At 41.6% G+C, this 144,179-nt stretch overlaps 1 pseudogene; it reads left to right on the plus strand.

Annotated features, from left to right (window-relative positions):
• The first annotated feature begins 75,299 nt into the window (after positions 1-75,299).
• On the plus strand, positions 75,300-75,416 carry LOC122802387 (annotated as a pseudogene).
• The last annotated feature ends 68,763 nt before the right edge of the window (positions 75,417-144,179 follow it).

Consider the following 144,179-nt stretch of genomic DNA (forward strand, 5'->3'; position numbering starts at 1 on the left):
AATATAATCTGCAAATAAAGTTAACTGTTCTCGATTACCATACCAGTTATATCCTTGAATTTGTGAGTTCCGTAATTTGTTTCTAAATATAAAGCAAATAAAAATGGAAAAGGGGACACCCCTGCCTGGTTCCTCTGTTGAAACACAGTTTGTCTGAGAAGTATCCTCCCACCTTAATTGTTGCCTCTGACCCTATGCTCCCTTATCTTTAAAATACTTAAAAAAACAAACAAACAAAAAAAAAAAAACTCCAGCTCTTTATCACTTTTTCCATCCTAACTTTCAAACATCCACAGGAATCCTATCAGTTCCTGGAAGCTTCCTTGTTGATTGATTATAAATCACTATTTTTATCTCATCTCTTCCTATCTTAGCTCTGAATTGTTGAGCCTCATCTTCCTCTAACCTTGACATAATTAAGTCTTCAATAAATATTTCCATTTGTACCTTTTCTTGGTTTCCACAATACTCTTCTTTATAGAGATTTTCATACAATTTCCATAATACTTTTTGTACTGCTATATCATCCCTGGTTAAAACAACACTTTTGACTTTCTTTTGCTTAAAGTCGTTGTGCTAAAAATGTTTGTGCTCTGGAGTCGTTATCAAGAATAGTTGCTTAACACCAGCCGTTCTAAAGGTATGCATTTTATATAAATGCCCCCTTACTTCCCTTGTAGTTGCTCCTCTTCTTTTTCTGTCAGATTCCCCTTATTCTGCAAAACTTTTACTTTTGTCAGCTCCTCTAAATAGTTCCCATTACTTCTTTCCTAGTATTACTAAACTCTATTTTCATTTTATCCCACTCACAATCTTTGGTTGTTTTGGACCATTTCTAGCTCTTTTGTAGTTCCCTGTTTAAAATCCGCCTCTGGGCGTTTTTTTCTGGCTATACTACTCAGACAAGTTCCTCGTGGTCCTGCAGAGTGGTCCTAGCTACAGAGAACTCAGAAAAGCGACTACTTTCTGGATTTAAGTATCTTTGCTGTTTTTTTACTTGGAATAGATTCTCTAGCTTACCCTAAACAAGCTTAAACTGTTTTTTAGCTGTTTGCTGCATTATTTTAAAATCTGCACTTAAAGTTACTTTTTAGTCGAATTTTATCGAAAGTTTGTTTGTTTGTTTAATTTAACTGTTGAGGCTGCCCACTAAAGTGTGCTAGCCTGTGTAACTGATTTATCACTGTTTCTGCATTTTCTGTGTGTTTCTATCAAAAAAACAAAAAAACAAAAAATAATCCTTGTTTTCCCGCCTCTCCTCAACTAGTTTAGACCAGTTTACAGGCATTGCTGTATTCTGGGCTGTGGTGTAGTTCCTGTGTTGTCCATTACCTTACTTGGATAGAAGGAAGTTTCTTTGCTCACCAGTGGGAGTGGGGAGCCTTGAGCAGCCTACCTGTCCCTGTAGGAAGTGACCTCAGCACAAGAGCTGTAGTAATTGGTTGTTTTGGACCATTTCTAGCTCTTTTGTAGTTCCCTGTTTAAAATCCGCCTCTGGGCGTTTTTTTCTGGCTATATTACTCAGACAAGCTCCTCGTGCTCCTGCAGAGTGGTCCTAGCTACAGAGAACTCAGAAAAGTGACTACTTTCTGGATTTAAGTATCTTTGCTGTTTTTTTACTTGGAATAGCTTCTCTAGCTTACCCTAAACAAGCTTAAATTTTTTTTTAGCTGTTTGCTGCATTATTTTAAAATCTGCACTTAAAGTTATTTTTAGTCGAATTTTATCGAAAGTTTGTTTGTTTGTTTGTTTAATTTAACTGTTGAGGCTGCCCACTAAAGTGTGCTAGCCTGTATAACTGATTTATCACTGTTTCTGCATTTTCTGTGTGTTTCTATCAAAAAAACAAAAAAAACAAAAAAATAATCCTTGTTTTCCCGCCTCTCCTCAACTAGTTTAGACCAGTTTACAGGCATTGCTGTATTCTGGGCTGTGGTGTAGTTCCTGTGTTGTCCATTACCTTACTTGGATAGAAGGAAGTTTCTTTGCTCACCAGTGGGAGTGGGGAGCCTTGAGCAGCCTACCTGTCCCTGTAGGAAGTGACCTCAGCACAAGAGCTGTAGTAATTGGTTGTTTTGGACCATTTCTAGCTCTTTTGTAGTTCCCTGTTTAAAATCCGCATTTGCACGGCTTTGCACGGTTGTGCGCATAGCGCAGCGCCAGTTAAACAAGGTTAAACTTCTTCTGGCTCCACCAAGTCTGCTCTTCAAATTTTCCCTTAAGGAAGCTCTACTCTTAGTATAATCAGACTACTCACTATATTATAAGCCTAGCACTTGTTCTCAAAACTTCTCTACTAAGTAAACACTCTCGTACTAAGTAAGCACTACATCCACCTACCACCCCTGTGAATATCCACTTCCCTTAAAGGCACAGCACTCCCTTATACTGTTCTAGCATGTCGAGTGGTAGATTACTGGCGTCCTCTCCAGTTCAGCTGGTTAATCTGGGTATCTTGAGACAATGCTACAATTGTCTCATGTACACAGACAACCCTCTCCTCCTCCCAACAAACACAAATACATGTGAGAGATGCAACTATATAGCCAAACTTGAGGCTGAACTCTCTCAACTCAGGGCTGGCATGACCAGACAGGAGGAGATGTAAACCACACACACAACAAATCCAATCCCACATAGACCTACCACAACTGCAAACCAAACACATAAAAACACAAAGACATACTCGGAGGCTCTAATAAAAAACTTACCAAAACAACAGAGGCTCCCAAAGCAGACATCCAAAAATCCACCACCTCAAAACAAAACACATGCAACACATACTTCAATAAATCAGTGTGTCAACCAATCACAGCCCTTAAGGCCAAACACCATGCCTGATACACTAGTAATAGGTGACTCTATAGTCAGACACACTGATGTCCCGCTTACCAGGCTGAACAAGGAGAGGGTGACTGTGAGCTGCCTATCGGGAGCTAGGATCCGCCACATAACACACGCACTCAGGTCACTCCAAAGAAAGTACAAATATGACTCCGTCATTGTCCATGCTGGCATGAATGACCTGAGACGTACCTCCCTGGACTACATGAAAAGAGACATAGAGGAGCTCTCTGATTATGTAGCCCAGGCTGGTATGACCCTGACCCTGAGCAGAACCTTGCCCTCACCAAGAATGATGCCACAATACAAAGACAAGATGATCAGCTTTAATAATTGGCTCAAGTACTGGTGTCATTCTAAGGGGATCCAATGTCTGTCTGCCTGGGATGACATGTTGGACAAGCCACGCTGCTTCACAAGGGACGGCTTGCACCTGTCACCACTGGGCTTCCGGATATTGGCTAAGGCTCTTGCCACCCCCATAGTGCCTTTTTTAGGCAAGGCTCAAAAGACAAACCCACCTCCTTAGAAAACAAAAATGGAAAAAACATAAGGGTAATGCTGCTCAATGCCAGAAGTCTAAATCTCAAGATGCAGGCACTCGATGCACTCCTCAGTATGGAGAACATCGACGTCTGTGCAGTAACTGAAACCTGGTTCAAGGCTCCTGAGAGCACCCAGCGCTACCAGGCTATACCTCGTATCATGCTTTTCGGCCCCAAAACCCGGGCCGAACCACAAAGGGAGGGGGAGTGTCCATATTCATCAAGGACACCCACACCTCCAGGTTAGTAGCAACACATGAAGCATCAGAGACCATACAGGTGCAACTAACCATAGGCAAAACTGCTATACAACTGTTAGCATGTTACAGACCACCCTCCCAATCTCAGGAACCCCACTCAGCCTTCCTGAAGACATTGGAGGATATGAATGTATCACAAAATACCATCATACTGGGAGACTTCAACTACCCAAACATAAATTGGGTACATTATTCTAGCCCTAACACCCTAGCCCAAAGGTTCCTGGAATTCATAAATTCAAATGCACTGGAACAACTAGTCACCTCTCCCACTAGGGGAGATAATATACTAGACCTGATCATCACAAACATGGGGACAAAATGCTCCACACCGGAGGTATACCCCTCACTAGTGAGATCTGACCACAAACTAATCACCCTGGATATACATATCCCACCTCCACCCCCAGCACAAAAGACCACAGTGAAAAACTTCTCAAAAGCAGACTTCACTCTTCTTAAGACTGAGATGGTATCCCTTAAGCCCACTGGGCCAGTGGATATCACATCCCACAATGCCAAATCCTTCACAAATGCTTTCTATGGACATCTCCAAGAATGCATGGATCATGCAATCCCAAATAAATCCAAGTCCCTCTCCACCAAAGGCAAGTGTCCTGTCTGGTGGACCTCAGCCATTAACAAATTGTATAAAAAAAGAAGGAAGCTACTGTACGACAGAGCAAAATCCCATAAAGGGAAGACATCTCTGATCAACATTAGCAGAAAACTACGTTCTCTCATAAAAACATCCAAGGCCAACTTTGAGAGAAAAATCGCTAAGGACACTAAAGATAGCCACAAAGCCTTCTTCAGCTATGTTAGAAACCTGGGTGGAAACCCTCAGATATGCTCAGAGTTAGTTCACAACAACAAAAAATACACTGAACCCACAGATATTGCCAACATTCTGGCTGACAGGTTCAGTGCAAATTTCTCCCCTCCCTCACCCCCAAAAGAAGAAATACTTATCCCAGCTGAATGTAATCTCCCTGTCATCTCAGATGTCCAAGTGAGAACTGCCGTCAACAAAGCTAAAAACACAGCATCAATGGGACCTGACGGTATCCCGGGTTGCGTGCTACGTGAACTCCAAGAGGAGCTAAACCCGCACATAAAAATGCTATTTAACCTTAGCCTTACTACAGGATATGTACCGGAACACTGGCGTACAGCAACAGTGGTCCCACTCCACAAAGGGAGTACCTCTACAGACCCTGCGAACTACCACCCCATAAGCTTAACCAGCCTGGTCTGCAAAGCTATGGAAAGAATCATTATGGAACTCATAAACAGAGACATAGGGGACCTACAGACACTTGACCCCACCCAGTTCGGCTTTGTAAAGGGCAGCTCCTGCCTTTTGAACCTGGTTGACTTTTTCGAAACAGTCACTAGAGCCATTGATGAGGGCAAAGCAGTCCATACAGCCTACCTGGACTTGGCTAAGGCCTTCAACACAATACCCCACTCAGGCATCATAGATAAGCTCAACAGCTTAAACGTAAACCCTTATGTCACTAGATGGGTTGCAAACTGGCTAAAGGACAGAACCCATAAAGTTAAAATCGCTGGAGCAATGTCAGACTCAAAGCCAGTCACAAGTGGTGTCCCACAGGGATCTGTCCTGGGACCCCTCTTGTTCGGCATTTATTTCTCAGATGTTAAAGCAAACATGGGAGGGTTGTGGCTGACAAAGTTCGCAGATGACTGCAAACTAGGCGCCATAGTCGATACACCAGCGGACACATACATCCTACAAAAAGGCCTCACAGAAACAGACAACTGGTGCCGGAGTCACGGCCTTAAACTAAATGCCAAAAAATGTATAGTCATCCCCTTTGGGAAAAACAAAGTGCCCACAAATTATCACATAGACAGCAACCCACTGAGTATGGAAAAAGTAATCAGAGACCTAGGGACCCAAGTCGACAGCGACCTCTCATTTGACACCCACGTTGCCAAAGTGGTTAGAAAAACATTCTACCTTGCACACCTCATCATGAAGGGATTCACATCCAGATCCAAGGATGTCATTGTACCCCTGTACTCCTCCCTCATCAGACCCATGATTGAGTACAATGCCCCATTTGGTATGTACCTCACCCGGCATTTGCAACAGCTGGAGAGACCACAAAAGTACCTCACCAAGAGGATCAAGGGTCTCCAACATATGTCTTATTCTGCCAGACTAAAGAAACTCCAACTCTATTCAGTAGCATACCGCCTGCTCAGAGGTGATCTCTGCCTGATGTACAAGGCCATGTCCAATCAGGATCTGATGGACATGATCCACCTCAAAAAATCCAAATCCATCAGGACCACGAGAGCTAAAGACTTAAACATCGGCACAAGTATGAATAGGACATGCTGGAGGGATAGATTCATAACCCAGAGGCTTCCCATGCTTTGGAACAAGATCCCAGTTCATGTTAGGCAGAGCCCCTCACTGACTCTCTTCAAGAGAAATCTTGATGAGTGGATGGGAGATCGTAAGTTTACCCCAGGGGTCACATCTGTGTCACTGCTAGACAGGGGCACTGTAAATTAATTCTATTATATAAGGGGACCTTCATTGTGTCACTACTAGACAGAGGCACAGTATTCTAAATCTATTCTGTGCATTTTTGTACCATTTCATGGGGTGGTGAAAGCCACATCACTATGGCTAGGCTTACAAATGCCCCAGGGCAGACAGCCTAGTACTAAACTATGAAACTATGAAACTATCCCTTCTGAAGCAATGTATATCTTCCCTAATAACTATCAAATTGATGCCACTACCCATTCCCTAAAGTCTTCTCTTTTTAACAGATGAAGTTGTTTGAGCAGCAGATGGATGCAACATCCTGCACAGGGTTTAAAAAAGAAATCTGTAGATCCACAAATTGTCCTAAAAGACTAAAAAGAAAAGCTGACTAACGGGTGTTCACCTGCATATTAAAGAAATTATATAAAATATGTTTCGTACTTTACAAAACAATTGCAAGTGTAATCTAACACATTGTTACAGGTGTGGTTCTTTGGACACTGTAGCCAAGCATCCTTGTTACCTTATGAGTATCACAGAGGCACACATTTCTGACAAATACATTTCTATTTAACTTTGGGGCTGGGCAAAAGAGAGGCACTTGTACCAATTTTTTTACATGCTAAGAAGCTAGATGGGGGAGGTCTTGGGAATTTAAAGGAGACAGCCATATTAAAAATTGTGTCCATCATTTTATAGAAGCACTCTTTAAAAAATATATATATTTGTAGTATGCAATTCCAAAGGTTGTGATAGCTTTCTTATCATTGGGCAACCAATCAAGGGAAATTTGAGACTTAAGGGAAACTTTTATAATACTGCATTTGCTTTGTATAACAGATTATTTGTAGTCCTTCCTTTACACCATTTAAATTGTCACATACTCCAAAAGAACTCCGATTTCATTATGAGGCAGCCAAAGGTTAGTCTCCCCATATCTTTCATGACAATGAGAATTAAGTGGCTTCCTCTATCATTTCTCCTTCTACGGCATGCATTTCATATTACCAACTGAGAAGATGGAATTCATGCAGGTTTTCAGGGCCAGCCAACATAAAACATTCAGCCTGAGGGGGGAACTTCCGTTCTCTGAATTATGTGTTAAAATACTTCGAAAGGTGTATTTGATTTAGATAGGAAGTAATAGCTTGATAACAAAAAAGGGGTTAGGACATACAGACTAACACAGTGGAGTACGATGTAGCACATACAGACCCCTTTTAGTACACAAAAGTATCTGTCTCCATGGGCATGTACATGCTTCTGTTTTTAGAAAAGAGCACGTGACCCTTGTTCCACCAAAAGGTAATTAGCATAGCAGAAGGAATGATTCAGTGGATGAAGCGCATAGTTAAAAAGCAAACACTTCTTTCAGCATGCTCTCAGATATGACAAAGTAAATCTTGGTCCTTAGTTTTTAGATGATTTTGCCATTATAAATGGAGCACCATCTACCTTTGAATTTAGAAGGTGCTGTTCTTATGGGTGTGAAATGTATTATAATTGCAAATACAGAAATGCCATTATGTGTACTAGTTTTGGTCAACTATACAACAAAGCAGCATGCAGATATAATTATTTTAAACATGAGTTTTGCCATCAGGATTATGTGGGAACATAAGTGGAATGAACTGCTGGTGACTAATCCAGAGGTGTGTATTTTTTAAAGCAGGGGATTGCCCTAGCCACCTGGCTTAGGCAATCACTGTTTGAGGGGGAGAACAAATGTATTAGCATGCATTATGGGACTCAGCCTAATGAGAATATCTTATATAATGATTTTACTGGCCTCTACGCCTTTGCTACTATAACAAAAAATACTCTGTTGGTCATTCTGATAAATTATGAAAAAGTTTGAGTACATGAAATACTTTGGATTGGCAATGATCAACGTGTTACTTTTTCAGGATCTCTTATTTTCCTGTGTTCCCTACAACGATTGGAAAAATCTGTCCAGTGTATGTCATTTGTGTGTTGAAGAAAGACTTCAGACATCATGCAGACATGTGATAAACAAGGGGCCCTGACTGATGCTTACAGTACTGTGTCACTAAGCATGGCACTGATTATAGCATGAAGCTCTTTACTAACTACATCAAGATGCACCTGAAAGGTAAGCAGGGAGCTAGGGGTTACCTTGAGTCCATGAGGAATGAATCTGGTAAGGTGAGCTATGTATAGCAGTATTATGAAAGAGAACAAACAGGTCTGAACTCTGATGACATAGCCATTAACTCAAAAAGACAGATATCCAAACATTTTTTTAAATCCCATTTGGGGAAAATTTGGGCAATGAACAGACCTTGATAATTTGTCTCAGTATGTTTTTGCCTCTACTATGACATTGCTTCATGCTGTTTTAGGAATGATGAAACAGCATATTTAAATGGAAGTACACCATAGATCACAGTTCAAAGTCTGACATTATAAACACTTTCATAGATAGCTTTTACCACAGCCTATGCCAGAGTAGAGCTCTGTAAGCTGCTAGGTAAGTTACAGGGTAGCATCTGTATCATGATGCAGTCTATTTATTTTTTTGTTTCTAGACTTGGACATTGGAACCAGTCCCTGGGTGATTATTTAGCAGAGCTGACCACTGAGGTTCTTATAGATGAATATATTACAGACTTTGTATCTGCTGGCCCCATTGCATAGGGGCACTATGAGTCTGGTGGCAGAACAAAAAAGATTTACTCTACATGTAGCCAGCAGAGATAGGAACAAATATGGTATCCTAAAAACCTGGTGTTTTAGTATGCAAATGCAAAGCTATTAATAAAGAAATTACTGTCATTCCAAGCTAGTGCAAAATAAAAATTATTGGGAGCTGCAAACACCACCTATGGAGATCCTTAGAGTGGTGCAGTGGTTATTGTTGTCACCTTATAGTAAGAGGTTCCCCAGTTTGATTCTTGGCTGGGGTGCCTCTGTGCAGAGTCTGCAAGTCCTTCATGTGTCCAAAGACATGTGTCTGGAGTGTTTCTCCCTGGGCATCTGCTGAAAATGGGCTATGTCTCAGACTTTCACTGTAAACAAATGTTAAATAAAATGCTACATTGTAGCTTCTGAAAAATTTACATTATGCTGCAGCATCCATTTCTGTTATTAACAGGAACCTCCAATAGCTGTAAAAGCCTTTTTATAAAACATGTATTGGTATACTGTGATAGCTCCTTGTCACACACACACCAGATGTGACTATGTGGTATTAGACATACTAGAAGCCTGTGTATAATGAACTACAGGTGAAGTTTTGCCAAATTAAATTCATAGAGGGGCTGCTGCCATCTTTAACTGATGGTATTGATCTTTTATTCTCTCCCATGGAAAGTAAATTCTATTATTATAGATTACTTAATATATTCTTAATGTCAGAATAATAACATTGAGCATGGTTTCAGCTAGTTTAGTCATCACAGACAGCTGATAATATTTTTATTTGTACAGAATGTCTTACTAAACACCTGGTCTTGTTTAAAAATCCAAGGGACAGGGAGCAGATTATGACACCGGCTGAGCTAATGAATCCTAGTCAAACAAAATTTATTTTACAAGCTTACAAGGATGCCATAGAAAGCCTAACAGTTATTTGTTGAATAATATACCAAATGAATACAAGATTCACAGTGGTTTGATCCCACCTGACTTGCTGGTAGCATATATGTTGAAAAAAAAATACATTCCAGATCTCACAGTGCATGATATCACCTTATTGTCATGTCAAGCAGCATGTAGAGGTATCGGCCCCATGTGTAGGAAAAGCTGTTTTAGATCTGCCTCTGACAATCTCATCACAGCAAAACCAAGACAACTTTGAATACTTTTAAATGTGATATATTACTATCAGGTAAACTGGTTGTATTTTAAAGCCCTCAGAAACAGAAGAAGGGTGTTCTTGAAAAAGAAGAAAAGGATCATAAACTAGATAGGTAGGTTAGGAGGGAGTTTGCTAAGTATTACTTACCCATTGTTAGCTCCACGTTTGTTAAGCAGACACAAAAATTATTCAGAGAATGTACCTCATAACTAGACAGGTAATTTAAAAGCAGAAACTTATAGACTTTTGAGAAAGTGTAATCTAAACACTGAAATGAGAGCTGTGCTGCATTAACAGATCCAAAGGAATATGATAAAGCCAAGATGCACGCTGCCATTTTACACAAGTAGGTTATTTCAGTCACACAATGTGAACAAACCTGCAGCACACCTACAATTAATTCCTCCTGAGAAGTAAAATGCAACTTAATATTTCTTTACTGAAGCTGGTGACAAAAACATAGCCAGATAAAATAACAACTTCCAAAGTAATCTGTAACAGTTCAGACATAAATCTTTCAGACTGTTTTAACATGTTATAAACATATGCTGCACTGAAATGACAAGGGAGAAATACTTTGTATCAAAATCACATGCAGCTGACTTTATAGGGACAGCAATGTTTAAAAATACAGATGGCTACAAGGTTGGGATATCTTTTCAAATGTTATTGTTGAAGGCAAGATATTCACTTTCTGTCTTTGATCATGCAAGAACCCAAGAGTAGACAGAAGAGTTGTAAAAGTATAGATTCTCAGCCAGATTCAATAGAGCCTACATGGTCCATTTACACCATGCGCATGTAGCACACTGTTTTGGATTCAGTAACTGGCTCTATATGGGGTGTAGTGCTGTGCACAGCCATGCAAACAATGTAAACACCATGACATGCAAATCACAGCATAAGCAGCTGAATTGTATGCTAATCAACCAATCCAAGATGGAGGAGCTATTCAACAAGCTATAAAGCAACCATGTAGACTCAGTGTTAGTTTTTCCTGCAAAGTCCAAAACCTATTGGAATACAGCCATGGAAAGGAGTCTACACAGAAACAATGTTAGGGGCTGCTGTTGGTTTAATTCATGTGTATGTGCAACTGGCTAAATAATATGCTGCTGCTGCTGTTCCTAATAGATCAAAGCCAAGAAGGAGAAGAGATTTCAGACCCCAGGTAACTTATCACAACCTACATGATGTGGAAATAGTACAGTGCTACAGGAAGGATAGAGACACACTACAGAAAGTCTACAAGCTCTGTTTTCTTCAACTCAGAGCCAGGGTAAACCGAGTGGAACACATCCCAGTGGAGGCAAAGGTATGTGTACCATTTAAATTCTTAGGTACAGGTACCTTTCAGAGACCAACAGGGGGCATGCTGGCACCAGCATCCAGGATCCTCCATCAGTTCTTGAATGCTATTTTTCAACATGCTAGTTTGTTTGTGTCTTTCGGCTTTTCCTGGTTAGGGGTCGCCACAGCAGAACTCCAGTCCGCTAATTGATTGGCAGTTGATTTTTATGTACCGGCTTGCCAGACCTGACGCACAACCTTCAACGAAGGTACACCCATTCACGCATGTCTCCACGCAGAAGACGCTCTAGCTGAAAATCAAACCAGACAGCGTCTTACTGTGAGGCGACAACACTACCGCAGCACCACTGTGACTACATATATTCCCCTGTAGTCCTGAGGATAGGGCCAGAAATATGCAGGAGTTCTACCCTCCCTGAAGTACTGGGTGTCATAGATTGCACACATGTAGAAATAAAGGCACCACCCAGAGAACAGGGAAAGCTCTACATTAATAGAAAGGACTTTCACTCTATTAACTACCAAGTTGTGTGTAATGCCAAGGGAATCATCTCGAATGTGTGTGCTGGCAATCGTTTCAGTTACAACGACTCACATATCTGGCACACCTCCCAGCTGTATCAGATGTTCACTTGTGGGGATATCCCACAGAGTCATTTACTGGGGGATGTAGGTTATGCACTGGAACCGTGGCTGATGACACCTATCAGAAATGCACACACACCCTCTGAAGAATGCCATAATGAGCTACATGCTCAAACCAGAAAGATACATCTGCAGGAGCCCTGCAGTGCAATCCACAGACATGCAGTAATATATTCACAGCATGTGCCATGCTACACAACATAATTCTGAGAAAACAGCTTCAGCAGGATCAACAAGGGGAAGGGGCACATATCCCACCACCAATGCCAAGGTCACCACATTCACACGCAGATGAGGAGTCAGAGGGGGAATCAGCAGCTACTGTGGGTGTAGGCAGATATAGGCATGCTCAATATGCCCTCGCATTTGCTAGGAGACAATGCATAGCACACTCAGTCACCACCTAATGGCCTAAAACCTTCTCCTATGCACATAGATATATTAAAATTGATGCCAGGCAAGTATCACAACCTTTACCTACCCATGCATTGGCTATGTACTGCTTGCATCAGGCAGAGATAGCTCTGAACTAAAACTGTTGCAACTGCTGGATTTACAAGGTAAGTGTTGAACCCGGAATGTATTGTGTAATAATATGAATGACTGGGATATCCTTGCATTTTGTTACTTGGTAGTGTAAGCAAGTAAAGGTGGGAGATGTACAGAAATGACCTTAACATGTGACAGCAGAGATGCATTTGACTTACATGTGTCCATTATTAAGTAGTAGAACTCAGGCATCAAAGATTCACACAGTCATACCTCTCAAAAGTAGTGATAATCACTGAATGTCCTCAGTTTAGCAACATGCCTTTGTATTGGAAAATCAATAAAGAGATAAGTTCAAAAGTAATGATACACATTGCAGTTTCAGACTTCACAACCGTCACCATATCATTCACAATAAAGTTGGAAAATGTTGATGCTGCCAACAGTCTGACTTTCTAAGACCAATATAAGTCAAAGGTACAATTACCAGTTCAGCATCATAAATGCAGATATACTAAGCACTAAGTCAGCTATGCACCCTGAGCATCAGACCCAAAGCTTATGTATCCCTGAATTCAAAAGATACAAAACAGGGATATGGCACAGTTATCACTTGCACAGGGTTTGGGGGGCAGGAAATCTAGGCTGACACAAAAGGTCATTGAGTGTGTGTGTGAGTTAAGAAAGAGAAGCAGGGAGACATTTGGACAAAGCAACAAATGGTCAATGCGACAAAATGTGTTTTAAGCTGCATGGCTGAACTATATATATATATATATATATATATATATATATATATATATATATATATATATATATATATATATATATATATATATGTTGTGTGTGTGTCTGTAGGGGTCCTTCAGGTGAAACTGGTGTGTGAGTGTCTGCATGAACACAGCCAAGCTCTGTGCTAGCTGTACATCTTGGTATGTTGGACAGGTGTGTGAGACATGCATAGTAGAGGTGACAGTTCATTGTAGTCATCCCCGACCACAAGAACTGGATCTGCCTGGAGTTGCACTGGCATGTCCATGCCCATGGTCAGATGCACTGCTGCTAACTGAATGTGACTGATATCTACTGGATGAGCTCCCTTCATGAGTATGCCCAGGTCCATGACTCCATAGCCTGCCATGTCTGGGTGTGGGCAACTCATCCACTGATAGAGCAGTGGAAGTACTGCCAGTATGGAAGTGTGATCAAATACAGCCGTGTTGGCTAACAAAAGATGATGTGGTGGAGGCAGTCACACATATCAGTCAGTCTGTGCCACATCTACAACCCTAAACATTTCTCTGGAGCACCTATGGGAACATGCCTGTGCCTCCATGATGGCCCTAATCATACATTGAGTGACACGGGAAGAGACACCTGGATCAGGTGAAGGATGGACAGCAGGCCTCCTCTGAGCACTCCTAATAATCCTTCTGTTCGGCACCTCACCCACATTTTGGCTATGGCCAGAGGCAACAGCCACTGAAGCTGTAGTAACCACACTTCCCTGATAAACTGTCTCACCCTCCTCCTGTCCAATTTATTTGGGCTCACTGGAATGGGTAGGGGTAGGGCCTACTATCTGTGCCAATGAAATTTCAGGGGATGGCTGTATGCCAACCTCAGTGCAAGATTCTACCTTTGGACCCCCCAGCTGTGCCTCTGTTTGGCCACCATAATCATTATCAGAGTTTGCTGATACTCTGACATCAGGTGGTAGAAGTCCCACACTTCCACTGTCAGGATCACCTGTGATAATAAGCAACAGACACAGGAAAAATTTATATCTAAACTACTATAGTCCAATATATGCTAACAAAATAACAGTGCTGCCACTATTAGACAGCACAGCAATACACTCAATAATACTGACATCAACATCACACACTAACATATTTCTTTGAATTGCTCATCAGTACTGACATAAAAATGGTTGGCTTACTAGGTGCAGATGATGTTATTGTCTGCATGCCAGATGGTCCTAGAAGCTAAGCAAACAGTAAGAACAACATCTTCACAATTATCAGTAACACAGGGGGTAATACTTTTTCTCCTTTATATGTCCACTAACTATACTTTCAACAAGAACTTGGATGACAACTCCAGCCTAAGTTAATTGATCAGAATGTATTGTTAACTGCAGTAATCTTCAAGCCCCTCAAAAAATTTCTTGTGAAACAGAATTAATTTAAATTGTTTTACTATAAAACGGTATTCAACTGCTGAGATACAAAAGCTTACCTGGAAGCTCTTCCTGGGACATGCTTGCTGTCTATGAAACAGTAGCACCAATGTCAAGGACATGCTGTTCTGCACATTCCTGGGAGCTATCTGGATCCTGACAGTGGACAGGAACTTTTCATTTGCTGTTAGTGGTGGCTCTGTAGCAGACCCTCACTGGTACCCATCTGATCTTGGCCCACTGCAGCTACTCTCCTCCGTGCAGATGAGATTATGTCAGGGGCTCTATGGTGCACCTGGTCATATGTCCTGCTGTGGCTGCCTACTGCATTAACATATGTTACAATCTGCTTCCAAGTCTGCATTCTGACTGATGTATTTCCACATCCCCCTCTCAAGCAGAAAGGCACCATGTTGACCTGATTCTCAGTGTCAGTGAAGGGTGGTTTTCAAGGATTGAGACACCTGGAAGGCATAGTCCTAAGTGTCCTAAAAGACAACAGAAGGATAATAGAAATAAGTATCACATAACTGAAAAATAACTGTTCCAAGATAAAAAAGAAAATGTAGCATTTCAGCATTAGCCACTAAAGAAACATAAAACAGTCTAGAGATTTAAAATACAAAAACAAGCTGGATACAGAAAAAGAAGAGTAACAATAGCAACATATCTTTGTTTGTGCCATAACAGAAATGCAGCTTTGCCCCCCCCCCCACAAAAAAAGAACGTGCAAATTACACATTTTGCTAAGAAAAACATTTGAAATGCTAAAAGTGCTATCATATGAACTGCCCTTGGAATATGTCGACATATTTAACTCAGAACATTCCATTTTGAGGAATTGCCAATCATATATACATGTGAAATACCCCGACAAACATGCCCATGCCATCAGTACACTTCTAAGTAATACATACAGATAAAAGTGTAAAAGCGTTTGCTAACCAAAATATATATATTAAACTATTATACAGATTTTCTTAATTACATTTCCAGCATATACATTATGTAGCTGAAAAAATGCAATCACACCTTCTTAAGTTTAGGAATCCTCTGTACAGATATATCCCAAAATAATAGCCTCTTTTCTGTGTTCTTCACATAAACAAGTCTTCTCACCTTCTGTTTCTTTAGCTAGATAGTTGCCTTGTTATGGTATAGATTCAGGACTGTCAGCATGGTGAAGATGCAAATCAAGTGTGAACTCATTTGAATTGCTGAATCCAAAATACTTGGCTCCATGTATCTAATGTAAACATAGCGCAGGCACTCCATCAGTGTCTGTTTTTAATGGAACACAGCTGTGAATGATTACTGGTTGGGAGAAGGAAAACACAACAGCACTGCAGACTGGTATACATCCAGTGGATGTATCAGGTTAGACTTACAAAGTGTTAGATGTAATTTTATCAAGGTTGGAAATGTAAGTAAGCAGCACACAATTCACAGGTTCTGTTCATTAACATCTAACCTCCTCTTAATTTTTTTGGCAACTGCATATGATATTATTGCCATTTAATATCCTCACACATTTTGAGGACAATAATATAGAATGGATTACAGACTGCATGTCTCAGATTACTGGTCAGATAAGAGAAAAATGACCAGCAAACACAGAGAGGTAAGACTGGGCTGTATATTTGCAAGTGATAGTAATAACTGGTTGTATGATCACTTAGTGCACTATATCCAAAAATAATAAATGTACAAATAACAGTTGCATGGTTTCATATTACTGTAGACGATGTTACAGTTGGTTGTATGCAGAATGATTTCAGTTCCTTGCTGCCAAGCTCTTTATGTGGCAAAGAGGGATAAGGCACCCTTCCTGTTTTCTGAAGGTTCATTGTAGTGAGAGTCCAAATCCAGACCTATGTAGAAATATCTCATGTGTACTAACATTTTCTGGTGTGTATGTCATAGATTGCTTTTCCTCATTTCAACTACTTGTCCCTTTTTTCTTTTCTTTCTTTCTTTGTGTGATGTGTGACTTAGCACAAACATGGAAAATGGAGAAAAATGAATGTCAGGTTTAGCTGTGCTTATCTCATTTGCGTGAAGCACATCAGTGTTCAAATTAGCTAGTATGCCACCCAGGAAGCAGACAGAACACCTGTAGAACACCTGCAAATAAAGTGTCTGTAAAAGGGCAAAGGTCAAAAACAATACATTGTTGCAATTTCTGTATTTCACCATGCAAGTGTGCTTAGAAGCATTGAGCAGCAGCTAGCAGAGCTCCCCAGCAGCTGCAGCCATCAAACACCTGCAGACAGGAGTCAGACAATAATTGAAACCAGATACATTCTATTAATTCTGTTGGGCACTGCGCAAACCTGCTAAGTGGCATTGCACAGAGATTAACACAGAGACCTTAAGAATGATTAGGAAATTAGAAATGTCATGTAACTAGTCCTGTGGCAGAAGGTGTAAGTGTGGGGCTGGAGTACAGATGGTCCTGGGATCTAGTACAGGGTGTGCAACCTATTGTTACTGTTGTGGCAGCGCAGTTTACAGCAATGAACTGAAAAATAGACAAGTGTTATTTCAACATTCTTGTGGCAACAAGTGTAAGTGTAGGACTGCCATACACATCGTTCTGGATTCTAATACAGGATATTGCAGACATTTTTACAGTTGTTACACTTCCCGTTATATTCACTCTCACATATAACACTTTAGATAGTGGAGCTGATATGAATTATATGTATGAGGGATGAGATACTATTATTGTGTTTTCAGATGTATGACTGAGGGCATACTCTACTATATTTCTGTAAGTATAAGCCTGCTATCTGGAATTGCATAGCCTTCACAATTAACTAAGAAACATACACAACTGGATCTATATCCAATAACCTTGTCAAGTCATAGACATACATGTGCAACACCTCAAACTGTCACCTGTATTTATGTGATGTTCCTGACTATGTCTAAGCAGCACTCCTTCTGTGTCAAAGATGGAAAATCAATGATGTGAAAGAAAATGTTTGTCCCTTATGCCTAGGTTTGAATTCCACACTGGAAAAGTAAATTTTCCTGTGTATAGCAACAAAAAATGTCAGGTCATTACATTTATGCCCCCAGTGCATGTCTGCAAACTTAACTCACCTAACAGTTACGTGCCAATTTCCAATATATATTTTCAGGCTACATCAGTATACACCCATCAAACTAAGGTGAAGTGTTAGATTAACCTTCCAATTTCAATTGTACCAGTAAATGTGATAAATGGAACTGAAAGAAAAGCATCAGTTTCCATTGCTCTAGTTCAGCTGGCAGACATGACTGGCATTGGAGAGGGAGGTACACACTTTAGGACACAGAGGTGGGGTATCCAGGATCCAGGATATTTATTGGACTTCTGGTAAATCACCACAGCCAAATTCTTCTGCAGTGGAACCATTCTGGCTCCTAGTACAAGTCTGAGGTATGGAATAGTTTGACCTGGGCTATATCCAGTGCCACTGGTATCCCATGCACTGGAACACAATGTAGGCATCATTTTAATGACCTATGCAGGAGAAAAAGGGATACTATCAACCATTGGTTGCAGGAATTTGAGACTGCAGACATCACACAGCTGTGTAAGTATGACAATAAGAGAATACTTATAAGACTTAGAAAGCTAAATACATGCAGGACTGGTATGTACAATGTTCCTCTATTCTTTTCTATTCTTTCCCCAGCTCCCACCAAATGTTGCTTGATTGGGGAGACTGAAGGAAGCTAGTGGAATGTATGCAGCAGAAGTGAAGTGTTATTCTAGAATTAAAAGTTAAAAATTGCTTTTTTGGTCTTTTATAGAGTTGTATCAAATTGAGCATGCATATCCAAACTGTAAAAGCATGTATGCATGCATTATTTTGTAGCACAGACCAATTGTAAGAGTCAATATTAGACTGCAGTCAGAGGTTGTGTGTTCGTATACCATGATGCCCAACTATACAATGCTGTTATTTCTTCAGTAATATTTACATTAAATTAAAAACCTCTATACCAGTGAAACAAATGCCCTGTTGTAAACTGTAATCTGTATAATTGGAACACACACATATGTGTACTATATGCACATTTCAAGGATTATTTTCAGCAATCTGTAGTACAGTGTGTATCTGTTAGGGCATATACTTAAATGTAATTCTTCAGATAAAAGTGCTGTATAATTGTGTTAATACATTGTATGTCACATATGATGGTACTAATTTTATCTCTTTTTCTCTCTATCCAGTCATTATCTCTCTTTTTTCTATTATGTGTTGTCAAAATGCCTCCATGTCATCCATGTGTACCACACCACAGCACAGCAAAGTAGGGCAGCCCCAGTGGATCAGCCATGGCTTCACCAGCTCCAGCACTGATGTGCAGCATGTCTGGGAGCCAACCTGGCAGCACTACCTCTGCTGCCCCTGTACTACCTGTGTCCTCAGGTAGTACTGCCCTGGAAGTTGGTGCAGTGGTACCCACTAGAAGCAGTGAAAGAGGTGATTTCATCACATTCAAGGAGTTGCCAGAGATGGTGGGTAAGGTTGTGTATGCCTACAGTGGATTGAGAGGTTGCTCTCCCTCATGGTCCATAGGAGGAGGAGATGCAAAACACTCCAGCAACCAATGGAGTAAGGAGACAGTGATGACAGTCCAGTGGGTAAAGACTCAATTCTCATTGTCCGCAAGCTTGATGTCCATGAGCTTGCATTGTCCCCTATCTCACCCCAGTCATGGTGTCACCCAACCTTTTTTATCCATCACCATCCCTGTCTCTGTCTTGTTTGTTTTGTTTGGTAGCATTTGCTTACTCACCTACCCAACTTACCTGACCTAGACATACCTACATCTCTTACCCAGCAGTCCTCTCTTACTGAATTTAAAAAGAATGGGCACCTGTCCCACAATAAATTGTCCCATACATAGCTCTCCATTTTTCACACATGCTTTCTTAACACACTTGATTAGGACAATTGGCTATACAACATGATTGCACTGTTGTCACCCCTCTTTGTGGAGGTGACAGTCCAAATTCAGTTAATAGTCTGCACAGATTTTCAGTTTACACTGTCAAAGAAATGGATAGCTGTGGTTCTTTCCTACCTCCCTCCTGCAAATTCCTGCATTGCATTCCCTCTATTCTTCCCTGTGCTTGCTCCCCATTTCACCACTTTCCTATCTACCCCATTTTAACACCTATAATCTGGTCAAAAAATAGAATCACACACAACACACATAAGTAATAGAAAAAACAAGGGATCTCTCTGGATAATAGGATCATAGGAGGTTACTAGGCTAATGATCCTAAGGCCTTTACAAGTATAGCCAAGTTTTCCCCTTATTTCCACGATCAGCACCTATCATCTCTATCCAGGAGGGACATAGGTGGAACCCTGGGGTGAATTTACGGATACCCATCCGATCGTCCAGATTGCATTTGAAGAGGGCCAATGAGGTGCTCTGCTTGACATGAATCAGTAGTCTGTTCCAAAGGTGTGGCAACCTCTGAGAGACAAATCTGTCCCTCCAGCAAGTTCTATTAATGTCACATACCAGGCCATTAGAACGAGTAACCCGTGTACCATTTAACTTATGGATATGCAGCATTTCCAATAAAGCAGGGTCAAAGATTGGCTTATATGCAAGGCAGAAATTGCCTCTGAGTAGTCTGTATGAAACAGAATAAGATGACACTAATTTCAGATGATTCTCATAGGACAGATGCTGAAGACCTTGAATTTTTCCTGTGAGGAACCTTTGTGGTCTTTCCAACTGCTGCAGATGCTTGGAAAGGTACATACCAGAAGGGGCATTGTACTCAATTATTGGCCTGATGAAGGAAGAGGAAAGGGAGGTTATCACTTCTTTTTTTCTGGAGGCAAGTATTTTCAACAGTTATAGGGCATCGCAATGGGGAATGCCATAGCTCCAGCCTTTGCGAATTTGGTGTTAGGATGGTGGGAAAATTAATTACTGCCCACTGTTATTCAATTTTATAGTGTAATATTTTATAAAAGGTTTGCTGATTATTTGTTTTTTTATTTTTAAGGCTACAGATGAAGATTGTTTGTGTTTTATACAGAATCTTAATGTTATTACTCAATTTTTGTCATTTTCTTTGAAGGATATAAGTTTAACTGTTAATTTTTTTAGACATTACCCTAGAATGGGATTTAATTAAGTCTTGTTTTCATAGTAGAGTTTATAGAAAGAGCACTTTTACTAATCAATATTTACATTTTAATAGTAATCACCCATTCTTATTAAGAAGAATATACATAGGGGACAATTTATATGAGCATCTAGATTGACCACCAAAGATGAAGTCTTTAAACAAAAATTGGGTTTCATTACCTCACTTTTTTACAGCGTGGGTATAAAAAAGATTTATTAGTTTCTAACGCAGAGGAGATCTTAAAGAAAAGGGACACTCAGTTTTTACCCATATTGAGGCAAAATATGGAGAACCATCAGGCTACTAATTCAGACAATATATATAGTAGCTTACTTTGTAATTTAGAAATGTCAGTTGATAGTTGTGCCATAAGGAACATTGTTAACAATAACTGGCGTATTATAAGGAGGAATATTGATCTAGTAAAATCTTTAGGCGAGAAGCCCTTGTTTGTTTATATAAGAAATAACTGTTTAAAAACTTTATTAAATAGTGACAATGGTAAGGTTAGAATACCACCTACAGATAGTATTAAAGGGACATACAAATGTGGTGTGTAGGTTCACTTATGAAGGATCATATTTATTGTTAACTCATTTAAACTTAACTGTATTTAGTACTGGTAGATTTGACTGTAATAGTATAGGAGTTATTTATATTAGTATATGTTCAGGTTGTCCAGCTTTTTATGCTGGAATGACCACACGGGCATTACACATGAGAATAAAAGAGCACATTCGGGCCAATAGAAACAAAGACCATGATAATGCCTTTTTAGGCATAGTCTTATTTATGAACATCACAAAAATGCTTGTTTTATGTGCTTGAACAGGGTCCCATGGATATGAGAGGTGGGGATTACATGAATTATTTAGAAAAAAGGGAAACATCATGGCAAATTAAATTGATAGCTGATGAATATCCAGGTTTAAATGGGGTTCTTAACATAAAATGTTTTTTAAAAGATATTAGACGTAAAGTCAAATCTGATGACAACAGTAGTTAGCTATGTTTTTAAATTTAGATACCAATTTATTGTATCTAATTACTAATTATTCAATCAGCTGTTTTTATTGGTTATTGTATTATATTGAAAGATATTTAAATTTAGTGCATTTATGGGTAATTTGTTGTTTCTGAAGAAGTCCTGTTGGATAAAAAGCAGAGAAATAAAGTTAGTACGCTTAAATCTTCGATTATTGCTTCTTTGGATTTCATTCCAGTTTGTGTTTTTTTCCAGTTATTTGATCAACTTGCCTCTTGGAATTATTTATTTTAATAAAAGAATGAGTGTTATTTGATTTACAAAACCTTTTGAAATTATTCCACTTATTACAAGAATGACACTGCTGACCAAAAGCTAAACACTTTCCTCTTTTGGGTTTGTGATTATCACCACAATTTCAACAGCTGACTATGACGCTAGCTGGGGGCACATGTTGTGACTTTTTCTAACTCTCCCTTATGCTTCACAGAGCATGCTCTGGAATTTGCTGGAAAGACTTGGGGTTTCCAGGGACTGTTACAGGGCCTGCAGTAGTTGCCATGTGCCAGGGCCTGTTTGTTTTAACCACATGCTGCATACTGTCTACATGAGCTTTGTCAATGTGCCTTCCACAGCTATTCTCATTTGTAAGCATACTTATGTGCTTTTCTGTAAGCTCGTATATCTGACAAATTTCAATGGCCTTATTCAATGTTAAATTACTGTCTCGAAGCAAATTCTTTTTCACTGTGTCATTATTAATGCCACACACATGTCAGTTATATATGTCCTCCCTGCACATGCAGGTTTTTTTCTGGGTGCTCCAGTTTCCTCCCATGTTTCAAAGAAATGTGTCTGGAGTGTTTCTCCTTGGGCCCCCTCTGAAAATTGGCTTTGTTCCAAGTTGTACTTTCCAGGTAAACAAATGTTAAATAAATAAATAAATAAATAAATAAATAAATAAATATGCTGCAAAAGTTTCACCAGGCTTTTAATCCCTTTTGTAAAATAAGTACCTTTCCATTGTAATATTTGTTTGGGGGTTACACATTTCTCTAAATGTATGTTTTAAGCACTCAGTGCCTTCCCTTGTTTCAGCCGGTAACACAATATGGTGGTCTTCCCCCTCACCTGGAAACACAGCAGGTGCATAAACAAATGAATGATCTCTTTCAATGGCCTCTGAACCAGCTAAATTAAGCAGAATAAATGCCTTGGTATGTGCAGCTTTGTCAGAAAAAGCAGCTTGTATGAAAATATCATATTCCTGCTCAAACACTTTCCAATTTTCTGCAATATTGTTATCAAACACAAGTGGTGCAGGTATGCAATATCCTTCTGCGATGCCCATAGATTACAGTAAAACACAATGCAAAATTGGCCCTTGTAATTATGTATGAACATTCACACACACCAGGTACTTATAATAATATTCAAATGGACAATAAACTCTTTGAAATACTGTATTCTGTGAAATATGCCTTGAAATAACTGTACTTTGCAAAATGTTCTTTGAAATTACTTTACTTTGCGAAATAACTGCACACACTTGCAAACACTTTGCACACTTTGGATACTTTAAATAGCTTTAGGTATTATATATGCCATGCAAACCAGCCAACTAGCCTGTATTGATCATAATGTGACATACAGGTATAGCAGTGTCCCTCCTAGCACCTCCAGTAGATGTTACAGTGCATGTGATTATCCTCATTGAGTGTGTACATATAATAGTTGTACGTGTGTTTGTGCAGAACCATCTCTGATCACTCTAAGTCACATATGTTATGTCAGAGGCATGGGATTGCTGGTGGTATTATTCTGATATTGTCCATGATTGTGGTTACTTCTTTTAATGTTGTCCATGAGCCTTTACCTGTACCTCACTTGCTGGGGACCTGTGCTGAAAATACACTGATATTCAGGCAAATCAGTTTGCACAGCTTAACAATATGCACTCTACCTCAGTTGTATGCGAGATCCCTGATAGATGTCCTCTGCATTATTAATGTAAAGATGATTATCTCACACAGACATCCTCCCCATTATGTCATCTTGTGTGACAGTCACATAATACACATTTTTACTGTGCAGTCCCTACTGTACCATACTGATATATGATTGGTGTTGTTGCTACAACAGTCTTCAATTGACATGCCATCATCTACTGTACATTAGGTTGGTTCACCTGTCCTCTTTCCCTGTGTTCATTCATACAGTTCATCTGTGTGTCCCTATTCAGTACTCACACTTCCACTGAGTGTTTATTTTACATGGCAGTCCATGTACCCTTGCAGATCATTTACACAACTTCAATACAGAATGGCAGGAATGGGATTTCACAATACTCTGCACTTTAAACACACTGTTCTGTACTGTGTTTGGACCATATACTTAACATTCATGCTTTTCAACTGTCCAGATTTTCACAGAATGTCCAGATGTGTTCCTTATCAAATTTTTGACTTTCTGCCATATCACTTGGGATGATCTCGGGACTGATGTGACTCAATAATTACATACATTTGAGTTTCATACTTCAAATCCTTTAGAACGTGTATCTTAATACAACCCCCTGGCTATTCTAGTACAATTCTATAGGGCAAATATGCCCCTATTTTTGGGTCATTCTCCACCCATGTTGGCCTTTGTCCAGATGTCTTGCACTAAGAGATTGAGAGCTGTCTGTGAAGCCCTGGTGATCATTGTTGCATTTTGCAGACCTTCAGTGCACTGATTTAAACAGGGGTGCTGTCCATGTTCACTTACATGGTTTTCTCAAAACCTCACTTATTTATGTTTAAACTCAGTGTGAGGCATGAATATGCAATGAGTGCTGCCGCTTACTGTGTATCACCGTGCACAGATGTAAACTCAGTGTAGGCTTTGTGCGAAGCATGCACAGAGTTTATTAAATCTCACTGTGTGTTTCAAAAATCTTTCTTGCAGCTAAAAGATCCAGGCACCTCAGAAGAAGGTGAAAATGAGTAGACCTGGATCTTTCTATAGATGAACACTGATATTAAAAGTGACATAACATGCTAAGCAACAATGTAGTTTATATAGCCCAATCAGTACTGTAATGTATTTCAATGACTGTTTTTCTTCAAAAATAGTACTGTATATGACAATTTTGAAATGTATTTAACAGTATTATGATTTATGGTTGACTTCAAAATAATCATAAGCTGTGGATAATCAGGATTTACAAAATGTATTATGATACATTTATGCATATGTAGACCCTCTTGCTAACCTCTGCTTCCCACTGGTTAAACAGGTCTGGGTGGCATCACCACAGTTCTTTGTGCCAATGCTAACAGTACATATCAGACTGGGGGAAGCCCTTGGCATCACTCAATATCTTGGGAAGCTCAAACCAGGTTTCCATCTTGCACACATGACAATCATAACTCCCCAAAAGGCATTCATGAAAATGTCTTTGAAGGCAGAACAAGAAAACGTTGCTTTCCCTAACAAGCCATGCAGTTGTGTTGCTGTTTACAGTGCCTGTGGACACCTTGATGACTACTCATGTTTACTTGAGGAACAAAATGGTAGCTGAAGGACACAGATACAAATATGTACATGTACTATACATCATTGCATGACAAGTGACAATAGTTTTAAGACAATGATAGAAGCATGACAGAGCAAAGGAACTGCTCTGGCTACCTTATGTTATAGTAAATAGGGTGACCATAAATCCTAATTAAAACTCAGGAATATTGGGAGAAACATTGCTAAAATGCAAGGACACTGTGTTTCTTTAATCGGCAGAGCAGTCAGTCTGTTTAAGGGAAATGGATGTTTACACATTTGTTGAATAAGTGGGGATAATGATACTGTATACAAAACAGTAATCCTATCAATGTCAGTGGGATGACTAGCATCATTGAGAGGGCAAATACACAATGAAACTTGTTAGAAAAATAAATCATTTGTAAACAAGGTTGAGTTGAATCAGAATAGTACATTATATGGAGAGGAAATGGGAACAGAGGTGTACGCTAAAGATACTTATCAATGCTTTTGAAATACTTTTCTGTGAAGTGGTGGAATCATGATTTAAATAAAACTGAGAGGGATGGTTAAAGCTTCAAAAGATATTGTATGCTTAAATATCTCATCATGCAAGACTACTGACTGTGGGTGAGTTGGGTCAATGCAGTCATTTGAGGATCACAATTCCTAAATGAAAAACCAATTATTTTCCAAAAAAGCTAGGGAAAGTAGAGGGACTACTACAGAAGACTAGGAAGGAACATTTAGGTTTAAGAAAGATTTATTCCAAAGTTATTTTAACAGTACAGTGTTGCCCATTAAAAACTAAGTATAACATGGGATTTGACTGTTGAGCATAGAGTTCTGTTTTTATATATCGTATGTTTTTTTGCCTAGAATAACTCTGTTGAGTTAGAATAATTTTCAGAAGGGACCTAGGAGGGCGTCTCCCTCAAAAACATATAGTAACATATACAGCAGCACCATAGCTAGGTCATCTGGCATCTTGGCCAGTTCCCTAAAGAGATGCCCATCAACCCAAACTTGAACATCAACGATAACAAGCACTTTGCTGAAGGTGCATTGAAATTAAAACACAACTGTGAATGCAGTGTCTGCATTCATATTCTTGAGGCTTCATAAATAAATGCTGGTATTGCACTCACACTCCACTGACACCTGCCAATCGTGTCCACTAACAAACTGCATCTGGGGCAGATACCCCCTTACTCTATCCTAGTTATGGCTCTGATACACAGTAACGGATACACACAATATGAAATATATTCAATTTTGTAACATATCAGTAAACATTATGTGAGTGAAATGAAACCTTATAAAGTTATGTTGGTTTGGTGAGTCACAAAAATTACATTTTGCTATATATATATATATATATATATATATATATATATATATATATATATATATATATGTGTGTGTGTGTGTGTGTATTCACACACAAATATGTATCTGTATGGATAAATATACACACACACAAAACTGCTCCTAGTTCACAAAATCACATTTTATAGACATAATAGGACTGGACTGTTAATAAAACAGTAGTACAGATGCACTATTTGTAGATGAAGTCGAACATTCAAAAAGTCATGCTTGAATGCACAATGAAGATTTTAAAGTAATATAGACAGTTGCTGAGAATACCTGGGCATGTCATTGTCATGTGTTGTTACATAAACTGAATTGGTTGGGTATAGTAACACTGTGCCTACTATTTTAAACTGTGAATAGACCAGGTCTGATTTTAAACTTATATCTATTTGGCCTATTTGTTCCACAGGAAAGGACTTGGGAACCCTAGGCTAGGCAGGAGCCCTCCAGCCCATTTGTTCCTGCCTGGATACTAATCTCATCTCTTTAACTCCACAGAGGTACAAGGCAGTTTGTAGGGAGTGGGTCTGCTTTCCACTGGTTCTTCTTTGATGTCAGACAGCTCTGATTCTCTTTCATGGTATCTGCTGCGATCAAATCGGACCACTAGCTAACAAGGTCTCTAGCACTGCATAGTCTTTTTTAAAATAAAGGCAGGACCATGCAGTGTGGAAGAGAAGAGCTCTGCTTGTCAGCTGTCTCCAATTTTAAACTCCCCTGAATCTGGCTGATGTTTTCATTCTGTCCCTCACATGAGTTCATTTTTTTGGAAAATCACTGTTGATTACAACTAGTTATTGATGCCAGTAATTAAAAGTTTCATACTTCATATTGCTCAGGAAATGCATGCCGATGCAGCATCTATTGTATTAAATTTAAAAGTGAATTAGGGTAATATAGAAAATTGTTGCTTACTTTGGTCCTTGGCTTTGTCCAGAATTCTAGACATAAGAATTTGGGTGGTATTTGGATCAGTTTTGAATAAAAGGTGTGTTTTTTTGTCAAATTATTGTGGATTGCAGTCATTAAAAATGACAGACCCATGAAATTTAGAATTCATATCCTTCAGATAATGATTGCTAATGCAAAGCTTGCTATTCTAGCAATTTTTCTAAATATGTAAGAGAAATATTTAAAAACTGTTTCTGACTTGGGATCTTTGTGATTCTTGAACTAAAAATTTCTGGTGAGGAGTTGTATTGTGTGGTCTTGACAGTAGCATGCTGGGGTACATTTTTGGGCCATTATTTATATATTCATGCAGTTATCTGATCTCAAGCAGACAAGTAAGATGTGCATAATCAAACATGCGGCTGTAATTCTTGTTGGTCATGTGTGTGTTTGTGCACAGGACATATTTCTCAGCTGTCAGTGATCCTGATTTTGTTTCATATTTTTGTCTGATCAACATAAAATCTGTGGTTTCCTGACAAATTGTGGATTATTGCAGTTACCAGATAATGACAGATGTGAATGTTGGACAGAAAAGTATATCAAAGCAATATTTAAAATCAGTCCCTGATTTTGTTTTTTTTCCCCTGATTCTTGAGTTAAATGGTTGAAAGGACATGGCGGGGTGATGACTTGAGTTGTATTGTATTATTCAGAGAGCAGCAAATTAAATATATCTGTGGGCCATTATTTATGTATTTATTCCTTCATTTGATTGCGGACATCTAAGGTAAGGTAATTATTTTTTTTACTGCAAAGCTTTTATAAAGTTATGATCAGCAGAAAAGATTCTGGGCTGTGAAAAATTGCAATGTGTTTTATGCAAGCAAAATGGAAAAACGTTTAGATACTATTTTGCCTAGGTGGCAAACCAGGTTTTCTTTCAGTTACTGAAAGTTGAGACCAAGGAGTTCGGGGGGGGAGTAACTGGTTTAGACAGTGTAATCTAATGTTCATGTGAATGGGCAGTAAAGAATTAGGTCACCAGTCCTTAGAATGTAAGGACTAGTCCCTTAGGGTGATGTCAATGCCCAGCACAGAACAGGAAATATCTGACTACTTTATGTTAATTGTTAATTAATTGTACTAATTTACAAAAGCAGCTCCTAAATGCTTTATCTCATGCATGGGTCCCCGAATTGTCTATGGTGTGATCCAAATCATTCTCACTGGGGTAATTTATATTATTATTGGCTAAGAAATGGGTAAGGCCAACCTAACAACAAATGGGATAGGTTAATTCAAACACCAAAAGGGAAAATGGTAAGGCTTCAAATGGCCTGCAAGGGCGGTTAGCTTATTGCTTACCTATGAACCCATAATATACATCTGGACTCTTCATGATAAACTTGCTTGCACAGCACAATAATAAATAACCCCAATAGACTGCTGTTCATATGCATTATTTTTTGCATAGGGACAGTTTTCAGTGGTGTGATGTGTGGCAGAGCTCTTGCTGTTTGACTGACAGAGGACACAATTTGATGACCACAGACTGGGAAAAGAAGGAAAAAGAGAAAAAAACTACATTACTGAATATTGTAGTGAGGTGATTAAAGCATAGAAAGTTAACTTATTCCTAGATATGGAGGAACAAATAAAGTGTAGCAAAGTAGGAGGAGCTAGGCTATTCTACAAGTAGAAAGACGTTAACAAAACATGTAAAATATGGGCAAAATAAGTATAATATGAGGTGCACTGATGGAGAAATGCAGTGATACACAGTGTAGGGCTGTATACAGCCAATTATCAGACCATAGCACTATACTTCTATGCAAGTCATAAAACCGTCACTTCATAAACAATTTTCAAATTAAAAAGTATGTCCAAAGAAGTTTATATATAGCAAATCATCAACACATGAAACTACATACATGAATCACATGCTTGTTCATGGGTATGGTCTTTACATTGGAAAAGCTTCCCCAACTACAGTAAAAACAATACTGATACAACACACTACAAAGGCCTTTCCTTTGTTCCACACACTACTAAAAGAAACTGAAATGTTATATCATTTAATGCATACCCACTCTATGGAGGAAGGGGTGACTGAGTCGATGTGCAGATCTAACTGAGGAGGGAATTTAGGAGTACATTCTAAATACACTGATCCAGGCACAAGCAAGAGAGAGAGGTGTGAATCTGTCTGCAGTTCAGAATTGACTTCAATTGTAACCCTACCTGGGAAGCACTGTACCTTAGAAAACAATCAATTTAAGTTCAGAATTGACTTCAATTGTAACCCTACATGGGAGGCACTGTACCTTAGAAAACAATCAATTTATAGCTGGTGCAGAGCCATTACCATGGAAACACAAAGTGAAACAGGTTTTCTTTCAGTTACTGAAAGCAGAGACCAATGAGCTATGGGAGGAAGTAACTGGCTTAGACAGGTTCATTGATTCATAGGTGTATACTAGGTTAGCAACCACTAGGACCATTAAAAGTCTAGCCCTGCAATCCAAATGTGACCCACAAATTTGATTTATATTTGATTAAAAGTGGTGATTTACAGACTGACCTTGTCTATCAGATACATGGGAGTCAGACCAGGGGTGAATTTCTGATGACATATTCATAGGTCCAAGTTGTGTTTAAATAGGGATAGGGAGCAACTCTGCTTCATGTAGATGGGGAACTTGTCCTAGAGAATGGGAATTCTCTTAGAAACACATTTGTCTCTCCAGCATGTCCTATTTATGTTGCAAGAAAAAAATTAGTTTTTTTTAGTCTAGTAGTTCTGATGCTGGTTGTTTTTCAGATTTGTAAAAGATTCATCAAAACAAGGTCCAGGGATGACTTGTATGCCAGGCAAAAATCACCTCTCAGATGTGTGCATGATACAGAGTAAATAGAAAGGGCCTTGAGGTGATCAGCACAGGACATTGTGTTTACCCCCTGTATTCTTTTTGTAAGGAACCTTTGTGGATGTTCCATTTGCTGCATGTGTCAGTGTCTGGTCAGGTACTTATCAAAGGGGGTATTATACTCTATGATGGGCCTGTTGAGGGCCGAGTACAGCGGAATGATTACCTCTTTGGACCTAGATGCCATTACCTTGCTTATAAGTTGAGCAACACAGAAGGATTTTCTTACTACTTTGGACACATGTTGGTCGAAGGCTAGGTTACTGCCTACATGAGTTCCCATATCCCTGACTAGTGAATCGTTTTTTAAGAGTGTTGTATTGATGACATAGTTACCTGGGGTGGCAGACATCCCAAAAGGTACTATAATGCATTTCTTGGTATTGAGTTTTAAGCCATGGCTTTGGCACCAAGCATTTATCTGTATTAGACCTTCCTGAAGGGTGTTGTCATGGGGGAATTTAATGACTGCTTCTAGTATGTAATCATCTGCAAACTTGATTAGTCAGAGGCATTTGACATTGGCTTTGACATCCAAGAAGTTGATGACAAAGAGGAGTGGGCCTAGCATAGAGCCATAGGGGACTCCACTGGTGTCTGGCGTCTTTGTTGAGGTGGCCTCAACAATTGTAACCTCCTGGGTCCTATGAGTGGGTCAGCTAGCTATCCAGCATGTTATAAAGGGGTTTATACCTAGTTCTGCAAGTTTATTGACAATGCCTGAGTAGGATATTGTATCAAATACCTTATTCAGATCTATGTAGGCAGAATGCAAAGTTTCCCCTGCATACATACATTGCCTTAGTGACCCTTAAAAACAAGTACACCAGATTCATTAAGCATGACATTCCTTTGACAAAGCCAAACTAGGATGGGTCCAGTGCCTGGAGTTTTCCTATGTCCTTGTTGATAATTTCCATGATAATTCTTTCCATTGCTTTACAAATACTACTAGTTAGAGAAATGAGTCTGTAGTTTCCAAGATCTGCTGAAGGCCCTCCCTTTTATGAAGGGGGTGGTCGTTGCAGTCCTCCACTCATTCACTAAGGCAATTCATGTGGCACAAAGCCTGTTTTAAGACTACAGTTCAATAATGACTCTAGGGGTCCCGATAAGACATATTTTAGATTATTCAAGAGGCATTCTGGGATCTTATCAGGGCCCATTGAGACTGTGTTCTTCGCTTTAGTGAGTGCAGCTAGTACATGCTCCCTAGTTATAGTTGGAGGAGATATGTTTGAAGGTACTATGGGGGATGGTTGGGGGTGAGAGGGGGTAAAGTTGGAACTGAATTTGTTCTTGAACAGGTTCAATATATCACCAGGCTCTGTAAATGTGTTACCATTAACCACACATTGCTCTGTGCTGTCCTTGAATTTTCTGACACGGCTGCAAAAGGCCTTATGGTTATCTCTCACCTGGGAGGATATCTAATTAATTACACAGACTATAGAACACAGTACTTTACGCAAATGCCACAGGGCAAACCTCAAAGTTGGCTTTGTTTGACCTAATTAGCCCTCTTAGTTGCCTATTTACTTTGATGAGACAGTTTTTATCTTTATGGGAATTACCCTTCTTGATTTTAGCCATGATTTTTTCCCCTTTGTTGTATATCCTGTTTTATTTGGGATGTTACCAGGGTGGTTTGTTTCTGGGGCTAGTCCTGGTCTTATTTCTGGTAAGTTCAACAGCCTCTATGCAGCCATTGACATGGTTGTACAGAGTTTCTGAGAGCAGTTCAGTGCAAGCTGCTGTGTTCTTGGGGTTAGGACAACCCCTCACTTAATAGCAGGTAATTTGCCTTGGAATGGTTCCTAACCTTTACTGTTTTTAATGGGATTATGGAGCTGATTTTGATTTCGAAGGAGACAGCTTTATGGGTACAGCATTCTCACATATTTGAGAGCATGAAGTCCAGTATACTGGAGCTTCTAGTAGGTGCATTCACTCTTTGGTCAAGGCTGTTTGTATTTACAAAGTCCAGGAATTTCTGTGTCCGTAGATTTGAGGCCATGTAGGATTCCCAATCTATAGCGTGATAAATAAAGTCACCAATGAAGCGTGATAAATAAAGTCACCAATGAGTAAGGTATTAGGTTGGATGGTAACTGTCTCCAATAGGTCCAAGTATGCATTGTGAGATTCTTGGGACATGGAGGGTGACCCACAACTGGCTAGAATATGGTACAGGATTTTGTCTGTGGTGATCTGTACATGGAGGAACTCCAGCATGTCATCCTTTTTGCATGTTATTGATGTTTATTGATATACCTCTAGCTTTAGCCCTTGTCTCTGCAGCTACTTGTATAAATGTGTGGAAGGCATTGAAACCTTGGATCGCTGGGGTACTCTCTGCCGCTTTAAACCATGTCTCAGTAACTGCACAGATATCTATATTTTCAAGTGTGCGGAGGTAGGGTTGCCACCTTTCTACTGTGCCATTTTCTGACAAACAAGCCCCGCCCCATGCACAATCAAGCCACACCCATTCCTTTTAATAGCCACACCCCTTTACTTTAGCACCCTTCAGCATAAGACTTTAATATCACATACAGTTACCAATAAGTAGAAAAATGTGCAACGAGTCAAAAGTAAATTAAAAAAACTTTATTTAGCAATACTTCAAAAGGTTCACTACATACAACAGTACATCACACACAAGCATGGGAAAACTAAGCCCAAGTCTCATATCACAGGTAGTACTAAAATGGAAATACAATTAGATATTAAAAACACCAGTTCATTCAAAGCAGTACATTAAGGGTTCACCACACACAATAGTAAAAGAAAAGCAAGTATCTTCAGTTTTGCTAGAAATCATTGCTTATACTTGAAGCTATATTTGGCATTTGATCTAGCAACCTCAAGTAATGGCTGGTTATTTCTCACAAATGAATAAAATTGCGAACAACTCATGTTAAAGTTTAGCTTGACCTGCAACTCTGCCTTCACAAGTGACACAAGCATTCTATTTCTTACATCAGTCCACGCATTCCCCATAAGTGAAAAAACCCTTTCCACAAAGCTATTGCTGGGGGGGATTGAAAGAGCAAACTGCACCAGTCTGTAAAGTGGCTTGCAGTCTGGAGCTTTACTAAAAAAAGTCACCCAGCGATCACTTACAGATGCCTCTGTCATATGTAACAGGGCTGGCAATGCAGCAGTTAAAGTACAGTAGTCTGAGTAAAGTGCTTCAATGTCCAAATCCAATTTGAAGAGGTCTGCAACTGTACGCAGTTCTGGCCAAGTTACAGGGTGTTGGAGGCTGAGGACCTGCATAGCTTTAAAGGGACTATTATCATAGTCAAACCACTTCTGTAGGTAACAAAGTGCTTTACTGTAAAAATCACAGAAGGTCCTACAGACCTGCTGTGCGACAGCTGGAGTAAAGTGCTGTAAGGCAGATGAAACTTTAGTACCAAAGAACTGGTCATCTAGCCTTCTCTGCAACTCATCTTTTAGACTTTTCATCACGGTGTACAACTCTGGAGCAGAGAGTGTTACTTTCAAGTTTTGCTATAGACTTGTGGAATACCTGCAGGATGTAGTGCATGAAATGTATGTAGCACTCTGCCTCAGACACATCCCCACTGATGCCATCCTCATCGGCCTCCACAAATTTCCAGATAAGGGGTGACAGTCCTCAGGCCCTTGACTAATAAAATAACTTTTAATAGCAGGCCAACATTCTACCAGCCTTGCCACAGCTGGGAACAAAGACAGCCACCTTGTTACAACATGTTGCATTATTTCCTTAAAGTCCTGGTCTAGGAAAGAATAGAAGCCTTTCAACAGTGCCATTTTTTAGCAGATGCTGAAAACTCACTATGTACTTTCAAAACCAGAGTCTCCACATCAAACTTTGCAAGGGCCTTGCTTGCATGCTTGGCACAGTTATGTATTACATGGCATAAACAGTTTGCTGCAATGATGTGAGGCACCTCAGATTCAAACTTTTAAAAACAGACCTGTGCTTTCCATAATTGACTGAGGCATTGTCTGCAGCATAGCTAGCAATGTTTTGTACTTTGAGTCCTTTATGCACAAGGATGTCCTTTATTCTAGTAAAGATACATTCAGAACTTTTGTTATGATCCTCATAGAAATCAAGGAGTTTCTGTTGTGTGCCATGGGTGTGAGTAAAGTACTGAATAACTAAAGGGAACATTTTTCTGTTCCCTTTATTGGATGCATCTGATCCCACTGAGAAATAGGAATTGACAAGTTCCTGCAGAAGGAGCTCCTCTGAATGAGGTGCAAGAACATTCATGACAATACTCTCAGATTTTGTCTTCCCACAGGTGAATTTCGAAGCCAAAGTAGAATCAGGGAAGACTGTCAGTGCCAGCTTACCTCCACAATCTATGGATACATATGAGTGACCATGTTTCACTCCATGATAGACTGCTGTCACTTCAGCTGCAGTGACTTTGGAAGCTTCACTGGTTACACTACATGGCTGAATAAACTTGGTCATTACGAGGTTCTGCCTCTGGAGCTGAAGGCTTTGATGATGTTTGTCTGACTTCTGATGGCTTTTCAATGCCTTTTCCCCATCCCATTTTACAGTGAAAGTTGTTCCACAGGATGTGCACTTTGCCATGGCATCTGCATTTGGAACAGGTCGCACCCATGAGTAGCTTTGCTCCCACACCTTATTATAACTGCAGAAAACCTCTTAGGAGACGCTTTCAGCCTCTTCTTGATGATCCATTGACCTTTTCCTGAACATGATTCCTGTAGGATCCTTGCTCAACACTACAATAAACCAAAACAGCTATTAATAGAAAATCAAAACACTTGTGACCAACACCAGTGCCTGGTGGGGCCTGTGTCAGTCAGTAGCCACTAGCCAGAGTTCACATTCACATGTGAATCTCCAGACTTTCACACCCTAGTAATACCAAGTTGGTATAGGGAAAAAAATGAGACTCCTCATGAAAAATTACAGTGAAGGTAAAGCAATGAAAGGCAGAAGCAACTCCTGTCTGAGGGACTTTCTGCAGCTGTTACACATGAACCTGGTGTGACAGCAGAATATGCACAGAAGGCATTCAACTGTGTGTAAAACACATGGGTCAGACACTACAGCAATGCACCAAATTAAGACCCTCTACTTTTATGTAGAACCCAGCGCAAACGTTATCCAGCTGAGTCTGAACACAGCTCAGCAATCATACCCTCTGGCTACAATTGTAATAACTTGCATAAAGACAAACAGGACATAGTGTGGGCCGACACAATGATAAACATGAAATATGTAACTCAGCAATCATAATACCCTCTGGCTGCAACAGTAATAACTTGCATAATGATAAGAGACCGTATGGGCAGACAAAGACGAATTCCGTAGCCCCACAATTCCAGATGCAACACCCCATATTAAGTGCAAAGCACAGAGACCAGTCAACTTGGGGCTGGTTTCTCCCCTTTTCTACTCCAGATCCTCACCACCACCTCCTCCCACTGGCACAGTTAGAGTTGAGCATAGTGGCCAAGTGAAGACCTCCAGCACCCTATTTATCAAACAGTGCTTTGGGCCCCTGCTAAAGCAGTTGAGACACACTTGAGGTCTGATTTATATACACAAGGGAAAGGCTGGCACAAGTTTACTAACTATGCCCCCCTTTTCCCCAGACTACAACATAATCAGCCAGCTACTCCTTATAAGCAACTTTAAGGCCCTAACAAAGTGTGTTCAGTCTTACTGTGCAATAGTAATAAACATTGCTAGTTTGACCAATGCCAAGGTAGTGGCCCAGTGTCACTAAATAAATATTTAGGTAGTCTCAAAACTTAAATATCTACACAACAAAACGTTAGAAAATATCCCGTGTATATTCACTGTAACAAGCTCAAAACCACATGAGATATTTCACATTGACAGTCCCAAAGAAAAGCAACTACATTAAGCCTTGCTATATACCCAAGACACCTAGGATGAAACACAGGTCAAGGTAAACATCATGGTGATGATAGATTAGAAAAGACAGTTCTACAGTCCAAGCATCCTATACAAATCATGTAGTCATATATTCACTGTAACATCAAATGAGCTAAGCTTTGGTATAGACGGTATACCCTAGAAAACACATATAAAAGGTAAACAGTTGTGATGACAAACTAGACAAAAAGCTACATTTAAGCCTCACTATAATACGAAGACTGTACACCCTAGAAAGACACCCTAGGAAGAAACACAGGTCAAGGTAAACATCACGGTGATGACAGACTAGAAAAGACAGTTCTACAGTCCAAGCATCCTATACAAATCATGTAATCATATATTCACTGTAACATCAAATGAGCTAAGCTTTGGTATAGACTGTATACCCTAGAAAACACAGATAAAAGGTAAACAGTTGTGATGACAAACTAGACAAAAAGCTACATTTAAGCCTCACTATAATATGAAGACTGTACGACAGACACCCTAGGAAGAAACACAGGTCAAGGTAAACATCACGGTGATGACAGACTAGAAAAGACAGATCTACAGTCCAAGCATCTTATACAAATCATGAAGTCATTATATATTCACTGCAACCAAGTCCAAAACCAGATTAGAAACTGTTCTAGTTAATAATCACCACATGTTGAACATCTAGATACAGTTACACAGATCAATGAATGAGATAGTGCCAGCACAGCTAGTGAATTAATATAAATTTAATATTTAAAAAATTCACTAGTAGCTGTGCTGGCAATATTTCATTCCCCTTGTCACACTAATCTTTGAAAATCTACCTTAATTCCAAAGAATTCATCCATTAAAAAAATTCCACTTACCTCCAGAAAAATCAGCAGCAGGGTTACTTAAACAAGCTCTCAGCGGCAGAAGAGAACAGGCAGCTAAAGGGCCAGCAAGCAGGGTAACACACCACCACCCAGTCAGCCAGTCCACAGCACTTCTCCTCCAGGGCAAGACTCCAGCAAGGAAGCAAGGCAAGCAGCAGGGCTAGGGCAATCCTTCCAGGCAGCAGGGCTACGCAATCCTTCCAGGCAGCAGGGCTAGGCAATCCTTCCAGGCAGCAGGCAATCCTTCCAGGACCAGGCAGCAGGCAATTCTTCCAGGCAGCAGGCAATCCTTCCAGGCAGCAGGCAATCCTTCCAGGCAGCAGGGCTAACGAACCAGCAATCCACCGAAGACGTCCAAGAAATTTCAGATCTTAAGCATAAAGAGTAAAAGGTAAAAACTAGCAGCTGAAGCGCCGCTTTTTATGCAGTAATTTTCGCGGGCTTTGCGCGGATTTGACTTGCAACTCTACATGTTGATAGGCTGCTTGCTGCACGAGCCTCGTCTGCAGCAAGCAGCCAATCAACGAGAGTCCAAGACGGGAATGTTTTTTTTTTTTTTTAAAATACGCGCTGACGAGCCTGACGTCGCTATTTCCGGACTCTGAGAGCAAGAACTGGAGAACCGGAGTGCCCTACTGATTTCCGGGCACTCCGGAAAAAAAAATGGAGGGGTGGCAACGCTATGAGGAGGGCTTGGAGGGACTGTAGTTTTCTTATTTAAGCTCCTGGCATTGAGCAGTAATGTCTTGAGGTTCCATTTTGTTGATTTTGCTATGTTGGTAAGTTTGTAAATGTGGTATTGCCTAAAAAAGGCACTATGGGGCAGAAAAAGCTTTAACCAGTATTAAAAGTCTACATGAGAAAGGTGCAGACCATCCTTGGAAAAGCAATGTGGTCTGTTTACCATGTCCTCCCAAGCTGACAAATGTTGGATCCCCTTTGAATGACACCAGAAAGACAGACAGCTGGTGAAATCAATCACTTTTTGCTCATATTGTGGCATTATCCTTGGTGATGGCAGTATGCTCCTCAGTGCCAGGCTCATAACAGACTGAGACTCATAGTCTGAAAGCTCCATAATGTCTCTATTCATATAGTACAGGGTGGTACATCTCAGGTCATTTACACATAGGTTCATAGGTTCATAGGTTCATACTAGGCTATCTGCCCGAGGGCATTTACAAGCCTAGCCCATAGTTTGTGGCTTACGCCACCCCTTTAGTATGGGGAACTATACCCATTATTTTGTTGTGCCTCTGTCGAGCAGTGACACTGAGGTAATCCCTGGGGTATATCTGCGATCTCCCATCCATTGGTCAAGATTTCTCTTGAACAAGGCCAGCGAGGTGCTCTGCCTCACATATACCGGGATTTTATTCCACAGCATAGGGAGTCTTTGGGTGATGAATCTATCCCTCCAGCACGTCCTATTAATAGCCGTGTCGAGGTTTAAGTCTCCCGCCCTTGTGGCTCTGATGGATCTAGATTTTTTGAGGTGAAGCATATTCATCAAATCTGGGTTTGACATGGCCTTGTATGTTAGGCAAAGGTCACCTCTGAGCAAGCGGTAAGCGACTGAATAGAGCTGGAGTTCTTTCAGTCGGGCAGCATAGGACAGATGTTTGAGACCCTTTATCCTTTTGGTGAGGAACTTTGTGGCCTCTCCAGCTGCTGCAAGTGTCGGGTCAGATACATTCGAATGGGGCATTGTACTCAATCATTGGTCTGATGAGTGATGAGTATAGGAGACTATGACCTCCCTTGATCTAGATGAGAATCCCTTCATGATAAGGTGGGCAATGTAGAAGGTCTTCCTAACTACTTTAGCTACATGGGTGTCAAATGACAGACTATCAACCTGGGTCCCCAGGTCCCTGATAACTTCTTCTGTGCTCAGTGGATTGCCACCTATTTGGTAGCTAGGGGTAACCTTGTTTTTCCCGAAGGGTATGACTATGCATTTTTTGGCATTTAACTTTAGGCCATGGCTCTGGCACCAGTTATCCGTTTCTGTGAGACCCTTCTGAAGGATATCTGTGTCAGATGTGTTTTCTACTATGGCGCCCAGTTTGCAGTCATCTGCAAACTTTGTCAGCCATAACCCTCCTGTGTTTGCTTGTACATCGGAAAAGTAGATGCCAAACAAGAGTGGGCCCAGGACTGAGCCCTGTGGTACACCACTTGTGACAGGCTTTGAGTCTGACATGGCGCCAGCAACTCTGACCCTGTGGGTTCTGTCACTCAGCCAGTTTGCAACCCATCTTGTGATGTATGGGTTAACATTTAAGCTGATGAGTTTTTCAATGATACCCGAGTGGGGTATTGTATCGAAGGCCTTCGCCAGATCGAGGTAGGCTGTATGGACTGCCTTCCCTCATCAATGGCTTTGGTGACTGTTTCAAAAGTCAACCAAGTTTAGAAGGCATGATCTGCCTTTGACAAAGCCAAACTGGGATGGATCCAAAGTCTGCAAATTCCCTATGTCTTTATTTATGAGGTCCATTATGATCCTCTCCATGGCTTTGCAGATAAGGCTTGTCAAGCTAATGGACCGGTAATTTCCAGAGTCGGTGGAGGCACCGCCTTTGTGAAGTGGGACCACAGTTGCAGTGCGCCACTCCCTGGGTACGTATCCAGAGGTAAGACTATGATTAAACAGCTGTCCTAGCTGTGGGTTTAATTCCTCGTTGAGTTCGTGGAGCACACAGCCGGGGACACCATCAGGTCCCATGGATGCTGTGTTTTTTGCTTTGGAGAGAGCAGTTCTCACTTGGGCGTTGGAGATGTTTGGGGGGCTGCAATCGCTTGGTATAGATATCTCTCCTTTGGGGGGGGGGGGGGGAGAGAAGTTTGCACTGAACCTGTCAGCCAGTATGTTGGCAATGTCTGTAGGATCAGTAATCTTCACATCATTTTGAACTAGTTCTGAGCATATCTGGGAGTTTCCTCCCAGGTTTCTAACATAGCTAAAGAAGGCCTTATGATTGTCTTTTGAGTCTTTAGCTATTTTTCTCTCAAAATTTGCTTTGGATGATTTTATGAGAGCTCTTAGTTTTTACTTATAGTGATCAAGGGTGTCTTACCTTTTAAGGATTTTGCTCTATCTTGTAGTAGCTTCCTCCTTTTGTTGTAGAGTTTGTTTATGGCTGGGGTCCACCAGACTGGACGCTTGCCTTTGGTACAAAGAGTCTTTGTTTTGCTTGGGATTGCCTTATCCATGCAGTCCTGCAGGTGCTGGTAGAAGGCATTTGTAAGTGATTCAGTGGCTTGAGTACTGTTTTCCATGCTCGGGCCTTAAAGGAGACCACACTAGTCTTTAGAAGTGTGAAGTCGGCTGAGAAGTTCTTTACTGTGGTCTTTTTATTTCAGGTGGGGTGGGATGAGGACCTCCAGCGAGATTAGTTTGTGATCTGATCTCACCAGTGAGGGGTATACTTCCGGCGTTGAACATTGTGCTCCCATGTTCGTGATGATGAGATCAAGTATGTTTTCTCTTCTTGTGGGGATGGTGACTAGTTGTTCCATGGCATTTGAGTTTATGAATTCCAAGAACTTTTGGGCTAGGGTGTTTGGGCTTGAGTAGTGTTCCCAGTCTATATTAGGGTAATTGAAGTCACCTAGTATGATGGTGTTTGGTGATACATTTATCCGCTCTAGTGTTTTCAGGAAGGCCATGTGAGGTTCCTGAGTTTGTGAGGGTGGCCTGTAACATGCTACAATTTGCAGAGCAGTCTTGCCTATGGTTAATTGCACCTGGATGGTCTCCGATGCATCGTGCGTTGCCACCAGTCTTGAGGTGTGGGTGTCCTTGATGAATATGGATACCCCTCCTTTCTTGGTATTGTCCGGATTTTGGGGCCGAACGCATGATAAGAGGTAAAACCTGATAGTGCTGAGGTGCTCTCAGGAGCCTTGAACCAGGTTTCTGTCACTGCACAGACATCGATGTTCTCCATACTGAGAAGGGCCTCGAGTGCGTGCATTTTGAGATTTAGACTTCTGGCATTGAGCAGCATTACCCTTAGTTTTTTCCTTTTTGTGTTCTAGGGTGGTAGGTTTAGAATTTGAGCCTTGCCTAAAAAGGCACTATGGGGTGGCAAGAGCCTTTGCCAATATCCGAATCCCAGGGTGACAGGTGCAAGCCGTCCCTTGCGAAGCAGCGTGGCTTGTCCAGCATGTCATCCCAGGCAGACAGACATTGGATCCCCTTTGAATGACACCAGAGTTTAAGCCAATTGTTAAAGCTGATCATCTTATCTCTGTATTGTGGCATCATTCTTGGTGAAGGTAGGATACTGCTCAAGGTCAGGGTCATACCTGCCTGGGCTACATAATCAGAGAGCTCCTCAATGTCTCTTTTCATGTAGTCCAAGGAGGTACGTCTCAGGTCGTTTACACCAGCGTGGACAATGACTGAGTCGTATTTGTACCTGCTGTTGAGAGACCTGAGTGCTTGCCTTATGTGGCGGATTCTAGCCCGACAGGCAGCTTACTGTGACGTTCTCCTTACTCAGTCTGGTGAGCGGGACATCAGTGTGTCTGACTATGGAGTCACCAATGACTAGTGTGTCTGGCATTGTGTTTGGCCTTAAGGGCTGTGACTGTTTGACACTCTGACTGTGAGGTCTATGTGTTGCAGGTGTTGTGTTCTGAGGTGGTGGTTGTTTGGGTGTCTGCTTTGGTGGCCTCTGCTGTTTTGGTAGATTTTTGATCAGAGCCGAGTATGTCTTTGTGTGTTTATGTGTATGATTTGAGGTTGTGATGGTACTATGTGAGACTGGGTCTATAGTGTGTGTGGTAACCTTCTCCTCCTGACTGGTCTTGCCAGTCCTATGTTGAGAGAGCTCAGCCTCCAGTTTGGCCGTATAGTTGCATCTCTCGCATGTATTTGTGTTTTGTGGGAGGAGGAGAGGGTTGTCTGTGTACATGAGGCAATTGTAACATTGCCTCAATATTCCCAGGTTCACCAGCTGAGCAGGAGAGGACACTAGCAACTGATCCCTCGACATGCTAGAAGGACTAGACAAAAACTTTAAAATAGATTCCGGGGACGTGGGTGACCAAGAAATGGGGTTTGCCTTTTGGGGTGCTATCTATAAGAGTGCCGTATCAAGGTAATAAGTACTGTAGGAGCAAGTGCTAGGTTTAACAGATAGAGAAAAGTCTACTTGGAGTCAAGTAGAGATGATCTTTTAGGTATTAGAGAAAGTGCTAGTAACAGGGATGCTTAAAGGTAAGATTGAAAAGAATGCACTCTGCAGTGTGCACTAGAGAAGTTAGATATGAAAGTAGGTAACTTGAGTTTTACCTGTTTAAAATGTTAAGGTTTAGTGGAGAGTTACTATTTTTAAAACAGCAAGATGGACTGAAAGGGGTGGTTACTTTTGTATTTTGGTACTATGAAATACTGTAGGATGGCCAATAAATTTAAATAATTGAAGGTGGGATTTCAAAAGTGATGGTTTTGTGATTACTCACATAAGCCAGTGAAAGTAGAGAGAAATGAGATATATGGTCAGATTAACATAAGAGGCGGGCAACTAGAAAGACAGTGGTATTTAACAAGACAACTTAAATGGGTGGGAGGGAGGGAAAAAATTCTGCCTGACTCAGAACAGAGAGAGCTGTGGTCTCTTTTGAAGTTTTAATATGCTGTTAAAACAGAATGCAAGCAAAACACAATAGGTTCATAGGTTCATAGGTTCATACTAGGCTATCTGCCCGAGGGCATTTACAAGCCTAGCCCATAGTTTTGTGGCTTACGCCACCCCTTTAGTATGGGGAACTATACCCATTATTTTGCTGTGCCTCTGTCGAGCAGTGACACTGAGGTAATCCCTGGGGTATATCTGCGAGCTCCCATCCATTGGTCAAGATTTCTCTTGAACAAGGCCAGCGAGGTGCTCTGCCTCACATATACCGGGATTTTATTCCACAGCATAGGGAGTCTTTGGGTGATGAATCTATCCCTCCAGCACGTCCTATTAATAGCCGTGTCGAGGTTTAAGTCTCACGCCCTTGTGGCTCTGACGGATCTAGATTTTTTGAGGTGAAGCATATTCATCAAATCTGGGTTGAGGTAAAGAAAACAAACTACAGTATTCAAAATATTCAAAATATAGAAAGGCAATACAGAAATACAAAAAATAACAGCAAACTAACCTTTCCTTCACAGCAAAGTGTAGCAGAGTCTGGATGAGCCTTTCTGGTCTATGATGGAATCATACTGGTACCTGTGGTGTAATGACTTGAGTGTTTGCATGATTTTGTAGATCCTGGTTTCAGACAACAACTAACCATTATCTTCTCCTTGTTCAGCCTGGTTAGAGGAGCATCAGTATATCTTACAATGGAGTCCCCTATGATAAGAGTCTTGGGAAGTGTGTTTGCTTACATTAAGGGCTTAGTGTTTGAGGCTCCACTGAGAGTTACAGAATGTGTGGTGTTAGGTGTTGTTTTTCTCTGAGTGCCTTTGGGACTGCTAAGGCATAGCTTTGACAGTGGGTGGTTTTAGTGATTTTTGTTGTTTAGGAAGATTGCTTTTAAGTGCCTCAGCATATGTTAGTTTATGTGTGCATGTTGTGTACTATGTGAGATGAGTATTCTGTGTGTGGTTTCTACAACATGTGGTGGACTTGTATGCAAGAGTTTCGCCTCCAGTCATTGTGTAATTGCACCTTTTGCATACTGTGTCTGATTCTTTAAGGATTAAGTGATTGTCAGCAAACATGAGACAGTTTCTACAATATCTCAAGATGCACATATCCACCAAGCTGGCTACACAGAAGTCAGAAATTGCATATCTGTAATGTTCAGTCCTTTGATGTGTGAGCTACAAGGGGGTATTGTATTGTAGTTAGAAGACTATTAAGAGTGGTTTGCTTGTGCAGATTAATAAGGATGTGTTATTAGGGCAGATAAATAGTACTAAATTCTACAAACTTTAATGTTTACACAATACTGAGCTCTTCTAACTCTGTAGATCTTGCCTCTCGAGGCCTAACTAGTTAGTCTAAGCTTGTTGGCGCACACAGTATTCATACTATTTTGCAGCTTTATGGGTTATAGTTTCATGCATCATTCTACAGAGAATTTACTCTCTAGGTGTTTGCTACTGTACAGGGCACACCGAACCCAAGCTAACAAGCAAAATTTATAGCAGCACAGAAAAAACATAAAGCTAAATAATGAGCCCTCTGGCTGACAAAACAACTACACCATGAGTTCTTTTATGAATTTCCCAACTTGGATAGACTAGGCAAACACCTCCTGCCACAAGATGAATAAACGCAGTCCAACTGATGTAAAAACACAGGGCCGGATTCACGAAACCTCTGTGTAAGAGTTAATATGTCTTACACGGAGGCTGCAGTCTAACGGTATGACATCAGCATGCCATGCATATTCATGAGGGCATGCTGAATCATACCCTAGGCTAACACGGTCCGTGTAGGAAAGTAGGGGGCGTGTCCAAATGCTGAGTTCTGCAAAGGGACATGCCCCCAGAAGAGTCAGAGTCCTGAAAGTAAACACCCACGAGCGAGTCCGTGGAAATGTCAAGGAACACAACACCACATGCCCTCACAGACTGCAAACCCAACTGTAATGTAAAATGTAAAAATAGCAGTTTAATTTTTTTTTTATAATTTCCAAAATGTTTGCCCGTAGTTGGGCTCGTTTGCACAGGTATGCCCTCCACTCAGCCACAGTTAGCAGACATTGAAAAGCATATAAGATCTAAGTATGCAAATTAAGCCAAGTAGCAATAGCGTAGTGGTAGAGACGTTGGCCAAAGAGGAGGTAGTCACGGTTCGAGCCCCCACAACGTCATTTTCCATTTTTATTTAAATAAGCATGAAACAATCCCCTGACATATATATATATATATATATATATATATATATATATATATATATATATATATATAAAACTATAATTTAAGTAAAATGTAATGAAATGGGCCATGTATTTTTGAAGAAATCCGACATAATAAAATATAAAAAAGGATCAGAATTGCCCATAGCTTAGCAAGGCTTTAGCAAGCTGAATATGGGTGCCCGTAGGTGAGCAGTGCTTTAACAAGCTTAATATGAGTGCCCATAGGTGAGCAGCACTTTAACAAGCTTAATATGAGTGCCCGCAGGTGAGCAGCGGTCTAACAGGTTTAATATGAGTGCCCGGAGTTGAGCAGCACTTTACCATGCTTAAAATGAGTGCCCGTAGTTCAGCAGCGCTTCACCCCACAAAATATGAGTGCTCATAGCTAAATAACACGTTACCCAGCATAAGCCGTTTACGCGGAGCTGTGCAGCGTGCCAACCAGCTTACTGTCGGGCAACATTGGGCAAGCTGTATCAAAGCCGCCTTTACACAGACACATCTCCTAGCCTGTCTAGACAGTAGTAAAATAAAAAAAGCAATGCCCAGGGTCGAACCTGGGATACTGTGCACCATAATCAAAGTACTGAACCACTAACCATGACAGTTGTACTGAGAAATGCAGTATTAACATATATATATGAATGAATGGAAATAGAAGCATGACAAAGCAGGTTTTTTTAAGCTGATAAATATCCAAAACGGCCAATCACAGATAAGTGTGGGAAAACCGGCATATATAAGCCACATAGGCGGGAATTCACAGCATAACTGATTGTGGTACCCATTTGCAGTCAGGATGGCAGGCGCAGCAGAGGGAAGTCACTTTAGAGCACAAGGGTGGGGTGTTGAGGAGTCAAAATATATGGTTTGGCTCCTAGTCCATGATCATGAAGCACAACTCATTCAGGGCCAGGTTCACTGGGGTGCGTACAAGGCAGATGCATGGAATCGGTTGACACATGATCTCACCAGTGCCACAGGCATTCCGAGGACTGGTGAACAGGTCCGTCACCACCATGCGGACCTGAAGCGATGGAAGGAAGACCAACTGAACCGTTGGATCCAGGAGGCCTGCCAAATGCCCAATGCCCCACTACTGAGTAAGTATCCATGTAATTAAGTATGTAAGAAATGCTATCCTAGCCTATAGTATGTTCTAATATTACTTCCTTTATATTACAGCTGCAGGTGTTCGTTCCATGAATCAGCGAGCCTATGCTGATAGGCTGCTGAGGTTGCGCCACTAGGCAGGTTAGTAATTATTTAGCTGGTATTGTCATAGAATATAAGTGAGACAGATTGTAAAAGAGTTCAGTGTTGTAACCCACTAATAAAGGTCAAATAAGCCTAGAAGAAAGATTCTGCTAGTATTGTAAGATTAGATATGTGATGCAGCCTGGAAAATAGTGTAATGCAATCCAGTAATAAAGATTAAACAAGTCTCAAATAGAAGTTTCCACCTGTATTGTAATATCAGATAACTGCTGCAGCCAGAAAATGAGTGGTAATCAATCAACAAAGGATAGACAAGTGTCAAATACATCCTTGTAAATTCTGCCATATGAAATAAGTGAGTCAGCTGGAAAGGGTTGTTGTAAACCAGTAATAAATGTTAATAAAGCCTAGAATTAAGTACCAGTCTGAAATGCAAATATGAAATAATTGAGAGAGTGTGAGAAAGACAGTTTGAAGCTACCAAGAAAGCTGTAATAAGTCTGGAATAAAGGTATACTGCAGTCACCACATTATGAAATGAATGAAACAGCCACAACCAAAGAGTGTAATGTGTTAAATAAAATACAGAGCATGGACTGTGTCCGTCCTACAAATTGGATATGTTGCTGTACCCTTGCATTATGGAAATAGTATGGTTGTATGAAATGCTGAACATCCACAGTTGTCTAGACCCATATAAATCAAATGTAGCAGGATGCTGTACCTGAACACAGCCAGATATGAACATATATGAATAAAAATGGAATGTATATTAATGTAGCAGTAACATCCCCATCACCAACATTCCTAAGGTTACATACAGGAAACTGTACTAATACATGTAGTGGATATATATCTGCATCTATTAGGAATGTACAGTATATGTATAGGTAGTTTAAGTTGTTAATGTAATATTTCTCCACCCTACCCTATTTTCACAAATTATGCCATTCCACACCAAACTGGGTATGTGTATTCACAATTAATTCCCATGGACATTTGTCCTGTTGGTTTATACATATCTGCATGTACGTTGATGCATGTGCCCTGTTCACATATCCAAACCTGAGGGCCTGTTGCCACCAATCAACCCTGCATGCTGTTGGAATGTGCACTGTTGTTCTAAATATGCATATGTTATGCTTGCTGCTCAATGTTCGGAATTCATGGGTGTTTGGTTAATGGGAATACTGATGCATGCTGTTACCAACTAATTTTGAATGGTGTTGTTTGTTACTAACCCAAAATACCATAAACTACTGCTAAACATAGGACAACAGGGAAGGTGGGTACCAGCGGACCCACCTCTCCCACCTCAGCTGGCGAGTGCACCTGGCACCAGTGCCCAGGCTGGGACCTCCTCCTCCGGTGGCTCTGTGCCACCTTCAGGTGGAAGCGCTGCAGGGGATGGGGCTCACCCCCCCCTCTGCAAGTGTGGCCAGAGGAGAGCCTCCACTCACCCTCCATAGGGTCTGGTCTGTGGTGCATAGTGAGATCAGGCGTTCTGTGACTGATCCCCTATGCCAGCTTGAGGCGAGGGTGGCGCAACTCATGGGTGTGCCTGCCCATCCTATCCAGTCCCCAGCACATCCCCGGCCTGGGCTTGTGAAGGCGCAGTGGTAACTGCCAATGGGTGGGGATTTCAGTTCCACTGTTGCCATCTGTGGGCTCATGGGCTTGCAATATCCAAACATCCATCCCCGTCATTTGTGTTTACCCCCCACATGTGTCATACTCCACCCCTGTATGCATCTTGTTTGTCTTGTCTGTTAACCTCCCCAACCTACCTCCCCAAATATACCTACTTCCTGTACCTTACATTCCACTCTCACCTGAAAAAAAAAATAAAAAAGGGGCACTCTGTTCCCACAAAAAAATTACGCCCCATACATAGCTGCCGAATTCGCACACATGTCCACTGGACATGTAAACTGATAATTCTAATTGGCAGTACAACATATTTTGTTGTCCTCATCCCTCTCTCAGGGGTGGAAGGTTTCAAATTTCACACCAAATTAGACACATATGCACAGCTGTTGCTGATAAAGAAATGGGCAGCTATGGGCCTTCACTGCATCCTTCCTGCACATCCCGAACTTGTTTTCTTACTGTCCTACCCACTTTGTGCCCCCTTTTTCACCACTTTCCTATCTCCCCATTTTCTTTTCTTTAAAAGAAATCAGCGCGGGTGTTAGCGGGAGTAAGCACTTTTAAGCAGTAGTCAGCAGGTGTGCGCTTGTGTGCGCTCAGCTAGGCGAGTGTGCGCATGTGTAAGCATCGTGCAAACCAGCGCAAACCCGCTTACAACTGCTTAAAAGTGCCTTAGTCATTCTGTATGACAAGGCCTGTAGTCTGCTCATCAGCAAAATAAAATACCCCTGTCAGTCTCGAACTCCGGACCTTGGAAACCCTAGTCTGCATGAATTACCACTGAGCCACGGCAGATATACAAGAACTTGGTGCTGAAAGAAATATATCATGAAATACAAGGAGTGAATGTAAAGGGAATATAGGAAGGCCATTATACAAAGCTTGTTCCCTGAATCCTTACTGGCAATTCTTGTGGAATTGCATTACATTAGTGTGATAAGAGAAACAGCCATGCTAGGAGGTAATAATGTTACAGTAGCACCTTACAAACCCCACACAGTATCAGAGTAGGATAAACACCGTCATATCTGAATAGGTATGAGGCCAGACTTCCCAACTGTGACTGATTTACAGGGATGTCCCTGATTTGCAAAAAAAAGTTACCTGTACCCTACTGACTCCCTGTGAAATGTACTAACAGTAGGCAGAAAGGTGGGGTATCCCACGTAATGGTGACTGTCAATAGGTTAAAGTAGACACTACTTGCATGTCAGAAATGGTGTAGTAATACATATGCTCAAAATACCCCACAGTCACAACTGCAGAATATCTGAAATATATCACAGGTGTATCCCACTGATATGTACCTTTCCCTGAGGCTGGTCAAATATATACCTGAGAGTATCTGAGGCCTGCAAGTGTCAGAAATGCACAGGCATATCAGCATGTCTGCTGTTACACACTCTGTGAATAGCTGTAGAATTACTCCCATAAGTACACCCTCATGTAGGAGTACAACACAGAAATATCAAAGGATGTAGCCATCTAACAAACTAATGACAGTATAGCAGTTTACAAGCACTGCATGTGCCTGATATTCATAATTGTTAGTACAGAATACAAGGCCCTAGTACTGCTCAGCAGCAAAATAAAATACCCTTGTAAGTGTCAAACCCCAGACCTTCTGCTCACCAGACTGCATGCAGTGCCACCAAGCCACAGCAAACATATACAAACTTACTGCTGAAAGAAATATATCATGCATTACAAGGAGTGAATGTAAATGGAAAAAAGGAAAGCCATAGCAACACATTCCAGTAAAGACAAATATCAGGCCTTCAAGGAGTGAATGTAAAGGGAAAATGGTGAAGCCATAGCAACACATTGCAAGAACTACTGTTGTATACCAGTTAATCCACAACTCCCACAGGAAAGTACATACTCCCATGTAAACAGTGTTAGCATTAGCAGGTGTGAGTTAACATACACACTGAGAAGAGTGAAATGGAAAAAGCAACAGTCAGGTTTCAGTACAACATGCATTTCAGTGGCTACAACACAGCCTTAGATATGAGAGACATACCAACCTTCTGACTGACACAACAGTGTCCACAGCAAACCAGCATGGTCCCCACCTTGCAAAACTGAAAGGCCTACGCCTACCTAACCTAACATTTTATAGCAGTGTCCCGAAATCACAGTGAGAACTGGAATTACCACACAGCAGGCTGCATGCAATTAGTAAATGCTGGCCACCAATTGTTGCAGAGGCCATCACATGCACATGTGAAGATACCTACAAAAGCAGCCTGTACTGCCAGTCCACACATACAATAATATCATTGCAGCAACTGGAGGGAGAGAGAGAGAGAGAGACAGACAGACAGAGAGACAGACCAAAATAAAACAAAAAAAAAAAGAAAAACCAAGCCAGCCAGCCATCCAGGCAGCCATCCAGCCAGCCATCCAGGCATCCAGGCAGCCAGCCATCCAGCCACCCAGGCAGCCATCCAGCCACCCAGGCAGCCAGCCAGCCATCCAGGCATCCAGCCAGCCATCCAGGCAGCCACCCAGCCAGCCATCCAGGCATCCAGGCAGCCAGCCATCCAGCCACCCAGCCAGCCATCCAGCCATCCAGGCAGCCAGCCAGCCATCCAGGCAGCCAGCCAGCCATCCAGGCAGCACATCCAGCCAGCCATCCAGCCATCCAGGCAGCCAGCCATCCAGCCACTCAGGCAGCTAGCCAGCTATCCAGGCAGCCAGCCAGCCATCCAGGCAGCCATCCAGCCAGCCATCCAGACATCCAGGCAGCCAGCCATCCAGCCACCCAGGCAGCCAGCCAGCCATCCAGACAGCCAGCCATCCAGGCAGCCAGCCAGCCATCCAGGCAGCCAGCCATCCAGGCAGGCAGCCAGCCATCCAGGCAGCCAGCCAGCCATCCAGCCAGCCAGCCAGCCAGCAAGCTAGCAAGCCAGCAATCCAAAAAAAAAAGCTGTCAGAGACAAAGGTAATGTAAACTACATAATCTAATAATCTACATACTGTGAACCGTCCATATGTGTTAGCAGTCTGTATCTATATGTATATGAAGATGTGCATAGGGCAAGGGACATACTGCAACTGTTAGTGAAGGCTGGACATACATATGTAGTTGAAGGTTGCTATGTGCACATATCAATGTAGGTTGTAGTGTGTGGCATTGAAAACAGCATGCAGTGCAGGTATATGTCATGTGGTGGTGAACTTCGGTGGGACTGAGCCAGTGAGGCCTGCTACAGCTATATGGCTTGAGGATAGCATAATGCATTATGCACAACAGTGTGCAACATCTTGACAGAATGGTATGTCTCACAACTGTTGCAGAAGTGATATTCCCACCATGAAAGGTGGGCAGTCCATGTACCCACATCTGCATGTATATGTACAGCAATGGATGTTAAGAAGTGTGTGTATATATATACATATATATATATATATATATATATAGATAGATATATATATATCTATATATCAATATACATATATATATATATATATCTATATATCTATATAGCTATATATATATATATATATATATATATATACTTATATATATATATATATACATAGACAGAGAGGTCTGTATAGATACATAGAGATATATGGATAGATAGATAGAGAATATGTATATACATATAGATATAATAGACAAATACATATATAGATATAAATTTAGATACATACATGTATACAGATAGATATGAATGTCTATATATATATATATATATATATATATATATATATATATATATATATATATATATATATATATATATATAGTTATATATAGCGGTGTGTATATAGATATATATACATATATGTAGATATGTATATATATATATATATATATATATATATATATATATATATATATATATATATATATATATATGTATATATATATATATATATATATATATAAATATATATAGATATATATATATATATATAAAGAGAGAGTGAGAGAGGGGAACATGGGGGCAGATGTACTGCAACAGGTGCCTGGTGACCAACGCATGGACAAAACACCAGTGTTGATACTGCAGTACCATACCCCATTCCAAAACATGTTACCCACTAACTACCACATAGGTGGTTGCCTGCCTACCACTGGAGGTGTCAGAAGGGAACATGGGACACAGGTGTACAATAGCCTCCCCTTTGATATCCACAGTGGCACACTAGTCTTGTAATCCCTGTACATGGTACATGTCATCACAAAACGTGTGTCAGCTAGGGAAATGTAAGTCAGTGTACCCCTGTACACCTCACAATGTCCTATGCCGTATGTACCTCCCATGAGAACTACAGCAAATGGAAAGGCCACAGACTTACCTAACAAAGACTGATAATGGCCACAAACACATTCCCTATGCAGACTGACTCACAAAACCACAGCTAGAGTGCCTTGCATACTGCCTACACAGAGGTTACCAGTGCTGGACATACAGAGTTATGTCACACCCATACCAGTTGGCCAACCACCATGGCAACACCTCATAATCCATCCAGCCTACATGACCTAGGGCCTTAATCCCTGTCACCGCACTAAACAGCACATGCTGGAGGTACAGGTTTCTGTACACAAATATGCCATACCCTGGACTAAACCACCCAGCATTAACAAACAAGGCTCCTCATTAATAGATGCCATACATACCCCTGATAAATGTCATGGAGATAGGTAATATGCCCTGAGAGTCACCTGTGTGTAACCGTTTCACAGGAGCAAGTAAAATCACAGTACATGTGTACCAAAGGGCAGGGTAGCATATGGCTAGGCTGCCCTAGGCCCAGGGCCAATAGCATAGTACCTACCTATGACACAATGCACACACACATGTACTCAGTGCAATACCAGCTATGTGACATTGAATGAGTGTGACACTGACTATGTGCAAGGACTGTAAAGGTGTGATAGCTTAGCGTGAGTTTGTGTCTGTCATGGTAGTTGGTGTCCTTGGTGTGAGGCCAGAGAAAGATGTGTCAGTTATTGGGATGCAAACATAGTAGATTGGCATATGTTGTGCCGTAGTTCCCTGTGTACGACTGCGGTGTCCCATCATAGGCAGAAGCAATACATGAATGCTTAGTAAGTGGTACTGCTGTTGAATCCAGCTCACATATGAACTGTTGTACTACCTGATGTTGTAGGCCTAAACACTACAGTATGGTGTATGTTCACATTCTGTGGTAACATTGTTTGGTGTGTTACCTGTAGTCTGCACAGATTACATACCTCATGCATAGGTATCTATAAGTAGGGGCACACAGTACTATAAGGTACACAGTTAATGCTCATCTGTGTCGTCATACATTTGTGTATTGTATGTATGTGTAATGTGTGTGTAATGATGCCTGTATCATGGCCGCAATCACATGTGTGTTACAGGGTATGTGTGTGTACCGGCAGCATGTATACTCTGTGACAGCAGTATGCTTGCTTTAGTAACAACTGTGCACGTATGTCAGGTAGGAGTATGGCATCAAAGACTAGGGTGGATTACCATTGAAACTGTACATGTGCATTGCATTCATTGCATGGGACGACAATATTCTTCATCCATTAGCTTGATACATACCCCAGTGTGAGGTTGTGCATTGTATCCCAAACAGTGTGCCGAGTGCTCGTGTATACTAGTTTGCTGTATGGAGTGTGGCAGGCACTGTCAGACAGTTGTGGGCTGAGCACTGATATGTGGTATTGAGCATGTGTATCTCCTGATAGACAGACAGATGCTATATATGGCAGTGAAGTGATATCAGTACATTTGAATATTAAGTGTGCCACATGACTTGCTCACATATTTTTCTTTTCCTTCCTTCCAGGGTGATGGTACATCAGAGAAACCCACCGTATACAGCAGCAGAGGATCAGGAGATCCACCAGAACCTGGTGCATAATTACTCTGTGCTGTTTTCCAGGACCAGCCAGAACCAGCATGAGAGAGCTGCACTGTGGCAAGAACTTGTCCGTCAGGTAAATGACATAGGCTTGCATAACCAGACATATGAGCAGGCACGCCATCACTGCAGTGATTTAATTAGACATGTCCGGCAGCGTGCATCTGATATCCACAGACAACAGCTTGCCACAGGGGGTGGGGTACCTATCCACCCCCCCCCCCACCAGTGTGGAGGAGCACCTCCTAAGTGTTGTGGCTCCAGGCCAACAACAAGAACATCCACAAACATGTGTCATCATGGAGGCCGGAGCCACCCAGCATGTTGAAATGGAGTGTGCAGGTAACAACCCATATCTGTAGTTGACTGTTCTCTGTACTGGTAGTCTATGTGTGTTTGAGATGTGTACTGTTTGTGTAACTGTTAACCTGCCCATTCTTCTGCAAGATTGATATTCTTGATAATCTGTACACCTGTGAAAGCCACCTGTTGTACTACTGTACTTTATCATACTCACAGAATCAAAGGCACAGTTGTGGCCACTGGCAATCACTCTGATATGTTTGCAGGTCCCTCTGGAGTGACAGCAAGGCAGCCAATCCATGCTGGTGAGTGTGTAATAACAATACTATTGCTAATGACATGTGCATGTCATATGGAGGTGTAGTGTGTGCACATGTAACACACCCCTACACATAATGCATACTGTGCATGTTTGCTGTGAGACTATGCATATCCCATTATTCTCAGTAGCTGCCTCACTCACATGCAATACACGCCGCATGACACACATGTGTGGCAACACAGTACTGGACATTGTATAGGCACACCAGATACACATGTACACAACACACACATGTTTGGCATACACACTACACCTTAGCCTGCTACACATGTCCAATTATGACATCTGCTGTATGGCCAGCCTTCAGCATCCCACTTATTTATGCAGCACACATAATATACCTGAGGGGTAGAGGCCTATCATGTCTTTGTGCAACAGTCTGGAACAAATAATACATTCATGTTAGGCAATGCTCACTATTGGCCACCTTACACACCCATGTAACAAGTGGCTGTGTAATTGTGGATGTAATCATGTTACTGCACTTCAGGTACAGCATGCTAGCTGTCTGTCTGGCACACATTATTATTGTTGACTGACCACAAGAAGCATGTTGATCATGGCTCACGTTACTTCACCACATCCAGTTCCACTGACCACAAAAGTACACATTGCTGTTATTGTGTAGCACCGTCATGTGTTTTGTGTGTGTGTGTGTGTGTGTGTGTGTGTGTGTGTGTGTGTGTGTGTGTGTGTGTGTGTGTGTGTGCAAATCTATGCACCCACAGCTTGTAACACTTGCACAACATTGTTATGTCCTTCTACACATTGTGTCCCAGGGTGGAGACAATCACTGAACAACTACACACAAGCATCAAGTACACGTATACTGTTATTAACAAGGGCTGTCTACACTTGCACTGCATGTTCCTGTGCAACACATAACCTGCATGCTGACACGTGTGCAGTGATGTTTTTCCTTGTGAAATGGTCACCCACCCTAAAACAGTATTGTGTATGTGTTGGATTGCAGGTGTGTCTTTCTTTGTATATGCTGTACTGAGGAGTGTGCCTGTGTGCTTGTGTGCCTGTGTGCTTGTGTGCCTGTGTGTATGTGTGCATGTGCGCCTGTGTGCATCTGCACCTGTGTGCATGTGTGCATGTGTGCATGTGTGACTGTGTGCATGTGCGCCTGTGTGCATGTGTGCATGTGCGCCTGTGTGCATGTGCACCTGTGTGAATGTGTGCCTATGTGCATGTGTGCATGTGCGCCTGTGTGCATGTGCACCTGTGTGCATGTGTGCCTGTGTGCATGTGCACCTGTGTGCATGTGTGCATGTGTGCATGTGTGCATGTGCACCTGTGTGCATGTGTGCATGTGTGCCTGTGTGCTAATATCGTGTACACATTTGTAAACTGTGTTTCCTATCTTCCTCTCACAGGTTCTGATGTTGCTCTGGTGCAGTGCAGCAGGGAACCTGAAGCCACTGCTGGGGATAGTGCTAATGATGATACATGTGTAATGGCACAGGGAGGTGTGACAGGGTCTGTCGTTGGTCATCCAATTGATAGTACACAGCAGTCAACCCCATCAATGTGCACAGTCATCCTGCCGATACATCCATTGTCACCAATGTCCTTAGCTGAGGGACAGCATACAGTGGGCATTGACCATAGTAGTGTGGTATCATTGGCACATGCATCCCCTCACAGAAGCCATGGCCAGATTCCTGACATGGTACCACACAGGCAGATGTCCAGGGGTTCTCCTGGGAGCATCCGTGGTCGTACTGCCCCTGTCAGATGTGCCCACAAAGGTCTATCAACCTCAGCTATGTTTCCGGCTGTAATGCAGGCACAGGCATGTATGGAACGATACACCAGACAGGGTCTGAGGGAGCTTAGATCACATCGCACCGCTATGAATGACACTATGCGTGACGTTGCATCTGCCATCCGTAACATCAGCGAGGTCATTGATAGATGTTGGGGGGACACATTAGATCTGTTCCACAACTACATGTCCAGGAGCCAGGACAGTGCAGGATGGTTGAGGCATCGATGTGGACATCTGCCAGCAATATTATCAGCTGCCAGTCATCGCGGATGACAACAAACCTGCAGCCGCTCCCATAGTGCCAGTACCAGCCCCAGCAATGTTGGGTCTGTGCTGTCATTAGACCGTCCTAGAAGACCATGTGCACGTGGCTCTGGACAGTCCCAGTAGGGACATGTGTCCAGTCAACAACCCACTGCTTCTGATGACAGTACCCAGTCTGGCTTAGTACCTGATACTGTCCGTAGCACCCCTGCCAGGCACAGGTACCATGTCCATGGCCAGAGACAGTGACCTGTATGACCTGGCAGGTACAGTCTGTGGCTGTCCACAAACACCCGTATATGGCAGCCACATGGTGGAATTCTGTGCATGCATACACACACACATAATGCTAACACCTAGGGCTAACACATAGACACACACATCATGGCAATGTTGCCCCATCTTGTACTGTTGTCCCTCACTAACACACACACACATACATGTCGATTGGATGTGTCAATGGCAGACTCTGGCAAACCAAGTACACACCCTGTGCATATGATGAAACTGTGCCAACTCCTGCCATCTGTAACATTGATGCTGGAACAGGATAGCATGGTACTGATGCACAGGGTGACTACATAGCACTGTAGTATTATTATCATGTTGTTAACAGTACAGTGTAATGATATTGTTGTGGGTAGATTCGAGCATGCATGATACATTAACTGTGTTTGTTATTGCAGTTTTGTATACACTTGTGTTAATTCCCAAAGTGTACTGTCTGCACATGTGCCACATGGCTGTTGTGTGTACCTGTGCCTGCATGTGTTGGGGTGTGGACAGTGCATATGTGATGTTTGCATCACCAATTTGCAGGTGTACATTTGTGAACATGGTCAGCATGGAACATGACATGGTTTGACAGTATGCTGTGGGTGATATGGTTTCCACATGTCAATGGTCTGCATTCTGGTAGTATACACAGCTTACATAGCCTGACATTCAGTAGTCATTACATGGTGTCTCCTCAACTGATACACAGACGTAGGAACCTAGTGTCAGTGATGTCCCTGCAGTACTACACTATACCAGTAGCCATTGTTATTGAGCACCACACATCCCTGGGAACAATACCCTTTGGCATATAGCCGTCTCATGTACATGCCAACACACTATGGATATGTCCATCCATGACTGCAAATATATACAGTGGCCTACAATGCATTCTACACATGACATACCTAACCACCACAAGGGTATCATACGGACAGATACCTGTTGTCCAAGCCATGGTATATTGCTGTAACACTACTGTGGCATTGTCATCGGCATGTAGTTAACATAGTATTCCAACAGTAGCATGTAGGTGGTAGCACCCATCATGTAGAACGGATAATGGTGTGTACATGTGGGCAGGTGTTATCTTGTCTATCCTGTGATATTCACATTTCCAAAGGTATTCTGCAGTCCCTCTATGTATCACCTAAGCAAGAAGGTGTCTGTTTGCATATCGGCAACAGTTGCCATACACCTACACTGGATGGCCATCACTCACAGACTTTGCTGTGTTTTAACATGTCTGACATATACTGCAGACATGAACCGTCACCCACATTAATCTATCAAAGCTTTCATGGGTGTGTGTCACATAGTTGGCCAAGGACACAGATCACTGCAGTAGCTTGCATTGTCACCAACATACATGTACGGCCTAAGGTCTGGTAAGCTGCGGCACATGGCGGCAAAGGTAACAACTGTATTCATATGGGGCAGGCTTCACACATAGGAACTATTATAGGTCACAGGTACATATCTGTATGTGGCAAACACATACCTGATGTGTGCATGGCAATTACTGTTATAATAATATGTCATACAATAATGAAAGCAAAACACACAACACATTCACAAACTGTGTGACAAACGCACACATGGCATTTGTAGGATTCAAACCCCCACCTAACTAGGTTATGGCACTTGAAAGAGATGTATTAGCACAGCACGCTATTCGCATTACTGGATGATTTTCCTTCTCCTGCTGTATTTATAGGGTGCTGACATCATCAATGTTTCCAAAGATGAATGTACATCTTTTAGTGTGTTATCCCAGTCTTCAAAATGGCCATTCCTTTCACAAAGAATTGCAGACATAGAGAGATGCATTAGCACAGCACGCTATTCACATTACTGGATGATTTCCCTTCTCCTGCTGTATTTATAGGGTGCTGACATCATCAGTGTTTCCAAAGAAGAATGTACATCTTTTAGTGTGTTATCCCAGTCTTCAAAATGGCCATTCCTTTCGCAAAGAATTGCAGACATAGAGAGATGCATTAGCACAGCACGCTATTCGCATTACTGGATGATTTCCCTTCTCCTGCTGTATTTATAGGGTGCTGACATCATCAGTGTTTCCAAAGAAGAATGTACATATTTTAGTGTGTTATCCCAGTCTTCAAAATGGACATTCATTTCACAAAGAATTGCAGACATACACACACCCCTGCCCAAACCCCTACCTAACTATGTTATGATACTTGAGACAGACGCATTAGCGCAACGCGCTATTTGCATTACTGGATGATTTCCCTTTTCCTGCTGTATTTATAGGGTGCTGACATCATCAGTGTTTCCAAAGAAGAATGTACATCTTTTAGTGCGTTATCCCAGTTTTCAAAATGGCCATTCCTTTTACAAAGAATTGCAGACATAGAGCGATGCATTAGCACAGCACGCTATTCGCATTACTGGATGATTTCCCTTCTCCTGCTGTATTTATAGGGTGCTGACATCATCAGTGTTTCCAACGAAGAATGTATATCTTTTAGTGTGTTATCCCAGTCTTCAAAATGGCCATTCCTTTCACAAAGAATTGCAGACATAGAAAGATTCATTAGCACAGCACGCTATTCACATTACTGGATGATTTCCCTTCTCCTGCTCTATTTATAGGGTGCTGACATCATCAGTGTTTCCAAAGAAGAATGTACATCTTTTAGTGTGTTATCCCAGTCTTCAAAATGGACATTCATTTCACAAAGAATTGCAGACATACACACACCCCTGCCCAAACCCCTACCTAACTATGTTATGGTACTTGAGACAGACGCATTAGCGCAACGCACTATTTGCATTACTGGATGATTTCCCTTCTCCTGCTGTATTTATAGGGTGCTGACATCATCAGTGTTTCCAAAGAAGAATGTACATCTTTTAGTGTGTTATCCCAGTCTTCAAAATGGACATTCATTTCACAAAGAATTGCAGACATACACACACCCCTGCCCAAACCCCTACCTAACTATGTTATGATACTTGAGACAGACGCATTAGCGCAACGCGCTATTTGCATTACTGGATGATTTCCCTTCTCCTGCTGTATTTATAGGGTGCTGACATCATCAGTGTTTCCAAAGAAGAATGTACATCTTTTAGTGTGTTATCCCAGTCTTCAAAATGGACATTCATTTCACAAAGAATTGCAGACATACACACACCCCTGCCCAAACCCCTACCTAACTATGTTATGATACTTGAGACAGACGCATTAGCGCAACGCTATTTGCATTACTGGATGATTTCCCTTCTCCTGCTGTATTTATAGGGTGCTGACATCATCAGTGTTTCCAAAGAAGAATGTACATCTTTTAGTGTGTTATCCCAGTCTTCAAAATGGACATTCATTTCACAAAGAATTGCAGACATACACACACCCGTGCCCAAACCCCTACCTAACTATGTTTTGATACTTGAGACAGACGCATTAGCGCAACGCGCTATTTGCATTACTGGATGATTTCCCTTCTCCTGCTGTATTTATAGGGTGCTGACATCATCAGTGTTTCCAAAGAAGAATGTACATCTTTTAGTGTGTTATCCCAGTCTTCAAAATGGACATTAATTTCACAAAGAATTGCAGACATACACACACCCCTGCCCAAACCCCTACCTAACTATGTTATGATACTTGAGACAGACGCATTAGCGCAACGCGCTATTTGCATTACTGGATGATTTCCCTTCTCCTGCTGTATTTATAGGGTGCTGACATCATCAGTGTTTCCAAAGAAGAATGTACATCTTTTAGTGTGTTATCCCAGTCTTCAAAATGGACATTCATTTCACAAAGAATTGCAGACATACACACACCCCTGCCCAAACCCCTACCTAACTATGTTATGATACTTGAGACAGACGGATTAGCGCAACGCGCTATTTGCATTACTGGATGATTTCCCTTCTCCTGCTGTATTTATAGGGTGCTGACATCACCAGTGTTTCCAAAGAAGAATGTACATCTTTTAGTGTGTTATCCCAGTCTTCAAAATGGACATTCATTTCACAAAGAATTGCAGACATACACTCACCCCTGCCCAAATCCCTACCTAACTATGTTATGATACTTGAGACAGACGCATTAGCGCAACGCGCTATTTGCATTACTGGATGATTTCCCTTCCCCTGCTGTATTTATAGGGTGCTGACATCATCAGTGTTTCCAAAGAAGAATGTACATCTTTTAGTGTGTTATCCCAGTCTTCAAAATGGACATTAATTTCACAAAGAATTGCAGACATACACACACCTCTGCCCAAACCCCTACCTAACTATGTTATGATACTTGAGACAGACGCATTAGCGCAACACGATATTTGCATTACTGGATGATTTCCCTTCTCCTGCTGTATTTATAGGGTGCTGACATCACCAGTGTTTCCAAAGAAGAATGTACATCTTTTAGTGTGTTATCCCAGTCTTCAAAATGGACATTCATTTCACAAAGAATTGCAGACATACACACACCCCTGCTGCAGGTGCCTGAAAAGGTACATCCCACAAGGGGAATTGTGCTCAATTATGGGCCTGATGAGGGATGAGTTAAGAGGCACAATGACCTCCACTGATGTAGATGTGATTACCTTCATGATTAGGTGGGCTATATGAAATGTTTCTCTGAACACTTTGGCCACATGGTTGTCAAATGTGAGATTGCTATCGACTTTGGTCCCCAGGTCCCTTATCACTTCTTACATACTTAATGGGTTACCACATATGTAGTAATTTGTGGGCACTTAGTTTTTGACAAAGCGGAGGACTATACACTGTTTTGTGTTTAGCTTGAGGACATGGCTCTGGCACCAGTTGTCTGTTTCTATGAGGCCCTTTTGTAGGATGCTTGTGTCAGCTGGAGGGTCGATTATGGTGCCCAGTTTGCAGTCATCTACAGACTTGGTCTCCAACTGTCCTTCTGTGTTGGCCTGTACCTCTGAGAAATATATACCAAACAAGGGAGGCCCCAGGACTGAGCCTTGTGGGATGCCACTTGTAGCTGGTTTGTGGTCTGACATGGCTCCAGCATTTCAGACCATGTGGGTTCTGTCCTTGAGCCAGTTTGCAACCCATCTAGTGACATAGGGGTTTCTATTGAAGCTGGTGATGTTATCTATGATGACCAAGTGGGGTACTGTATGGAAGGCTTTTGCAAGGTTCAGGTAGGCTGTGTGGACCACCATCCTCTCGTCAGTGGCCTTGGTGACTGTTTCAAATGACTCAACCAGGTTTAAGAGGCAGGATCTGCCCTTAACAAAGCCAAAATGGGTAGGATCCAGTGTCTGTGTGTCACCAATATGTTTATTTCTGAGGTCCATGATGATCCTTTCCATAGCTTTGCAGACCAACCTAGTCAGGGATCTGGGGCGATTGTTTGCAGTATCCGTTGAGGCACCACCTTTGTGGAGAGGGTCCACTGTTGCTGTACACTGCTCTTTGGGTACATATCATGTGTTAAGGCTGACACTGAACAGTGGTTTTATGTGTATGTTCAATTCTTCTTGGGGTTCATGTTGGACACGGCCCAGGACACCGTCTGGTCCCATTGATGCTGTGTGTTTTGCTTTGGAGAGGCTGGCTGTTACCTGAGCATCTGTGATGTCAGGGGGCCAGCACTCTGCTGGGATAGATATTTGCCCTTTTGGTGGGGAGGGGGGAGAAGTTTGCACTGAACCTGTCAGCTTGGATGTTGGCAATGTCTGTGGGTTTGTTGTATTGTTTGGCATTTTGGACTAATTCTGAACATACCTGGGGATTCCCACACAGGTTCCTACAATAAGTAAAGAATGCCTTGTGATTATCCTTGGTGTCCTGTATGATTTTTATCTCACAGATGACCTTAGACAATTTTATGTATGGACGTTGTTTTTCAATAATACTGGTCAGAGATGGCTTCCCTTTTTGTGATTTGGATCTATCATATAGTAGCTTCCTCCTTGTATTGTATGGTTTGTTTATGGCTGGGGTCCACCAAACAGGATGCCTGCCTTTGGAGGATTGGGTCTTGGTTTTATTTGGGATTGCATGATCCATGCATTCCTGACGGTGTTCATAGAATGCATTTATAAAGGGTTATGGGGTCTGGGCCATATGTTCCACAGACACAGGGGCTGTGAAGGATTCCACCTCAGTTTTGAGGTGTGTGACATATGCTTTAGTGAACATTTTTCACTGTGGTTTTCTGGCCACGGGCTGGGGTGGGGATGTGAATATCCAGTAAGATTACTATCTGGTGTGATCGTACCAGTGAGGGAAACACTTCTGGTCTTGGGCATAGAGTCCCCATGTTGGTGATGATCAGGTCCAGTATGTTTTCCCCTCTTGTGGGAGTGGTAGCAAGTTGTTCCATAGCATTTTGGTTTATAAATTCTGGGATCCTTTGGCCTAGGGTGTTGGAGCTAGGGTAATGCTCCCAGTGTATGTTTGGGTAGTTGAAGCCGCCCAATATAATGGTGTTTGGGGAGATCTTCATATTTTCATGTGTTCTCCAGTCGGCCAAGTGTGGTTCCTGGGTTTAGGAGGGTGGTCTGTAGCAGGCTATGAACTGGAAGGCGGTTTTACCCACTGTTGGTTACACATGGGTAGTCTTTGATGCTTCATGCTGTGCCACCAACCTTGGGGTGTGGGTATCTTTGACAAATATTGATACTCACCCTCCTTTTGTAGTTTGTTCCATGTTTTGCAGCTGTAAAGCATGGTATGAGGTGTACCTGTGAATGCTAGGGTGCTCTTGGGAGCCTTGAACCAGGTTTCTGTTACTGCACAGATATCAACATTTTCCATGCTGAGGAGTGTTTGGAGTGTGTGCATCTTGCAGTTTAGACTTCTGGCATTGAGTAGCATTACTTATACTTTCTTATCCCTTGTGATACCTATGGAGGTGGGTTTGTGTTTTGAGCCTTACCTAGAAAAGGCACTATGGTGGTGACAAGAGCCTTTGGCAATATCCAATAGGCCACAGGTGATAGGTGAAATCCATCCCTAGCAAAGCATCATGTCTTGTCGAGCATCTCATCCCAGGCTGACATACATTAAATCCCCTTTCACTGACACCAATACTTAAGCCAATTGTTGTAATTGATCATCTTGTCTTCATATTGTGGCCTCATGTTTGGTGAGGGTAGGATGCTACTGAAGGTCATCAAGTTTGCATATACAACATGGTGGTAAATGCTGTTTAGCACGACCTTACATTGCTTAACACATGGCAATCATGCCTCAGGTGGTGCTGCAAGGCTGCCTATGTCGGATGCGCATACTGCACTCCCTATACATGTTTGGCAATAGGTAGTGTCAAGTTAGGCATCCCTTTTACTATATGTGCGAGTCAGAGAGAGGTATCATTTCCAGAGTTCCTACTGAGCTAGTGTATGTGCTATGTGCTGTCTCTTTGCCAAGACCAAGGCATACTGAGCACACCTCCGTCTGCCTACTGGGGCAGGCTCAGGTTGTTCCTCCTCCGAGTCATGCTCTGCCTGTGATGGCCTTGGCACTGGTGGGGGGCTGTTTGGCCCAGGCCTATGCTGGTCCTGTTGCAGCTGTTTTTGCAGGATCATATTGTGTAGCATAGCACATACCATGACAATTTGGGTACATGTAGTTGGTGAGTATTGCAAGGCTCCACCAGATATGCCCAGGCACCGGAACCATGACTTGAGCAACCCAGACACACGTTCGATTACATTTCGTGTTTGTGCGTTTGCCTCATTATGGCATTCTTGTTCATGTGTGTGTGCATTTATGATGGGTGTCATCAGCCACGGCTCCAGTGCATAGCCAGCATCCCCCAATAAGTGACCATGTGGGATGTCCCCATTGGCAAATGTCTGGTACAGCTGCGTCAGATGCCAGATATGGGAATCATGGTAGTTTCTAGGGCAGTCAGCACACACATTCATTATTATGCCCTGGGCATCACACACGACCTGGCAGTTGATGGAGGGGAAGCCCTTGCGGTTAATGTAGGCCCTACCCCGCTCACTGGCTGGTGCTTTGATGCATATATGCGTGCAGTCTATTGCACCCACTACCTCAGGGTATTCTGCTATTTGCCAGAAGAGATGGATATTGCTGGCCAATACCTCATGGGAATTGGGGAAATATACATGATCACCGACATGTGCTGACATGGCATCCAGGAATTGGTGCAGTACCCTGGATGCTGATGCCTGTGATATCCCCATCATATCACCTATTGGTCTCTGAAAGGTACCTGTTGCTATTATACTTAGGCCAACACATACCCTGGTTTCCACTGGGATGGGTTCCCCTCTGTTGGTTCTGTGTGTGAGGCGCGGCCTGCACAGCTCCACAATTTGCTGCAGGAGGTCTCTGTCCACTCTATAGCGCTCCACTATCTCCAGCTCATGTAACCCCTGGTAGGTGACCCTGGGCCTGTACACTCTTCTCCGTCTCCTCACTGTGGGTTGTCCGGCAGCATTTGCATTGTCACCACCCTCAGCATGTTGCATATGTCGTCTTATAACAGCAATGGCAGCCCCTAGCATTTTTTGTCTGAGTGAAGCTTTTTCAGTTTTCACTTCTAGTAGCATACGCCAGTGTTTCATTGTTTCTTGTGAGAAACAAACTGCACTGTTGTTTGCAGAGTTTTAAGTGCTGGGCTGGGCTAGGCTAGTGCTCTGCCTGTGTTATTGCCTGATTTGGATTGTTTTCACCTGCTAGTTCTACTAGTATCACCTCATAGCTTCCTGCTATTTGTTGTGCTTCCTTTTTCCTTTCTGTTTCCTCAGGGGGAGTGACGCGCATACAAGCGCAAACATGCTCACAGCAGCTCACGCACGCGCATACATGCTTAGACGGACTAAAACTTGATTATTTGGGCTGAAACGTGTGCACACCAGCGCAAACAAGTTTACAGGTCTTCCAACAGCCTTATACATGCTTACTCTGGCTTAAACATGCGCACTCACGCTTCCACGTGTACACTCTGTCTTACTCAAGTTTACAGGCATGCACACGCGTGCATACCTGCTCAGCAAGAAACTTTGGTGTTATCCACAGTATACACCTTCCATTTCTTGGCTTTCCCTGGCCTACCTGTTGACACACCTCTTTCCATGATGTCTAACTGACACCTAACAGATGCCACTGTCCTCGAATGAGCTGCCCTACTTTCATACATACCCCTCTTGTGATGTCACCTATCTCCTACTCTGTTCCTCCCCATATCCTACTCCTACACTCCACTGACTGTGCTCATTTGCTATGTAAAAGTGCGATTCACTATCCTAACACTCATTTACATAGGATTGCCTACTAATGCTTGGTTGCATGTCTTAGACTGGGCTTCTCCCCTTAGCAACCCCTACTCGGTGGCCATGTTGTCTTCAGCCTGCTATTCCCTTACATTGAAATTTGACAATTTTCATAAATTCCATGTTTGTGGCTTTTATTGCGTTATTTTATGATTTTTATAGCGCACCCCGTTTGCGCGGCGCTGCGCTACACTTAAACATCGGAAATCGCCGAAAAAAAAAAAATTTATTTTAATTTTGCATCAGGGAAACTTTCCAATGGCCATATATTTGGCCATTGGCATGCTTCCTCAACCATATGCAACCTTTATTTGGAGCTGACAAGGCTCCATTGTGCTATTTGCAGAACGGTACTCAGTTGTCAACTGAGTACATTTCTGCAGCTAACACGTCCCCTACTCGGACAGGTTTCTGCTTCCTGGATCACAAATTGACCTCATTTGCATGCCTTTCGGCTGCAAGTGAGGTAATTTGCATATCACAGCCCTCTCCATGTAGGAGACATGTTAGGAGCTCTCTTACATGCCCCTACAGGCTATTCGTGGATCGCTCATCAGACATGATGGCTGCATGGAGTCTTACTCTACTCGTGGACTCCGTGCAAGCCATCGTGAATCTGGCCCACAGTGGAAGGGACCCACAAGTGCAATGCTAGCATAAACCACTTAAACAACTAGCTGGAAAGCTCTTGCTGAAGGTAATTTTGAGACAGTGATAGTGAGGGAAAGCGCAATTTTTTTTTTTTACAAAAAAATTCAGTGAAGTGCACACATGAAAGAAGAAAACAAAAGGGATCACTGAAAATAACTTGTGTGATTTAGTAATCAAAGTACTGAATTGCACTTGTTCTTTTTAGTGTAATCTAATGGTCATGTGAATGGATAGCAACCAGTTAGGTCAGCAGTCCTTAGAGTGTAATGACTGGCCTCTTGGGGGGTATCACAGTTACTGTCAGGCAAAGTGCAGGAATATCTGATTACTGTACATTAATATACAGCTAGCTTATTAATACTAAACTTGTTTACACAGCACAATAAGAAATAATCCCAGTACTAGGATGCTTAATTAAAAAAACGGGGAGACGTTAGGGGAGTTAACTGCAAACCAAACCAGTCTATGCCAGCATCACATGGTATTATGGAATACAAAGAGTTCTACTGATCCAAACAAGCAATTTTCGTCCACCTAAATATTCTTTAACTTATTTACTAAATCTAAAAAATCCCTTATATAGGAATTAGATTCTTTCACTATTTCTTTCACCATATTTTCTATATATATGCCAATAGCTTCCATTTCAATCCCGCTGCCACTATTATTGGTCTCATGGATGGATTATCTAACCATTTTTATATTTAAGGTAAGCCAAAAAAAGTAGGACTGGTATATTTCTCATTAAATATTCATATATAGCTTGTGTAATTAATCCTTCTTGTAATGTAAAACTAATAGATTTTCAGTAGAGAAAGTGAAAGTATTAACAGTTTTTATAGATTTATGTTTACCTAATTTTGTTATGCTTTTAATAAAGTGATTTATAACCAAATGACAAGTGTAGCAAAGGGTGGCACAACGACACTCAGTTTCAACAAATTGGCGATGTCATTTTGGGAAGAAAATGTGGTTTACAGATATGAACATTTTAAAAAATTATTATTTCATGGACATTTTATTGATGATGTTATGATATGGAATGGATAATTTAAGAGTTATAGAATATTTTAAAAACTATTTCTTTTTTGTCTTTTACATGTGAATGTGAAAAAGAGAGGTTTAAATATTTAGATTTATTGATAAAAAAGATGGATATTTGGCATTGAAAATACAAAAGAAAAAGAACGGTAGTAACACATACAAATATGCATCCTGTTTATATGAAGAACAATATAGCTAATGGACAAATGTGTAGGATTAAAAGATATATGAGTCAAAATGATTATTTATTAAAAGAGGTAGAAAAAATGGGTGAGAATTTTAAATTTAGGGGACATCCTGAAAAAAGTTGTAACAGAATTAATTTCAATAATTAAATGTAAGAGAAATATTAAGGAAACTACTGTGATAGATAAGAATAATAAAATTGTTCCCCAGATGGTACTAGTAATGAGAAAATGAATAAAGCAATGGCAATGTTATTGCCTTATAAAGTGTATTGAAAAATGTGAGCAATGTACAACGTTTTTATTTTCTGTTCTACATAAAATAGATCCGGGTTTACACGGTGGATGATGCAGGGTTGTAGCCAGATATTTACATTTTGTACTCAAACCTAATGTTGCTGCCCCCACTACCCACTTGTTAGTTTAAAAATGTACTCAGCCCTCAAAATGATACCCCCAGATACATGGGAAGAAGCACGTTATTTTCAACTGTTACAATTTATTTCTATAAAAAGCTAGTTCTAGAGGTGTATTCCTTTTGCACAAGAATTCTTTGTGTACCGCTGTACTGTGAATATTCATTTATACAGTTCTAAACATTCTGTGCTTTGCGAGTGTTGACATTTGCAAGAGATGAGGTAAATGTATTCATTTCAGTACACTGAGTATGCCTAGCTACACCCATGAGAGACGCTATTTGAAGTGAAAGAACTAAAATAGCAATTATTGTTAAATGCATATAATAACCAGGTCTTAATGGGACCATTAATTATAAATGTATGTTAACGTCTATGGAACTGAAGCACTGATACAATTTGGGGTAAGAGTATCATGTGATTTTAAAGTAGATTATTTAAATATGATGAAATGGTTGTTTTAAATGTCTGATGAAGTCCCAAGACTTGGAAGAAGAAATCACTAACCTTCCTTGTTCTCTGTTAATAAAATGTTGTCCAATTTTATCGTCATTGGCTGTTTTTTATTTTTGTAGTCTGAATTTCTAATGGCTGAGAGTTTTATTGGGACACTTTTTTAAATTTACATTCATAAATATGTATATATATATATATATATATATATATATATATATATATAGATAGATACACACACACACACACACACGCGTGTGTGTGTGTGTGTGTGTGTGTGTGTGTGTGTGTGTGTGTGTGTGTGTGTGTGTGTGTGTGTGTGTGTGTGTGTTGAATATATATATATATATATATATATATATATATATATATATATATATATAGAGAGAGAGAGAGAGATATGTATATATAGTTGAACTACATTCCCTTTGAAAACATTGTATCCTAATAAAAATTATCAAATAAAATGCAGTGATATTTCGGTGAGATGTGAGATTGCTAAATACTGGAGATAGGCCCTTTTCTCTAGTACTGTGCAATCTCATTGTTGGTATATTTAAGTTACAAAGTGTTATGATGGACACAGTCCCCCACATTGGGGTGCAGCAGGGCTCCACTGCAAAAAACACTTGCTGTCCTCAAAGTGCCTTATTTAGATCATTTTATATTTTGATACATTTTATATGGGATGGCTGAATTCAAAGTGTACTTTAATCATTAAACATCAATTCATACATAAATATGCCTGCTTTTAGCATTTTTGCATACATTTCCTTTGTAAACTGCTAATATAATTCTCATGGATACAGGAACTATTCCTCTAAACAATTACCCTTGTACTCTGGCACAGTCTAATGTGGCAGAATATCATTTTACATAGGTAGCCAACACAATAATAACAGCATTTAGGAAATTAGTTAGCTACAGTACAAAATTTCCGAAAAAAGATTAAGTTTATTGGAGAAACCACTGATGTTGGAAAATATTAAGAACAGTCTTTTGTGAGATGGGCCAAAACAAATAAATGAAATAACTGTTTTTTTTTTCTCTTAGGGACTGGCAAATATTTGAACAAAGTCTGTTCTTAAATCAATGTATGGCTTAACTGTATTATATTGCAGTTTATCTCATGCTTACCTGATTGTACATTTTGTAGTTTTTTAATCTAACTACTAAGCAGTTATTGCTAAATGAGCTTGTTGCCTCCTGTGATTAGTGCTGTGAAATACACACAGCTCACATCAATCATTCCTGAGAATATGGAAATATTGAGCAACAATTAAGGATCAGAGTATGAAAGAAGAAATATATTACTTATTCAGTTCATTTATTCATTAATTCATTTATTAACAGGGTGAGTGAGTTTTCTATAGACCCTTTTCAGCCATGATGTCTCACAGTGAAAAGGAATGACAAAACAATTTAGTTATGTGCCAAATATATTTTAGGTATACATTGATTGCATTTCTCTTGATTTGGATAAAGTATTAACATACACTGACTGCATTTCATTTGCACTAGATATAATTTATAAATAAATAAATCATCCTGTGTTTTGCAGAAACATTGAACAAAGTGTAATAGATATAGATATACATACACTCACACACACACACACACACACACACACACACACACACACACACACACATATATAGATGTTATCATTTTGCCTCAGGAAATAGCAAAAAGGAAGAAATAATCAGAGGTCAAGCTAAAATAAGAGACAATTCTTTCATGTTATTAATTTCAAAAGTTGACAGTCTATCAATTTTATGAAGACTGCAAGAATTTAAATATAACATCTGGCAGTAGGAATTATTATAATCTTCAGGGTTCTGTCATGAAATGTGTTTAAAAGGGAAAGCAAAACCAGGGACATCCCAAAAATCAGAACTATTTTAAAGCTCTTCTACACATAAAATATAATGAGTATTATGTAATGTACATAGTTTAAAAATATTGTTGGAAATACATTCTCCTGGTGACTGTTTCATGTTCCTGATATTTCCCTTATGCACTTTTTCCCTTGGATACACAGTTTTGTTATTAGACATTCAGATATTTTTTTTTCACACAGAACCCCGTATTGATTTTGTGTGCGGGTGTGCCGGAGGCAAAATGCAGTGTCAATATGGTTTCATTTCCCTTGGTGGCAGTTAACTACGTTTTTTTTTTTTGCTGCACTAATTTTTAAGACTATTATTGCAACCATCTCCATCAATAAGCAGGGTCAGCCCTGAAGCAATTACACTGAAGTGTTATTTTCAAATAGCACATTATGGCCTATGCTTCAAAGAACCTAAAAAAAGGGACAATTGTATCCTAGAATCTAATGCACTGTTGTGTTCATCAGAATGTGGAGCACTGCCTTGGAATTTTAATATGCCTGCATGTCACAGCAGTTATTTCTCCTTTTAAGGAAATAGGTTTGTTATAATTACTTTTATTTGCATTTTAATTCTGAAACATTTACATGTCTATTCAGTTACACATATATGCTTGTGTACACACAGACACATGTACACACACACACATACACACACACACACTTGCTAGTAGTCAGATGCCATAAAATTCCATTTGTCTCTTCTGAGACAGGAACCATATTTAATGTTTATTAGCATGCTGATTATGAATGTCACTTAGAAAGCTTTTTTTCACATACATCAATGTGCTGCCACACTCATACAAAGAAAGAGAGCAGAATGACCTAGTGAGATATATGACATGCACAGCTGAACAGGCTACCTGCTTTGAGTCACTCAGCTGTGAACTTCTTTCTGTATACCTGAATATGACATGCCTATGGTAAGGTTACCACCTCAACACTTTTCATATAAATATGCCAAACTCCTCTTACAGACTCTCTACAAAATGTGTCCTTTCCTTCAATATAAAATTTAGGCTGTATAGAAGACATTCTGCAAGAATACCCATTGCAATGAGTTTTCACAAAGAATATTTCAAGAACATTTCTCTAACAAAAATGTGTATTATACTAAGATGGTTTAAATGTACTGTTCTTATTCTTAACATTTTAGCTTCAGAGAGTTACAAATGACCACTTTTCATTTTGTTGCATCGTTTATCTGAAACCACGTTTTTATGTTTATAAGAGAATACTACCAGTGCTTTATATTTTACATATTCTCAGACTTCCGTACAGTTACATTTTTTCAGATGTTAATATCTGATAATGTTAGCTGTAAATTTCAGTCCACTGTTTTAGGAGACCTAGTTTTTCTAACACCTATATGCATTTTTTAAATTGTTACTCTTATAAACAGAAAAATGTTTTGTTGGGGGACAAATAATAATAAGTCTGCCTGGATTAGTTTCAAGGGATGAATATTTTTTCTGAACTTCTTTTAGTTGAGCAAATGTTTTCGAATATCCTCTTGAATTTATTAGATAAATTATTTCAGAAGTTATTAAAATAAAGGTAAAAGATATTCATAGGTTCATAGGAGGTTGCTATGCTGATGGCCCAAGGACCTTTACAAGCCTAGCCATGTAATACCCGTGTTCCCTAATTGACCACTATTAGATGGTTTGATTGTTTGTAGAGTGAATCTATGATCAGCACTGGTTGCCCCTGTCCATGAGGAACATGGATGCCACACCAGGGATGAATTTATGATCTCCCATCCAGTTGTCCAAATTGTGCTTAAATAGGGTCATTGAGGAGCTCTATTTAACATGAATTGGGAGTTTATTCCAGGAGTTGTGGCAGTCTCTGGGATACATATCTGTCTGTCGAGTATATTTTGTGAACTCATTACAGCCGAGTGCTCCTCCAGGCGTCTTCTGAAGTTAACTCCTACTGCTCCTCTAGGCGTCAAATATTGATTGTTCATACTTGCATTAATAATTACAAAGCCATGTTACATACAAAGTACCAGGATATTTTGTCTTGAAGCATATGTGATGGCAAACACAACTGTATTGATATTTGACCTCTCTCAATGAGTATTTTCTAGAACTGTAAGGTGATAACTTCATTTTTTAAAGGCTTAAGCCATGCCCACTGGGAGTTAAAGGCACACACTCAAAAGAGCTGTACCGGAGGGAATGAGTTACAGGCTAGGTTGAGATCTTTGGTGTGAATGGCTCATGTCTCATTTGATTTGCAGATGTGCAGCATTTCCATTAGGGCAGAGTCAGAGACTGCTCTGTAGGCCAGGCACGAGTCACCTCTTAGCAGTCTGTAGGACACAAAGTACAGTGACACGGCTTTCAATGTTTCCATGTAGGTTATGTTTTGGAGTCCTTGAATTCTCTTTGTCAGGAACCTCTGTGGTCTCTTCAGCTGCTGCAGGTGTCTGGTGAGGTACATGCAAAAGGGAGCGTTGTACCTTATCATTTGTCAGATGAGGGTGGCATACAAAGGAGTTGTAACATCCTTGGTCTTGGATGCATCACCCTTACTTATGAGGTGTGCAATGTAAAAGGATTTCCTTACCATTGTGGACACATGGTGAATAAAGTTTAGACTGCTATCAACTTATGTTTCCAAGTCATGCACCACTGGGTTCAAGCTTAGGGGGTGCTGCCTATATTGTAATTTGCAGGGGACAATGATGTACTTTTTTGCATTTAGCTTTAGACTATGGCTTTGATACCAGTCATTTGTCTATGTTAACCCTTCCTGTAATATTCTGATGAAGTTCATATTGTCACTGAACAAAAGCGCTCAACCATTTTTGTGCAATAAAGGAATTTTATCAACATCTTTGTGTTTCGCCTTGTGCAGGCCAGCCCTTCTGTAATATGCTAATATCTTTAGGGAGCTCAATGACTACTCCCAGTTTGCAGTTATTTGCGAACCTGGTAAGCCACAGGCCATCTACTTTCCTTTGGACTTCCGAGAAATAGATTCCAAACAGTAGAGGGCTCAGCAGAGAACCTTGTATTACCTTACTGGTAACTGTTCTACTGCTGGAAGTGGAATTTCTAACTTTGACAGTATGGTCTCTATCGGTGAGCCAGTTGGGTACACATCTAGCGACATATTTACAACAACTATTGTATGTATAGTTTTCAGTAGATTTAGTAGGAATACAGTCTGTTATTTTTAATAACTGGGACCAGTGTTTGACTAATGAGTTAAAAACTGAGTTAAGGAATGTCGCTAAAGACACTTACTAAAAGTAGATACATGGTTCCATGTTTAATTGGTGATTGTACTTTGTGAATTGGAGTTAAATATGTGATAGCTTGTCATGGAACAGCTGATTGCCCTTGCAAACATATAGGTGTGTGTGTGTGTGTGTGTGTGTGTGTGTGTGTGTGTGTGTGTGTGTGTGTGTGTGTGTGTGTGTGATACATACACACACACACACACACACACACACACACACATATATATATATATATATATATATATATATATATATATATATGGGTTCCATACACTAGATCGAGTTTTCACTAATTCGAAATAGTGTATGGAATGCTCACTGCAGCGAAAGTGCACTTAATCGAAAGTGTGCTTACATGAAGTTCAGTACAATGAACGGGTGTTGCACTGAACTTCCGAGCAGTACTCACGGACCTTAGGGTTAGGGCACAGGTCATAGTAAGGGGATAGCCCATAGGGCTATCCCCTTACCATGACCCATGCCTTAACCCTAAGGTTTGTGATGACTTCAGCGCAGTGAAGGACATAGCAATGTCCTCCACTATGGTGCGATAGTCACGAACTTTAGGGTTAGGGCATGGGTTAGGGTAAGGGGATAGCTTTACTAACTATCCCCTTACCCTAACCCGTGCCCTAACCCTAAGGTCTGTGACTATCGCATCATAGTGGAGGACATAGATTTTTTTTTATGTCCTCCACTGTGCTGCAGTGTTTTCGGTGAAGTGCACTTACGCAAAAGTTCACTTTCGTTAAAGTGAACTTTCGCAGAAGTGAGGCTTCCTATTACAAGTTCGAAGTAGTGAACTTTTGTTCTTGTAATAGGAATCCATCTATATACATACATGGATCTAGGACTTTTAATTGAAAGATCAAAAGCCCAAATCCATTACCACCGAACACACTTTAATGAAAGAGCTTTCATTGAAAAAGTGCTTTTGTTAAAGTATGTTAACCCCTCCCCCAAATAATCTACTTGAATGCAGGGGGGCAAGCCCCCCTGCACCCCCCCACTTTAATATTCTCACTCCGAGGTCGCACTACAGTGGGGAAAAGGGAATTTTCCCTTACCGCACAGTAGTACAACCGGAACAACAAGCATACTTATGAGAAACTGCTGCTTTGGTGAAAAGCACTTTCATAAGTAAGCTCACCAAATTGGGATTCGTGAAAGATGCAGTTGAGCATCTGTATGGATCCCATATATGTGTGTGTGTATATATATATATATATATATATATATATATATATATATATATATATATAAAATATATATAGTTATATATGTGTGTGTATGTGTGTGTGTGTGTGTGTGTGTGTGTGTGTGTGTGTGTGTGATACATACACACACACACACACACACACACACACACACACACACACACACACACACATATATATATATATATATATATATATATATATATATATATATATATATATATCTATATCTATATGGGTTCCATACACTAGATCGAGTTTTCACTAATTCGAAATAGTGTATGGAATGCTCACTGCAGCGAAAGTGTACTTAATCGAAAGTGTGCTTACATGAAGTTCAGTACAATGAACGGGTGTTGCACTGAACTTCCGAGCAGTACTCACGGACCTTAGGGTTAGGGCACAGGTCATAGTAAGGGGATATCCCATAGGGCTATCCCCTTACCATGACCCATGCCTTAACCCTAAGGTTTGTGATGACTTCAGCGCAGTGAAGGACATAGCAATGTCCTCCACTATGGTGCGATAGTCACGAACTTTAGGGTTAGGGCATGGGTTAGGGTAAGGGGATAGCTTTACTAACTATCCCCTTACCGTAACCCGTGCCCTAACCCTAAGGTCTGTGACTATCGCATCATAGTGGAGGACATAGATTTTTTTTATGTCCTCCACTGTGCTGCAGTGTTTTCGGTGAAGTGCACTTACGCAAAAGTTCACTTTCGTTAAAGTGAACTTTCGCAGAAGTGAGGCTTCCTATTACAAGTTCGAAGTAGTGAACTTTTGTTCTTGTAATAGGAATCCATCTATATACATACATGGATCTAGGACTTTTAATTGAAAGATCAAAAGCCCAAATCCATTACCACCGAACACACTTTAATGAAAGAGCTTTCATTGAAAAAGTGCTTTTGTTAAAGTATGTTAACCCCTCCCCCAAATAATCTACTTGAATGCAGGGGGGCAAGCCCCCCTGCACCCCCCCACTTTAATATTCTCACTCCGAGGTCGCACTACAGTGGGGAAAAGGGAATTTTCCCTTACCGCACAGTAGTACAACCGGAACAACAAGCATACTTATGAGAAACTGCTGCTTTGGTGAAAAAGCACTTTCACGCAAGTAAGCTCACCAAATTGGGATTCGGTGAAAGATGCAGTTGAGCATCTGTATGGATCCCATATATGTGTGTGTATATATATATATATATATATATATATATATATATATATATATATATAAAATATATATAGTTATATATGTGTGTGTGTATGTGTGTGTGTGTGTGTGTGTGTGTGTGTGTGTGTGTGTGTGTGTGTGTGTGTGCATGTATATATATATATATATATATATATATATATATATATATATATATATATATATATATAAAGATACATATATGTGTGTGCGTGTGTACACATACATACATATGTACACACATATTTTTTTTTCAGAAATATGCCCTGTTACTAAGACATTTGAAGTTGGTGAGGAGATATCCGAATACCTGATAAGAATGTCAAAATATCCAGTGCTGAGGCTTTAATTTTTACAACTGTGAAAACTACAGTTTTAAAATTAACAGAGAGAAAGAGAGGGAGACAGACAGAAAACTTTCCAGCCATCTGAATACTTTGTGGTAAATATTTCATTAGTATATTTAATAGAGTGTTTGTTTAAATACTGAGGACCGAAACTGTGATCTCGAAAATAACATGACTAAAAATAAGCATTTGGTGGAATATGTGGAAAGTTCAAGGTTTGTTTTACCTTGGCGTTTCATTCTACTGCAAGGACAGTGATATCAGACCTAATATATAAATGCATCTAGCTGCGGTGGTGCAACAGTTAGTGTTGTCGCCTCACAGCAAGAGGTTTGATTCTCGATTGGAACACTTTCTATGAGGAGTCTGTATGTCCTGTCTGTGGTTGGGTGAGCTCTAAAGACATATAGGTAGGTGCGTGTGTGTGTGTGTGTGTGTGTGTGTGTGTGTGTGTGTGTGTGTGTGTTTGTGTGTGTGTGCGTATGTGTGTGTGTGTGTGTGTGTGTGTGTGTGTGTGTGTGTGTGTGTGTGTGTGTGTGTGTGTGTGTGTGTGTGTGTGCCTTCTGTGAAGGTTTGGTGCTGGGCTGGCAGCTCAACACTGTAAAAGCTTCACTGCCAATCAATCTGCAGACCAGTTATCCACTGTGGTGACCCCTAACTGGGAACGGCTGAAGGATGTATCATAAGTTTGGTGGTTTTCCTTTCCATGTCACAGGAGTGGGTGGTGAAGCATCACAAGAAAAAAAAAACAATTTAAAGATGTACTAGTGAATTTTACAATTCACATTTTTTATCTGAATTGCAGTTTATTTTTTGAAGTATTGAGACTCTCAGTACCTTATATTGCACTTGTACTAGGGAGCCAATTTTATGTACTAATGAAATAATTACTCTAAAGTGTTAAGTATAATAGTATCACTAAATCATCCAGGAAGTGACATGGCATGTTACGCATTAAGACATAATCTCCCTTCTCCTCTCAATTAACAATTGGTGATGGCTAGCCAATTCTTGTTCTATTAGTGGAGCTGTTACTATGTTAACAGTTGCCTAGTGACAGCTGATGTTAGTACTTGTGCTCAGTTCCTACCTAGTTTGCTACAATCATTAGTGGAGAGCAGACATGATTGAAGACGCAATAGTTTTCATTGCTGTTGGTGTTCTTATTCAGTGGCTGGGATTCAATAAAGGAAAAACTCCATGTCAGAATAGTGTAGCAACTTCTGCATGGAATATGTCTGCCGAGTGATCCAGTAAACAAGACAAGGGGCGTGCATGAGCCTGCCAGCACTATTTGGACATGGACACCACTGAACAATGCTAATTACCTCATTTGCTGGTGAAAACCATGCAAATGAAGTGAAGTAGTGACTCAGTAAGCAGGCAGGCATCTGTGTCAGAGCAGTGTCCTTTGCAGAAATGTATTTGGTTACTAACCTTGTACATTTCTGCAAAAATCAAAATGGGGGAATGACAGCTCAAAGTAAAGCACGTATTATGACTATTAGGCATTCCAATGGCCAAAACTATGGCCACTGGCATGGAAAACAGTTGCAAAATTATAAAAATAAAAGTTTTTTTTTTTTTGCGGCCAATTCTGGCCTTTTAAGCATAGCACAGTGGTGCAGAAATTAGATCATGCAGAAAATTAAAAAAATGTAAAAAGACAATTTTAAGTGAAATCTGCATTTTGCCATTATAGTGGGTAGCATGCAGAATCAAAACAATAACAGGTAACACTGGTTGCTAAGGAGAAAGGCTCTGGTGTAGTGGTGTAACAAGGGACTAAGGCAGTGGGATATGCAAATGAGCTAAATTTATTGAATAGCAAAATGGGAGACTGTGTCCACCTGCACCTAACCGTGCAGGAGCTATAATGCTGCAGTGTAAGCAGGAGAAGCAGCTGACATGAAAAGGGTGTGTGTCATGCTTGGTGTAAGCACATTGGAGCTCCGCTTCCTCTATTTGCACTTAGCTAAGCACAACTAAGCAAGGGGGTGTGTCTGAGCTAGTTCATGAAATGCTGAGCGTGTTCATGTCCCTGGGAGGGTCCTTTCTGCCTAAAACTGTTTACTATAGCTGCAGGGGTTTGTGCAGTGCACCACTGGGCTTAAACACAAGGGAAACAATGGAAAAAAAAACAACAGGAACAAGCAGAAGTGTTTACATTTGAGCAGCAGGTGTGCGAGTCATGCTGTGGGGCTTAGAAGGGGCAGAAATGGGAAGGAAAAAAAAACTGTGAAATAGCAGAATAAATGGACTCAAGTACTAATAATATAGCTAGCATGTGGAATGTATCATAGCCAATCACACAGACATGATATACAGCACACAAGTATAAACTATGCAAACACCTTTCAGTCTGTTTTTTCCCCACAAACTCTGTACCATTGGTGTAAACACTTGAGGGAATTTTAATTCACAAAATGTTAGGGGCTGCTGTCAGTTTAATACATCAGTATGTGCTAGACGCTGAGGGTGGTGAGAAGGATAATGCTGACAACTGTCCCAGATTGAGTAGGAGAAGAGTGTTCAGACCCAGGGTAACTTACCAGGGGCTACATGATATGGAGTTACTAGAGTGCTACAGGGTGGACAGAGACTTACTTCAGCAACTCTGTGAGCTGTGCCAGCCTCACCTCAGACCCAGAGCCAACAGAGAGGAACCCATCCCAGTTGAAACCAAGGTATGTGTAGCCTTAAGAATACTAGCTACAGGTACCTTCCAAAGACGTACTGGGGACATTATGGGTGTCTCACAGGCATCTGCATCCAGGGTACTCCACCAGTTCCTGAATGTTATACGAACACATGCTGGTGAGCACATATATTTCCCCAGCACCCGTGAGGAGAGAACCAGCAATTTGCATCTCTTCCACCATGTAGCAGACTACCCAGAGGTACTGGGTGCCATAGACTGCATGCAGATCCACATTAAGGCACCACCCAGTGAAGAAGGTAGAGTCTATGTCAACCGCAAGGGCTATCATTCTATCAACTGTCAGGTTGTGTGCAATGCCTAGGGCATAATCATGAATGTGTGTGCTGGTGCCCTGGTAGTTATCACGACTCCCATATCTGGCATGCCTCACAGCTGTACCATGCATTTGCTAGGGGGGACATCCCATAAGGCCATCTGGTGGGAGATGCTGGCTATGCATTGGAGCCATGGATGATGATACCCATCAGAAATGCACACACATACACACACACACACTGAAGAATGCCATAATGAGGCACACACACAAGCAAGGAACATTATAGAGCGTGAGTTTGGGATGCTCAAGTCACGGTTGCGCTGCCTTGACATATCTCGTGGAGCCCTGCAGTACTCTCCAGCCACATGTGCACACATGTTCATAGTATATGCCATGCTACACAATATGATCCTGTGGAAACAGCTGCAGCAGGAACATCTCAGGGAAGGGTCACACAGCCCCCCTCCATTGCCAAGCCCCCACAGGCACAGGGGGACTCAGAGGAGGAACCCCTCTGAGCCTGCTCCTGTAGGCAGATGGAGGTGTGCCCAGTATGCCCAGGCCTTGGCAAAGAGGCAACGCATACCACACACACTGACACTGTAGGGACCAGGGACTGACACCTCCCTCTGACTCGCACACACAGTAAAATGGATGCCACACACATCACACTACATGTATCTTACCATGCATATGCTGTGTATTGCATGCATCTGACAGAGGCAGCCTTCAAGCACTGTACTCACAACTGCTGCAGGCACAATGTAAGTCAGTCTTCTTAACAATAAATGAATAGAATAATACATTGTAGTAGCATAGCTATGGTATCACTGCATGCAGGCAAGGAAATGGGCTGGCCTACCAGGATAGCAGGAGACATCTGACAGCTATGTAGGACAACAGGAAATGTCTGCCCAATACTGGCTTCCCCAGAGAATGCAGTACCCCTGTAGGTAACAAATCTCACTGCAGTTTATGTGGGGGGGGGGGGGGCTAACAAACTGGGGGGTCACAGGTCACATGCATGGATGTCAATGTGGGGGTCCCATACTCACCCCTCAGCCTCACACAGCAAGTCAGCCATAGAAAACCATAAAGAAATGTCTGGCAAAGGCCCACAAATGGGGACAAATGATGAAATATGCCCATACAGACCTAGACGGTGATATCACAGCAGGTCTTGCAGTTGCAGTAAGACTCTGAAGGGTGAGAGGTCTGAAACCCAAATGTCTGCCATTACAATCTAATCTGTGGTCTTTAGTGATATGCCTGTAGTCTCCAAGACAGGCACAGTACTATGCTAAATGGAACCAAAATGTAAAGGGAACATCAGCATAGCCTGTGCAAATGTGGACAGCTGACATGTGTGCCCCCCCCACACCCATGTTTCCATAGAAATGCAGTAACAGTAATGTTTTTAGGGTATAAGCAGCAGAGCACACATTTCCAGGGCTGTCCCAATCAACTTGATAACTTGTTGCATGTCCACAATATGCAGGGGTCAATGAGCTATGTATATGTGTGGTCAATACTGTCAGTATGTGGCCTGCACTTACTCCTGGCTGTTGTGTCTTAGTTGCCTAGGTATAGTACTGTGGCTGACAGGGTCCATGTTCCAAGAAAAAAAACTGCCAACTATTCTGCATGTCAAATATAGCTATGGTACGAGTTGTACACACTGTCCTGACATCAATATCTGTTACTGAAGGAAAGCTGGACAAGTCAGGGACAGGGGGCCACACATATGGACAGTACACAGCTCAGAATAACCTACACAGTGCCTAGCACACCCTTCAACTGTAGAGACATTTCGCAGAATGTCCAGAAGTTTGCATTATATTTATGGTATCTTTATCAGGAAATTGTGGTTTCCTGGCAAATCACTGGCAAATCACAAAAGACTAAAGTCATAAAATAATGACAGATTGTAGTTTCGGACTTCATACTCTTTAGGAAAATGCATGATAATGCAAAACCTGTTGTTGTATCATTTTTCTAGGTTTGTAAGGCCAATAGTTAACAATGGTCCCTATATGTAGGCCTTATGGCTTTGTCCAGATGTCTGGCTCTAAAAAGTCAGGCGGTATGGTGTCTAGTAGGACAGCAGGTACCTAAAGGTCAGTGTACTGCCAGGTTATAAAAGGCTGCCAACACTGTGTCAGCACTGACAACATGTTACTGGCCGATATCCATACCTCTGGAATGACATGTTGTCACAGAAGGAGCACAAGTATACCTTGTATATCTGTTCTACTTGTCCTAACATTGCATTTGCCTGCCAACTATTTGCAAAACAAGAAAGGGTCATGTCATAACAGCAACGGCAGACAGTGGGGAAGCAGATGTCATACCCATAAGGGAAAGCAAGCAATTACCACACAAGTCTTCCAACTGTCTATGTTTGGTAGAACATTATTAACACCCTGTCCCCATGTGCGGGCCTTTGTCTGACTGTCATATATGGGCCTATCCAGATGGCAGTCTGTGATGCTATGATAGCTAGGCCCACATGCAGCTTCATAATAACATATAGCAGCAAAAACCATCTAAGGACCACAGCAAATGTAGTGGTGCAATGATGGACAACCTGCTAAATAGGTACACTCAGAGGTGTAAAGTCCACAACTTGTGTGTGATGTTACGGCATTTACCCCATTCACATCAGAATTACAAATACATAACAGCAGCCACTTTGGGCAAAGCCTGTGACTGGACTACAGAAGGACAAAGAGACACACATAAGGGGAAGGGGAACCACTGGCCAGACAAATGGAGAATGTGCACACCAGAACAAATTGTGCAGTAACATTGGTGCCATGCAGTGTATGGAGTTAGCAAACATCACCTACAAATGCACAAAACACACAACCATGTAAGTGGAGGTCCGCAACAAAACAAAAACCCAAAGGACACCTCAGAGGCAAAAACACATGGGAACTCCAAAAACCTACAGACCACAGACCATGTAGACTCCACACACCAGGGTCTTGCAAACACTAAGGCTTTATCCCAAACCCCAAACACCTACCCTACACAGATAGGCTAACAGCACTGTCCCTCTACCCTGTTGCATACAGACTCTGCTGAGGTGACCCCTGCCTGGCATACAAAGCAATCCAGACCCTGCCTTGATGGGACTGTTGCACATCTGGAAGTCAAGGCCCACTCCATCAACCTGTAGGTACAGCATCAACCTGGGCTGTGATATCAGTACAGCTTGTTGGTGTGACAGATATGTGTCCCACACACTCCCTGTAAACAGCAAACCAAGTGCCTCAATATTCCTAATGATGTGCTCCCTGTATAAGTGTATGGGAAACACAAAATACAGTCCTGTGACTCCACTTGAGTCCCTGCTGGACAGGGGCTCTGTGTCCTGACATGTCATAACATGGGCTACACTCTCATCTGCATGGGTTATAAGGGCTTCAGGGCCAATACCCTACTAACATCATAGCAACCTATCAACCTATACACAGCTGTCTGTCTGCGGTTCACCACATTACTCTGTACTGCTCTGCCACTGACATACCTGGAAATCACAGTGCTATGTAAAATTTACTACACATATAATGGACATTTCTGCACAGTAGAATGCACTCTGTACCCACACCCATACCTCTCAACCTTTGACAGTAAGACATCTGGACAAGGTCATAAATAAAAGTGGGACAAAGGCCCAATGATAGGCACATGTTGTAAATATTGCCCTTACATACTAAGAAAGTTGGTAGAATAATGGGTTTTGCATTAGCAGGAATTGTCTGAAGGTTATGTAGTCTGAAACACTACTGTCTGTCATTATTTTGTAACATCAGTCTGCAATTATATTCAACTAACTTGCCATAAAAAGCACAAGTTTATGTAGACTGGATGAAACTTCTAGACAAACACCTGGAGAATCTGCCAGAAACGGTACAGTTGAGAGGTATGGCCACACCAGGATATGAGTTTTCAGGTAAGAAGAATACCACACAAGCAGGAGATCCCCAGCCAGTATATCACCAAGTTGCTGGACTGTTTACACAGCTTCATCAGTCAGCCGGCTGTAGCCACAACTCTCAACTGGCCTTTTTGGGCAAAAAATTTTATAGTTGGGCTCATAATATTGGTCTATGCATCATACATCTTGTATTCCTCTGGTAAAGCACTGTGATGATCTGAGGATGTCTGTCACTAGGTAATGACACAATACATTCCAGTGTCAGACTTCAGATATGTCAGAAAACATTTGCTAAAACAAACCCTGTACCTATAGCAAGTTCCTGTTTACTTTTGAGAGGTACGGCTGTAGCACACAAAACCCCAGACTGGAGTACAACTATCTCTGGAATGGAGTCCTACTCTCACTATAGAAAGTCATACTGGGCATGCTCCTACACTTGGAGAATCACAGGCCATATCGGAACCCACATCGGACTATATAACTGTATTGTGCATATATGTCTTTGCAAACAGAGAGCTATGTACACCTTAACTGTCCCTACACACACACACCCGTCAGACAGAATTATCCTCAGCTAGCTGTAGGTGGCCCATATATGATATATCTGCATCTGTTGCATGTGATACACAGACATATAAATGGGCAACATATAACAATATGTCAAGCATACACAGACATAGACGTGGGAAAGAGAGGGGCAGACAGTGACAGAGAAAGAGACACAGGGGGACACAGAGAGTGAGTCATACACAGGGATACCCTGAATGGCATAGAGTGATGTCCTGCTGTGGACAGTGGCATACCAGTCGTAACCAGTTGCACATGCCAGCATGAAGGTGAGCTCCATTGTATAATAGTACTGAGGTGGGGGTTATAATATCACATCACCTGCCTTTGCATGTGTGTGTGTGTGTGTGTGTGTGTGTGTGTGTGTGTGTGTGTGTGTGTGTGTGTGTGCATGTGTATGTGTGTGTGTGTGTGTGTGTCTCTGAAGGTTTAAGTATTAACAGGCTGTTCCCACTCAGTACACTTCACATTGCCCTACTTCACGAGATCTGCTGCTGTCATTCACCTTAGAAGTACTATTGGACAGCTGTCATCCCTATAAACTCTGTAGTACATGCAATAACTGCATAACACTATAGTACAAATAACTAGATATGTAGGGGTTCTAATCTCAGTCCTGGTAAATGTAAGTGAGTGTGTGTGTGTTTGTTTGTAGGCGAAACAGTTTTAGGCCATTCCCCCAGTACACTTCTCAGTGCTCCACTTTAGCAGTCCTGCTGATGTCATTCCCCTTAGAAGTACCTTTGCACTGCTCCAACCCTATAAGTTCTGTGGCATGTGCAATGACTATGTACCAGTATAGTACAAATAACTAGATAGGCAAGCTTTCTATTCTCAGGTCTGGCAAATGTGTGTGTACAAGTGTTTATAAGTGGGTATGTTTGTAGAATGAAGCATTTTGAGGACTTTCCCACCCATAACACTTCCCAGTGCCCTACTTTAGCAGTCCTGCTGATGTCATTCACCATAGAAATACCTTTGGATGATTGCTAGCCCTGTAAGCTCTGTAGCACATGTAATAACTGTGTAACACTATAGTGCAAATAACTAGATAAGCAGGGGGTTCTATTCCCACTTTTGGCAAATGAATAAGTGTGTGTACAAGTGTTTGTAAGATGAAGTATTTTGAAGACTTTCCCACCCACACTTCCCAGTGCCCTACTTTAGCAGTCCTGCCAATGTCATTCATCTTAGTACCTTTGGACACTTGCTAGCCCTGTAAGCTCTGTAACATGTGCAATAACTGTGTAACACTATATTACAAATAACTAGATATGTAGTAGTTCTAACCCAAGTCCTGGCAAAATTGTGTTTGTTTCTTTGGAGGTGAAACAGTTTTAGGCCATTCCCAACCACTACATTTCCTAGTGCCCTACTTTAACAGTCCTGCTGATGTCATTCCCCTTAGAAGTACCTTTGGACAGCCCTTGGCCATATAAGCTCTGTGGCATGTGCAATAACTACGTAACAATATATAGTTCAAATAACTAAATAGGCAGGGGTTCTTCTCAGTTCTGGCAAAAGTGTTTGTGTGCATAAGTGTATGTAGAAGAGTTTGCAAATGTGAATGTTTGTAGGACTAAGTATTTTGAGGACTTTCCCACCCACAACACTTCCCAGTTCCCTACTTTAGCAGTCCTGCTGATGCCATTGCCCTTAGAAGTATCTTTGGACAACACTCAGTCCTATAAACTCTGTGGCATGTGTAATAACTAAGTAGCAATATAATACAGATAAATAAATAGGCAGGGGTTCTACTCTCAGTTCTGGCAAATGCTTGTGTGTGTGAAGGTATTTGTAAGTGTATATATTTGTAGGGTAATGTATTTTTATGCTATTCCCACCAGTACATTTTCCATTGCCATACTTTACAAGGGCTCTTGAGGTAATTCACCTTAGACGTACCTTGGGACACTGTTAAATTCTATAAGCTCAGTGGAGCATGTGATAACTGCATTACACTATAATACACATAACTAGAGATGTAGGGGGTTCTAAACTCTATACTGGAACAGTGTGTGCGAATCGTATCCTCTGAGGGTGTGAGTTATACCATTTTGAGGCATGTACCATCCAGTACTTGTCCCATTGCCCTACTTTACAAGGCCTGCTGATGTCATTCACCATAGATGTACCTGTATACACTTGTCAGGCCTCTAAGCTCTGTGGTGTGTGCAATAACTCATACTACTATGGTGAAAAGAATTAAATAGGTAGGGGTTCTACTCTCAATACTGACAACTATAGTTGTGTGTGTGAAGCATATCCCTTGTGGCTGTTTTGTGTGTAGGTTATACCACTGTATGGCCTGTTGACCCCCTACCCATGACATTACTTTAAAGAGCCTGTTAATGGCATGTGCTTCACATGCACCATGTAACACTGTACAGCCCATACCAGTCATCTGTACAGATATATATGGGATATCCACGTTTGCAACCTCTATGTTGTCTGTGTCCCCTAACAATTAGCATTCATGTGATATCATTGCCAAATATGTCACAGTTACCGTAGTGACACATATGCCAGCATCCGACATTGTACCTGACTGACACATCATGCTGATATAAAATCTGTCACTCTATCACTTGTGCAGGTTTGTACGAGCAGTAGACGAGACCAAGCCCTATGTCTGGTGGGTTATCCCACCATCCATGAAGGCATTCACAAGATTACCTGTTGTAAGAGGTTGTGTGGTATGTCCCAGGCATATAATCTATGTGGAGCATGTCATGTGTACACAGCAATATAGTGCATATAAATGGATATGTAAGGTTACTAATATGTCTATTGGCAACTGTGTATGTATTTCTGTATGCACAACCCCTGTGGCTGTCTTTAGTGTGTGTATGTGATGGCTATACCATTTTGTATGCCTCTTCCACCCTGTGAACTCCCCCATTGCCAACCAAGTGTCAGTCCATATAGATGTCATCCACCGTACAAGCACAGTTACACAGTTTCTGACACCAAGCCACTGTGGTGCATACAATGGTTGAATCACTGTGTATCATACATTAATAGATGGGTAGGTCATCTACTCTGAGAAGTGTCATCTCCATGTGCATGTGTGTTTCAATGCATGTCTCCATGCAGTGGTGTGTGTGTGTGTCAGAGGGCTCTAACATGTTAAGGGCCTCTGAATCCACCATTGTCAATTCTAACAGCCCCAGCAATTGTCACCCAGTTTAATAGTAGTGGAAGACACTGCCACACTACAGTACTGCTGTGCTATCTGTGTTATGTATCTAGAGCTATAGTTCGTAAGAATGTGCAGGCAGAGGCTGTGCTCAGCCCTTCGTCAGCTGCCCCATGTACAGGACTATGACTTTGTGTGCACTACCAGCATGTGAGGCCAGACATGCATATGAGACAGCAGACACACCTGCTGGTGACTGTCAAGTTAGACTAACACAGGCTGACCTCTGTCAGGAATACATACCCCAAACCTGCCATACACTGTACCAGGCATACCCTCATCATCTGCATGATGGTTGAGTGGATGGGACAGATATGGCAGGGGCAACAGGTACTGATAGCTGAATCTGTTGCAGTTAAAGTAATGGCTAAGCTTGTGAGGGACCTAGTGCCAGTACTCCACTAACCTCCTCTGTATGTGTGAGCCTGTGATCCTACAGTACACCCAGGTGACATGTATGAAGGCTTGGTGGCTGTGTCAAGGGTATGTAAGCAAGGTCACACTGTCTGCCACAATTTCCCCTCACACACTGTTGCATGTAAGCACACCTGGTAAAGATGTACATATACAGCTATACCTTAGCTATGAAAAGGTCACTGTGTTTCCACTACGCCTTACTCATCATTGCTAATGTCAGCAGGCCCATAGCCTGCAGACACACAGACACCTGGAACATAACCAAAATACAGTATGCGACACTACAGTCAGTCAGCAGTACTAACAGCAATAGTGCATCATGGCTAAGAAGGTACATACACCTTGATGTGTTCCCATACCTACTGCCAGCAGATAGGAACCTTACACAGCATGACATTGCTACATTGTACTATAGTCACCCTGTGCATCAGACTCATATGAGCATGAACGTGGATCAATTGTATGGATAACAGGGTTGTGGCACAAGTATCATCACATGCACAGGGTGTGGTGTTGGATTACCAGAGGCCTACTGGGCCATATGGCTGACATTGTGTGTGTGTGTGTGTGTGTGTGTGTGTGTGTGTGTGTGTGTGTGTGTGTGTGTGTGTGTGTGTGTGTGTGTGTGTGTCTGGAGTGATGGTGTTCAACTGGACCATGCATAGGAGCTGTGCATGTCTGGTGGGGACTGGCCTGTGATAGGGATGTGTGAGTGTTTGTCTACACACCATCAAGCCATGTGGATGCCCGACACAGGGCTATGTTGGACAACCGTGGACTGTACATGACAGGATGTACAGTTCACCTTCTCCTGGCAGGGATGCAAGAACTGGTTCTGCCAGGAGTATTACTGGCACCACCAGGCCCAAGGACAGATGCAGTACTACTCCCCGATGGTGACTGCTGTCTGCTGGATCCAGATTCCTGATGGGACTGGCCAGGGAAGTGTGCCTATGGCCTGCTCCGGTGTGGTGTGGACAGCACCTTCCCTTCAGTAGTGCTTTTGGTACTGCCACTACTGGACTGTGAATGTGCATGGCCACGTGGGCTCTCAGTTGATCATGTTGCTGACCTACATCCACCTGGCCAATGTCCTACTCCCACCACATGCTCAAGCACAGACGTTCCATGGTCAAGCAGTGACAATGTCTCATCCCACTCTCTATCCACAGCATTAGCAAGATGACATATGGCATCACAAATGCCATGGAGGTCATCATGCATGGCAGGATGTGCTGCATTCATGACCCTGAACATCTGTCTAGTGTTGTGGTCAGTACATGCCTGTGTCTCCATGATGGACCATAACATGCATCTGGTGACACCTGCTGTGGCACTTGTGACAGGGCTGCAGTCCTCCGTTGAGCACCCCTGTCCATCTGCCTGTGTGTGACCTTGCCTGGTCTTTGGCTATAGCTGGAGTATGCATTCACACTCGCCATAGTCGACACACTAGCCTGTTCCATGCCACTACCCTCCACCTGTCCATTATCCATGGCTGCTGGGGACTGGGTATGTGTGGAATAATGACTATGTGTGGTGACATGGTGGGAGAAAGTGGGATTCCAAACAATGGCACAGATTCAGGCATCAACAACCCCACCTATGCCTCACTATGACCAGCATCATCATGGGAGTCTGCTAAGACACTGACATCAGGTTGTGAGGGTGAGAGACACCAACCCCTTTGTTCACCTGTGAGGGGAAGACAACATATGTAAATTAATACACCAACCACAAATGAATAAAACTAAAATCAAAAAACACCAGCCAGCAACCATGCAAGAGTTTAATAAATCTCCAGCACTTCGGCAAAGCCTTCAAGGAATACATAAAACCATCAGTTAACTCCCCATTTAAATACAAAATTTTAACCCAATTATTCAATTAAAATTCAAACAAGAAGCCTTCAATTACATTCCAAACTGAGTCCTAAAGGGGACAGAGTATTAAACTTTAAAATTTATACACTTTCTTTATGCATTAGTTTCTTTTTGTATAAACCTTCTGAACAAAAACTATTTGTATTTTTTTCTAAAATAGTAGCCCTTAAATCCCATGGACTAGAATTATGACACTCTAAGAAGTGTTTAAACCACCAGCCTATCATCTTTTTTTATTCTTAATATTCCTAACATGCTCCTGCAGTCTGCATTTAAATTTCCTTTTTGTTTCCCCAATATATACCAAATTGCATGAACACTGCAGAGCATAATTTACACCCTCTGTTTTACAATTAAACATTTCTGATGGAAAAAATGCATGTCCATTTATACAAAATTAAATTATCTAACAATATAAGTACATACATTGCAATGACCACAAGGATAATTTCCCACAGATACATTCATATTTACAATAGGATTTAAAGCAGGCAATACCAAATAATTATGTACCAAGATAGCTCTAAGGTTTCTTCCTCTCTTATATGATATACCTAATAATGGACATAAAATGTTACATATGTCATTAAATTTAAACAGATATTGCCAATAATACTTGACCAAATTTACAAATATGGAACTAAATGTTCCATATGTAGAAAAAATATATATTTCCTGTTTGTTATTACTCATTTTCCTCTCTCCATTAAGCACTGAATGATTATAACATATCCCTTGTCTTATATCATTTTCAGTCATACCTTCAATAATTTTCTTAACAGCAGTTTGTACAACTTCTTTATCATAACCTCTTGATACAAACATTGAGTACATCCTGTTAACTTCCTTATAAAAATCAACTTAATTACTACATATCCTTTTTAATCTAAGACATTCATCGTAAGGTAATGATTAGAGAGTATGAGGTGGATGGCGACTAGTGCCATACAGAATTCTACCTCCATCCTCAAACTTTCTATGTACCGATGTAAGTAATTTATTATCATTAATACTCAATGCAATATCCAAAATGTAACTGTTTTCCCCACTTGCAGACTACTAAAGCAAAAACCAAATGTACTTTCTGTAACCATTCCACAAACATATTGACATCTGTAGAACCCCCCTTACAAACAAATATAAGATCATCAATGAATCTGTAGTATTTAACCACATGTAATTTAATACCCTGTAGCATTATGTTTGCTGATACACACAAACACACACACACACACACACACACACACACACACACACACACACACACACACACACACACACACACACACACACACTTCTGGTACACTCTGGCACAGCTTCGACACCTATGGGCCTTCAGGGCAGATCTTACAGTAGTTCTGCCTGCCACAATCCATCTCTTTCACAGTTACTGTAAGGCCTACTACAAAGGGTGACAAATTCTACTGTGTGATGGGCCTATTAGCAGAATGGTTATTGTGACCAAGACCAAGGCCATTGGAGTGAGCTATACAGTGTCACCAAGTGCTTATGCGCGTACTGTAAGAGCTGACGTACTGCTATATAGACCACACACAATGACAAGGTGTAACGATATGTGATTATAACTGATGAAGGAACAAGCATGTGCACTATCACTGCAGTACCTACACAGTTCAGACTCACAGAGATTCATTTCAGACAAAATTGCGGGACAGTCTGCAATACATACAGGAAACATGTAAAGTACTAGGTGCATAGCATCATAAGATGATACCAGGCTATTGGCCCTGATGCCCTCATAAGCCTGGCCCAGACTTTCGTCCATGTCCCTTCAAAACCAGCACCTGTTTCCCCTATCCAGCCATACCTCTCAACTGTCCCTGATTTTCAGGGACGTCCCTGATTTTGACTCAAATTTTAACTCTGTCCCTCTTAATCCCTCCTAAAACTAGTCACTTTTGGAGGAAAGGTGGTGAATTACACTTAATGAATAATGACAATAATAAAGAGTTATAAAATTTTTACTTCAGAACATGTGTATTAATTCATATGCTCTGATTCTGTCAATGTTTCAAGTTAATAGCATTAGTATTTTAAAAGTGTCCCTGATTGTCCCTGATTTTTTCTCGACTTGTCCCTGATTCTGTTGAAATTTTTCCCCAATTGGTTGAGAGGTCTGCGTGGGATTCCAGGGGGTTTCTTTTCCATTTCCCATGCAGTCGTCCAGCTTCTTCTTCAAGAGGGCTATACATGTACTCCGCTAGACATGGGGTGGGAGTGCATTATACAGACAGTCTTGTGTAGGACACTACACTATCCCACCAAGTACTATACATGTCACAGACCAGGTGAGGGCCTTGCATGTGTGTTGCATGTGTGGGGTTTGTCTTATAGGTATGCAGAAACTCCATCAAGGCTGGTTTGGAAATGGCCTTGTATGCCAGACACAGGTCACCTACGATCAGTCTGTATGAGACTGAGTAAAGGGACAGGGCTTTCAGCCTATCTGTATAGGATAGGTGTTGCAGACCCTGGATTCACCTGGTCAGGAACCTCTGTGGTCTTTGCAACTGCTGCATTTGCTTGGCAAGGTACATGCCAAAGGAGCCATTATACTTGGTAATGCATCTGATGGAGGTGGAGTACAGGGATGTATTGTCCTCCTGGTTCCTGGATGACATACCTGTATTTGTGAGGTGGGCCATGTAGACAGCCTTCTGTACAATGATGCCCACATGGTGGGAAACTGTCAGGTTGCTACCAACCTTGGTTCACAAGTCACCTCACACCTGATTGCATGCTCAGTACATTATTACTGTCATAATTAGTGTGGAAGACATCTGCCACAGCAGGGAGAATGATGCATCTCCTGGCATTCAGTTTGCAGCAGTGCTGCTTGCACCATTCATTAATTGCGTGAGGGCCTCTTGGAGGATGCTCACATCAGTAGGGGAATGTAAGGCAGTGGCCAGCTTGCAAACATCTGTAAACCTGGTCAGCCACAGACCACTGGTTTTGTCTTGTACCTCAGATACATATATCTCAAACAGTAGAGGCTCCCAGACTGATCCTTGGGTACACCGCTCTGGAAGACTCTACTACTAGAGGTGGGTTCCACTACTTAGACTGAGTGGTTACTATCATTGACCCAGTTAGCTACCCATCTGGTAACATACAGGTTGATGCCTAGCTGTGTAGGCGTATGTATCCTGGCTGCTTGGGGATTATTGTGAAATAATTGGTCTAGGTGAAGGTAGGCATTGTTCACCATCTTCCCCTCATCCTTGTGTTTGTTGACCACTTCAGAGAATTCAACCAGGTTTAACAGGCCTGATCTCCCTTTGAGAATACCACACTGTGTGGGCTCAAGTATTTTGAGGTTGCTGGTGTCCCTTTTCATAATGACCTTGATATTGCCTTTCATGCCCTTGCAGAGCAGGCTAGGTTACGCTGATGTGCATATGATTGGGTGGGTCAGTGAATTGCTCTGCCTTTGTGTATAGGGATGACAGTGGCTGTCCACTGAGCAGATAGTATGACACCTGTGCACAGGCTTTGGTTGACTACAATGTGTAATGGAGCTGAGAACTCATGCCTGAAGTTCATATAGGATGCAGCCAGGGATGGTATCAGGCCTATGGAGACTTCTATGTTGACTTTGAGAGGGCATTACTGACCTGGTTCCTGATGATGAGGGGAGGAGGGCAGGTGCTGTGCATCCACATGTGTACCAATGGAGGGACAGGGGGTGATATTTACACTTCACCTGTCTGCAGCAGGTTGCCTATATCTATGCCGTATGTGTATGTGGTGTTATTGACCACCACTACAGAGCAGATTTGGGTGTTGGCTCTGGGACTGCAGACATATGTGTGGAAGGCCTAGTGATTGGCCTTGGTGGATGTGTCCAATTTGCACTCAAATATAGCCTTGGGGTAATTCACCAGTGACCTTATTTGCTTGCTCAGACCAAGGTGACATTGCTTCCAATAAGGCACCTGCTCCTTCTTGGCCCTGTTCAGCAATTATTTCCACTTATTATGGTATTTGTGTATTACTTCTGTCCACCATGGACATTTACCCTACCTTGAGGGAGATGATGTTATCCTGTCAGGCATTGCTGAGTCCATACAGCTATGTAGGTGCTCACATAGTATTGTGGTGTGGGCTTGGACACTACTGCTAGTTCCAACTGATGGGATGGTGGCTGTAAAGCTAGCTTGAGAAGATTTATAGTCATTTGTGTAAAGTTTATTTTGTTTGACCCTGACAAGGGGGGGAGGGGATATGGTGACCTGAACAGTGATGGCTATGTGGTCAGGTCTTACCAATGAGAATTACACTGTAGGAGTGCTACAGTGGCTACTCATGTTGGTTAGGACCAGGTACATGATACTTCCACCTGTCATAGGAGTGTTGACCAGCTGATCCACTGCATTGCCATTGACAAAGCCAAGGAATCTCTGTGCATTCATGTTCAGGTGGCATAGGTCATGCACACTATGGTTGGATAGTTAAAGTCACCCAGGAGCAGGGTAGACAATTGAATCCTGACAAATTCCAGCAAGTCTTGATAGGTGTGGTGGGTGTCCAGAGTCATGGTTGGAGGTCTGTAGCTAGCTAAGATTTGAGTAGGTGTTTTGTCAACTGTTAACTGCTCTCAGGATGTCTCCCATGTGTCATACTGTTTGGCCAGCCTGGAAGTGTGTATGTGTATGATAATGTTTAACATCCCACCTCCTGTGGCTTTTCAGCCCTCCATTTGGGGTCTAAATGTATGATGGGGTGAGTAACCTGGCAAGGTTAGTGTGTTCTCCAGAGCTGCAAAGCAGGTGTCAGTGACTGCACAAATGTCTGCATCCTACAGGACAAGGTACACTTGCATTGATATGGGTTTCATGCTAAGACACCTAGCTCCTGTTAGAGCAAGACATCTGCCCAAATGCACACATCACTGGTGAGCAAAGGCCAGAAAATAGTGACACTTTATGAAATTAATCTAGCTGTAACACACTAGCATTCACAGGACTACTCCACAGGATATGATTTCTGACATTCAAATGTATGGTGTTATGTTATGACTTCAGTCTTTAATGGGTTACCAGTGATGTGCCAGACAATACACAACTGTATGATGCATTGACTACAAATATGAGACATGTGGTCAGTCTGCAAAACTCTGGACAGTTGACAGGTATGGGCTCAATATATAACATATAGTTTAATACACACTTCTGCCTGCTGTTTACTATGCACATACCCTATATAAGTCTCTTACATTGGTAAGACAAGCATATGTATCATAGTAACATTCACTGGTCACATATGAATATTTACAACATCCCAGGTAGCTGGCCTAGCAGTGTCACAGTCAGTGCTGGACAACAGACACTCCAGTAATAGTCATACATTAGTTGACCTTTGCTGGGGTGACTCAGGGACTAGAGCTGTGATCCATGTCACTGCAGACAGGGCAAGCAGGAATGGCCATATGTGCCAGACAGCAGCATGTGAGTCCAGCAAGTCTTGTTGCGGCCTAGTGTTTAACTTCCTATTTCACATTATTGCATACCCCCTTTCTGCATTTGATTACAAGCTTAAGTGATTGACATACCTGTTATAGTGCTGAAGAGTTTCCTCAGAATAATGTAAATTTTTAGGTTTGTGTAGTCACAGTCTGTCTTTGTGTAGATAGGTTCAGACCTGTGTTGCATAGGCAGCAGCTTGCCTTTTGTAGGTAATGGTCATGAGCAGGTGATGGCCTGTGCACCAGTTGGTGTTTCCCACTTGTTACTTGCATCCAGAGCAGCTGTGTTGTCTTTCCATTAGCCAGTGCATGGCAACACAGTGCTATAATTAAGTCTTTCATGTGGGCCTTGCCCCTTTTCCTTGCCTGTGTGGAGGACATTGTGGAGGTGTGGGGGCTACAGTTTCACAAACGGTAGGTGGAAATACCTCTCAGAACAAGACATGTGGAGGCAGCCCAACAACATGGGGGACAAAGCTCCAGAACTGGGTACAGATTGTAAGTAAGTATTGCTGTTATACACATAGAAGATTGCTAGATTAACAGGATTTGTCTGAACATACATTTTCTGCGTGACTTGACATCTGACAGTGATATGTCTCTGACATACCTCTCAACTGTCCAGATGTCCACAGACTGCCCAGAGGTTTGCCTGTTATGTTTAGTTTGTTCATCAGACAATTTCTGTTTTTGAGAAATCAGTAGGATAATGTGAGGATTGTAGTCAATAAATGTTGACATCCATTTGTGTTTCAGACATCATATCCTTCAGTGATGTTATGTTACAACAAACCCTGTAACACCAGCAACTGTTTCAGTTTGTAACACCATTATGTGAGATATGTCCCCCTTTTTGGCCCCCTATCCCTCAAATATGTCAGGCTTTGTGCAGATGTCTTGCAGTAGGAGGTCCAGAGGTATGGTATATCATTATGTAGTGACTGCACTCCTGATATCATTCCAGTGACTTAGCAGACTCCTGGAAATGGAATGTGGCATTGTCCATAAATATGGTCCCACACCCTGGACATTCTGTGGTAATCTGAGAGTTGTGTATGTCTGTCCATTGTTAACAGACTGCCAAGATTGTGTAACAGTGTTGTGTGTAAATGTTTGTTGGGCTGAGTAGGGAGAGTAGTAGATGTGAGTGTCATAGATCCTTTTCTATCTGACTGCGCATGCTGCTACAGTTGCTGGTGGTCTATCAGGTGCATATGTTTGTAGGGGCAGACTGAAAAATGTCCTGTAACACCTCAGGATTTCCAGTAGACTGTAAGTTGTGGCAGTACATGTTGGTGTAATGTGTGACTGGCAATCAGGATGTGTTTGTTTAAACAGTCATTATACTCTAGAGTTAATTTGGGGTACTGGTATGTTGCTGTGACTGTGGTGCAAATGGTTGTGGGTGGACAATTTCTCACTGTTTTCCCTACAGTTACTTCCCTGTAGTGCATGATACATTTGCAAATACATGGGTAATTCTCCAGAGCTGATTTGGAGTAGTGTCGTGTTAGTCTTACTGTGGTTCAGAAGGTGCTGGGTGAAATGGTTGGCAGCTCCCAGTTTTTTTTTCATTTTCTGTTACATGACTACAGTCATACCTCTCAACTGTCCAGATGTCTAGACACTGTCCAGATGCATGGCTCATATGTTTGGTCTGTTCGCCATAACAGTTGTGGGTTTCTGACAAATCACTGGGATGATGTGAGCATTGACATCAGTAAATTATGACAATCATTTGTGTTTAAGACCCGGAATCCATCAGAAAATATATGTTAACTCAAACCATGCTACTCTAGCAGACTTCTACGCGTATAACATCCATATTTCAAATATGTCACTATTGTTTGCCCTATATCTCCCACTTTGTCAGACTTTTTGTAGATGTCTTGCAGTAAGAGGCCGGTTTATATATATATATATATATATATATATATATATATATATATATATATATATAATGTGTGTGCGTGTGTGTGTGTGTGTGTGTGTGTGTGTGTGTGTGTGTGTGTGTGTGTGTGTGTGTGTGTGTGTGTGTGTGTCTCTGTGTGTGTATTTAGATATACACACACACACACATATATATATATATATATATATATATATATATATATATATATGTATATAAGAGTACTATGTATATGTATTTTTACCTTATATTAACTGACAGTAGTGCATAATATGTTTGTAAAAAGATTGCAAATTTCTACAGCTCAGATGGGATAGATGTACATTGCTGTGATTGTAGTGCACAGGGTCTTGGGTCCAAGACTTGGTAGTAATGAATTTTTTCATTAATGTTAAATGACCATAATGCATGATATGTTTATAAAAGCATTACAAATCCTTACAGTTCAGATGGTGTAGTGGTATGTTGCTGTGATTGGAGTGCACAGCATCTTGAGTTTGAGCCTTAGCAAGGCTGAATATTTTGTTGCTGGGCAGAACAAGGGCTGATGGAGACAGAGTGATTAAAGCACTTTTAAGCAGTTGTAAGTGGGTTTGCGTGGTTTTATGTGAAGCTAAGTGATGCTAACAGTCCTCTTAGCTTTACTTGGCACAGCTTACTCCAGCTTAAACCCGCACTAATTTTAATTAAAGGAAAGAAAAAATGGTGACAGGAAAGTGGTGAAATGGGGTCAAGCAGGGGGTAAAACATTAGGGAAACCAGCTAGGGATGTGCAGCATGGGTGTAGGAAAGGACCAAAGCTCTACATTTCTTTTGGAGCAACAGCTGTGAATAATGTGTAGAATTTGGAATTTACAGCCTCACACCCCATGGGGAGGGATGTTGGCGACAGACATTTGTAGAATAATGTTTGGGTAGATTGATTAATTTCACTGTACATGGGGGTGAAATGTAGAGCTATGTATGGGGCAATGATTTTTTTAGCAGGACAGATGCCCTTTTTTTAAGGTGAGAGTGGGATGTTGGGGAAGAGCTGTAGGTATGTTTGGGGAGGTAGGTTGGGTAGAATAGGTTGCATTCGCAGGCAGACAAGACAACAGACAGGGGTGTTATATGACACATGAGGGGGTAAACACCTTTGATGGGGAGGGTGGTTGGGAATCCAAAGCCCATGAGCCCCCAAATGGATACAGTGGAACTGAGGTCCCCACCCATGGGCAGTCACCACTGCACCTTCACATGCCCTGTCCCCTGAGGAGGTTCTACCCAAAGGTGGTGCAGGACCAGCAGATGAGTAAATTCCAAGTTGGGCCCCAGACATGCTGGGGTCCGGTGCCATGACCAGATGGGATGGGACAGGTGGATCCATGGGGATCTGCCTTCCCAAATGTGCTGTGGTGTAGAGGTTATCCAAGATATATTCATTAGTCACGAAAAAAACATTTAAAAATTAGTTATAACAGCATGCATGGGTGTTCCAATTCACCTAAACCAACAGATTTGAAATAGTTGCATTGCAAACAGAACACATGCATACATGGAACAGCAATAAGCCTTTTAACATCATGCAATTTACATTGATGGCAACAGACCACCAATCCTAGTATTTGAACAAGGTATGTTAATATGCAACCAAGTAAATATATGAACAATAATAGAACACATGTCCCAACAATAGGTTTTGAGATCAACATACTCGTAGTATATGAATAATAATTATTGATGCAGATGAGGGGTGGGTGGAGAGAAAAAAGTCCATTAACAACTGCATAGGCATCCATTTTTCCCAACAGTACTACTCAATACTCTACCCTCACTTTACATCTACGCATGGCCCATAGCTTCAGTAGCTTATACATACCCATTAGACTATCAACCTGTAATGGTGTGGGGCAGACTGGGAGGACAATGGCTACATTACTGGAGGAGGCTTGTACATGTCAGGGTTACATAGTTGACAGAGAGGGGGTACCCTGCACTGATGTTGTGTGAGTCTGCTACTGGCATATTTCCTTGGATTCCTATCTGTGTCCAAGGTTATTGGCAGCAGTGACCACTAGCTGTGACAGCATGACACTTGAGGGATATGTATTGGGGAGAGTGCATGGTGTATGTACCTATCCTGCTGTCATTTGTAGGCATATGGGTTTGGACAGTGGAACAGTTTTACATAGTGTATTAGTATACCCTTCATACAGCTACTACACACATTTCTTTACCTGTAAGACCTGTGGAGAAAATATCTGTTAACACTTTGTGACTGTTTCTACAAATATTCAGGATTTCTTTAGTGTATATATGCATACATCTCAGTACCACTCCCTGTATTCGAACTGTGTCTGAGTGTGCTAAAATGAACAACAGGACTATTGTCCATCACACTGAGCTACTGGGAAACTGATTTCTCTTACTTGACTGATTTCTGCCTAATACTCTCTGGGATAGACAGTCTGACCTTGTAATCCTGACGTTCATGCATGGCAGATGGTTATTATACTCTGTAGTAATCCTTTGAAATAATACAATTTGGGAAGCAAAGGTAAACACAAGAATGCAATGCTTCAGGGGACACACTATAATACTGTAGACATTACTAATCAGGGTTCAGAACTTAGTGCATACAATATGTCATATTTCCTTTATATCTTGGTTTACAGCTCCACATTCTACTGTTTTGCATAATAGCTGGTTCTCAGAACAGCCTCTGGTACTTCATTCTGTCAATGCTATATTTGCTGTGATGAGCCTGTACACATTCTATGTCTATAACAACATACCAGAGTAAACACAACAGTTTGTGTTATAAATCTTTATTATAGTGAAATGACACTTTTATTAATGGATATCCTGTGGATCAATATTAATGTGACAAATGACATTTATTCATTAGACACAGTACACACTATTCCTACTATCAGTAAACAATGTACTCCTTCTACTTTATGCCCCTATACACTACAAGTTAGATCTGTACTCACCAGCCTGTCGATGCATCCATGTCAGTCTGTCTGCATGGGCCTCAATGTTACTAGCTCTCTCCGCTGCAGCTGTAGGGGTGAGAAACAAACATTATGCATACCTGTCTATCACATACTCAAGCTAGAATCTGGTACACCTGTATCTGTGAGACTTACAAACTGCTGGAGCATGGTTGTCCCAAGCATCTTGGATCCATTGGGCCAAGAGCACTCCCTTCCTCTGCTTTAGGTAGGCATAGCAATGCCATACCTGCTCACAAGTTCAGGGTATACCAACGACAATGGTGAGGTCATGTGCCAGATGGTCCCAGGCCTCTGCTTTATACTGTGAGCCCTGGTACTGGCCCTGCAGCAGTCTGTCATCATGGTTTTATATGAGGAGACCAGCCATGACCCTGGACTCCAAAATGCCCCAGCGCAGCACCCGAAAGCATGAGCCCTCTCCAACACCTGACATGGTTCCTGCAGAGATCAGACTACAACAGGTTATGGCTGTATTCCTGCCTGTGCATTTTAAATAAGGCCATGTTCCTACCCTTTGCTGTCATTGGACCATTTTGAAAATGCTAAGCTCAGTGAAACAGTGCACATATCCGCTAAGATAAGTTGAACAGTGCTTAAGGGGGTAAATGCTGATAATTGTTAACAGTTCACAGTTCTGCTTAGCTGAACTAACTGCTGCTTTGAATGTACATGTAAGCAATGCTTAAACTGGCTAAGCATCACCGAGCACTGCTTAGCATTGCTCAGTTTTCATTTAAAAAAATATCAGGATTGTAGATTAATTCCTCATTACTAACATATTATTAAGTGTATATGATTTACTTTACATGACATCCCCCTATGTGCTTTCATTGCATTACCTTGTGGTGGGACTATACTGTATGGGACACTTGTGTATACATGGGTGATTTCACATGTTATATGCACTCACACTTCCATTTTGGACAAGCTACACTACCCTGGGTGACATTAATTAATTACTACATAATTTAACATAAAAAATAAATTTTAACAATGCTTTCCCAAATAGGAATAAAGTGCCTGTTTTGGTACTTGAACTGTGAACACCTGTATGCAAAGCCGGGACTTTAACCACTATGTTATCTCATCTTTATGATTTTAGTTATATAGTTGTAGTTAGCTGCTATGAGATGTTTAAGCAATGCTGAGCAGAGCGCCCTAATGAGGAAACCTGCTCAGCTACACTTAAACATACCTTAGAATGGAAAGAAAAGGAAATTAATAGAACCACTTTATTTAAATGTCTCAATACTCCTTGTCAGTCACAGTAAGGGTGATCGTAAGTGGACAAATAGGGACAAATTTTAAATATTGCTCTTACAAACTTAGAAAGTTGATAGAATAATAGGTTTTGCATCTTAAACTCAAATGTTTATCATTATTTAATGACTCCTCATTATTTAGTGACTCCAGTCCTCTGTTATTTGCAAGGTAGAGACAGATATTTGGAGGAACACACCAAAAACATGAAGCAGCACACCTCTCAACTGTACAGATTTTTGCAAAATGTCCAGCTTATTGCCTCATATTTTTGGTCCGTTTCTCATATGACTGTTATTTTCTAGCAAATCATTGGCAAATCACCCAGGGTTTCAATCAGAACATAATGACATACATTTGAGTTTCAAACTTCATACAATTCAGAAAATATGTGCTAATGCAAAACCTATTATTCTATCAACTTTCCAAGTTTGTAAGAGCATTATTTAAAAAGTGTCCCTATTTTTGGGCCTTTGTCCCACCATTATTTATGGCTTTTTACAGATTTCTTGCTCTAGGAGGTTTTGAGGTATGTGAGCCAGGCATCTTGACATTCTGAGAAAACCTGTATAGTTGAGGGGTATGGCCATATGTACGGATTTTCGCAATGCAGGGGGTGTTTGACAGTACCTGTCACATACTCCCTGCATTGCTTCCTATCCAGATTTCCTGCTTTGACTGTCTGCGGACACTGAAAGCACTTGCAAAGTGCAGTACAGCACTTTGACAATGCAGGGTACCTGTCACACACCCGTGCATTTATTTCAGGATCTCCTAGGTATTTCAGTGTCCACAGACACTGTTTTGCTATTTTATTTGCTTTCAGTGTCCGCAGATGCTGAAATGCAATTAAAAAGTGCCGTACAGCACTTTCTCAATGCAGGGAGCATGTTAGATGTGCATGCACTACTTAAATACGCCCCCTGCACTCAGTAGTGTTCGTGTACACTTAGCCTTAGCAGTAGCATGCCTTCATGAATATGCAAGGTGCGCTGCTGTTAAAGCTAAGCGGAAACGGGTCAATTCATGCTGGAATAGCACTATTCCTGCATGGAGTTTATTGAATCCTGGGGAATAGCTGCCACATTTTATGTAGTTTAGAACTAGGTCCTAATGTCATGGATTCCCATTTCCAGCTCTTTCACTACATTTCTTTTCTGACTATAAACATTTCATGCAAACATACATTTTTTTCTCAAAAAGGTAACAAAACAAGAAAGGTCCTTAGATAAAATGGTTTAATACAGTGTTTTATTTCTGTAGTGATACATAAAGTGTCTCCCTTGTTTATGATTAAACATTATGATGCTGAATTTTATGCTTCTGCTCTTTATTTTATCTTTATTTTATCTGTTAACCCCCATAGAGCACTGATCTCCATGGACCTTTTTCAGACTCACCCTAAGAGTGCTACCCGGTTAAGTGACTTGCTCAATGTCACACAGTTGGATAATGGAGGTTGAAGGAATCAAACCATGAACCACTGGAGCATATGAAATGGCATTAATACCTCTGTAATCCTGTTCCATTGTTATACATATGTTCTCAAGCAATGTTTCTATAATGTTGTCCTGGGGCTGCAACCATTCTTTCTTCCTATATACACTGCAGCTTGATTTGTATCCAGGAGATGTTAATTTTGAGAAATCAGTGTTGTTGTCAAGCAGAGAATGCTTTTCGTTGTAGTCTATCCTAACAACCCCCATCTATATTGTCACCTAAGGCCCTGTTAGAATTTCAGAATGACACGTAATTTGATCACTTGAGTTAATGTTGTTTTCAAATTGCAACAATTGATGCATGGTAAATGCTTTTACTCCCTTGGGTATTAAGCTGTATGTTCTACACAGCTATAAAAATTCACTCATTAATGCACTTCCTATTGGAGAATTTCTTTCTTCAGCCAGGGTCCTCACATATTGACAGATTGTGGACAAGTGCTATGGACATGCAGATATACATGTATATGTTAAAGTGTAGAGTTACTGTATACATTATAGTTGCAAAAATTTATTGTGATAACATTTTTGAAAGAGAACTTTAAAGTATATGGAATGCTGTTATGAAGAAAACTTGAGAAACTCTTTTAAAAAAATAAGACTTGTTACAAATGCATACTTCCTGGGAAATATCCTAATTTAAAATATTTAACCTATAGTCTGATATTTTATTTTTTTACTTATAAGACTGAAATCTGCTTGTGAAACATCCAAGTCAGAGGAGGAGTAGTATTAGTGAGCCAATAGTCAGATAGTCAGATTTATACTTGATGTTACCCATTCAAAGTGCTGTGGGTTCTATTCCCAGAAATTGTTTGAAGGGTGTCTTTCCAGTTAGTTTGAATAATAAAAGTTAGAATAGTACTTTTCCAGTAGTATAAAATTCAGAACAATGAAACATGGATTTTTATCTTTATAACCATCATTCCTCTTCACAGTTCATAGAATAATTTTTTATCTTTCTGTTTACTCTAGCAATTTAATACATTTTGGTTTCTCTTTAGTTTCCAGAATTATCTAGAGCCAGATTCCATAAAGTTTGTGGAATCTGGAGCATTTTGCCGTTATCAGCTCAAAAGTTGTGGATAAGCCTGTAATATGCAAATATATGTCAGTGAACTTATACTATCACAGCGCATAACAAAGCTGATCAACAGCATTGGTACATTGTGAGCAGTCACAGCCACTCTGTCATTCATGAAAACTGTCTCATAAAGCTTGATGTACATTAACAAAATTATGAAAAATATACTATCCCAATGTAAGCTGTAGTACATTCATAAGTAATGCATATCCTCAACAATCTCTGATCAGACAACTATGGATGTCTCTGTAAGTCATGTACTTACCTGCACTTACAGATTCTAATGGAATCCATACCATTTCTAATACAAATACTAATCATAAGATCATAGGATCTTAAGAGGTTACTAGGCTAATGACCGTAGGGTCCTTACATCTAGCCACGTTTTACCCTTATTTCCATGATCAGCACCTATCATCCCTGTCCAAGAGGGACATAGGTGGAACCCCTGGGGTGAACTTACAGTTACTCACTCAATCAACCAGATTGCATTTGAAGATGGCCAATGAGGTGCTCAGCTTAACATGGAGCAGGAGTTTGTTCCAAAAGTGTGGTAACCACTGGGAGACAAATCTTTCTCTCCAGCGGGTCCTATTAATGTCACGTACGAGGTTAAGGCCATTAGAGTGAGTAACCCATGTACCATTTAACTTACGGATATGCAGCATTTTCAGTAAAGTAGGGTCAAAGATTGCCTTATATGCAAGGCAGTGATCACCTCTGAGCAGTCTGTATGAAACAGAATAAAGTAGCAGTGATTTCAGATGATCCTCATAGGACAGATGCTGAAGACCTTGAATTTTCCTTGTGAGGAACTTTGTGGTCCCTCCAATTGCTGCAGGTGCTTTGAAAGTTACTTACCAAAAGGAGCATTATACTCTATTACTGGCCTAATGAGAGAAGAGAACAGGGAGGTTATATCTTCTTTTTTTTCTGGAGGCAATGCCCTTACTTATGAGATGAGCAATATAGAATACCTTTCTTACAACTGTGGAGACATGGTGATAAAAGGTAAGGTTGCTGTCAGTCTGTGTGTCCAGTTCTCTCACCAATGAGTGTGTACTTAGGGTGTTGTTATTGCTGTGGTAGTTAGCAGGAACATCACTCTTACTGAAAGAGATGGTGATGCATTTTTTGCATTGAGCTTAAGGCCATGTTTTTGGCACCAGTCATTTGTTTGTGTAAGATCCTCTTGTATGGTGTTGACATCATTTGGAGATTCTATGACCACTCCCAGTTTGCATTTATCAGCAAACTTTGTCAGCCACAGACTTTTCATTTTAGATTGCACTTTGGAGAAATAGAGTCCAAACAGTTGAGGTCCCAGGACTGTTCCTTGTGGAATACCACTCATTACAGGTCTGCTGTTAGAGGTAGATTCCCCTATTTTGACTATATGAGTTCTATCAGTGAGCCAGTTAGTGACCCATCTAATGATATACAGGTTGATACCTAGCTGGGTGAGTTTGTCAATTATGCCTGAATGGGGGATAGTGTCAAAAGCCTCGGCTAAGTCTAGGTAGGCTGTATGCACAGATTTCCCCTCATCAAGGGCCTTGATGACTCTCTTGAAGAAGTACACCAGGTTTGGAGGTTACCAATGTCTTTGTTGATATGGTCTATGATGATTCTCTCCATGGCCTTGCAGAGAAGGCTAGTCAGGCTAACAGGTCTGTAGTTCCTGGGGTCAGTGGAAGCACCACCTTTGTGCAAAGGGATAATTGTGGCCTTTTTCCATTCAGCTAGGATGAAGCCAGTGCTTAGACTATGACTGAAAAGAGTACCCAACGGCATTGCTGATTCTTGTTTGAGCCCATGAAGGATGCAGCCTGGGATGTTATCAGGTCCCATGAATGCTGTGTTTTTGACTTTAAAGAGGGCATTCATGACCTGCTCTATAGAGATTCACGGTAGAGGACAGGTGGTAGGGATGATTTGGGGTAAGTGTGGCAAGTGTTTCACAGCACCTGTTGGCTAACAGGTTAGCAATGTTCACAGGCTCAGTATACGTAGTATCATTAACTACCACTTTGGCACAAATCTGAGCCTTTCCTTTTAGGTTACAGATGCAACTAAAGAAAGCCTTATGGTTGTTCTTAGTTGAGGAAGTTAATTTGGATTCATAGTTAGCTTTGGAGGACTTCATGAGCAATCTTATTTGCTTGTTTAAGCTGAGGAAAGAGTGTTTCCAGTTTCAAGCTTACTCCCTCTTACTCTTAGACAACAATTTCTTCCTCTTCTTGTAAAGCCTGTTAATGGCAGTTGTCCACTAGACAGGTTTGCTCTTCCTTGAGGAGCTTGTTTTGGTCCTATCAGGTATGGCTGGGTCAATACAGTTGTTCAGGTGTTTATATATAGAATTTGTTTAGAACTCGGCATAGTTTCCAGTTTTATCTGTGGGAGGGGGCGCAGTGAAGCTATTTATACCATCCCGTAAGAGGTTATAATCTGCTTTGGAGAAGGTTTTTAGTTTAGTTTGTGTTATGGGGGGTGGGATCAGGTGTGACAGTAACTTCGAATGAGACTGATTTGTGGTCAGATCTCACAAGGGAAGACCTCACAGTGGGGGTGCTATAGTGGTCCCTCATATTGGTAAGCAGCAGATCCAGGATGTTGGCACCCCTTGTGGGGGTGTCAACTAGCTGGTCCAGGGTATTGCAGTTAATAAAGTCAAGGAGCCTTTGGGTAAGTGAGTTTCCACATGAGTAATTTCCGCAGTCAGTGAATGGGTAGTTAATGTCAGCCAAAACCATGGTGTTCGGATGTATCTTGATAGACTCAAGTAGATCCAAATAGGCAGAGTGGGTGTCCTGTTTCGTAGAGGGGGTCCTGTAGCTGGCAATAACTTGAATAGGTGTCCTAGCAACAGTTAATTGCACCTGAAGTATCTCCAGTGAATCATGCTGTCTAACCAATCTGGAAGTGTATTATCTTTATTGAATATTGATACATCACCTCCTTTAGTTTTCTCACCTTCAGTTTGTGGTCTGAATATGTGGAATGAGGTGTAGCCCAATATGGCTGGGGTGCTTTCCAAAGCCATGAACTAGGTCTCCATGACTGCACAAATGTCTATGTCTTCCAAGGTAAGGACTGCTTCCAGTGAATGCAGTTTCATGTTAAGACTCCTAGTATTTAGCAGCAAAACCTTGAGGTTGTTCTTAGATGGAGTCCATACATCAGGAATAAGGGTGCAGGGTAATCATGGCCACATCACCGCAGCTAACAATGGGTGTGGGACATGTTGAAAACACAGGTAAGGCACACATTCAATGAAATAGGGAGATAGAAAAGCAGATGTGGGGTATGGGTGAAGAAGAGGGATACAAGACATATGTTAGAATAGAAAAATCTGAGTGACAGTCAGAGTGACATGGACAGTGTTTTCTTGTTGGGAATAGGCCCCATTTTTATGTTTTTGTTTTTTGGAGAATAAAAGGAAAGGAAAAGACACGGAAAGAGGATGAGAAAGGCAACACAGCAGGTATACACACATAACAAAGATCACAAGAGTTGACAGACAAAGGTCAAAAGTAAACAGTAAGGAAAGATAAGTTAAACAGATAGCACACTCTACAATATGGGCAATGGAAAGTTGACATACAGACTGGGGATGCATACCAGCTATGATGAAATGTAGAACTACATATGTACCTATGCACTATTACGTTATAACGTGTCACAAACTGTGTGGCAATCATCCTTGGATATTGAATCCAATATCCATGTTGTCTCATAGTAGTGCAAATGGAAACCAAGCAACAACACAGGTAAACAAATGCAGCCCATGGTGTACTGGAGAATACTAGAAGAGGTCAGAATAGAACCTCCAAGCATGTATATGAAAGGTGAACAACAAAGCACAGTGCCAAACAGCAGTACTATAGCAAAGCAGCAAACTGACTGCTACTTACACAAGTAGGTATATATAACCCAAACAGATGTGTAATGGAATGCATATGTCATAGACATATTTCATGTGAAAGGCAACACACAGGTATAAGTGTATACATATGACTTTCATTGGGCTAATGGGAAACTCTTGGAAAGCAATGTCAAACAGACACACACACACACACACACGCACACACGCACACACACACACACACACACACACACACACACACACACACACACACACACACACACACACACACACACACACACACAAAACAATGACATAATATACATTCTGAAATCTATGATTAATGCTATATAACATCTATCAGGTTCTACACATGAATTTCAGCAAATTACACTGGTTGATATGCAACACACAAGTATAACAAGAAAAAGGATGTATCTCAATCAATAGCCAACAACTTGAGAGCATATGTCCTGCATCTGTACAGTGCCCATAGGGGTGGCAGAAGTTGACCTTCTAACAAAACAACTTCATGAAAATGGCTGAGAGTTCCAAGGTTGGTGAACATATATCATGGATATGTGCAAAATGTATGCCATAACTACAAAGGGGAAGGGAGGTGGACAACAAGGGCTCACATCAAGGAGGACACAGCATCAAAGCTACAAACTGAGTCGAGTAGAGGAGGGGCATTGACTACAACTCTGATCTGAGATATATAACAATAAGTATTCTGTTTTTATTTGCTTATTTTTACTAGTTATTGCTTCTAGCAGATTACATATAGCACTTTTTATTGCCTGCTGCATACTTTTTACTGTATTTTATTGCTATTTCTATTAACTAATCTGCACAGTTAAACTAAAATTGTCTGCCTTACAGGGCCTGATAAGGTTTGTAGTGTCACACTGTTTGTAAAGCTTTTTAGCTAGTTTCCCTGTGTGAAAGGTATTAACGGGAAAGTTTCTGTACTTGTTAAGCACCTATTTGTTTGTTCTGATTTCCTGCCAAGGAGTGTATCATATAACTGATTTGTTTGCAGTTAAAAGCATTCTGTAGAGTCTCCTGGCTCCTTTATCTGTTTAAAACTTCAATTTTGTGGCTTACTGTTGTTCTTCTGCTGTGATAAACATTTCTGTAGTGTTTACTGTCTAAAAGAGTGTAAGCTAGTAGCTTTAGTATTGTTCCCCACCCTCCTTCACTGTTGGTGTCTTGCTGTTATACTTGGTGGCTTTGCAGTTGCATGCCCCTACTGTAAATTTGATCTGGGACACTCCTCCCAGTCTAGTGTCATTAGCTCATTCTACCTTATACAGAAAGAACACTTGAGAAGGCCAACCCACTTAGTTTCCTAACCTTGAGTTATCTTCTGCTTCTCCTCTCTTCCTTTCCTTTATAAAAAAAGCTTTGCTAGAATCTCCCTGTGTTCTGCTTAACTGTAAAAAATTATGCTTGTCTCCTGCCTTTCCTGTAACTAGTCTAGTCCAGATGCAGATTTGCTATATGCAGGACTGTTTGTAAGCTTCTGAGCCCCCTAAGCCTATCTGTGTTGGAGGGAAGCCTGCTAGTTTATCAGTGGGAGTGTTAAGCACTTGGTAACCTATCTACCACATAAGGGGTAGTTTCTGGCACAGAATTTGTAGTTATTGTCTGTTTGGGCATTTTTTCCATCTCTCTCAACTTTATGATTTAAAAGCCTGCATTTGCACTTGCTTCCCCCCTTCCTGTAACTAGTTTGCTGTATCCAGGACTGTTTATATGCTTCTGAACCCTCCCAAGCCTTTCTGTGTTGGAGGGAAGCCTTCTAGCTTATCAGTGGGAGTGTTAAGCACTAGGTAACCTATCTACCACACAAGGAGTGGTTCTGGCCTAGAAATTGCAGTTATTGGCCATTTGGGCAGTTTTTCCATCTCTCTCAACTTTCTGATTTAAAAGCCCGCATTTGCACTTGTTTCCCCCCTTTCCTGTAACAAGCCTAGTCCAGATACAGATTTGCTGTATCCAGGACTGTTTGTAAGCTCCTGAGGATCTCAAGCCTTTCTGTGTTGAAGGGAAGCCTGCTAGCTTATCAGTGGGGGTGGTAAGCACTAGGTAACCTATCTACCACATAAGGAGTAGTTTCTGGCCCAGAAACTGTAGTTATTGCCTGTTTGGGCAATTTTTCCATCTCTTTCAACTTTCTGATTTAAAAGCCCATATTTGCCCTTGTTTCTTTCCTGTAACTAGTCTAGGTCAGATACAGATTCTTAGTTTTAGCACTTGAATTTGCTTATTCCTGCTCAGCACTTGTTCAGAACCTGTTGTAACTACTAAATAAACTACAAATTACTACAGCACTCAACCTTCCTCGTTACGTAGAGAAAAACAGTTTTTGTACTACTTTCCTCGCTTGCTTAGAGAAAAACAGTTCTTATACTCACTTTCCTCATTTGTCTAGAGGAAAACAGTTTTTTATTCAGGCATGTCCAATGGTCAGCTTCTAGTGTTCTCTCCTGTCTATCTGATGAATCTGGGCATCTTGGGCAATGTAGCAATTGCTTCGTGTACACAGACAACCGTGTCTTCCTACCACCCAACACTGCAACCTGTGAGAGATGCACTTATCTAGCCAAACTGGAGGTAAAGCTCTCTCCAACCAAGACTGAACTTGACAGTCAAGAGGAGAAGGTAAACATTTGCACCACACCACACTCATCACATAGTCCCACTAAACCTACACCACCAAAATCCACACATAGAAACACAAAAACATTTGCAGAGGCTCTCAATAATAATCTGCTCAAGCAACAGAGACCTCCAAAGCAGAAATGCAAGACCCCTCCACCCCCCAACACAACGCAAATGACACATAGCCCACAGACGCAGTGTGCCACTCAACCACAGACCATAAGGCAAAACAACATACTCAACACACTAGTCATAGGTGACTCTATAGTCAGACACACTGATGTCCCACTCACCAGGCTAAACAAGGAGAAGGTTACTGTCAGCTACCTGTAGGGTGCCAGGATCCGCCACATAACTCACGCACTCAGGTCACTCCACAACAAGTACAAATATGACTCTGTCATTGTCCATGTTGGTGTGAATGACCTGCAACATACCTCCCTGGACTACATGAAAAGAGACATGGAAGAGCTCTCCAATCTTGTGGCCCTGGCAGGTATGACCCTAGCCCTGAGTAGCATCCTGCCATCGCCCAGAATGATACCGCAGTACAAGGATAAAATGACTGACTTCAACAATTGGCTAAGCTTCTGGTGTTATTCCAAGGGGATCCAGTATCTGTCTGCCTGGGATGACATGGTCGACAGACCACAATGTTTTGCCTGAGATGGCCTGCACCTGTCACCCTTGGGATTCCGGATACTGGCTAAGGCTCTTGCTGCCCTTATAGTGCCTTTTTTAGGCAAGGTTCAAATGACAAATTCACCACCGTAACATGAACAGGCAAGCAAAAACTGAGGGTAATGCTACTCAATGCTAGAAGTATAAATCTCAAAAATGCACTCCCTCGAGGCACTCCTTAAAATGGAGAACATTGATATCTGTGCAGTGACTGAGACCTGGTTCAAGGCTCCAGAGAGCACCCCTGCATTACCAGGCTATAACTCATACCACACTTTTTGGCCACCTAACCTGGACCGGAACACTAAAGGTGGAGGTGTGTCCATATTCATTAAGGATATCCACACCTCCAGGCTTGTTGCTCAGCATAATGCATCTGAGGTTATCCAAGTGCAACTAACTCTGGGCAAAACTGCAATCCAAATTGTAGCTTGCCACAGATCCCCCACCATGCCCCAGGATTCCCACTCCTCTTTTCTTGATATACTGGAAAATATTAGGGTTCAACGAAACACCCTAATAATGGGCGATTTCAACTACCCCACCATTAATTGGGAAAACTACACATGTACCAACTCTTCACTCAATGCTTTCTGGAATTCATAAATTCCAATGCCCTGGATCAACTTATCCACACCCCCACCAGGAGCAACAATATCTAAACCTAGTCATTATCAACATGAGTGACCAGTGTTCCACACCTGAAGTCAACTCCTTGTTGGTCAGATCTGACCATAAGCTAAACAACCTAGATAGCCATATCCCACCCCCATTAAGGAAACCATGGTAAAAAGTTTCTCCAAAGCCAACATCATGCTTCTTAAGATAGAAGTGGTGAACTTCATGACACCCATGCAGATGGACAATACAGTTACGACTGCTGAATCCTACACAAATGCACTCTATAAGCACTTACACGAGTGCATGGATTGTGTTATCCCAAACAGAACCAAGACACTATCCTCCAAAAAAAGGAAGGCAATCTGGTGGTCCCCTGCCATAAACAAACTCTACAACAGAAGGAAGAAACTGTTGCAAAAGAGATTAAAATCCCATGAGTGGAGGAGCTCCCTGGTCAGCCTCAGTAAGAAGCTGAGATCCCTTGTAAGATCCTCCAAAGCTAGCTATGAAAAGAAAATCACCACTGATTCTAGGGACAACCACAAAGCATTCTATAGCTATGTCAAGAATCTCAATGACAACATCCAGATCTGCTCTGAGTTACAGCACAATGGCATGAAAATTACAGAACCAGCTAATATTGCCAACATCCTGACAGATAGGTTCAGTGCTAACTTTCACAAAAAATAGAGTGCTTCTGATACCAGACAAACCAATATGAATAAATACTGCAGCAAAAAAAGTTGTCAGATGGTGAGAGTCAGATAAAACACTTTAATAATCCACAAACAGAAAATGTAGGTGAGTGCTTTCACAGTTGCCTACTTCCTCAGACCTTAATACAAAGACAATTCACCAAAACTGCATTTAAATATTATTACAACCAATAAAAAACACTTTCATTAATGAGGGAAACTCCTCTTCTTAAGAACAGGTTTTAAGGAGACAGCACTATTTAAGCCTGGAGGGGCATATGCTTTAAAATCAATTATCCATCTCAGTTCCACATATTCTGTTTCATTACTCACATCACCTTCTCTTAGATTTTCAAAAATTTTTTTAAATTTTTTGCAACACCAGAACCTTGAAACTACGATTATCTCCTGCTTCTGAAACATGCTTAGCTAATGCATTTGTCAAGTTTTTATTTTGTATGTCATTAAGATGTTCCAATACCCTTTCTTTCAGCATACGATTGGTTTTCCCTACATAGAAACATTTACAAAATTTACATCTGGCCATATAGACTATGTTTCTAGTAGAACAATCTGCATAAAATGAAAACTCTATGGGCTTCTTAGTAACTGGATGTATCACCATGCATACTGGCCAGATACTGGAGCAGGCTTTACAAGTGCTGCATGCATAGGTTCCCCTACGCTGTGACACAAAGTGTTCCTTATTTCTATTCTGCTTGTAACATAGCCGCTGCTTCAAATTTTTACAGTTCTTGAAACAGAACCTAGGGGTAGAGTCTGTTACCATACTTATTTTAGGATCTGATAGCAAAATTGGCCAATTCCTCTTCACTACCTTGCAAACTCTATTCACCCCTGCTGAATAAGTCACATTCTATTCATTGCTTTAGTATTAGATGTTACATCTCTTCCATCATTAATAGGAATTTGTTCTGAAAAGTATGGTTTAGTTTTTACTCTTTCCAATTTCTCACTCTCATCCATACCACCATGTCTGATGAAGTGGCTTGGCCCATGAAAGCGCTCACCATTCTATGTTCATTGTGGATTAAACTATTTTGCATTCTCTACAGCCATGGTCTGTTGCTTCCTTTACTTTTTATGCATTTGGATTATTTTTTGGAAGTGCAGTTTACCAGCATCACCTGTTTGGTACTTTTCTTGGTTGTATTTTGTTACAAGTGGTGCTTGGACATGGCAGAAGATAATCTCTCAGTGGAAGGGCCTGAACAGGCTAATATTTTAAGAGGAGGGAATGACCGAGACCTGGGACACCTAAGAAGGTTTGTGGAGATTACAGAGAATCCTCGGCTTAAATCAAGAAATGACTGTCAGTATGGCATTGCCTGATATCAACAGTGAGTATGACGCTGTGACTTTGAAGAAAATGTGCTTTAAATTGGATAGTGATTTGCGTAAATTCAAATGCTTGCAGTCACAGAGACTTTACTTTGAAGCATGTCTGCAATTAAATATTGTCCCTCGTGGCCTGCGTGTTCTAAATATGCCAACATATGGTACTTTGTATCCAGATTTATTGGCAAGGTGGCAGTGTATTAATATAGAATCAAGCCGCAAATATATGCAATTGCTCATTGATTACTTTAAGCCTGAGGAGGCTCAACTTTCAGACAATGTCTATAAGACACAAGAGGAACTATATGAATGCTTTCCCAGGAACCTGGTTGACATCAAACTTGACAATTTGATTGAAACTGTTGGTGTATATGAGCAACAACTGCTTGCCTACAAGAAAAAGAAAATTCTGAGGGACAAGGAGGATTTCCTGAATGGGCGGATGTTTGCTTGGCCTAGAGAGCAGAATGGCCCTGACGCCACTTACAAGAACCAACAGCGTTCAACCACAGTTCTGCATCAGGTAGATGACCAGATGAATGAAGGTCTGACGTCTGATGCAAGCACGCCACTCGCACAAGATAGAACCAATAATGCTGTAGGGAGCAGTGCTCTTATACAGGAAGGGGCAGGAGCAAGTACCATTTCCAATGCACTTTTCCCTGAAGTTGGGCGCTCTGAGGTTCATGACAAAAATATAATTGACGCACCTACCACCTTTAATGGAGCATGCAGCAAGTATGGTGAAGTAACCATGTGTACACACACCACAGAGCCGTCACAGGACTTGAATGCCACTGTTTTAACCACTACATATCCCATATGACAAGCTCCTTTTCGCGACCGTTTACAAAGCAGAGGCCGCATGAAATGGAAAATGTCCCAGGAGGAGGAGCAGCAGCAATCGATGACCATCAAGAAGATGTGGCAACAAGAGGGCAGACTCTAGTTTGGAATATTTCACAGAGGGCTCTCACTGAGGCTGAAGATAGTTTGCTGAGTAAAGGTATGTCATTTATACCTGCTAACAAAATGACAGTGACTGATATTCTCGAACTGAAAGCCTTGACATGAAATATAATGTTGAAAATGCAGTTTGGTAAAACTGTGAATGACCAGAATGATGTAAATGTTTTTAAGAAACCTAGTGGATTCATTCCTACTAATAGTGCAATACTTGATGCTTTTGAGAGGGTGTGTGTTAGCGATATTTATCATTTATATGATAGTGATTCTAGTGGCAGATACTTTAATAATTTAAGTAAAGAAGAAAGAATAGCTTTAGAGTGTTTGCACAATGATATTTCCATTTCTATAAGACCAGCGGATAAAGGGGGATCTATGGTGGTAATGGATTACTTCTATTATAGGGACACCATGTTCAACATGTTGAATGATAGAAAGTTTTATCATACAGTGGATTTTCAACAGGTACAGAGGTGCAATGACTCTATATATAATGCTGTATTGGAATGCCTACAGTGCAATGTTATTAGCATTGATTTATTTAATTATTTTATTATTGAACATCCTGTGGTACCTATAATACAGGGTCTTCCTAAAATTCACAAAAAAACCCTGGAACCACCAATGAGACCCATTGTGTCAGGGAGGGGCTGGTCTACGGAAACACTATCCATGTACGTAGAGTGACACCTGAAACCTGTCCTGAGGAGAAATTCTATTATTTTGTTAGATACAGAAAATTTCTTAAGAGATCTATATTCATTCATTAATACGTATGTGAGTGATGATAGGTTGCTGCTCATTACCATGGATATGCAGTCATTATTTACTGTTATTCCCAACCAGGTGGGGGTTTAATATTTTAAGGAGTACCTGCTGGAAAATGGGCTGTACAATGGGCGATGTGTTGATTTTTTTATCTCTTCTAATGGAGCTCATTTTGGAAAATAACTTATTTTTGTTTGATAGCACACTATATAAGCAGTTGGATGGCATGGCCATGGGCACTTCCTGTGCCAATGGCTACATCAATATTGTTATGGCCCTTTGGGAGAAGGAATTTTTGTTGGGAGAATATGGTAAATGCTTGAAATTCTATAGGAGGTTTGTAGATGACCTCTTTATCTTGTGGGAGGAGGATGAGTCTACTTTTGCCCCCTTTTTTCACATTTGAATAGATGCACCAGTTTCCTGAGGTTCACCATGAAGAGCTCTTTTAGTACAGTTGACTTCCTGGATGTGAAGGTTATACAGAAGGATGATGGACAATTTAAAACAGAAATACACAGAAAGGATTGCTACAGAAATAGTTATTTACACAGAAAGAGCATGCATCCTCAACACATTTTTAAGAACATTGTGAGGGGGGCAGGGACTGAGGACTTCTAGGTTGATGATGAACATCCTGTGTGCTGATGATGCTATTAAAGGTTTAGTAGGTGATACCCCAAAGTTGGTATATAAAAATAAAAAGAACTTGAAAAGGATCCTGTGTGGACCTAGGTCACAACATGGCCTGGCAAAGGATCCTGTTAGTGGGTGTAAAGGTGGTACCATTCCCTGTAAAGCCTGCAATTTCTGTATGTACATAGATTGTAGTGGAGAATTCAAGCATCCTGATATGGATAGAGTGTTTAAGTTTAAACTCTCTGCAAACTGTAATAGTACAAACATTGTGTACGTGGCCCATTGTGTGGCCTGTGTGCCATTCTATGTAGGGATGACGACCAGGAGGTTGAGAGATTACATGCAGGAGCACTCCTATGATATAGGGAGGAAGGCAGAGATGAATGCCTTAGCTAGACATGTAGGAACCTTTGGTGATACACATAGGTTCACCTTTATGGCCATTGATAGAGCTGTGGACAACCACGGGGGGGGGGGTGATGTGAAATTGAAAGTTGAGATGAAAGAACTTGAATGGATTGTGAGACTTAGGGCCAGTATGGACAAGGGGCTTAATGGCAAAAGGAACATCAAGCCAATTCTTCTAGGGAGAGACTTGTTAAAGTGAAACATTAATATACCTTTGGTGTGTTTTAGTTTTTAAAAATGTTTTTTTAAAAATGTTGGTTCATGTTTTTAAATGTTTTGTTTCCTATATGCTGTTTTATACAATACCCCACTCGGGCATCATAAATAAGCTCACCAGCTTAAATATCAACCCCTATGTCACAAGATGGGTTGCAAACTGGCTCAGGGATAGAACCCACATGGTCAGAATTGCAGGTGCCATGTCAGACTCTAAACCAGTTACAAGTGGCATCCCACAAGGCTCCGTCCTGGGACCTCTCTTGTTCGGTATATATTTCTCTGAGGTACAGGCTAACACAGGAGGACTATGGCTGACCAAGTTTGCAGATGACTGCAAACTGGGTGCCATAATCGACTCGCCGACTGCCACAAGCATCCTCCAAAAGGGTCTCACAGAGAAGGACAACTGGTGCCAGAGCCATGGCCTAAAGCTAAATGCCAAAAAAGTGCATAGTCATCCCCTTTGGGAAAAACAAAGTGCCCACAAATTACCACATAGGTGGTAATCCATTAAGTACGGAAGAAGTAATTAGGGATTTGGGAACCCAAGTAGATAGCAATCTCTCCTTTGACAATCACATTGCCAAAGTGGTTTGAAAGACCTTCTATATAGCCCACCTTATCATGAAAGGGTTCACATCTTGATCAAGAGAGGTCATTGTGCCCCTCTACTCATCACTCCTCAGGCCCATAATTGAATACAATGCCCCATTTGGGATATACCTTACCCAACACCTACAGTAACTAGAAAGACCCCAAACGTACCTCACCAAGAGGATCAAGGGACTCAAACAGATGCACTACGCAGTTAGGCTAAAGAAACTCCAGCTCTACTCTGTTGCTTACCGCCTACTCAGAGGCGATCTGTGCCTGATGTATAAAGCCATGTCCAACCCAGAATTAATGGACATGCTCCACCTCAGGAAATCCAAATCCCTTACAGCTACATGCTCCAGGGACTTAAACCTCAGCACAGAAATAAATAGGACATGCTGGAGGGACAGATTCATATCCCAGAGGCTCCCCTCACTCTGGAACAAAATCCCAATCCATGTTAGGCAGAGCCCCTCAATGACCCTCTTCAAGAGAAATCTTGATGAGTGGATGGGAGATTGTAGGTTTACCCATGGGATCTCTTCTGTGTCCCTACTGGACAGAGGCACAGTAAACTAACCTTAAAAGGGCCATCTTCTGTGACCTACTATACAGAGGCACAGTCAACTAATCTAAAAGGGTGGCGAAAGCCAAACACACTCTGGCTAGGCTTATAAATGCCCTGGGGCAGATAGCCTAGTATCAACCTATGAACCTATGAACCTATATACTGTTTCTACATGCTGTTTTTATATGTTGTCTTTCATTTGCACATGGAATGACCTGTGACTTTAAATTAAGGTGGGGTCTCAATTAGTGAGTGTAGGATGATATATAAAGGGATTTTATATTTTGTTTCAATGTCTGATGAAGTGGCTTGGCCCACGAAAGTGCTCACCATTCTATGTTCATTGCGGATTAAACTATTTTGCATTTTGTACAGCCGTGGTCTGTTGCTTACTTTACTTTTTATGCATTTGGATTATTTTTTGGAAGTGCTGTTTACCAGCATCACCTGTTTTGTACTTTTCTTGGTAATAAATAGAATGTGTTTGACTTATTCAGCAGGAGTGAATAGTGTTTGTGAGGTAGTGAAGAGGAATTGGCCAATTCTGCTAACAGATCCTAAAATAAGTATGGTAATAGACTCTACCCCTAGGTTCTGTTTCAAAAATTGTAAAAATTTGAAGCAGTGTCTATGTTACAAGCAGAACAGACATAAGGAACACTTTGTGTCACAGCATAGGGGAACCTATGCATGCAGAACTTGTAAAGCCTACTCCAGTGTCTGGCCAGTATGCATGGTGATACATCCGGTTACTAAGAAGCCCATAGAGTTTTCGTTTTATGCAGATTGTTCTACTGGAAACAGTCTATATGGCCAGATATAAATTCTGTGAATGTTTCTATGTAGGGGAAAAACAATCATATGCTGAAAGAGAGGGTATTGGAACATCTTAATGACATACGAAATAAAAAATTGACAAATGCATTAGCTAAGCATGTTTCAGAAGCAGGAGATAATCATAGTTTCAAGTTTCTGGTGTTGCAAAAAATTTTTAAACATTTTTTGAAAATCTAAGAGAAGGTGATGTGAGTAATGAAACAGAATGTGTGGAACTGAGATGGATAATTGATTTTAAAGCCTATGCCCCTCCAGGCTTAAATAGTGCTGTCTCTTTAAAACCTGTTCTTAAGAAGAGGAGTTTGCCTCATTAACAAAAGTGTTTTGTATTGGTTGTAATAATATTTAAATGCAGTTTTGGTTAATTGTCTTTGTATTAAGGTCTGAAAAAGCAGGCAACTGTGAAAGCGCTCACCTACATTTTCTGTTTGTGGATTATTAAAGTGTTTTATCTGACTCTCAGCATCTGACAACTTTCAGTGCTAACTTTACCCCCCTCTCACCCCCAAAGGAACCATATCTATGCAGGTAGAATGCAGAGTCCCTGTAATCACAACTACGCAGGTAAAAGCTGCACTCTAAAGCCAAAAACACAGCATCCATGGGACTGGACAACATCCCAGGCTGCGTTTTACATGAACTTTAGAACGGACTGGCTCCCCACCTAAGCACCATGTTTAATAATAGCCTCATGTCAGGCTATGTGCCCACTGAATGGCACACAGCAACTGTTATCCCACTCCACAAAGGGGGAGCCACCACTGATCCTGGGAACTATCTCCCTATTAGCCTGACGAGTCTGGTCTGTAAGACCATGGAATGTATCATCATGGAACTTATAAACAAAGACATTGGTAACCTACAAACTCTGGACCCCACCCAGTTCAGGTTTGTGAAAGGCAGATCATGCCTCCTGAACCTGATCAACTTCTTTGAAGCAGTCACCAAAGCCATAGATGAGGGAAAGCTAGTTCACACAGCCTATCTTGACCTCGCCAAGGCTTTCAACACCATCCCCCATTCTGGAATTATAGTTAAACTCACTAAACTAGATATAAATCCCTACATCACAAGATGGGCTGCCAACTGGCTCACTGACAGAACCCACACTGTAAAAGTTGCAGACTCCAAATCTGACTTCAAACCAGTGACAAGTAGAGTACCACAGGGTTCAGTCCTGGGACCTCTCCTATTTGGTATCAACTTCTCTGAAGTACAGGCTAACACAGACAGCCTTTGGCTAATGAAGTTCGCAGATGACTGCAAACTAGGAGCCATGGTCAAGTCCCCAAATGATGTTGACATCCTACAGAATGGCCTCACTGAGACAGATGCCTGGTGTCAGAGCCATGGCCTCAAGCTGAATGCCAAAAAGTGCATTGTCATCGCCTTTGGTAAAAACTCTATACCCATGAACTGCCACATAGGCAGCAGTTAAACTTAATGCCGAATATGTGATGAGACCTTGGGACCCAGGTGGACAGAAGTCTCTCCTTTGATAATCACATCACCACAGTAGTCAGGAAATTCTTCCACATGGCATACCTCATCACAAAAGGGTTCTCATCCAGGAAAAAAGAGGTCTTTGTTCCCCTCTACTCGACACTCATTAGACCCATTATAGAGTACAATGCCCCTTTTGGAATGTACCTCACAAGACATCTGAAGCAGGTGGAAGGGCCACAGAAGTACCTCACAAAGAGGATTACTGGCCTCAAACAGATGCCCTACACTGACCATCTCAAAAAACTCCAGCTTTACTCTGTAGCATATCGCCCACTCCGAGATGATCTCTGCTAACATATAAAGCTATGTCAAACCCAGAGCTGTTGGACATGCTACACCTAAAGAAATCCCAATCCCTCTGAGCTACATGCTCTAGGGACCTAAACCTTGTCACCACAATAAACAGGACATGCTGGAGGGATAGATTCCTGTCCCAGAGACTTCCCATGCTCTGGAATAAGCAACCCATCTATGTCAAGCAAAGTTCCTCATTAGCACTCTTCAAGAAAAATCTTGAGTGGATGGGAAATAGGAAATACACCCTGGGGATCACTTCTGTGGCTCTGCTTGATGGAGGCACAGGAAAATAACTTTCTTGGGTGGCATAAGTCAGGGAAACTAGTTGGCTAGGCTTACTTAGGCCCTTGGGCCGATAGCCTAGTACCTACCTATGAACCTATGAATTTATAAAGCAGGGCAACACTATGTAAGGTGGCACATTGCAAATCCATGTGTATACCACACCAGGTAGGGTTGAAGTCAGCTCATATTACACTGAAGTGAATACTAATGTATGTCACATGGGCAGACTGCATTGCTGACGTCAACAGAAATGGCCATGTATAAATCACACACACACGCACAGTATTCTGTAGTCATCTAACAGCAAGAGGCATAGTAAACAGTCTAAGAATTGGTATTGCATATGCATATTTACTGTAATGCCAATGTACAACAACATGTGGAATAAACACCTGTGGTAACACACACACATGTGCACACACATGTGCACACACACACACACACACACACACACACACACACACACACACACACACACACACACACACACACACACACAAACATACACACACACACACACACACACACACACACACACACACACACACACACACACACGCACACACACGCACACACACGCACACACACACACACACACACACATATATCACTGAAAATGGGTATGATTGAGCAAAGGACAGTCCTGTGAACATTACAGCATATTAACATGAAATCAATGACTGATCAAAGTCCCAAGGTACGATCAGAATATGTGCAGAGACATGTACATAAATCAATGCATATGTACACCATATGCCAACATTTTCAAATTTATATGAATTAGGAATGCATGCGGAAATGTAACATAGGCCAAAGAAGGCATACTTTAATGTTACCATATAAATCAGCCATACCAAAGTGTATAGCTGAGTGGTACAATGGTGGTCTATGCATTCAGTAAAGTAGGACTGCCCATATGTAACAGACACATTTATATGATACAAGGTATCATCATTGCCAAAACATGCCATACACAATGTCAGTATACTAGTGTGACAGCATTGCAAGTCTCATCTAAAGCACAGGGGCAAGAACATTTCCCGTTGTTGAACAGACATGATATGGCAAAGGACAAATCATATCCATACCACTGTGGTATATGTGGAATATGGGCAAAATTTTGTTTGCGTGTTACTGTCAATGCCACACATGTATACAGTGGAACTCTTGCAGCAGTAACAGCATGTTAACTGCAAAATGTATAACTGTGACATGCAGGGGCACAGAGCATTGGCCATAACAAAATTATGCTGGACTGCATGAATAGGAGTACACACATGCACACTCATGTAATGAGTACCACGCCTGCCCATACAGAGCAATGTATGCATCAAGTGCAGAAACTCATGGACAACAGCATGTCGACTGAATGTCTAATGTGGTAATGTGTATCATACACCCATTGCAACATAAGGCTAAATGTCACACATCTGCAGTGTACATTTGGCCGTGTATCACATAAGCATAGCAGCAAAATGCTATGCATGCACAAGTGTGCTGATACAGTCCAATCAGTTATATAGCAAAGCCCATGGTAGCAGCATTACAGAAGTGGATCACACAGACAATACTTACAGTCCTGAGGGCCCACCCTGTTTGGGAAGAACAACATGAATGATCTTCTGGGCTATTTCCCTGAATGAGTCCTATATAGCTTGCGCCATATCCTGAAAGAAATTCCCAATCATGTCCTTCATCTGTGTCTGAAAGACATTAGTCATCACCTCCTGGATCTGTTCTCAATAATTGTCTTGTGTTGCTGTGTAGTATCTCCTTTGTACTACAGCAGAGATGATGGTACATGCAGGTACAGCTTCCTCCTCATTGTCATCATCATCTCCATCATGGTGGTCATCATCATTCGATGACATGGACAGTGGTCTGACATGCACTCAACTCTGACATCTGATGGGTGAATATCCACGAGTCCCATGCTCTGTTAAGGTGAATCAAAAGGCAAGAAAATACATAATATGCATACTTCCAGCTATATGAGTACACCTCCCATTGCCCTACTTTAGCATGCCTGCTGATGTCATTCACCTTGAAATAACCCTTTGGTCAGGTATCAGCCATATAAGCTCAGTGGTGCTGGTGATAACTGCATAATATTGCAGTATAGCAAACTAGTTAGATATGAGTTCTAATCCTGATCCTACCAACTGTGGTAATGTGTGTGTTTCCCTGAGAGAGTGTGTGTGTTTCTTTGTTGACACCTGCTTTTGTGGACATTCACACTTAATACACTTCCCTTATCCCTCCTTTAGCACTGTTGCTGATGTCACTCACCTTCAAAGATACCTGTGGACAGCTATCTAACATGTAAGCTCTGTGGCATGTGCAATAGCTGTGTAACACTGTAATAGCAATACATAGCCAAGTAGGGGTTTGAAACTCAGTACTGATAAGTGTGTATTGCATTAGTATCCTGTGTGGGTGGTGAGCGGATTGTGTAATGACAGGCTCCATTGCAGTGTGGGTTTTGCTACATCATTATATTCAGGACCTATATGTCCCATTGTCCACATTACAAGGCCAACAGTTTTCAAACACTGTAGAGGTTGTTGTTGACAATCCTCAGCCATAAATGTGTACAGCCATGTGCAATTACTATGTGACAGTATGGATTAGTAAACAACATAGGCAACCATTAAAATACCCAGATACCACTCTCCACCCATGGATCATACACAAACACACTTGGCTCTTACTCTCTTATTCCCTTAGTTTCTTACTTTGTCTCTGTCTCTGTTTCTGTCTCTCTCAGTCTCTCTCTCTCCCTCTCTGGTGGATATGGAAAAGTACATCTGTTTTGCATAGGCAGCAGCTTGAGTTTCGTAAGTAATGCTCATGATCAGCTGATGGCCTGTACAAAAATTGCAGTCCCCCACTTGCTAATTGCATGTGGAACAGCTGTGGTATCATTCCTATAGCCAACTGCATGGAAACATAATCCTATAACTAAGCACTTTGTGTGGGTGTTGGCCCTTTTCCTTCACTGTGAGCAGGACTTCATGTGGGTGTTTGACAAACAGCATCACTGAGGGTAGTTGGAGAAACCTCTTAGAGCAAACAATGTGGAGACAGGCGAACAAACTGGAGGGGATGTTCCAGACATGGGGACAGAATGTATATATTGCTGTTCTACATTTGAAGTAATGTTGGTTTAACAGGGTTTGTGTGGATATGGCTGTTCTGCATAATTTAAAGTCTGGCATAACAGTGTTATGTGGTTGAGAAAACTCTCACCTGTAGGGCTATCTACAGACTGGCCAGAGTTTGGAGTCTTAGATGTGGTGTGTTACTCACACATTTTCTGTCTTTGTAAATAGATGATTGCAGTCAGTAAAAGGTAACATCCATGTGTGTTACTTGACTTCATATCCCTCAGAAGAGATATGTCACAACAAATGCTGTTACATCAGCAATTTTCTCAGTTTGTAACAGCAATATGTCAATATTGGCGCTGTGTCTGTGCCTCTGTCCCCCAAGTCTGTCACCCTTTGTCCATATGTCATGCAGTAAGAGCTGGATATGTACAGTATATCATTATTTACTGACATCATTCCTGATATAAAGCCAGTGATATATCAGACTGCCAGACATGCTATGTATAGGAGGCCTTAAATTTGAGGACAAAACCTGGACATTCTGTTGTAGTCTGTACAGTAGTGAGATCTGTGTACTTATGGTGATTGTTGACAGAATGTGTATTGTGAATATGTCACTTGGCCTGTGTACAGACTGTGATATATGTCATTGTTCTTGGTTCTGTTCTATCTGACATTGCATGCTGCTCCAGTTTATGGTACCCTATCAGTGTACATGTTTGTAGGGCCAGACTGACACATGTCCCATACCACAGTCAGGCATCAGACTACACTGTGTATTGGCCTAGTATATGTAGAGTTAGTGTGTGAGTGGCACATATGAGGATGGTTTTGTTCGCACAGTCCATATACTGTACTATTAATTAGGCTTACCATAATGTGACTGTGACTGTGTTCAGATTGGTTGTGGGTATGCACTTTCACACTGGTGTCTGTTACTCCATGCTGTTAAATGCCTGTAGTGCCTGCTATATTTGCAAGTACATGTGTATTCCCTCACAGAAAACTTGGGTCAGTGTTGTGGCAGTCTCTATGTAGTTTGCACAGTGTTTTGTGACATGCCTAGCAGCTCAGTGTATTTACCTAGTGTGATGTTATGTCCAGATATTTGTCAGATGTACTGTTGGCTGGCTACCATAACTGTTGTGCATTTCTGACAAAGCAGTGGGATGCTGTAAAGATGTTTGTCACTAACTAGTGGGAAGTATGTGGGCTTGGGACCTCTGCTCCTCCAGTTAATATTTCCTAGGACAGACAGGAGTGTGTGAATGCATCAACTGTGTGAGTGAGCTTATCAATTCCAGTATTTTTGTGATATACCCATTTACATGGCTGTAAACATCCACTTTGTCAGGTTTGGTCTACACGTCTTGCACTAAGGAGTTCTGTGTTTACCTCTGGACTGACCAGATTGTGTCAGACTGTCCATGTTTATTGGTCATATCTCTGCTGTATTCCACAGGATCATTACTGTGATTTGTGTGGTACTTCACTATGATGATCTTATGTCTGTCAGTAACTGATGGTATACATGTCAATATCGGAAGTGACTTCCCACACATGTCTGTTAACACAACCTCTGTTACTGTAGCAACATTCTACATTTATACCTGCAATACTTACATTACATTCCCTTGCACTAAGAGTTTGTGACTATTGGTGCTGAGGTATGACTCCCCTACATGTTATGGGCATGTTTTCTCTCTCTCTCTCTCTCTATATATATATATATATATATATATATATATACATATATATATATATATATATATATATATATATATATATATACATATATATATATATATATATATATATATATATATATATATATATATATATACATATATATATATATATATATATATATATATATATACATATATATATCTATACACATATACATATATAGGTTTATAGGTGCGTACTAGGCTAATGGCCCTGGGGCCTTTACAAGTCTAGCCATAGGATTATCCTGGCATAGTGCCACCCGACCTTAGTTCCCAGTGTCTTGGTCGAGTAAAGCTACTGGTGTTATCCCCAGGGTGAATTTTCTGTTTCCCAGCCACTCATCAAGATTTCTCTTGAAGAAGGTCAGAGGGGTGCTCTGCTTGACATGTATGGGAAGTCTGTTCCATAGCATGGGCAGTCTCTGGGTTATGAATCTGTCCCTCCAGCATGTTCTTTTAATTGTGGTAATGAGGGTTAGGTCTCTGGAGCATGTGGTGCGAAGGGATGGGATTCGGATTTCTTATGATGTAGCATTTCTAACAGGGCTGGGTTAGACATGGCTTTGTAAGTCAACCAGAGATTGCCTCTAAGTAGGCAATATGAGACATAGAATAGTTGGAGGTTTTTGAGTCTTTCCATATAGGACAAGTGTTTAAGGCCTAGGATCTTCTTTGTGAGGTACTTTTGCGGCCTCTCTCTCTCTCTCTCTATATATATATATATATATATATATATATACATTTGTTGTTGTTTGTCTTTTCAGATTTTCCCAGTCCACTAATGATTGGCAGTCAATTTTTATGGTGCCAAGTTGCCAGCCCGACCTTCAGCGAAGGCACGCCCATTCAAGCATGTCTTTCAGAGGCCACTCGACTGTAGGGAAGACATGCAGACTCCACACAGAAGGCACTCCAGCAGAGAATCAAACAGGAGAAACTCTTGCTGTGAGGCAACAACGCTACCGCTGTACCACTGCGGCTTTACTCACACACACACACACACACACACACACACACACACACACACATATATATATATATATATATATATATATATATATATATATATATACACATATATATGAATATATATAAATATACAGATATATATAAATATATACATGTGTATGTACATGTATACATATATCTACATATGCACACACACACACACACACACACACACACACACACACACACACACACACACACACACACACACACACACACACACACACATATATATATATATGTGTGTGTGTGTGTATGTTCATAGGTAGGTACTAAGATACTGGCCCTAGGGCCTATATAAGCCTAGCCAAATGGTACCCTAGCTTTTGCCACCCAAGAAAATTATTTTCCTGTGCCCCTGTCAAGCAGAGCCACAGAAGTGATCCCAGGATGAATTTCCTATCTCCCATCCAATCATCAAGATTTTTCTTGAAGAGTGCTAATGAGGAGCTATGTTTGATACAGATAGGTAGTTTGTTCTAGAGTATGGGAAGTCTCTGGTTCAGGAATCTATTCCTCCAGCATGTTCTGTTTATTGTGGTGACAAGGTTTAGGTCCCTAGAGTGTGGAGCTTGGAGGGATTGGGTTTTCTTTAAGTGGAGCATGTCCAACAGCTCTGGGTTTAACATAGCTTTGTATGTTAGGCAGAGACTGCCTCTGAGTAGGTGATATGCGACAGAGTAAAGCTGGAGTTTTTTTAAGACGGTCTGTGTAGGGCATCTCTTTGAGGCTGGTAATCCTCTTTGTGAGGTATTTCTGCGGCCTTTGCAGTTGTTGTAGATGTCTTGTGAGATACATACCAAAAAGGGCATTGTACTCTATAATGGGTCTAATGAGTGATGAGTAGAGGGGAACAATGACCTCTTTTTTTCCTGGATGAGAAACATTTTGTGATAGGGTGTGCCTCGTAGAAGGATTTCTTGACTACTGTGGTGATGTGATTATCAAAGGAGAGACTACTGTCCACCTGTGCCCCAAGGTCTCTTATCACACTTTCAGTGTTAAGTAGACTACCACCTATGTGGTAGTTCATGGGTACAGAGTTTTTACCAAAAGGGATGACAATGTACTTTTTGGCATTGAGCTTGAGGCCATGGTTTTGACACCAGGCATCTGTCTCAGTGAGGCCCTTTTGTAGGATGTCCACATCATTAGGAGTTTTGATTATGACTCCTAGTTTGTAGTCATCTGCGAACTTTGTTAGCCAAAGACCTTCTGTGTTAGCCTGTACTTCAGAGAAGTAGATACCAAACAGGAGAGGACCTAGGACTGAACCCTGTGGTACTCTACTTGTTACTGGTCTGAAGTTGGATTTAGAGTCTGCTACTTTCACAGTGTGGGTTCTGTCATTGAGCCAGTTGGCAACCCATTTTGTGACATTGGGATTTATACCTAGTTTAGTGAGTTTATCTATAATTCCAGAGTGGCGGGTGGTGTCAAAAGCCTTGGCAAGATCGAGATAGGCTGTGTGAACCACCTTACCCTCATCTACGACTTTGGTGACCGCTTCAAAGAAGTCTATCAGGTTTAGGAGTCATGATCTGCCTTTTACAAACGTGAACTGGGTAGGGTCTGGAGTTTGGAGATTACCAATGTCATTGTTTATAAGTTCCATGATGATAAGTTCCATAGCCCTGCAGACCAGACTCGTCAGGCTAATGGGGTGGTAGTTCCCGTGGACCATGGTGGCTCCCCCTTTGGGGAGTGGGATAACCATTGCTGTGCACCATTCAGTGGGCACAAAGCCTGAGGTGAGGCTATGATTGAACATGGTACTTAGGTGGGGTGCCATTTTGTTCTGTAATTCATGTAGAACACAGCCTAGGATGTTGTCAGGTCCCATGGACACTGTGTTCTTGGCTTTGGAGAGTGTGTTTTTTACCTGTGCAGCCTTGATTACAGGAACTTTGCATTCTTGCTGTGTAGAGATGGGCCCTTTAAGGGTTGAGAGAGGGGTAAAGTTAGCACTGAACCTATCTGCCAGGATGTTGGCAATATCAGTTGGTTATGTATATTTAGTGCCATTGTGCTGTAACTCAGAGCAGATCTGAGTGTTGGCATTGAGATTCTTGACATAGCTATAGAATGCTTTGTGTTTGTCTTTAGAAACAGTGGTGATTTTGTTTTCGTAACTAGCTTTGGAAGATTTTATGAGGGATCTCAGCTTCTTACTGAGGCTGACCATGGAGCTCTTCCAGTCATGGGATTTTACTCTTTTTTGCAACAGCTTCTTTCTTCTGTTGTATATATATCTGTATCCTTGTTATGTGTAAACATGAGAATTGTATATGCCTTCCCAGATGTATCCCATCATATTTATCTGATATGTGTATATTTAGATATAACAACATACTGATTCAACACTATTTTCACTAACAAGTACTACACAATTATAGAAGTCAAAGCAGTTGTTCACTACTATTTAGTATGTGTACTGACAGATATATTTGAAAAAACAACATACATTTTCACAGATGTGATGGCTTAGTGGTTAACTGCTGTGACTATAGTGTACAGGGTCCTGGGTTCAAGACCTGCAAATGGGTGTTTTTTTTTTTTATAGGCAGAACAAGGACTGTTGGATACAGAGTGGTTAAGAAAGTTTTGAGCAGGTTTAAGTGGGTTTGCGTGGATTTGCCCGGTGGTAAGGGGTGCTAACGTACGGTTAAATGAAAAGGCACTTACACAATGTCAGCTTCACTTATCACTATGCAAATCTGCTTAGCATTTACATTTAAGCAATGCTTACTCCTGCTAAGCATAGCTTAGCCCTGGTAACCAGTGATCACATTCCAGACTGAGAAAATAGCAAGGTAATGACATCTTTAATAAGTGTATTTAATTCCATGTACATAACATGCTTCTATGTGCTGTCATTACAGTAGCAAGGGGTGTGAGTATACTGTATGGGACACCTGAGTATATATGGCTAGTACAACAATCTTTCTCTTTGTATGTGTTTCATACATGGGTAGTATCCCAGGTTATATACAGTCACACTTGTATGTATTGTATCATTACATTACTATTGTTACTGCTTTCCCAAGTAAGAGTAGATTGCAGATTGTAGTACTGGAACCATACACCCCTCTGACTCTGGACTGGACTCTGAGTACTGGCTATCATGTTCTTGGTGTGTGAACTGTGTGTTATTAAGTATTTGCTACTGGATATTGATCTTATATGTGGATATTAACTGTAGACTACTATGTGTATAGGACATGTCATTGAGGGCTGCTGTCATGTAGTAATGGCATACCTATCAGTGCCAGATGTCTGTCTCTCAAAACATTCATCCTAATGCATAACCTGTTGGCTAGCTGATTTATGTCTGTCCTCTGTACAGATGTGCAGATGTCCAGTATCTATCTTGACTGCTTACAGGCAATCTAAGCTTGATTGACACTGACATGTCTGCCCAGCTGTGTTATGAATGCAACAGCTAGGAAACCTCACTCTGTAAGTATCACATGCCAAGGATACCTCAACTAGACTACCACATTCAACAGAACATGCTTGGGTACAGGTCTCCAACCCAGAAACTGGCCATGTTTTGTAATATATGTTGCATACATGTCAGTTGGAGCACCTCACTGGCCCTCTGCAAGAGACAACCAGATGATTGGATGTTGCATTTAACTGTCACCCTGGGGATCACTCAAGTGGCATCAATTGATAGATGGCCTGCTGACAAATGTCAGGTGGCATGATACCACTGTACCCAAATCCTCTACTCTTCTCATCTCTCTCTATGGACAATATTCTAGTACACACCTAGGAACACCTGCACCTATGTACCCCAGTACTGACAAACGTGTCAGTGTACATTACTGAGAATAACAGTGTCTGTGTGTTTGCACACTCATAGTTGGTAATACTCTGAGGGCCTTCTCACCCACTACACCCCACATTGCCATAGTTAGAAATGGCTGCTGCCGTAATGGACATTAAATGTACCTTGATACACTCTTCACCCTATGTGCTACCTGGATCTTGTAGTGTCAGCACAACACTGTTGTACAAATGGGTAGATAGGCATGGTTTATCCTCTGAGTCCTGGCAAATGTGTGTATGTGTGCAAGTGTGTATATTTGTAGGATACAGCATTCTGATGCCACATTCTCCAAATATAATACACCTTGCCATACATTATAAGGGACAGTGATGTTGCTGACATTAGGAGAGCTATGATAAACCCTCACCCTACTATCCCTGTGGCATGTGCAATAAATGCATATCCCTGTAGTAGCACTGATGAGATAGACAAGGGGTTGTATTGTAGTCCTGGTCAGTGTGTGATTGTGGGTATGTCAGAGCATTATCATGGGTTTCAGTGAGTAAAATATCCAATGTGGGGTGTGGGTGCTGGGTATACTGTCTTTACACCATGGTATCCCCAGTACATGAACCAAGGTCCACTGTATGAGGACCACTGTCATCATCAACCCTACAGATAAGTGATTACATTATCCAGCCCAATGATGCATGTGCTGTGTGTAAATTATCTGTAACAGAATGGACTCACTGACAAGATAGTTAGCACTGATAAACCCAGGTCTCTCAGATGTGTCTATGACTGTTATGTGTTTGTCAATGTGTATATGACAGTATGTCATACTATGTATTGCTCATTAACACCCAGCACACCCCCATTACCATACTGTACAAGGTCTGGTGATGTTCTTCACTTAACAAGAAACTCATGACACACCTCATCCTAAAAGCTGTGTGGTGTGTGCAATTAAGGCCAAACACATTATTAGCAATAAGTACTTAGGTAGGGGTTCTACTCTCAGTGTTGCCAAGTAAGTGTGTGAGTATGTGAAGGGATCTACTTCACTTTGCAGAAAATACATGTCCCAGGAGGTCATCTGTCCGAGAGCTGACTGGTAAATGCTAACATTTCAAAGGAATCATCTTGTGGAAATTAATTCCATCAAAAATAGTAGTAGATGTGTAAAACACCGCTTCCCCACTGTACAGCTGTACAGTGATACTGGAGTTTGTATATATAGTTGGGTGTGGATGTTGTGGGCACAGCCACCCTCACTGGGGTTATTGTTGTGTTTACCCACCTTAGTCTGCTGTAATACTGTGCAGTTTATGTTAACAGGTTAAGTAGTTGTCAATCACACTATGTGTGATTCTTTGCCACCCACACCTTCCTGCCACCCACACCAGCACACCTATGTTTACCAACTCCAGGATTGCACTACATTGGGGAAGAGGACATATACCCTGCCAGTACCATTGTCAATGATATTAAATTAGCAGACTGATTATTTACTGATGTGATGTTTTGCCTATTTTGTCTTGGTGGAATTACATAGGCTAAAAAGTGTTCACTGCAAAATTAAGTACATCCATGTGTACAGTATTCTCTGTGCATTGCATCAACACCAAAGCCTGTGTGTGTGTGTGTGTGTGTGTGTGTGTGTGTGTGTGTGTGTGTGTGTGTGTGTGTGTGTTATACACAAACATGTGGTGTGTGCCACCCAGTACACTTACCACTGCCCACTGAAGAAGGACTGCTGACATCAGCCACTATGCACTCACCTGTATACACCCCTCAGACCTATCAGCCATATAGCACATGCAGTAACTGTTATACAGACTTGTGTTCAGCTGTACCCAGGATATGACACAGTCAATGTGTCACCACAGTGCCATACCCCTTATAGGAAACAACAGCAGACCAACATCCTGCTGACACATAGACACCTACAGTACAAACTGAGTACATTATGGAGACCACAATCAGTCAGTGTTAGTAACAACTATAATGCATTATGGCTGGACAGCTACACATCCTGACATGTAAGCATTAAACTTTCCAGCTGAAAACATGTTACACAGCATTACATTGCTAAACCTTAGTACATTCTCCCTGTACATCAGAACCATATTAGTCTGTCCCTGCATCGATGGTATGGATGACAGGGATGTGGCACAGGTATCATCATATGCACAGGGTGTGTTGTGGGTTTGCCAGAGACCTACGTTGAGCTGTTTGGTTGACACCATGTGTGTGTGTTAAGTGGGTGTGTTATCAATTGGGCTGTGCAGCTGTGGTGTGCGTAGGTATGGAGGTGCCCTAGCTGTGCTGGTGATGTGTGTCTGTGTGTGTGTGTGTGTGCGTGTGTGTGTGTGTATGCACACAGGTCTGCCATATGGCTGCTTTATACAGGGGTTTGTTGGACAGCTGCAGACCGTACATGGCAGGGTGTGCAGTTCACTGTCTCTGGCCATGGACATGACAACTGTGCCTGCCAGGGGTTCCATGGGCCCTACCAGGTACAAGCCCAGATATAGTACTCTCCCCTGATGATGACAAATGTCTGCTGGATATGTGTCCCTGTTGGGACCAGCCAGGACCATGTGCATGTGGCCTGCTGTGTTGTGGTGTGGACAGCACACCCCCTGCAGTGCTGGTGCTGGTACTACCACTACGTGAGCAGCTGTGACTTGTTGCACATCCAAATAGACCTCCACCTGTTGGTGTTGCTGACCTATGTCCGTGTGGCTATCGCCCTACTCCCACTATATGCCCTAACACAGACATTGCATGGTTGAGGATTCCCACCATCTCACCCAACCATCTATCCAGGACCTCTGCAAAATAACGGTGGGCACCTGAAAGATCATGGATGTTATCAAGTACAGCAGAAGGAGTAGCCCTCAGGAGCCTCAGACTCTGTCTGGTATAATGTTCCATATATACCTGTGCCTCCATGACAGCCTGAAACATGTGTCTGGTGACACCTGCTGTGGCACTTCTGCCAGGGGCATGATGGTCAGCAGCCCTCCTATGAGCACCCCTGTACATCTGCCTGTGTGGTACCTTGCCGGTCATCCAACTATGGCTGCTGTGTACCGACACACTTACCATAGTCCCCATACTTTCCTGTCCCATGCCACGACTCACAAACTGTCCCTCATCTATGGCCACTGGTGATGGGGTATGTATAAGCATTGTGACTGTGTGTGGGGATGGGTTAGATAAAAGTGCGATGTCAACCGATGGCACAGCTTCAGCCCCTGACAATCCTGCCTGGGCCTCACCATACCTATCATCATTGTCAGAGTCTGTATGGACACTAACATCAGCTTGCCTGCAGGAGGGGCCCTGACCCACCTCGCCACCTGTGAGTGGAAAACAAAAAATATAATTTAAGACCTGTACATCATTGCTTACCTTTACACACACACACACACACACACACACACACACACACACACACACACACACACACACACACACACACACACACACACACACACACACACACTGACAGGTGAGGTGGCACAAAGATATTACACAGACCCCTTATTACCCATCAGTTAACATACATGACATATGGCACTCAACAGCATGCACTGCAGCTATACTCAATCCCTGTTACCAACATTGTACATCTCTGTGATGCATGAATTATGTTAGAAGGTGATGCCCCTTCCCCTGGAACACACTGCACTCATGTACACAGTATTGCGTGCACCTGTTCAGCACCCTGGCATGTACTGTGCACCATACCTCACGAGTGCAGACACCATTGCTGAATGTGTATATGTGTGGCAGTTATGTTTGCTCTGTTGCTCACAGCCCCTATGTGTTTGTCCAACACATACCTGGGATGATATGAGGACAGATGTCAATAGTGAATGTCTGACCTCTGATTTGCAGATCTCATCATCAGCAGTGCATGTATGAGCAATAAAATCCAATTACACTGACAACCTTCAAAGCTTACTGTGGCTATGAGGGGTGTACACACCCTTATTGACATGCCAGCCTTTTCATTGATATGCTATGGGGCCACAATACTGCATATGTTAACATTACACACACCTGATATATGACATATGACCTATGCAATCAAATGCAGTATGAAACAACTGTATTAGTTGTACAGATGCTGATTGAGATGCATACAATATGTGTGTTGCATAAGGGTGCACACCCTTAACATGATGGTTTGTTGCAGCACCTGTTAAGTGAACTACAGCAGTCACTATTCTTGGAAGGGGTATACTAGCATAGCCTATCTTCACTTGCCATTATTTTGTCACTCTGCCCTACAAATGTCCCCCAACTCTGCCGGATTGCAAGCTCAGCTCATGTACACAGCCCTTGGAGGTCACACAGTGCCTTCACTACTGCTGTAGAGTCAGGGGTATGTCTGGCACAATTCATGACCTTGACTGTATTCAGATACAGCCATTGTTAGCAAGCTTTGGATGTATGCTTCAGTTCACTGTTGTGTTTCAGGATGACACCCCTCCCCATCCTTAGCCTTTTTGCAGATGCTTGACAACTATGGGCCACACATGAGTATCATTTTGCAGTGTTCCAAATTCAGAACACTATGTCTACCAGCCTAGTTCCTGCTAATGAGCATCAAACCTAAAGATGTACACTGGCACCAGCAAGGTACAGATGGGGATGGTGGGCCTGAGGTGGTGTGAGGTGTTGCTTGTGCACCGCATGTATCTTTATTAATACTGTCTGTAGGTTTCAGTCTTGGTCTCGGTACACCATTACACATTGCAACACATGCCTTTGGGAGACTTGATGTTATGCATATGCTACCTGTAGAGAGCCCTGGATGATGCTTCCTGTGGAACAACTCTTCCATCTGATTACCTTAACTCATAGGCCACACTTATGCAGAGTCCAGGTGATTGTCGACACAGGTACTGCACAGGCAGTACTTACTAGACATTCCTGCAAGTCCCTCAGTGTTGCTGCATGTTTCTGGGCAGCCTCAGTGACCAGTTTGCAACATGTGTTGTCATCTGTCTTGGATGAGCATCTGTTTATTAATGTTGTCCTATACTTCATAGTCACATACATGACTGTCTGCACTGTTTGCCATGGTATATGCAATGGTGAGGTAAGGCTACGTCTCCCACTCCTGAGAGCTACCTTTTGGGTATGGAATCCATTCCATGGTTTGTAAAATGTGTGCAAGCCATGGCTGCCTCTGTTGCAGGTGAGTGGGCAAATGCCATGGACATACTTCTTGGACAGCATACCATTACTTGGTGTGACATTGAGGCCCTGTACTTGCTGGAATGTGCATAATCAAGAAGAGTGAATGCTGTCAGTACCTCAAAAGCTGCTTCCACAATATGTTATTTGGAGTGTGTGCACACATATGCTTCCGGTGTTTGTTAAGTTATGTATTACCCATATTTGTTGTCCCAACATAGGATTCCATATTACACGTTCATTGCTCATGTTAGGATCACATTACAGGTTGTAAAAGGTGTGGAATGTGGTATTGTGATATGCCATTTTGTAGATCTGTAACAGTTACCCTTGTAATATTAGTGTATATACTGTTGTAGCCACTGTATACCGGCAATGTTTCAGACATGTCACTACTGTAGGCCATTTGTCCCACCATTATGTTCATCTCTGTCCACACATCTTGCACTGACAGGTTGTTAGGTATACTGCAGGACTCTTGCATACCCTTCAGATATGCGACAATGGTGACCACTGTGATGCAGTGCAGTTAACAGCAACAATAAGTGAACATGTACAGCATGCATTATGAGTAGCTGTGTTAAATGTGTGCATGGCAAATACCATGGCCATAACATGGCCAGTGTATTGGCAAACCTGAACAAAAAAACTCCATACTTACCAGCTACAGGCTGCTGCCCCAGAGGTATACCAGGGGGGGCTACATAGTTGTGTGAGAGATGTAATGTTAGTAGCCACTCCTATGCCATTGGTACAGGGTGGGAGCAGCATTTCAGTACATCAACAGTACAAACCCACAATACTAGAGATTATGCACATCTGTTCATTACTACACTGCAGCAACAGACTATGTTATCTGACATATGCATGAAGATACTTTACAGATAAAGATGGATAAGCAACAGTGGTCTACTAATGTGCCCTCGGGCCTTACCTGCATGCTCCTCGTTCATTGTATGGGTAGCACCCACTTCCACAATGCTATCATCAGGTTCATGGCTTGGCTGGTGGCGGGTGGCCCAAAGATGGCAAGGAGCTCCTCAGCATGTGTCAGTGAGGGCCGGATGGCATGACCCTTACCTGTGGCGAGCTGGTCCTTCCTAACTGCAGCAGCATGCTGATGGGCGTGGCAGATGAGTACAGTGCCACTATGTCGCACCTGCTCATAACTGCGGTTATGCAGGCTGACATTGTTTACCCTGTGGACGAGCTCATTCCACAGGACAGTACTTTCCTGCAGATCATGGGCTGTATGTCAAAAGAGGGTTCTATGGTGATGCACAAGGTAGTTTATTATTATTTCATTCTCCTGTGGAGTATAAGCAGGGGGATGCTCCCAGGACATGGTACCTGGAAGACATAAACAAGAAAAAAGGTCTGAGGACCTCATGCTGCAAGGATATAATAGTTGTTAATTGACATCTCTCTCCCCCCCAACCATATCTGCAACAATAATCTGAACACACAAATCAATGGGTATGTTTACACCAAACCTACTGTTGGGACAGATATCCTATTGTGCAACAAATACTGAAAAGTGTTTCTATTCATTTTCCATGTTGAAACACTATTATTGGTGGCCTGTTGCTAACAATGTAACCTGCATGCCATTTCTAATGGCCACTGTGGTTTTATATATGCATGTGTTCTGTGTGCTATGCAACTGTTCCAAATCTGGTGTTTTGGGTTAATGGGAATATCTGTGTATGCTGTTATAACTAATCTTGGATTGTGTTGACTATTACTACCCACATATGTTCTAAAACTGCAACACAATAGCATGTTTGTGAAGGCTGTTCCCAGCAGAACCACCTCTCCCACCTCATCTGGCTGTGGCACCAGGCCACAGCACATCTGGGACCCACCCCAGAAAATCCTCATCTGCTGGTCCTGCATTACCTTCAGGTGGAACCACCTCAGGGGATGGTGCTCATCCCCCCACTGGGAGCGGGCACAAACAGGATCCTGTCACCTGAAGTCAGGTCCGGGGCCTGGTGCATAGGAAGCTCTGCAGAGAATTGGGAGATCTGCTACACCAGCTTGAGGCCCTTGTGGTGCAACTAGAGGATCAGCCTGCCCCTCCTGCTCAGCCCCCAGCACAGCCACCTTCAGGGCCGTGAAGGTACAGTGGTGACTGCCCATGGGTGGAGTCATCAGTCCAACTGTTTCCATTTGGGGGCTCATGGGCTTCCAATTTCCAAACACCCCTCCTAGTCCAAAGTGTTTACCCACCACATGTGTCATATACTGCCCCTGTATTTTGTCTTGTCTGTCTTCCAACCCAACCTACCTCTCCAAATATGCCTGCTATTCTTCCCCAACATCCCACTCTCACCTTAATGAAAAAAGGGCAATCTGTTCCCAACACAAATTTCTCACCATACATAACTGTCCATTTCACACCCATTTACAACTGCTTACAGGTGCCTTAATCACTCTGTGTCCAACAGCCCTTTTCTGGCCAGCAAATAAATTATCAGCCCTTGCAAGTGTCTAACTGAGGACCCTGCACACCATAGCCACAGCAATTTACCACTGAGCCATTTGAGCTGCAGATATGTGTGATGTTTTCTTAAACATATCATGCAGAACAGTCATTCAACAGTAGGGGAAAACACTCTCTCCTACCTACCTCTTGTCAGTAAGTACATAACCTTTCCCAACTCTTCACAGGCTACCAATTTCATACAAAGACCCTCACAATTGCTAATCCATAAACCTACCTACTCATAATCACCCCTCTACAATAACTCTGCAAACTCCCCCCAAATCCCACTGCTCCTACCCCCACTACTTGTCCTACTTTTATCACCCTAAACTACCTCCATCTGCTCTGACTCCATTACAACACTAAGCTGCTATCTAACTGTATCTGTGTTAAACTCTCACGTGCCTTCCCTATTTAAATGCAATTAACACTCATAACTCTATTCATGTATTTAGGATATCTTCCTTGTTTGTTTGTTTTTTTATCTCTCTCTCTCTCACCACTACTGGGATTGAGCTGGTTTGAATAGGTGCAGCATGGCTTTTGTAGGTGATGCTCATGATCAGGTGATGGCCTCTGCATGAATTGGTGTTCCCCACTTGCTAACTGCATGCAGCCAGCTGTGTAGTACTTCCAATAGCCAATGTCATAGCAACCCAGTACTATAAATGACTACATCATGTGGGTGTTGTCCCTTTACCTTTCCGGTATGGAAGACATCCTTCCTGTGTGTGGGCAGCAGTGTTACAGATAGCATGTAGCAATACCTCTTACAACAGGACTTGCTGACACAGGCCAACTACATGTTTGCATAAGGTTCCAGACCTAGAGACAGTGTGTGAGTATTGCTGTTATATGCATTGAATGCTGCTAGTTTTATAGGGTTTGCATGTACATGCTAGTTTTGCATGGAATGCAGTCTGTCTGCATAGCTCTCAAATGTGGACCTATCCACATGATGGCCAGAGGATAGGCTGTTTTGTTTTGTCTGTTCACCACACAGGTCTTGTCTCTGACATATCAGTGGCATTCTCTCCGTTGATTGCTATCAGTACATGGCAACATCCATTTGTGTTTCTGACTTAATTTTCCTGAGTAAGGCTATGTTGCAACCAATCCTGTAACACCAGCAACTTTCACAGTGTATAACAGTAATATTTCAAATATGACCCTGTGTTTCAGCCTATGTCCTCCACCTATATAGCAGGCTTTGTCCAGATGTCATACAGTAAGAGGATTTTTAGGTAATAATGTATTATTTAGTGCTGGTATTTCTGCTATCATTCCAGTGATGTGGAGTCCCACACAAATTGTGGGGTAGGGTCCATATATATGAGGGCTACAGCTGGACAAAACATGTGTAACCTTGTAGAGTCCGGAGGTCAGTGTATGGAGAACACTGTTATATGACAATGTAAGACATTCTGTGGGGGAGGGGTATTAAATGTTTTTAACCTAGGCTGTTACAACATGTGAGGGATATCAGTAGTAAGAAACATTAAGGTATATGGCTGTACATTTTCATACGTTTCACCATGGGAACAGTAGTGGGCTAGAGCTTACTGTCTTACACAGTTCTGTTTGCCAGTGTGATAGTGACATTTTAAGTTAAGCATTGTTATGTAACAGATATATTTACATTGTGACAACTAACTTTTCCCCCTAGGGGTTGAGTACAGAGTGTAATTGGAGGCTGCTGAACTACATCTGTAATTAAGTGTTGATTGGTTCTTATCTTCAAGGCAAGTGTTTTTTTACTGTTGTACTACTTGAAGGCTTTAGCCTAGACAGCAAAGTATGTTATGTTTTGCAGATTACTGTATCATATGTTTTCTTTGAGAGTTGCATTAATCAGTTATGTATTTCAAACATCTAACTGCTATAAGAAATGGCATAAACAACTGAAATAGTACACAAATAAACATTTGTATGTATGCAAACTTGTGTGTGGTGTCATGTCCTTTGCATTGTGTGTGGGTATATGTTTCATCCATTAATTCTCATTTGTAGGAAAGAATCAAACAATGGCCATTTTAAAAAGTACTGTAGGAATAATGTAATGGTGGTAATTAAATTAACCGTCAGAACTGATAAGCACTCCACTCTGAGATTTAAAAATAAATATTATCCAAGCTGACAGGAATAGAGTGTTGCGGGAAAAAACAAAAATATATTCCGGTTATCAATAAAATTACTCTTTATTCACAACGGTCCAGACAGATAATCACTTTCGCTAAATAGCATCATCAGATCTTATAATGTCTCAGCCCCAAATTAAATCTTTATATACACAAGTTTAAAAATCTCATGCCCAATTGATTTCAAGGTCCAAAAGCACTTATCTGTCTGGACTGTTGTGAATAAAGAGTAATTTTATTGATAACCGGAATATATTTTTGGTTTTTCCTGCAACACTCCATTCCTGTCAGCTTGGATAATACTGTAGGAATAATGGCTGTCTGATATGCTGTGCACCCTCTATATATACTCTTTTTATACATAGCTATAATCTATAAGTAGTTATTTAATTTATATGAGTGTGTGTGTATGTATATATATATATATATATATATATATATATATATATATATATATATATGTATATATATCTATGAGGCTGTTGTGGTGCAGCCGTTAGTGAGGTTCTCTGGTTCAGTTCTTGGCTGGAGCACCTTCACTGTGGAGTCTGCATTTCCTCCCTGCAGTCAAGTGACATTTAAAGACATGCAGGCAAGTGCATGTGTGAATGGGTGTGCCTTCTTTGAAGGTTGGGTGTCAGGCTGGCACCTTGGCACTGTAAAAATCCACTGCCAATCATTAGTGGACCAGAGTTCTGCTGTGGTGACCCCTAACCAGGAAAAGCCAAAAGACATTAGTTTATATATATATATATATATATATATATATATATATATGTGTGTGTGTGTGTATATATGTGTGTGTATATATATATATATATATATATATATATATATATATATATATATATATATATATATATATATATATATAAACTACATAACCCAGCCACTGGGGATGCACAAGCCAGTGCATTTCTTTGTGCCGGTCCCAAGCCCGGATAAATGGGGAGGGTTGCATCAGGAAGGGCATCCAGCATAAAACTTTGCCAAATAGCTTCATGTGGACACCGGTTAATATTTCCATACCGGATCGGTCGAGGCCCAGGTTAACAATGACTGCTACCAGTACTGTTAGCCAACAGGGTGCTGGTGGAAATTGGGCTACTGTTGGCCAAAGGAGGAGAAGAGGTGGAAGGCATGGCTGAAGGCAGGAAGAGAGGAGAAAGGCTAGGACTGTGGTAGTGAGGGTCAGAACTTTGAATGTTGGCAGTATGACTGGTATAGGGAGAGTGCTAGCTGATATGATGGACAGAAGGAAGGTTGGTATATTGTGTGTGCAAGAGACCAGATGGAAGGGGAGTAAGGCTAGGTGCATCAGAGGTGGGTTTAAATTATTTTACCATGGTGTGGATGGCAGGAGAAATGGTGTAGGAGTTATTCTGAAGGAACAGTATTCTAAGAGTGTTTTGGAGGTGAAAAGAGTGTTGGATAGAGTGATGTTTATGAAGCTGGAAATTGATGGTGTAATGATGAATGTTGTTAGTGCATATGCTCCACAAGTTGGGTGTGCAATGGATGAGAAACAAAAATTTTGGAGTGAATTGGATGAAGTGGTGATGACTGTAACCAAGGGTGAGAGAGTGGTGATTGGAGCATATTTCAATGGGCATGTTGGTGAAGGGAACAGAGGGGATGAGGAAGTGATGGGTAGGTATGGTGTTAAACAAAGGAATGCAGAAGGTCAGATGGTAGTGGATTTTGTGAAAAGGATGGACATGGCTGTGGTGAATACGTATTTTAACAAGAGGGAGGAGCATAGGGTTACATACAAGAGTGGGGTAAGATGCACACAGGAGGATTATATCTTATGTAGGTGGGCCAGTTTGAAGGAGATTGGAGACTGTAAAGTGGTGACCAGGGAAAGTGTAGTTAGACAGCATAGGATGGTGGTTTGTAGGATGACATTGGTGATCAAGAAGAGGAGGAGGAGTTTGAGGGCAGCACCAAAGATCAAATGGTGGAAATTGAAAAAGGGTAATTGTGAGGTGAAGTTCAGGGATGAGTTAAGACAGGCACTGTGTGGCAGTGAAGAGTTACCAAATAGCTGGGTAACTACAGCAGAGCTAGTAAGGGAGATGGCTAGAAAGGTGCTTGGTATGACATCTGGACAGAGGAAGGACAACGAGGAGACATGGTGGTGGAATGATGAAGTACAGGAGAGTATACAGAGAAAGAGGTTGGCAAAGAAAAAGTGAGATTGTCAGAGAGATGAAGAAAGTAGACAGGAGTATAAGGAGATGAGGTGCATGGCAAAGAGAGAGGTGGTGAAGGCTAAGGATAAGGCATATGAAGAATTGTATGAAAGGTTGGACACTAAGGAGGGAGAAAAGGACCTGTACCGATTGGCTAGACAGAGGGACCGAGCTAGGAAAGATGTGCAGCAAGTAAGGGTGATAAAGGATAATGAGGGAAACATACTCACAAGCAAGGAGAGTGTGTTGAGGAGATGGAAAGAGTACTTTGAGGGGTTGATGAATGAAGAGAATGAGAGGGAGAAAAGGTTGGATGGTGTAGGTACAGTGAATCATGAAGTACAATGGATTAGCAAGGAGGAAGTAAGGATAGCTGTGAAGAGTATGAAGAATGGAAAGGCTGTTGGCCCAGATGACATACCTGTGGAAGCATGGAGGTGTTTAGATGAAATGGCAGTGGAGTTTTTAACCAGATTGTTTAATGAAATCTTGGAAAGTGAGAGGATGCCTGAGGAATGGAGAAAAAGTGTTTCGTACCGAATTTTAAGAATAAGGTTGATGTGCAGAGCTGTAGTAACTACAGAGGGATTAAACTGATCAGTCACAGCATGGAGTTATGGGAAAGAGTAGTGGAAGCTAGGTTAAGAAGGGACGTGATGATAAGTGATCAGCAGTATGGTTTCATGCTGGGAAAGAGCACTACAGATGCGATGTTTGCTCTGAGAATGTTGATGGAGAAGTACAGAGAATGTCAGAAGGAGTTGCATTGTGTTTTTGTAGACTTAGAGAAAGCATATGACAAGGTGCCTAGAGAGGAGTTGTGGTATTGTATGAGGAAGTCAGGAGTGTCAGAAAAGTATGTAAGCGTGGTACAGGATATGTACAAGGGTAGTGTGACAGCAGTGAGGTCTGCTGTGGGAGTGACTGATGCGTTTAAGTGGAGGTGGGGTTACATCAAGGATCTACTCTGAACCCTTTCTTATTTGCAATGGTGATGGACAGGTTCACAGACGAGATCAGACAAGAGTCCCCGTGGACTATGATGTTTGCAGATGACACTGTGATCTGTAGTGAGAGTAGGGAACAGGTGGAGGGGACCTTGAAGAGATGGAGATATGCTCTAGAGAAAAGAGGAATGAAGGTCAGCAGGACTAAGACAGAATATATGTGTGTGAATGAGAGGTAGGATAGAGGAATGGTGAGGATGCAAGGAGTAGAGCTGGTGAAGGTGGATGAGTTTAAATACTTGGGGTCAATAGTTCAGAGTAACGGTGAGTGTGGAAGAGAGGTGAAGAAGAGAGTACAGGCAGGATAGAGTGGGTGGAGAAGAGTGTCAGGAGTGATTTGTGACAGATGAGTACCTGTAAGAGTGAAAGGGAAGTTCTACAAGAGAGTAGTGAGACCAGCTATGTTATATGGGTTGGAGACAGTGGCATCGACAAAAAGGTAGGAGTTTGAGCTGGATGTGGCAGAGTTAAAGTTGTTAAGATTTGCACTGGGTGTGACGAGGGTGGACAGGATTAGGAATAA

Source organism: Protopterus annectens, chromosome 1.part0 (assembly GCF_019279795.1).
Source record: "Protopterus annectens isolate FY-2018-M chromosome 1.part0, PAN1.0, whole genome shotgun sequence".
Taxonomy (NCBI): Eukaryota; Metazoa; Chordata; order Ceratodontiformes; family Protopteridae; genus Protopterus; species Protopterus annectens.